Raw genomic sequence first — 144,179 nt, 5'->3', positions numbered from 1 at the left:
CGGGACCTTTTCCTTTCTTTTGAAGATGCCAACACTCCTTCTTGATGTGCCCTTTCTTGCCACAATGGTGGCATTTTATATTCTTCTTACTTATTGAATTTGATCTACCATGATTATGGCTCCTACTGGGACCACGTTCTGTTGACCTCCCTCTTGTCATCGATAATGCCTTCGCTTGTTGCGAATTTGCCAACCTGTCCTCCTTATTTCTACGCCTTTGTTCTTCTTCCAAAACTGCGGTTGCAACGTCCTCAAAGACTAAATAGTCAGTGAGAATATTATTGGTCAGGTTGATGATGAGTTGGTCATACGAGTCTGGCATGCTTTGAAGTAGAAGTTCCGCACGCTCATTTACATCTATTTTGTAACCCAACTTTGAGAGTTTAGAAAATAGTGTATTGATGGCGTTGATATGATCCGTTACTGAAACAAATTCTGACATCTGAAGAGTGTAGAGTCTTCTTTTTAAGAAGATTTTGTTGTGTAATAACTTAGCCTCATACAACTTTGTGAGAGTATCCCAGATCTCCTTTGCAGTCTTCTTCTCTTCCACATTTGACAAGACTTCATCGGCTAGACTCAAGTGTAGATTTGTGACAGCAGTGTCATTCATTTTCTTCCACTTGCTATCGTCAGTGATTTCCACCGGTCTTTCTCCGATCGCCTCTATGCAATCTTCTTTTGTTAAGATCGCCTTTATCTTCATTTTTCATAACGAGAAATTATTCCCGTTAAACTTCTCTATCTCGAACTTTGTTGCCATTTTTCACACCTTGATTTCAACCGTTTCACTTGAACTGTGAACAGTACCGTATACCTGAACAATGCGTATACGTGAATAGTGCCCAGTACCCTGAAAAGAGTGAATAATAACCTAACTTATTTTCTGATGTGGAGGATCCACTTTTCAGTGGCAACCACAGAGCATACGATAAGTAGATATCAACACCCAAGTCAAGCTCTGATACCACTTGTTGGAAAATGATGGGTCCTAGATGGCTTGCAATTAATAGTTGAAATGAGATAAATTGAAGATAAAATGAACGCAAAGATTTACGTGGAAAATTCCCAAACAAATTAGGGTAAAAACCACGGGCAAAGATAGAAGAATTCACTATGAGAAATAATAGGAGATACAACTTTCCCTCTAAATCACAAGGAGATAACAACAAGATAATATCTCTTATAAAATAGGAGAAAATACTATTTTTCTCTACCTCTCTATTTTTCTCTCTCTCTACAATTGAGAAACTTGGGATGCTTAAGGAGAATATGGGATGAAGGGATTGAGCTAGGGAGGCCAATTTATAGGCCTCCCTCACGCCTAAATGGGTTAGGCAGAATGCATGAGCAGTAGCTAATTTTGGCTGCTACCTAACTCTTTTTCCTTTTCACATTGGTAGGCTACCTACCACTTCATTCAATTGTAATTAATGTGCTCCATTGCTTTGACTATTCAACATTATATAACTGCATCCTAAGTAACAATCTTTTTAAGCCTATTCATTAGCAATAACTACTGGATGTTTAGTGATTTTAGGTTTTGTATAGGTGAGTAAAACATTAGGATGGTATTTCTAGCTTTAGACACCTTTGCAGCTGGAAGGTGTATGAACTGTGCCTAGAATGAGCTTTCTCTTGCTTTAGACACCTTGGAAGTGGATTTGTTTGTGGGGTTGTATAGAAAATGAATAATCTAATGCATATGGGGTTGAGAACATATACATTTACTACGAGAAGTGATGGTGTTGAAGCACCAAACAATGTTGTTATACGTAGCAGATTGGATGGTTGCGTGTGGTAACTGCAGGCTGTCATGTGGCACCTGCTGGATGGTAACATGCGACAACCATCTACTGCTCCTTAAAGGCACTTGATTATCCTTATGCCCGATTATCCTTTCACCCGATTCCTCTCCTTGCCCGTCTGCCTTTCTGTTAGAATAATTGATCGTGTTGCACGATCTGATCTCAGCTGCTCATCGAAGCTTTATGAGATGCAATCCCAACCATCCATCGACACTATTAATCTCTCCTCGGAATATGAACAATTAGACGATGAAAAGAGAGAAAAAGGCAAGAAGAAAGATGGAGAAAGAGGGTTTTCGTCTGGACTTCGAGCTAGGGTTTTCTGGTGGGTTTTCTCTTTCTCATACTCTGTAAATGCTCTGTATAGATTTGTTGTGTTCTTTGGTTCGATAGGTTATGCCTTTAATCTGTATTTGTGATTATTGGGCAATTTTGATAACGAACCATTGTTGTACAGAGAGTATTTTGTGAAGGTTTGAGGGTGTAATCTCTGATTCATCATTTTAGTGCAGTGAGCTCTTCTCACTAGAGCTCAACGTGGACATAGCCTCTTTTGGAGGTGAACCACGGTAAAAATCTTCGTCTTTTTTCGTTCTTTGTTTCCTTTTTGTTTATGTTTGTGTATGTATGTTTTATGCTTTCTGTCTTGGCTATCGTGAGTCTATGATTGAACATATTCTGTGAATACCCTAAGGTTTGTGTTGTCTGTGCGCAACAGTGGTATCAGAGCCGTGTTAAGATCGGCTTTTAGGGTTTTGTAAGTTCAATCGATTTTTCTTTCAAATCTTGGGTTGTCGTCAGTTAGTAGGTGGTCTAGGGTTTCTAGGAGTCCTTGTCAGCAGGTGTTTGCTATGTTGGTCTTCGTTAGTGTCTAGAGCCCCTTATGTTACCTTTGTACAAGGCGAAGATGGCGTTTACCTGATTTGAAATCGGTATATTTGATGGCAAAGGAGATTTCGAAAGCTGGAAGAAGAATATGAGAGTGTTTCTCTCTCATCATAAAGTGCTGATAGCACTTGAGGCGGATGATTGGAAATGGTTCACTGATCAACTTGCGAGAACCAATGAGATCAGAGAGGAAGCCTTTAATCTTATCTTTTTCCATTTGGGTAACAGTGTAATCTAGAAGGTAGATGGTATGTCTAATCCTCTAGACCTCTGGAATAAATTAGATTCATTGTTTTCTATTATGACTGCACCTAATTTAGTTTACTTGAAAGGCATGCTATTTAAGTTCAAAATGAATGCATCTAAGTCAATGGATGAGAACATAGATGAATTTATTAGGCTTGTATTATTACTAAGAGGTACTGATCAAGTATTAGGTGACACTAGTGAAGCTATGATTCTGTTAAATTCATTACCTAATGAATATGATGTTGTTAAGCATGCATTGAGATATATTGGCATTGTACCTAGTCTGGATCTTGTAATTTAGGGCATTAAGGCTAGGAAACTGGAGTTAATTAAGTACATCTAAGAAATTAAGAAATAACTTGTTTGTAAAGGGTAAGAATGAGAAAAAAACACTTTATAAGTAACACTGATCAATTTGGTGGGTCAAGGCAAAAGGGTAAAAAGAAAGACAAGAAGGGTAAGCAAAAATGGAAATGCTATCATTGTGGGAAATAGGGGCACATTAAAAAGTATTGCTATGATTTTATCAGAAAACCAAAACAAGGGGGAAATACTAATACAAATGCTAACAACTCTAATTGATTGGATGAAGTATTTACTGTTTCTGATTTCTCTATTGATAATGAATGGATTATAGACTCGGGTTACTCTTTTCATATGTGTCCTAACATTGATTGATTTCAAAATTTTAATAACAAAGAAACTGGAACTATGTACACGGGTAGCAACCATTCCTGTAATGTGAAAGGCATAGGTAACATATCTCTTAAATTGCATGACAACAAAACTAGAACCTTAACTGATATAAGATATGTTCCTGGCTCGAAAAGAAACTTGATATTTCTTGGCACTTTAGAGGAGCTAGGGTTTTCTTATAGAGTAGAAAATGGATTTATGCATGTGTTTAAAGGAGATAAATTAATCCTAACTGGTGCTAAGAAAAATGGATTATATGTTTTGAATGGTTGTTATTTTCCCTCTATTAATATATATTCTTCATGCATTGCTAAACTGATAGGATAGAATTATGGTACCTAAGGCTTGGTTATATGAGCCCGAAAGGTCTTCAGGCATTGTCAACTAAGGTTACCTTGGATCAATGTCTGTTGGGTCTCTCGATTTTTGTGAGCCATGTGTTCTGGGTAAGCAACACATGCTGAGTTTCCATAAAGGAACTCACTTGAGAAAGGCATGCCTAGAATATCTTTATGCAGACTTATGAGGCTTTTCACACGTCCCTACTCACGACGGCAACATGTATTTTCTATCTATAATAGATGATTTTACTAGGAAGGTCTAGATTTTTTTTTATTAAAATCTAAAGATCAAACTCTAGAGAAGTTTAAAACTTGGAAGACCATGGTAGAAAATTAAATAGATAGAAAGATCAAAATCTTAAGAACAAATAATGGCTTGGAGTTTTGTAATAAAGAATTTGATGGATTTTGTAATTCCCAGGGAATACTTAGGCATAGAACTGTTAGGTATACACTCCAACAAAATGAGATAGCTGAAAGAATGAATCGAACCTTACTTGAAAAAGTTAGGTGCCTCTTATTTACTTTTAACGTGCCTAAGTCCTTTTGGGGAGAGGCCCTTTCAACTGCTGCCCATTTAGTAAACAGAAGTCCTTCAACTATCCTAAACTTTAAATGCCCTAAGGAAATATGGACCGGTAGGAAATTAAATCTAAACTACCTTAGAGTTTTTGGTTGTGAAGCTTATGCTCACAAGTCAGAAGGTAAATTAGAATCTAGGTCCACAAAGTGTGTGTTTGTTGGTTACCAAGAAGAGACCAAAGGTAGACTATGGGAAAGACAATCAGGTGGTGTAAAAATCATTATCAGTAGAGATGTCATATTTAATGAAGCCATTTTCCCTGATAAAATTCAAAACATAGAAGAAACCAACATTATGAGAAAACCAGATGATTATGTTATCTTAGAAGGGTCTCAAGTCGAGGTGGAGCAAGCTGCAGGAAATAACAACCTGCCAATCGCTCCCACTGTAATAGAACTTGACCTAAAAGGTGTGCCCTTGCCTATGTCTAATGAGAATCACACCTCTGATCATGACGATGATCAAGAGGAACAAGAAGATGACCCTGAGATTGAGGTGGAGCATCATGACTCACCTCAAAACCTCAGTGACTATCAGCTAGCCCGTGATAGGAGCAGGAGGGTTATTAGACCCCCTACAAGGTATGCCTATTCAAACCTGGTCTACTGTGCCCTAGTTGTAGGGATAGAATTAAGGTGTGGTGAGCCTTCCACTTATGAGGAGGCTATCAGCTCCGAGGAATGCACCAAATGGCAGCAACCCATGGATGAGGAAATGACCTCTCTCAAAGCTAATGGGACCTGGGAGTCAGTCCCTCGACCACAAAAACAAAAACTAATCTAGTGCAAATGGTTGTACAAATTAAAATAAGGTATATCTCATACTGACCCAATTAGGTATAAAGCAAGATTAATGGCTAAGGGGTTTACTCAGAGGAAGGGCATTAGACTACACTGAAATTTTCTCCTCTATAGTTAAATTTAAAACTATCCACATGATGCTTGCAATTGTTGTTCAATTTGATCTTAAACTAGAACAATTAGATGTTAAAACAACATTCTTGCATGGAGACTTAGAAGAGAAAATTTATATAGTTCAACCTACTGGATATATTGACTCAGATAGGCCAGAGCATGTTTGTTTGCTAAAAAAATCCTTATATGGCCTAAAGCAATCCCCAAGACAATGGTATAAAAAATTTAACAATTTTATTTTAGGGATTGGGTTTATTAGGAGTCAATATGATAACTAATGCTGCTATAGTGTTATTGACTACTACTACTGAGGGCAAGTCGTCGAGTAGTTGTGACTATACGGCCATTAATTGTGTATTTATTATATTTTAATTTTAATAATAAAATAATTTTATTAACTAACAATAAATATATCATGTTTTTATTATATAAAAAAACAGATATTAATTATAAGGCTCATTACCACATAACCATGGGTATAAGAAGTATTGATCTAGTGTGTAAATAAGTGAAAAGGTAGTATCAAGTTAGCCAAATATAAATTTTTAATTTTTTTTATAACTTTTTTCATGTACTTGGATGACGTAGAAAAAGAATCACCAATATAGTTGAAATGATAATAATTGATTCACAATATTAGACTAATAAATTTATGTAGCTATCAAGTTAGTGGCTTTTGAAAGGTCTTCGACCCCTTCGCACCTCCGGCCTAAGCGACATAGAGTAAAACAACATATAGTTGTATATGATTATGAATATAAATGAAAAGTTTACTAGGATGCATTCTTAAAATCAATTTCTCATACAATATGAAAAGGTCATGAAGTAAGAGTTTTGTAAATTGGAGAATCTCATCATAGAGATTTTTTGTCCGGAATGGTTTTTATATCTTACTTTATTCGATCTATATCTTAATTAACAAACGGTATTTTAAAAAATTACTTTTTTTTTTTATCTATATTCTCCTACTTACCCTTTTAATCAATTCTTTAATTAATTAAATTATTCCCTAATTTCTCACATATATTTGCACATTTATGTATTCAATTTGATTTCACACCCACTTGTTCAAATCTTACAAACAATTCCAATTTTTTTTAAAATCAAATTCAAACTTATTTCCATAAACCTCCAAATATTTTAAAAGTATTTGGTGGTGCTATAAGGGAAGTCCAGGCGCACACAGCTAACTAATGTTTCATGCATACGGATTGAGTGGTCTTTACCCACTTCACTTCCCTGGAGATTCATCTAATTAATGTTCCATGTCAACTTGCTCAAGCCACTTTAGGGGAGACGCCGAGAGGTCCATCTCACAGCAGCCCCTTCGATTGTGACCACATTCTTCATCACGAGGTTGATATAACGAAGTCAAGTGTGCTGACGCATAAAATTCTTCATTGGTCGAAGGGATTCCCAAAGATGGAGACTAGCTAGCTGTCCAAAATAGAAATCAATGCAATGGAGGTTTTGTCATTTTTCTTTAATTATCGAAGAGAAAAAGTTCGATTTACTCGAACTAATTAAATTGAATCGACTGAGATTGTTAATTCGGTTTTGTTTAATCTAATTAATTTTTTTTTAAAGTTTGATTTTCAACTTTGGGTTTGAATAATTGAATTAATTGAATCGATCGAATTTTAAAACGATATTGTTTTGATGTTTATAAAATGACGTCGTTTTCTTTGATTTTGTGTGTTTTTTATTAGTTATTTTGATTTTTTTTAAATTTTTTGTATTTCTTCGATTTATATGATTTGACTTTAATTTTTTTAATTATGAATTAATTTAATTATCAAATCAACCATTTACACACTCCTATCTTGAGAAATGGAGATTCCACCAATCAAGCAATATGTGGTGATGATAAGAAATTTTGGGAGGATCCAATTAATATGGGACACGATAGGTTTGTATCCTTATAGTTAAGGATAGAAAAAACATTATCATCTTTTATACATAAGGTAGAAGACTATAAATAGGTAAAATCTCCTCAATTATAATTCATTATATACATTGTTGGTTTTCTTATTGGGTCATGTGGTGTGCAACTCCAAGCTAACTTAGCCATCACCCATGGCCCGGCCAGCTCAAGAGGTTGGGAGGTCTTAGACCATTATTAATTTAGAATTTTTTTTAAAAATAATAATAATAATAATAATTTCTTTTTATTTTATTTTATTTTTATAATTATTTCTCTTTCTTTTTTCAATTATCAATTAAAAATAAAAAAACTTTAAACAACAATTTTCTTTTTGGTAGTGGGCTAGTTTTGAAAACTTTTTGGTCCCCATTTTTGGAGGTCCCTAGACATAAATTTTAGCTTGGAGGTCCCTAGACATAAACTTTCCGCTCTTAGCTTGGAGGTCCCTAGACATAAACTTTCTCCTTGAGCCGGCCTTAACATAACCGAACGAGTAATTACAAGCTAAGAGCGGAGTTTCATAATTATGACACTAGACTTTGTGGTTGCAAGTCAAAGAATGGATGCTCAAGCTAATTCGTATTATAAATTTTTTTTATTAAATTAAAAAATTAACCCTCCACACAATTTAAATTAATAAATCCACACAATTTAACTTAATAAATATGAGTAAATTGTAAAAAAAAAAGAAAAGAAAAGAAAAGGAGTAAATATAATATTTAAATTTTAAAATATCCAAATATATTGGTCAAGGACTTCGTCTTCTTCGCCAAAATGATACGCTGCATGGAGACAGCCTATCAATTCGCTCAACATAAATATTTATTTTTAATGTACGACCAATATTTAAGGTTTTTTTTCTTTTTATTTTGACAATTTTTGTAAAAAAAATCCCTATTTTATCAAAATTTTAAAATTATTTTTTAAGATATTAAGTTTCTTGCCCTTAAAATTTTGTGACGATAAACAACTACTAATAAAATTTATAATACACAAAAATATCTTAAAAGTGTAGTTTTGACGTTTCTAAAACGTTTAAGTTTATGAAATAACAAAAAAGCTAAAAAAATATATTTTTGAACTATTTTTTGTAATTTTAAAAACGTTTTGGACTTATGAAAAATATGAGTTAAAAGATAAAAAAATAACAATAAAAATTCCAAGAAAATATAAATTAATATATATATATATATGAAGGCTTTATATTGCAGAGAGATGTTGGTCAGGGCCTTCCTCGCGTACCCTGCACTGAAGTTGACAACCCATGGACCCCCCGTCAAGGCTTCATTTTTTGTGTCTCAACATTAATATTTATTGAAAGAATTTTTTTATTATACTATAATAATTAATTTTAAAATATTTTTTTAATGATAACTGCAGGACAGCATTTGTTTTTAGTTTTTTGTTTCCTTTATAGATGTTAAGACTAATAGGTGGTGGAGTAGTGTCTGTTAAGAAGTTATTGATTTCTAATATCTGAGCAAAGATCTTGGAGGTCAGTTAATGCATTCTTGATAGGGTTATAGTTAAGAGGATTCTTGAAAAACTATATCTCTAAGATCCAGGAGAACTTCCTGATACCCGAGAAAGATCCTCAAGAGAATCTTCCAAAGACTATTTTGTCGAGAATGTTTCCAAAACCTCTCTCCTTGAGGTTCTTTCTTTTAAGCTAGTCTTTGGTGAGCATCACCGAACATCTTCTTCGCTTTCTCTTGAGCATTCCTTCTTCTTTTCCCACTTCAACTAAGATTTGGTCTTCACATGAAGGAAATCAGATCTCGTAGTCGCAGTCCTATTAGAGGAAGCATCCGTCATTTCTGCACAATTGCGCCTACCCCTATATTCACTACAAAAAAAATTGATTATTTTGGGCGATTTTAAAAATCGCTGCAAAATATAGTATTTTGCGGCGACTTTTTTAACATTTTGCCGCGATTTTCAAATAACAGTAGTTAAATTTAAAAAATAATTACAAAATTAAATTAAATTTCATGAAATTAAAAATAATTAAATAATTAAAATTAAAATAACATTGGAGGCGGTTTGTCAAAACCTCAGCAAAATTCATTAAAAAAATTAAATTTAGGGGCGATTTTTGAGAAACCGCTGTTAAATTTAAAAAATAATTAAATAATTTAAAATTAAAATTAAATTAACATTTGCGACAGTTCCCAAAAACTGTCACAAAATTCATTGAATTTAGCGGCAATTTTTGAGAAATTGCTACTAAATTCAAAAAAAAATAAATAATTTCAAATTAACATTTGCAGTGGTTTATAAAAATCGTTGCAAAATTCATTAAAAAATTAAATTTTACTTAAGAAAATAATTAAAAATTAAATTAATAAAAAAATATAAAATTTTAAAATTTAATTTAAATTAATCATAAAATTTATAAAAAAAATAATTTTAAAAAAATAAAAATAAATTTAACAAAATTTTAATAATTTTTAAAATATATATAAAATCTTCTTTTTATTTTTTAATCAATTAATTTATTTAATTTAACCCAATTAATTTATTTTTAATTTATTCCATTATTCTTTTAAAAAATAATTAATTAATTAATATTTTTTAATATATATAAAAAATATAAAATATAATTCTAAAAAATAGTGATAAAATTAGTATATAATTTATATGCGTGCATATATAACAAGGAGGTTTTGCAGATCATATGGTTCGCGTGCGTACGCATAGAAGAGGTCCTGGGTTCGAAACTTGGGGAGGGGAAGACTAGAAATTAATTTCTAGCATCGCCATGTGGCGCGCGACCATGCGCGCAAGGGCCAGGCGCCAGCAAGGCTAGGCCTAGGCTATCAGGTGCACTGTCAGGCCGCCCACGCTTGCATGCGTGCCTGGCAATTAAAAATTTAATTTTTTTTAATTTTTGCGACGGTTTTGAAACCGTCGCTAAAATTAAAAAAAAAATAAATAATTTTAGCAGTGGTTCCGAAACCGCCGCTAAATATTTTAAAAATCGTCGCTAAATTACTTATTTTGCTACGGTTTAAAAACCACCGCAAAAAATATAATTAGCGGCGGTTACTCTAGCGGTCGTTGAAAACCACCGCTAAATGCCAATTTTTTTGTAATGATTCAACAACCATATCTGAATCAAGCATATGCCTTGCTCCATCGGAATATGTTATTCCCCAAGCGAGGGAATGTCCATATCTACTTCCAAAAGGGAGCAAAATCGATTTGGAACCACCACCTTCATATCATTCAACGAAACCTAAGGAGCCCTAAACGTATGCTAAGCTATCTCATTCAACAACCTAAGGGAAGGACCCGCCCTAACATAGTCCTCACCTACACCACTCGAGACCATTTCTTGGGAACTATTAGCCTTCTGGGATGTTTACCTAGGTCAACTGGGATATCGAGCAAGAGAATGACCAAAAACCTGACAATGGGAATAGATGGAGGAACCCATTGATATTCCATTGGCATTCTCGACAACTTGGGCTCCCTAGTGCATTCATCGAGACCCTGATACAAATTAATGGATCTTGGAAACATAAAAGATATATCCATCTCAACACATACCCTGGAAAAACCAACTCTAGACCTATCTTGAATAGTAAAGTTCGCGTGGATGGGTCGACCAAGGGTGCCTAACTTTGAAGCTTAATTTGTAAACAAGTTGAATTTGAACTCAATAAAACTCACAAATATGTTCGATTAGATATTTTTGAATACTAATAAGCTCGATTAGAGATTAGTAAATGTGCTCAATTAGAAGCTCATGAATAGAGCATGAACAAACTCGTTTATAAATACATTAATACATTTAATTTATGTTGCCTAGAAAAATACCCAAAAGGGGGTGAATTAAATTTTTTAAAAATTTAATAATTGTATCTCTTGTTGAAAATTCTTAATTTTCGTGATCTTAGTAAAATGTGTTTGAGCAATTATTTGAAAATTTAAAGCAATCAACCATAATGAATAAGAGAATTTTATAGAGGTTCATCTCTTTAAAGAGCCTAGTCCTCTCTCTTAAGACTAATCTTGAAGATACCCTAGGAAAATCAATACTAACTTTTAATTGAAGTTAAAACCAACATACAATCACTTGTCTAAATAAGAACCACTAGCACACAGTTTGCAAATTAATACAATCTACTCACATAAATGAGTAAAAATAACAAACTTACAACCATAGACAAATCAAACAAGTCACCAGTAATTTGAGAATTTCAATCAGCATACTTCCAACACTTGAGCCTTTTCGCTCTTGTTTGAATGCTCTATCAATAGTTTGTTCTCTATCTTTGGTCTTCATACTCACCTCATAGTTATAAAAATATCTTCAGTCAACTAATCGTTACATAAAAGAGTGTGTAGCATTTTTTAAATTCAAAAATCACTTCAACTTTTCCAGGTTGCAACTGAAACATTTCAACATTTGTTGAGATCTTAGCTAACAAACATATCAAAAAAATAATTTTGTGCAAAATAAAATCAACCTGAGAAAGTCAAGGAGACAACATGATTACAAGATCAATCATAAGCTTTTCAAAAACAAAAAGGTAAGAGAGTTAAAGACAACCAAATCAGAACCTACAAAAGCAAAGTCAAAAGCACATTTTTTTCTCAAAAAGAGATTTAACTTTTTGCATTGGTAAATCAGGCCATGATTTTGAGGTACATGATAAAAGAATATAGTAAAAATATATAATTGGCGTACAACAAAAAAAAAAAAGACATGAAAATAAATGTACATACAGAAATGACCATTAAATTTCGGTCGACTGAAGTTCTTATTTTGGTTAACCTAATTCGTCTAGTAGGCTAATACCCAACATCGGTTGAAGGTTCGGTTGACCTAAGTCAAGAACCCAACATTCTGGCCTATTTCGATCGACCAAAGTTGTTCAGTAGCCAGGGTTGACCTAAGACATGAGGCCAAACTCTCTAGCCAACTTCGGTTGACCGAAAGTAAATTTTAGTTGACCTAAATGGCATAAGAGAAGATTCAAATATTCTGCCTTACTTCAGTCAACTTAGACTAGAATCTCAGTTGACCTAAGATACATAGACACGAAAAAAAATAAGATTTTTACTTCACAAGAGGCTAATAAAATATATTGATATCATAAAAATATTTTTGTTATTATCAAAATCATATTTACTTACATTTGCGTTTAATAATTTATAATTTTATAAATATATTATTTAACATAAATTTATCAAACTTTAGATTTGTTGATTCATTAGGTGTTTTGATTTCATGAGAAAGAAAAATAGTAAATTTGGTTCAAATATGATGATTAAAACCATTTGAAATATTCTAAAGATTGATAAGATTTTAATCAAGTATTGTTTACAAAATAATCGAGTATGCAATAAATCAGTAAAGCCTTCAAGCTAAAGTCAATCAAGTAAGCCATATGTTTAATCGAGTAATGCTTAGTGTACTTTCAAATTAATTGATTACATATATAAGAATAATCGAGTAAAGATAAAATATACTCGACTAACTAAATTCATATACTTGAGTGTGATATGCAATTTTTTGCCATCTTAAAATTAATCAAGTAAGGCATTTTTGTAATCGAGTAATAATCGTTTGTACTTGAGTGAATCTTCTTTGTAGTCGAGTAATCTTATGTTAAAGTTTGTGGGCATCTTTTAACTCGAGTAAAGTAGTTTTTGTAATTGAGTAATGTTCTTTTTATATTCAAATAGATATCCTTTACAATTGAGTAAACATAGGCTGAACCATAAAAGAGGTATTTGGTTGTGGTTGAGTCAAGTGTTAAAAGCCAATTTATATTGGTTATAGTTGAGTATGTTTAAAAGCTACACAGTAAAGGTAAAAGATTGTGTTTACCAAAATTCTTAGTGAAAAACTCAGGTAGTGGATTAGCCTTAAAGCTGAACCACTATAATTCTTTTGTGTTGTAATTTTACATTCTTATTTCACTTCAATTCTTGTAAGTTTTTTTTAAGAGTGAAAAAGGATTAATTCACCCCCCTCTTAAACCTAACATATTTCAACAAAATTATTATAATAATATAATTAAATTAAATTAAATATATTTAAAATTATTATACATATTAATTTAATTATTTAACATAATACAATATATGTACATATAGTAAAACAAAATAGCAAATTAGATTTAACCAAACACTATATAAATAGTTGTTTAAATTAAAACCCTAGAAAGTGAAGAAAATTGAAGATTGAAGATTCAAAAGGAAAAAAGCCTAAATAAGAAAGTTATTGTCACCACCATTGTTGTTGTAAACCTCCATCTGAGGCTAAACCACCGACAGCTATTGCCTTCTACCACCATCGCACATCATCTTTCCTTGTTCTATTGTCGTTTCTTATGCATTGTCTTTGCCTATCATAGTTGTACATACCCCTGTTGCACTATCGTCATCAATTGTTACTTCCCACCGCTATCGCTACTTGCTATTGCACACCACTTGTATTTGCTTGCCACCTTCCATCATTGTCTCTTTAAAGCACTGTCCACTATCGTCATCCATAGTTACACAACTTTCTCTTTGCCACCCAACGGCTAGCTTGAGCTCGAGTTCAAGCTTGTGTCGAGCTCGAGCCCAAGCTCGGCTCGTCAACCTTTTGACAAGTCAAGCCCGAGTTGAGGTTTAAGGCTCGAGCTTAGAAATTTGCTCACCAAGATGAGCCTGAGCTAGGTGAAGCTTGACTCAACGCGACTCAATTCGATTGTAACCCTACTAAAAATAAGGGATGATAATAGCTATTATATGAAAGAATGTGCATTTCTTGCTGATTAATAATAAAAAGTATATATTTATTGCAATAAAACAAAACCTAATTTATATGCATTTATGTGCTCTAATAGTGACAAGAATATGGAATTAGTACTCTTTAAATTGCATTGAATACACTGATGATTTTTCAACGCTCAATGAATTTGGATGAATTTATCAAACAATTATGGACTAATTAGGAGAGATTTTGTTTTTATTTTTTTGTTTAATAATTGATTTTAATTAAAAAATAAAAAGTTAAGATAATTTTTGATAAGTGAATATTATTTTTCATTTTTTTATCTTAATTTTTCTTCATTTTTTCTCTATAATCCTCTCTTAAGAAATTTGACAAAATAGTCCGATAACTTTGGAAAAAATGGTGGCTCTTCACAAAGGAAATCATAGTGACTAGGTCGGCTTTATCGAAAACTTAAATCTCTACAAAGTTATAAGATCGTATATAAAAATCGATGCATGTCTAGTGTCAAAAAGTCAAGAAAGGTAGTAATCGAAATTGTGACAAAGGAGTTAGTGACAAGGGAGCCAACGACTAAATCTTGAGTGAATAATGAGTTGTCACTGAAAAATAGGAGAAAAAAATCTACATTATAATTGAAAAAACGCCAAAATTGTGTTTTATCATTTCAAAAGTTTTCAACATTTTCTACTTTATATTTCTAAGTGAATAAAAAAATAAATATCATAAAGTTGTGAATATATTGTAGGTATGATAATACCTTGGTCATTATAAGAAATTTACTAAATTGCACTTCCTTTATTATATGTCCTTTCAGCAGCTCCATCTTGTTTATTATACGTTGGAACAGACCAACTAGCCCAATGCCCACCGCCAACTTGGAACAGTCAAAACTGTTAGGGTAAACAACAATAATTATATACATAAAATCGGTACAAGAAAGCTGCAAGTAATGGCCTATGAAGATGACACGATCACAACGAACAGAAAAATATTACAGATCGAGTCGAGCAAACACATTATCCTGAAGACAGAATCGCCCTACACTGGAAATTGGAAGACTACAACGATAGTCTTAGTAGGATGAAACTATCTCACCGGTAGAACAACAGTCAAGAATGGCCGGAGCTGGCAGAACTCGAAGTGATATTTTGCTTCGAACCAAACCGAACTGAACTAACATGACGGATAGCAGCGGCGTTGTAACGGCCCACCTCCCGGAGCCCCTACCGCGGATAGAGGATCCGTGAGAGGGTCATTACTAAAATGATACAGAACAATAACACAACTACAACTCCCAAACAACCCTTATTTAAATCATAATCTTTTTTTAATATCACGTCTCATAATCATCATTACACAGCTGATCACCGTGTGCCCGTTTGGCTTACATAACATTTATCTAACTCAAAATTATAAAACATTACCCAATGACACCTAGGACCTAGGTTCGGGAGAGCTCTGCACTTGCTATCACGACTCGACGGTCTGGACCCAAATCCCGTTGAACATACCTGCTATCACAGACGAATCCTTAACTTGGAATGATGGAAAACAAACGTGAGTCGCGAGACTCAGCAAGCTCATGAAAGAAAGGTTATAGGTTTAAGATAGGACTCTTCCCATGACACCCCATGCAATTCATGCCAATGCAACCACACCATGTCATGATCCATACGTGCCTTACTTCTATATGCATAACATAAAGTTAACTGCACATAAGGAACCAGGAGCCCACATAAGTCACACTTCGGCACCCAGGTCCCGCATACAAACCTGTTGCAGCCTAACATAGACTACCATATCATTATCCATAAAGACTCGCCTTTTCCTAACATTAGTCGGCTTTTCCTAATACTCGTTACATACTCTTCCTGATACTCATCATACCCTCATATGTTCTTCCTGTCATCCATCACATTGTCATATCCTTTTGCGATCTTGGTCTTCCCTCAGGCCACCCCTGAGCTAATATCTAAGCCGAGCCGAAGCTCACCGAGTCGGTACTCCCAACGCCTGGCATGGTACTCCCACCCAGAATAACAGTAACAATAGAACCATGCAATGCAACACATAAGAAATGCAATGGCTTTTGTAGCATAAACGTGATGACAAGGCCCCCATAAACCAAGCATCGGGCCCTGCTACGCCCACATAGGAATACACACATGCGGCATGTTCTAAATGCATATGCTCACCTAGAATACCCAAGTTGGCTCTTAGACCAACTGGGTCATGCAAATGCTCACGCATCCCATCACACACCAAGCATGTCCCTACATGAATGCAACACAGTTCCTATGCAGTACACACATCATGATATGCACAAGCCAATGCGGGAATCTGGAAGTACCAGCTCTTTTGGCCCGTCTAGCGCTTATCGTATCAGCTGATGACTAGCACCCATACATCCATCCATCAACTGCCACGACCCACGTTCAACAGTCAGTGGCTTTGTACCCCAAACCCTTAGACACACATACTGATAACACAATACTTAGTCACTTTAAGCTTATCATTTCACAAACTTTCTCCATGAAAACATAAACTTCATTATATCGTTCTTGTTCTTATTCTCATCTCTTCTCATACATAGGAAGCTATCTCCACATTCATAATAAATTATTAACATAACCCTATTAAACCATAATCAACACTTCTAAGAACCTAGCCCCAATGGGTTCGGCATCATTCCCAAGGGAAGCAAAGTGATTTGAGGCTCCGTGACAGTCGAAATGAACGACACCATGACATCACTGTTTAACTCAATCCATTAACAATAAACCCATTAATAAAATATACTTCATAAAGTGGTTCCCACGAGGATTAATATTATTAATGCGTGGAACCGAGTCACGGTGAGGGAGGGTTTAAAATATCAAAAATAACAAAGACTCTCGCAGAAAATGAAGAACATGAGGAGAGTGTTAGGAGCTTGCCTGTATTTGGCCAATTCTTGACTTTGTTACGCTCCCGATGCAAAATAAAATGTTCTACAGAAAATAACAAGTTTACGACTCAAACTACTTAAGTTTAATCGCACAATCCACAGAATCTAACCGTGAAAAATCCATAATTTAAATATATAACACTTTCAGTAATTTAACCCACTTACCAGAATATTTTAAACACCAAATAGCCTAAAAAACACCTTAATTCCTTCTCTTTTCTTCCATTTTCTCGCTGTCGAGCGCCTCCCTTCTTCCTTCTCATTTTTCCTCTACTTGCTGGCTCTAGAGCGTCCTTTTTAAGGCCTTTAAAGGCCCCTGCTTGCTGCCCACGCCTCCCTAATTTATACCAAATTTGAGTGGCTTTTAAGCCACAAAAGGTAATGGCCAAAACAAGGCCCCACACACACACATACAATTATATATATATATGTTAATTAATTAATTTAATTTAATTTAATTTGATTAACTCTTTTATTATCATTATTATTATGATTTCTATTATTATTGTTATTATTTTTACTATATTTTATTTTATTATTTTCATAAATACTTCCAATTAATTTAATTAATCACCTTAATTTCCTATTTCTTCAAAATATCATAAATAAGTATTTTTTCAAAAATCTCAAAATATTCTAAAATATCCTCAAACACTCAAATTAATTATTTTTACTTGTCTCCAAATTTTTGGAATGTTACAGGCGCGCGCGTGTAGGTATGGGTTCACCCGCTCACAAATTTTGGGTGCCCTTTAAGGTTCAAACCCAATATCATGATTTGGGCTATTTATACTCACATTATTCCTCTTCACCAAGCAATGTGGGATAACTAACATTCCCACACACTCAACACGTATACATTCACGCACAACAATCCCCCACATGAGTGTAAGTGTGCTGGGACAAAACATAACAAATTGACACAAAATTACAAAGAGCAAACAGATAAGTTATGCATCAGGTAAGGTGTCTTTTGGACTTGAACCTTCCTTAGTGAATATCTATCGAACTTATTGAAGACATAGTGAGACTAGCTCATGAATTATCCTTCTCATGGTAAATCGAGGCAATAGATATCACACACAACTCATCTTATACCATTGAGTTCTATACGATAGTGTCCATTTTGGTCCTGGACAGCATCCTGAATTCATGAGAACTCTAGAGAACCCAAACCATCTGAACAGTTCTCATATAGAAGCGACCCACTTCTGCTCTCATATAAGTAAATACTGATTAAGAGTACTCTGTCACTACTCCTCTCAAGCAAGATATCAATATTGTAATACCCAAGAACTTCGGGTTAATTGAGAAATGGTATTTTATTATAAAATTGAGATTTGAGGGAAAACATATATTATAATAGCCTAGGAAATTGACCGAATCGACTACAGGGAGTGCCCTGGAGTCGAGATGCCTAAAGAAAATGATATGAAAGTGTTGAGTAATTTGAGATATGATTTATGGCATCGAAAGAAATAAGATCGGGAATAGTTTTTGGTACAGCAAAAATACAGCTATGAAATAGGTTATAAAATCGAATAATCGTAGGAGACTCCCGAAATGAAAACAGAAACCTAGGGAAGCTTCGATTCATCGATTAGAGAAACCCTTCAGTGATTTTTGGAAGAAACGAATGGATTTGAGGCCAAAGCGAGAATTCGGCCTAAGTGCAATTTTTCAAAGTTGCCCGAGAGGGTCAAAATGACATTTTTCTGAAAGTTTCAAGGGAAAAATGGAAGGATCAAGACTTTAGGGACTCAATAGAAGTTATCAAAAGTTGAGGGGCTTCATGGAAAAGGTCCAAAGCAGAAAAGATAAAATAATTGGGGCAAAACTGCAAAAATCAGAAAATAGTGGCCATGGAATTCGACCAGGCCATGGGCAATCGCCAACCAGCCATTTGGAGCACTGGGTTTGCATGAGGAGTGGTCGGGGAAGGCTTGGACATTATCATTACTCGACAAAAGCCACGAGGGTGGCCGGATTTTCAAGAAATCCGATCGAAAGTTAGTCGAATAATCGAGCAGCCTGCAAGTTGTGATTTTTGTCAGGTAAGGCTGATTTGAGGTCGATCCAGTGGAGGTTGAGCTTCTAAGGGGCATGGGTAAGGTGGCCAAGGGCATTTCGAGTTTCGGTTGTGGCTATAAATAGAGCTTGAGTGGCTGAGAATTTTTAGCACTTCGAGCTTCCAATCGAAGGCTTTTTTGAATGAATTGAAAGCTGAGGATAGAGGGCTTTCATTTCCTATGAGTGGTAGATTGTTTTTGGAGAGTTTCAAGCATTTTGGTGGCAATTTAAGTGGGATATCGAGGCTTCGCCGGAAACCTAGGCGGTCCGCCTGGCCGAGGCTTTAAGCCTCTAGTTGGACCACTTCTGGGCATCCTTTCGAGCCATTCTTGGTGGCATGCTGATCGATTGAAGGAGGTGAGCAAGATGGAATTGGAGTTCTGCATCGCCGGTGTACCGGCAACGGAGAAGATGACTGGCGCGTGAAGTTCACGGGTCAGTCTCACTCTCTCTCCCACTCGTGGCGCGTGAAGGGTTGGAAAATTTTCCAGAAATCCTAGAAAATTGTGTTCTAGGTGTGTGCAATTAGTTTTGAAGTTGGGCTTTCTGTTGTCTCAGTTTTAGCATCGAAGAGCCTCGTTTTGCAAGAAAACGCAGCATCCAAGTAAATCCAATAATTTTCTCTTGATGTTCATAGGTTATTATGATTTATTGTGAAGAAATATTGGAGAAAATAGATTGGTAGGTATTTATTATGATTTATTTTGGGATGTCAACTTGTGAGGTGGCACTTCAAGTGACAACACTAGGGAAACGTGCCAAGGGAAAATGCCCAGTTGTGACGGGGGCTAAGAGTGGACACCCCTCTTAGGAGTTGACAAGTGGCAAGCCTGAGAGTGTACACCACCCCAGACCAACTTAAATGGTAGGGCTGCGAGTGGACACCACCCCATGAGGCCTTTGAGCGGTAGTATTATTTCCGAAGTGAACGTGGATGGTATTGATCATCATTTGGCCAGGATTGATGTTGACGTGCTTCATAAGCTTCTGAGTGGGAACGTAATGATGATGGGGTGGTTCCCGGGTTCATGCATTGGCGTTGCTCCCTCTTAAGCTATGACTGTGTTGTGCCAATGTGTCGATGTGATTGTGTTGCCTTTAGAGAGATTGCATTTTTCCCGGTTAGGGTTAAGTGCTGGGTGGGTTTCTCTTGGGCCAAGTTTTGTCGTGATATTTGGTTATTTCATGTCTTGCATACATTTATGAAAATGTTTTTGAACTCTCACTTAGATGATTCATCATCTTATGTTGGACTTTTGTCCCTGAAATATTCTAACATTCCAGGTGGAAGCAATGGTTCCAAAGGGAAAGGAATTACCAAGGATTGACAGCAACTGTAGGTGGATCGAAGGATATATATTTTGTATTATATGTATTTCTTTTTGACGATGTCATGTTAGACGATGATACGATTTTGATGTTATAAGATGATTTCAGTTATGTACCATATTAAATTTCGATCTAACTTCCACATTTATTTTATGATGATATTACCTGTCTTAGCTTGATGTTTTTAAGTTTGATATGCTGATAAGGTAATCAAGATTGTTGGGGAGGTTATGGATTTAAGTGTTGTGTAGTGAAAGTGCATGTCTAGAAAAGTTCTGACTAAGGAAAAATTTGGTATTTAAGTGTGTTCCTTGTGACCCACATCTTTTTCCTGAGAACTTACCTAGTATACTATTCACGTACAGACGTTATATTATATATTTATGAAAAAATATATATCCCCAAAATCCGTGATGATGTTTTCCACATTTATAATGCCCTTCGATTGGAGCGGGGTGTTACAAATATTACCTTAAACACCAATATAACACACACTCTAATTACACCTCAGAAATGGGAAGAAACTAGAAGTTTCTCAGTGTGTTAACTATAAATTATTCCATCCAGTTTGCCTATTTAACCTAGATCTTGGGGTCACCAGTCAACTAGGTTAGATTACCACTGGATAATTCATTTCATAGGCTTTAGCCCCATTCCTTTGGTTGTATGTGCGACCTGCTCTCTGTCACTCCTTTTGTCAAAGGATATGCTATATTTTCTTTCGATTTTACATAATCAATGGAAATTATTCCATTAGTGAGCAGTTGCCTTATTGTATTATGCTTACACCTTATATGTCTAAACTTTCCATTGTAGACACTGTTCTTAGCTCTCATCAAAGCAGCTAATTTGTCACAATATATACATATAGCATTTACAAGCTTTGGCTACAATGGAATGTCTTTAAGGAAATGTCGAAGCCATTATCCTTCTTCACCTGCTTTATCAAGAGCTATAAACTCTTATCCCATTGTAGATCGTGCTATACACGTCTTTTTTTAAGACTTCGATGACACAACAGCACCACCTAAGGTGAATACATATGGACTGGTTGATTTAGTCTCTAAGCTATCAGATATCCAATTAGCATCACTAAATCCTTCCAATACTGGTGGATACCTCATATAATTTAATCCATAGTCAAGTGTGTACTTTAAGTATCTAAGTACCTTGACTAGTGTAACCCAATGATCATGTCCAGGATTGCTCATGTATCTTGCCAATCTACCTATTGAGTAGGCAATATCAGGTCTTATACAATTCATTATGTTTATCAAACTTCCAATGACCCTTGAGTATTCTAGAGGAGATACACCTTCACCATTATTCTTCTTCAACTTAGAATTTGGATCAAATGGAGTAACTGTTGGCTTACTCTCATAATCATAATGACCATAATTTCTCAACACTTTTTCTTATAGTGTGATTGAGAAAACACATATCCTTCAAAAATTTTGATTATTCGAATTCCATGAATAACATAACATCGGAAAGACCAAGGTTTTTCATGCCAAAATTAGAATTCAGCATATTCTTTATAGATTCTATGACATTTCTGTTAGTATCCACTATCAGCATATCATCTACATACAAGCACACAATGACACATTCATGATTTATGTTTTTAACATAAACACATTTATCACACTCATTTATCTTAAACCCATTTGATAACATAGTGTGATCAAATTTCTCATGCCATTGTTTGAGTGCTTGTTTTAGCCCATAAAGAGACTTTAGCAGTTTATAAACTCTTTTCATATCCCTTTACAACAAACCCTTCAGGTTGTTCTACATAGACTTCTGCTTCTAAATCTCCATTTAAGAATGCAATCTTTACATCCATTTGGTGAATTTTCAAATTGTGTAAAGCTACTATAGCAATCAGCATTCTTATAAATGTGATCCTCGTCACTGGGGAGTAGGTATCAAAGAAATCTAGCCCTTCTTTTTGACGATATCTTTGACTACTAAGCGAGCCTTATATTTATCAATAGTGCCATCAGCCTTCAATTTTCTTTTGAAGATCCATTTGCATCCAATTGGTTTACTTATGAGAGATAAGTTCACCAATACCCATGTTATTTTGCATAATGGATTCTATTTCACTATTGATAGTTTTTTCCCAATATGGAGAGTCAGATAAAGACATAGCTTTATCAAAGGTTTGAGGCTCAGCTTCCAACATATAGGTTACAAAATCTAGTCCAAACGACCAAGCTTTCTTGACTCTTTTGCTTCTTTTAGGTTCAAATTTAGTTTCTTGATCATCTTGACCTTTCAAAGAACTTGTCTCATAATTCTTTTTGGTACCACCATCATTGTGTCTTTCTTTCTTAAAAGGAAATATATTCTTAAAGAATTCAACTTCAATAGATTCCATAATTGTATTGTTATTAATACCAGGAATTTCTGATTTTATAACTAGGAATCTATATGTCGCACTATGCAAAGCATAGCCAATAAAAACACAATCAATAGTTTTAAGTCCAAGTTTAGTCTTTTTTGGTAGAGGCACTTGTACATTTGCAAAACACCCCCACACTTTCAATATTTTATAGGAGGGTTGCTTCCCATTCCACACTTCATAAGGAGACTTATCAGTCTTCTTATGTGGAATTCTATTCAATATTAAATTTGAAGTAAGCAAAGCTTCCCCCTCACAAATTATGGGGTAACCCTGAACTATTTAACATACAATTAACCATGTCTTTTAATGTTCGATTTTTTCTTTCAGTTATATCATTTTGTTGTGGTGTATAAGGTGTTGTCGTTTGATGGATTATACCAAGAACTTCATAAAACTCAGAAAAAGACGATGATTCATACTCACCGCCTCTATTTGATCATAGCACTTTTAATTTCTTTCCAAGTTGATTTTTAACTCCTGCCTTATATGTTATGAAAACATCTAAGATCTCATCTCTACTATGCAGTAAATATACATAACAATATTTACTACAGTCGTCCATAAATGTGACAAGGTATTTTGTACCACCTCTGATATGAGTATTTTTTATGTCACAAACATCACTGTGAATTAAATCAAGTAATTCATTGTTTCTTTCCAATGGTGGAAACGACTTTCTTGCAAACTTTGATTCAACACAAGCTTCACATTTTATGTCTTTTATCAATGTTAAAGTTAGGCAACAGTCCTAAAGTTACATAATGATAATTGACATGCCCCAACCTTGAATGCCAAACATCACACAACTCAACAATATAAACAGAAGAGTTGTTCTTATTATTATTCTTAGGAACTTGGGCTAATACATTAAGTTTAAACATTCCATCATGTAGATAGCCCCTTCCCATATACATGTTATATCATATTTTTTGGTATATGAGAAAATGTGTTTGATGAAAAATCATATGAAAATCTCATATTTCGAAACATGTATGATTAGTGTTTTGGCGCTTAAGGTCAAATGTTTTAAAAATCCATTTTTATCTCATCATATTTTGAAACTATGTTTCTATGTTTCGAAACATAGTTCTATAATGTTGATTCGAAATGCTCTTCAATATGATGTATTTCGAAACATCAGTCTGCTATGTTTCTAAACTTGTTTCAAGATGTATATTAAAAAGGGTTCAAGTTGTGCTTAATCTATATGATGTATTTTGAAATCTATTTGAAATCCAAGCCTATGTTTCGAAACATATTTAGTATATTTCGAAACATTTGTCAGTAGTGTATCCTTGTTCAACATGTTTCTGAAGTATGTTTCGAAACCTACTTTTCATATTTCGAAACATCTGTCTCTGTCAGAAGAATTTCAAAAAAATTTCATGTCTTTGCACTTTATTTGAAAAGCTATTTTAATAATCTATTTTTAAAATTATACCCATACCCTGATGTTCAAAATACATGTATGTTTTAAGTGGAGAATAAAACTTGATCATTTTGTTTTTTAAAGAGAAGTCTTCCACTCATTTTGTCTCTTGGTGCATATCCAGCTGTAAAGGCTGTATGTTTCGAAACATGTTATCTGTATTTTGAAACCTTTGTGTAAAAATGAGTTGTTTCAAAACCTGATAAGTATATTTCGAAATCTACTTTCTTATCTTATCTCTAACGGTTATAATTAGCCAAAAGTTTATCCATTTAATATATATATAACAACTCTTTGAACACAAGAAGATCTCTCTCCCAAGCATACACAATTTTTACACATCTACAAGAGATTCTTGCCACAAGCACAAGTGAAAAAAGCTCTTCTAACAAACTCTCAAAGAAGTTCCTTTCAATCATTCCTCGGTGTGCATTGTGGTACTAACAGGAGAAGCAACTCAAATCCAAAGCTCTCATTTCTTCAAGCTCTCCTCATTCCATACCAATAGGTTTGCTATAACTATTTGGTAAGGTGTTTTTAATTACATTTAAATTGTTGAGTTGTATAAGATAAATCTTATTTATCTTGTTGTAAGGTTTGAATTGAGCTCGGAAAAACTCAATATGTAAGGTTTTAGGGTGAACCGTGGTAAAACCCTTGGTGTCTTTGATCGCTAGTAAAAGTGATTGTGGTTTGCAAATTCTTCAAGTGGGTAAGCTTGAAGGTAGTGGAGTAAGCAAGTGCCGAACCACTATAAATCTTACGTGTACTTGATTTCTCGTTCCTACTTGTTATTATTCTTATTCAAGTTGTTTAAAAGAATCATTTTTGAAAACCTAAAGGAGTTTTATTATTTGCAAATCAGTGAGCACTATTTCGAAACACACCTTAGTAGGTTTCGAAACATACCTGCCAGTAAGCTTGATTTCGAAACATACTCATCTATATTTCGAAACATACTTGACAGAAAAGTTTGTTTCGAAACATACTTCCTCAAGTTTCGAAACATAGTATCCTTTAAGCCAAAGTTTTCAAATTATTGAAAAATTTACCCAAATCCCAATTCACCCTCCCTCTTGGGATATATTTGCCATTATATAGAACTAACAATACAAACCCTCCTTAGTCAGAGTAAATTTGTTTGACTCAAATACAAGTCTAAACACATATTTGTTCAACATAGTTCCAAAACCTAAACTCTTCTGAATTTTAGGCACATGCCAGACATCAGTGAGGGTAAGTATTTTTCTAGAGGTTCATATCAGCAATATCTTGCCTTTTCCTTCCACAGTAGAAGATTACCCATATACAGCTTCTCAATGCAGTCTAATTTTTCATAAGTGGTGAACAGAGACTTGTCCCCACAAATGTGCCTCGTGGCCACTATATCAATCCACCAGCCCTTGTTATCAGTAACCATGAAAACATCAAAAGTGACTGCAATAAAATTGTCATCTTATATCACATTGGCCTGATTAGGCTTGGTTTTGCGCTGGTTGTTACTAAAGCTCTGTCCCTTCTTGTGACAGCAGTCAATAGCTCTATGACCCATTTTCCCACACACCCAACAACTGCTTTGGATGCGTTTGTTAATAGTATTTTTAGGACCTAGGTGCCACTCTTCTTCTTCGCTTCTTTCTTTTTGGGTTGGGACCTTGGAGCCGGAGCCTCAGTAATATTGGCCCTTATTTCAAACTTGTGAGATATTTTATCTCCCTTTCTATTGTCCTTTTCAATATGGAGTCTAAGGGCTAGATCCTCTATAGACAACTCATTTCACTTGTGCTTGAGATAATTCTTGAAATCTTTTCACGAATGTGGCAATTTCTCAATCACAATAGCGACTTGGAATGGTTCATTAATGACCATTCGCTCACTGTGCAAATCACTAATAATGATTTTCAATTCTTCTATCTGGTTAACTACCAGTTTGGTATCAACTACTTTGAAGTCTAAAAACTTCCTCACGAGAAATTTCTTAGTGCTAGCATCTTTCAGGTTATAGTTCTTATCTAAAGCTTCCCACATTTGCCCTACACGTCTGATAGGCTTTGCAATAAACATTATAGAGTGAATCTGTCAATTCATGACTCAAAATATAATTCTGACATAGAAAGTCAGAATACAGCTAGCCTTCTTTGGAAGCTTCAGTTTCGGGAGTGTTGTTTTCTTCGGTTGTAATCGGGCAATCCTCCTTAAGGATATGAGTCAAGTTCACCATGATGAGGTAAAACACCATTTTATGTTGCCATCTTTTAAATTCTTTGCCATTAAATTGTTGTGGTTTTTCAACATGAGGAGTCGCCTTGGCGACAGCAAGCCCAACAACAATGGAAGAGGCGGCACTAGGCACGGTAGGCGGAGTTATGTTTGGAGCGACGACCGGGGCAGCGAAGGAACAGAAAAATATTACAAATCAAGTTGCGCAAACGTGCTGTCCTGAAGACAGAATCACCCTACACTTGTAGTTGGCAGACTACGGCGATAGTCTTAGTAGGATGAAACGATCTCACCAGTAGAACAACAGCCAAGAACGACTGGAGCTGGCAGAACTCGAAGTCATATTTTGCTCTCTATTTTAGATAAAAGAAAGATTGAAAAATGGAATTAAACTCTCTGGTGAACAATGAAGAAAGAGAAAATTTTTTAGAATTTTCGTATCAAGCAGAAGTATGGAGTTTAGCTATATAGCTGAACCTATCCCAACAAGACAACAGACAATCCATGAAAAACAGTCGCGAATGCTGGAAAGGTGTAACAACAAGGTAGAAAACTGGGAAGCTAGAAATCTGGAAGTTGTTGGGACCGTGACAGCACTGCAAGAAATCTGGGCGGCGCTGGACAGCTGGACACGTCGTGCAATTTTCGGAATGGTGTCCGGATAAAAAGAAAATTAAAATTAAAATTAAAATAATATATTAAATAATTTTTTACTAAAAAATATATTATTTTATTCCTTCCAATCTGACTGACAAGATGGACGACTGTGGTGGCAGGGCTTGCATGGGTATGGGTTCATTCGCTCACAAAATTTGGAAACCCCTTAAGGACCAAATCTAATATCATAATTTGGGTTATTTATATTCACATTATCCCTCTTCACCAATCAATGTGGGACAACTAACATTCCCACACATTCAACACATATACATTCATGCACAACAAAAATAATAATACAAATAATAAATACTAGGGAAGAAATAGATGATCATTTTCGCCCAAGCAATTAATTTTTATGGCCAACATACACTAATGGTTGGTTTTTTTTAGTAATTAAAAATTGTAACGTTTAATGTTTGATATGTAAAATGTTAAAATTTAATATTTTAATTATTAAAAATTATTATTTTCAATCTTTATAGTGTCTAAACATTAGTACATATATGAACGTGTTCGTTTTCGTAATTGACACGCCACATAGATAACTGGTTGATAGTAATTGAATAGATTGACTAGTTTATTGTGCTTCTTCAATAATTAAAAAATATAGCTTCTAGTCTTTAATGTGCAAAACATTAAAATTATATATCTTAACTATTAAAAATTATTACTTTAAATCTTTATCCCGAGACAAAAAAAAAAAAAGAATATAAATAGGAAAGTGAGAGAGTGATAGAACCGAGTTCAATAAAGAGAAATAATGGAGATTAGTTCAGTTATATTTTTGTGATTGAGAACGGAAAAATGTAGCATTTTTTTGGTTAGTGACTTAGATGTTTGGAATTTACATTTTTTTAAGTTATGAGTAATTTTATGTTTTCCCATCAAAGTAAATTTTAATCTGATGTGATTTTTTTTATAACACGGTCTTTTCTTTTCTCTACGTGTATGTTCTATGTGGCATAGATGACAACTTTATTTACTCTTCTTAGTTAAGGAAATGATTAAAAATAATAATTTATAATAGTATAGATACAAAATCTTGATATTTTTATACATTCAGGGGTGGACATGGTGGGTTTTAGCCCCTCAATTTTTTTTTAAAATGGATTTTGAACACTAAAAATAATATTTTTTTTATTCTAAGCCCCCAAAATCCAGCCTAATCCCAAGCCCCCCCGCCTCCTTCACCAACCTAGCTCCCCACCTTCTTCTTTTCTTTTCCAGATTATGTTAAAATCATAGTTCTGTCCCTGATTTTGTTATTGAAAAAAAAAAAATTATTGGTGAAGTTCATGATTGGAAAAAAATTTTGAAACCCCCCAGGTAAAAATTCCTAGGTCCGTCCCTATATACATTATGAATCAAATCCTATATTTTTAATTGTTAAAGGAGCACAACAAACAAATCAACTTATTTAAATAAAGCCAACAACCATTCACGTGACATGTTACTCGAGATAACATGTGCGTTATACACATGATAATATTTTGTCACTTTAAGGACTTAAAAGCAATAGTTGAGATATCGAATTGTGATGTTTTATATATTAAAAATTAAATATTATATTTTTTAATTATTAAGAATGTACTGTATGTATTAAGCCTAAACTAATCCTTGTCTCGTGAACCAAACATGTTGTGAAAGTATAACAGAGTCAAAAGTGTAAATAACCAAAAGTGGAAGAATATAACAAAATTTCTCAAAGATTGTCGTCTTGAAATTTGTCCTTTGTAGATTTGTCGTAGTCTTTGTAGCACCACCACCACTAGCACTACTACTACTACTACTGACAAACCTTCGAGTCTATAAAAATGGCAGTCCGGAACTCATCTCCGCCATCGCCGCCATGTACCGCCTCTTCTTCCTCCTCCTCCTCCTCGTCCTCTCTGCCGCCGCCCATGGCGGCCACGACGACTCTGACTTGGACGCCGATGCCTCCGTCGACACTAGCAAGCCCAATCTCCGGGAGAGTTCCTTGATCTTGGTGAAGATATGGTGCTTGATAATCGTCTTCTCCGGCACGTTCTCCGGCGGCATGTCACTCTATTTCATGAACTTGAACGAGGGTTTTTTGGTTCTGGGCACGCAGTTTGCTGGCGGCGTGTTTCTGGGCATGGCTCTCATGCATTTTCTCAGCGATTCGAATGAGACTTTTGGGGACTTGACGACCAAAGAATACCCGTTCGCCTTTATGCTGGCGAGTGCTGGGTATTTGCTCACCATGTTGTCTGATTGCTTGATTTCTCATGTTTACGGGAAGCAGGGAAATGGGTCCCGCAATGGCGACGTCGAGCTTCAAGGTTCGTGTGTTTTAGATGTTCTTCCTGTAATTTGTTTGGGCCAAATTGATTTTCTTGGTGCATTTTCTGGGTGGCCAAACAGAAGACTTTTCTTTGTTTGATAATATTATTGGCAGAATATATGACCAGTTTTTGAGATTGGGCCTTATGAACAGACGAATTTGCATTAATTAAAATCTCATGTTTTTTCTCAACGATAAGGCAACGGATTCAAATTTCTCGGTAACTTTGTTGGATCCAATTGAGTGTTCTTCCCGGTTACTCAAACGGATTGTGTTTTATAAGTCATTGAACAGCTTGTGTGAAATCACTCAGATGAATGTTTCATCTGTTTTTTCATAGAACAGCTTGATCCAAACTGTTCGATTAGGCTGCCTCCATTCTCGATATTATTTGGCTAAATTCACATAACCACCGGTGAGGTTTAATAAAAATATTCTAACTACCTTCATATTTTCAAAAATGATATGTACTTCCATTGCTATTAACAAAGTATGAGATTTGACCAATATGTCCTTAAATCTAAGTTATTTCTTCTCAACTTCTCTCACCTCTCCTTTCCATGCACTTCCTTCAATCTCTCATTCTACTGTCATTGGTCTGACGATCGTTTAGATGACTCTCTCTCTCTCTCTCTCTCTCTCTCTCTCTCTCCTACCTTCTTTCAGACTGGAACCCAAATGATTGGTTTTCTATAAAACCAACTATCTGGGTTTTCTAATTAACCGATCAAGAACCCATATAGTTGGGTTTGAGGAAAACTCAACCATCTGGGTTTTCGATCGAATCATCACCTATTCTTTCCCCCCCCCCCCCCCCCCCCCCCCCCCACAAAACTGGCAGTGGCGGAGCCACATGTTTGCCAGCTGGGGCAAGGCCCCAGCTGGTTTTTTTATTTTTTATATATATTAATATGAATAATTATAATTTTTATAATTTGGCCAGAGCTAAAATTAGTCCTGACCCGAACTAAAATTCTTCTTTGGCTCCACAACTGAAAACTGGGATCTATGTTTTGGTTTGCATTCAAATTCCGAATCAAAAGCCAGAACAGGGTTCCGATTAAGAAGGGTTTCCAAATTTGGTTTTGATTTTTCAGATTAAGAAATTAGAACCAGATTTGGAAAGATTGTGATTCAGAGACTAACTCTCAAACCCAGAATTTTGTGTTTTGCGATTTATCTCCTTTGAACCACCAAACACAAAGAAAGGGATGATGTTTTTCCTCATCATTGAACGTCTAACTGAAAGTCGACGATGAGAATAAACGCCATTGCTGTCTTTCTTTCTTTCTCTCTCTCTCTCTCTCTCTCTCTCTCTCTCTCTCTCTATATATATATATATATATGTATGTATATATGGTAGAACCAATGGCATTGGGTTCTTCTAACATGGCAGTGGTGAGTTGGTGATGGTCGCATACCATTCCTAGTATTTTTATTTTTAATTTTCGTATAATTATAGTGTGTGCAGAGAAGAAGGGCATTTTGGAGATTTTAAAAAATTAACAGTCATTACTTAATAGTTAAGGGATTGGAAAATTCTATTTGTCGTTATATTTTTTGCTTTTCGTAATCTTAATTACTGAAAAGTAAAATATTAGATTTTACTATTTACAATCACATTTATTATTTTTTACAACCATTTTTATTCTAAAGATACCCTCCAAATATCATCTCTCAAAAAAGACATCCTACTTGCATCAAACCTCATCCCCCTTCTCCTCCTCCTCCTTTTTCTTTTTCTTCTTCTTCAGTTTACTATTTGTTGTTAGATTTTATTTAAATTAATTTTATTTAATTTATAATAAAATGTCATAAATTTAATATAAATTTTAAATAAATAAAAATAAATATAATTTTATTACGATTTATATTTAACTCAAAAAAATTAAAATTAAAGCAACATTAATTCAATAAAAAATAAATATAATATTAATCCAAATATTTGGGGCACTATGATTCGGAATAATTTATATATATTTAAAATAATTTATATAAAATCATTATATATAGTTATAATATATATATAATATATTATATATAATATAATAGTAGAATATACATATAATATATAATAAAATATAATATATTATATACATTTGCATTCTCCCGAACCTCAGGGTTCGAGAGAATGGATAGTCCGCATATTATATATTATTATATAACATTATATTAATTATATAATATGTTATATAATTGAATTCGGGAGAATTGCATTCTCCCAACCTCAAGGTTCGGGAGAATGCAATTCTCCCGAATTCATAATTTTGGGAAAAATGATCTTTTTCGAATTCATAGATTCGGGAGAACTGATTTTTTCCGAATCTATGAATTCAGGGTGCTTACTGAACCTTGAAATTCGGGGTTCCCCGAACCCCATGGTTCGGGGCATCCCCTAGCCTCTGAATCCCGAGGTTCGGGGGCATCCCCAACCCCGAACCCCGAGGTTCGGGGCATTCCCTAGCCCCAGAACCCCGAAGTTCGGGGCATTCTCTAGCCCCCGAACCCCGGGGTTCGGAGGCATCCCCTAAACCCCGAGGTTCGGGGACATCCCCCAACCCCGAAGTTCGGGGCATTCTCTAGCCCCCTAACCCTGGGGTTCGAAGGCATCCCCTAGCTCCCGAACCCCAGGGTTCGAGGTGGGTTTCAAGACGTATTTTTTATTTTTTAATTAATCTTATTTTTTTAATTCATCCATCGTCTATCTATATGTAAATTATGTTATTGAACTAGTGATAGATGTTGTAAATTATGTTGTTTCTTGCCGAAATAGAAATACTCGTTATCTTCTTCGTCAAACTCTACGTAAATAATAGTGGATAATAATCTTCCATCGCTGGATAATAATCTTCTATCGTTAGTAGTAACTGCTGATAGTACTGGTAATTGGTTATGGCGAGAAGAACTGACCTGAGCAATGTTTGGTGTTGAATAATAGTGGTTGCGTAATGCTAAGTGTTGAATAATAGTGGTTGTGCGATGTTCAGTGGGTGAGTAAAGTGGCTATGGTGATCATGGTTGAGAAAGTGAGTGAACACGTTTGAAGAGTAATGATGGGTCGTTGAGCGTCAAAGATTTAAATGAAGGGCAAATATGAGTTTTTATTTCAAGATATTTTAGAAATATTAAAAATGGGTTGTGAAAAACAAAATGTATGGTTGCAAATAGAATTTTCATATGGGATTTAGTGTTATGCCGTATATAAAGTTAAGTATGGTCGATGACATATTTGAAAGCACACACGTAATCACTGCAATTTAGACAAATTTGAGGAGTGTTATGCCATATTTACCTATATTATTTATATATTTAGAGTTCAACTCTTCATTAAGTTGGTTAGGCAGAAATATTCACTGACATAGAAATTCATTCATCCATAGCAAAAAAATATATATTTATTGTTTTGGGTTTTGGTTTTTCTTTTAACACTGACTACTACTTTCTTTGGTACAGGCAAAACAAAAGATAGTAGCAAAGATAAGATTTCAGAGTCTAACTATCTGGTAAGTTGCACCTTTTTAAACCTACGAAGTTCAAAGCAATAACTAAGGGCTCGTTCGATAGGCTTTTTATATTTTTCAATGTTCGTTTTCACTATTTTGACAGGTCCATGATGATGGCGTTGACAATAGCTTTGTCAAAGGCACCTCTCTTGTCACCGCCAAATCGTTTGGTGATACCATCTTACCGATAGTTGCCCTGTGTTTCAATTCGGTCTTTAAAGGCATCGCAATTGGGGTTGCAGAAACAGAGGGTGATGCTTGGAAAGCTCTATGGAATATTTGCTTGCACAAGATATTTGCAGTCATTGCAATGGGAATAGCCCTGACTAGGATGTTCCCGAACCGCCCCTTCTTATTGTGTGTGTCCCATGCCCTTGGTTTCGCGATCTCAAGCCCCATTGGTGTGGCCATTGGGATCATCATAGACGCCACAACTCAGGGGGTTGTGGCCGATTGGATTTTTGCCATCTCAATGGGCTTCGCGTGTGGCGTCTTTGTGTATGTGTCCATTAATCTTCTATTGGCCAAAGGGCACTCTCCACAAAAGCCAATATTCTTTGACACGGCCTTTTATAGGTTCTTGGCAACCCTTTTAGGTGTTGGGGTGATTGCAATAATGATGATTTGGGACACTTGAGCTCTTATTAAGTTTGGCTTCAATATATATGTGTTAGTGATGTATGCTCCAATGTTGGATTTAGATTACATCTAATATGTAATAGGAATATATGAACAATATTTTTGTAATTAATAAAATGGTTATTTCTTAATTCATTGTTCTCCAAATGTATATGAATGAGTTCTTAGATTTCTTAATGATCATATTCTTAAATTATTTATAATATGTGACAATGATGTATAACACATGATTTTTTAAAAGTATTCTTAGTTTTGAGATTTTTCAGATGGGGACTACAATTAATTAATTATGGACTAACACATGAGCTACTATCTTTGATTAGTATAAGATACTGATGAAGAATGGTTAGTCACATGGCATATTGCATGAAATGCAGCTAGTGTTGGTCCATGAAGTATGGACACTCAAGAGAGGGGTGAATTGAGTAATAATTTTTTTTAATTTTAATAAATATTCTTAATTAATAATTTTATTGAAAAATATATTTGATAAATATAATAAATTATATTTAAGATTAATAATAAATGAAAACCACAAGATATAAGAAAAATAAATAAAATGAGGCATAAGACAATTTATAATGGCTCGGTGTCTCCACACACACCTAGTCTACTCTCCTAAGATTTAACCACCCTTGGAGTTCCACTAAACCAATTTCACCAAGGTTTCCACACTAGTTCACCTTGAAAACTAGATACACACCTAGATTATATAATGGGTTCTAGGCAACCACTACACCAAGATTTCCACTCTATCTTACCTTAGAAATTAGATTCACCTAAATTTTAACGGTTCTAGAAAACCCCTATACAATCCTCTATAATAATTTTAAATGTTTACAACTAATTTGTCCACACTTGGACACAAATAAACAATTAAGAAAAAATTATACAAGGTAAATGAAATATAAATAAAGTAAATAAATTTGTAATCACAAATGGTGAAGTTCGGATTCATCATAGAAGACTTTGAAGAACGTTTTTCCTTTTGTCTTGTGGCTCTTCGGTGGATATGTAATAATGTTTCGACAGCCTCGGATTGATTGGAAATTAGCTTGAGAGTTTTTGGGAGCTTTTGAGTGCTTTAGATAGGCAATATGAGCAATGGATACTCTCCAAAATGAATTTGGAACTATTTATAAGCATTCTAAAATATTGTAGCGACACTGTAGCAACGGTAATGTGTACTGTAGCAACGATCAAAATTATGGCCGTTAAGGGCACTATAACGTCATTGTAGCGATACTGTAGCAATAGTGAAAAATTGATTTTTTTTTTCAAATTTCGCAAATTTATTTTTTATATATTTTAGAAATACTTTGAAAAATAATTTTAATGGAAAATAACATTTTTGAAAATACATACACTATAAAAAAATATTTTATAAATTAATCTAAAATATATTAAAAAAATTGATAATACATATGCTATAAAAATATTTTATAAATTAATCAAAATAATTTGATACTATATTTAATAAAAATACTCTTTTTGTTAATCACTAAAATACTATAATTTGTATATTGAAAATTCTCTTTTTGTTAATCATCAAAACTAAACTAATATGATCAAGTTGGCTCAACAGCTAGTACACATATGGGTGGATATTAGTTGAATTGAACATCTACTGAATGTAATGCTTAATGATTTGTTGTTGGTTTTTTATTATGTATCTAGTCCTCTGACCAAAGGTGATAGAGTTGTCTTGTGTACTAGTGTTGGAGATTTATCGTTGAGTGGAACCATCCAATATGAGAGGTGATAATGCTCTCAGTGCAGTGGTGTATGGAGGCAGATGCTCATCGATGGGATTTATTGACCTCCAGCATGAGGTGAACATTCTATGCGATTGCAGTTAGTTGTGGTTCCCGAGCAGGTTGCATATGATCCAAAAGAGTTTTCGATATCGGAATGAGTTTTGATGTGTCATCTCGATCCTACTGTATTGGATCTTAGCATAGTTATTGAATCCTGTGAGTTTAATCAGTCCATGTCTTTTATTTAGTTAGAATGTTAGTAAGTGGAAGGATTATAGTGCACGATAATCGAAAGCCCTAATAAGTTTACTTGAAGTATTGACTTCATTGCCATTAAGATCATCTTGATATTATGTTAGAAGTCACTTAGGACCTTTCAGGTTGTTGTGAGAAAATAAAGAGTCTCTCATAGTAGATCGAAGTGTTCGGTCGATGTCAAAGAGTTTGACGTGTCTTGATTGTTACATGGTAGTGAATCTAGAAAAATGCATTAGATTTATGATTCCTTATTATCGTGTTTTCTCAATCATCATTAAAAGTTAATGATGATGATGGATGTATTGTTAAAAGTTAACAGATGGATCAACAGACTGTTAAAAGCAAATAGAGGGAGATCATTAAGAGTTAATGGGGCATGTTGTTAAGAGTTAATGAAAGGTTTTGTAGCCATTAAGAGTTCATGATAGGCCTTGAAGGAATTTGGTGAGACTTTAAAATAAAGGCGTGAAACAATTGACATATTCCTAAATGGTTGACAATTTTATTGTAAAACGGTCGACAGTTTCACTAAGCGAGATTTGATCTCGCGAACTTTTCTTCATTCATTTCAATCGACAGAGCATTAAACGTTCTTCTGTGTAGATTGACATGCATCTTAGATGCATTAAATGAGAGAGAAAGAAGAGGAAACTGAAAAGAGAAGAAAAAGAGAGAAAAAAGAAGTAGTGTGTATGACACGCTTGAGCATTCTTCTCCTTTGTAAAAATTTCTCAAAAAATAAGAAGCAGAAGCTCACCCACCTCCTGCTACTGTTCATCTTCTTCTTGCTCCATCGCTTTCTCTTCTTTCCTTGCTTTTTGTTTTTCTGTTAATCCTCAGGTTGTGAAACGACCAGCTTATCCAAGGAAAACCAAGCACCGTTTGGAGTCACCTTTGTTCTTACCTGTCTAGCACATGGGTAAGATGGAGGGTTCCCGTTGCCTCTTAGGTGTGCACAAACTTGGTCCTTTACGACTATAGGGGTTGGCTTGGTCAGCCAAAGAAGCAAGAACTGAAGCAGACAATCTTGGCAAAAGCTATTGGAAAAAGGCTGCATGTATGTGTTTTTTAAAAAGTTTTGAAAATCAATGTGAGACCCTTGCATGATACACTAAGTATTAGTGCATTCTAACAATATATGCCTTGCGATAATATAGTATAGATTAAAGGATTTGTCTATTAATTTGGTGGATCTTTTAATTCTAGGTATTAGATGATTAATTACCTAAGTTATTCTTTTGTTATCTGTTCAATTTTCCTTTTCCATTTTCTCATCGAAATCAAGTAAAAATCATTTAAGTGATAGAAAGTCAAAAGTTAGTCACCTATATATGTTGCAGATTCAATGCTACAGTTGGTAGGGCTAGAATGGTGTTAAAGTTCACCAAAAAGTTGATCCTTTAGTTTGACCTTCAAGACACAAGGTAGGACTGCTTGGTGTTGTCCCTTAAAAGGTCTTCCGATGCTAAAGGAAGTACGCAAGTGAGGGCAAGGGTTAGAAACTCAAATACATGTATTTAATTGATAGGATATGTTCCTGTATTTAGCATAATGTCCTACCCCACAGACAGGGAAAAAGTTTTGTGATGGACAATGTTTGATGGTTGTACTTATAGGTGAGGTTATGGGTAGGCCTACTGCATCACCTGTATACCACTACTATAGTTAACAAGGGTATATCGTTGGGCTAATTTGATTAATGTCATGAAACCTGCATCAATTGGGAACAAACTAGTTGATGCTTACTTATATTAATCTCAATCCAAGGCTAAGGGAAGTTAGTGTTAAATTTTCATCAACTGGTTTCTTGCCACACAAGTGATCCAAATTGGTAGCTCCATATGGTGAGATTCATGGGAGAGACTAGTTAACCTTTCTATTCTTAACCATGATATACTAACTCGATCTCAAGGGTCTTTATCCCCAACTTCAAGTGAGGGTTTCACTTCACTACTCTTAATAAATTCTAGACTCACATTGCCAAATGACACCAACCATCCCACATTATTCATAGAAATGTTCAACAGTTCATCAATCCACTTGTTTCAAGCTTTATGCACTTAGTGTATAATTCTCTCAATTATCTAGGTGTTTTTACACGTTACTTTGTATTTTTTGACCATGTGTCTTAACCAATCATGTGTCTTATCTAACCATCTCACAGCAATCCACGCCCTATATCAAGGCATCCTTGTTAAAAGCTCCCTAGCATTTTCTAATCTCACATAACCTCTCACAACATGTCCCATCTAGTGATATCCATGGCACACTATAGCCACTTACCACTCATCAATTCCTTATCATAGACCATCAATAGCTAACTAGCTCCACGAAAAGTGACTTAATCTCCTCACTAATATGGCACAATAGCACTCACCATAATGCCCCCCTTGCATAGCTAATTAAGCTCATTAGTTGTTATTGCCATGGAAATGTATGTCCCCCTAGTATAAAACACGTGGTTTCATAATGATTAGGGCTTAAATCTCTTAAAATCATCCTTGTGTCATTTCTTAACCACTAAAAATAACTCGAGTTTATATATCACCTTTTAATATCAGTATTGAATTAGGTAGTCCTACAACTATACACCCTTACCAGTAGATTTCGACGAGCCTATTCTAGCTTATCGTCTAATAGTAGCTTTCTACTAATTGTCTACCTTTACTTGTACATATATATCATCATTGTCATCCCTCTAATACCCAATCCATAGTTTGTCCTCTCAAGCCTACCCATAGGTATCATGAACTAATTGTGCATCCAATGTGCCATTACATTCAATCCAAGGCCTTGGTCACGACCAGTTATGCATAATCTCACCTCTAGTGTCATCCCATACAATAATTACAAATGATCATGTCTAAACACATGTCCCAATCTCATAATCAAGGTAAGGTCATCAAGATCCCTATTTTACTATGGTACCATAGGATAGTGATGTCCCTAGCTTCCCACTAGGTGGACTAATCCCATATCCATACAAATGATAAGCACTATAGTCCAAAGCTTTGTTAAAGATTAATTCTATTACTTGAATATTCTTTTGCACCTAGACTTTTTTATGAGTCAACAATTTTACATTACTCTAATCCATTAACCCTAAGTCAGTCTTGGTTGTGCTACCTAGCCCTTGGTCCTTCCTCAAACACTCATTGTAAGTTAACTCCCAAGAATGTTGTTTTGGTCCCTGAGTTCCATGCCCTAGATTGTGAGCCAATGCTAAACATTCTTACCCCGCCATCTTCATCTTAGGTCCTTTTTTTAAGTTAAGAATTATTTTTTAGGCCCATATCCTAATTGTAATACCTTAAGTTTTATGAATAAATATAATTTAATTAAGTTATGTTTAAATAAAGTATGTAATATGATTTTAGTTTAATATGCCAGAAATTAAATTATTAAGTATGTGTATAGGTAATTAATTTATATAAGTATGCATAAGTAGGTAAATATGTAAATATAAGTATATAAGTATATATGAAAATAAATACGTATATAGCTAGATATGTATGTATCTATGTATGTATATATAAAAAAAAATCCGAAAAATCCAAATTTTTGCAGAAGCAGCGCGCGGCCAGAGCATGGCCACGCCTGCAAGCGGCAGTCAGGGAGAGAGGGGGCCTTTAATGGCCGAAGTGACGCCAGAGTGGCCTCTAGGACGCGTAGTAAACCATGATAGGTCGAGTTGCGTCGGATTTGGGCTATAAATAGCCGCTCCTGGACTGCCCATTTCATTCAAAAATTTTCTTCTCTAAGCAGTAGATTTGTGGTAGTGTGGAGAGGTTTTAAGAGCAGGATTTTGATCTTCAAGTTGTGGGTAACATTTCTGCCAAATTTGATGATCAACGGAGCAGAGGAAGAGGCGAATTGAGGCTTTGCCGGAAAACACATGACTCGTCGAAGCCAAGGGGTGTTCGGCCGATTGAGGTAAGTTTAATCTCATTTTTGTGTTAATTTTTGCTCCATCATGTTCGGAATAGCAAAATCTATAGGATAGGAGGAGAAAAGTGAAGCTTCAAGGTCGGATTGCCGGCCGGCAGTGAAGAGAGCTGCCGAAGAAGATGACCCGAGGGGGGGTCGGGCGCGTGGGCGCACGCGCCCACGGTTGAGGCGAAGGCACGTGGCCCACACGCGCCCGCAAAAAAATAAAAAAAAGAAAAGAAAAGAAAAGAAATAAAAGAAAATAAAAATAAAAGAGATAAAATTTTGCAAAAAATTTTATTAAATCTGAAATGTTGTTTATGATTTATTTTGTGAAGAAATTTCTAGAAATGCTAAATTTATTAATTATTTAAGTAGATTTTTCTATTATGGAAATAAAGAAAAAATAAGATTTCAATTTAGAAAATTCCAAGGAAATTTCATAATGTTAGAAGTATTATTTAAGAAATATTAGTGAAGAGAAATTGAATAAAATGAAAGATTAGATAATTATTATGTAATAATTATATATTTAGCTATTAGGAAATAAGGAAAAAATAGAAATTTAAGTTTAAAAATTCCATGAAAATTCCAGAATGATAGAAATATTATATAAGGGATATTAGTAAAGATAAATTAGATTTTATGAAATACTAGATAATTTTTATGTAATTCTTGAAGAAATAAGATTTAGAAATAAAGAGAAATTATGAAAATTATGAAAAAATAGTAAAATGATATTCTAAAATTAAGTTTAATGTCTAGGAGTCTTTGAGGGCGAGAAGTAGCAGCTCGACATGAATTTCGAGATTGACACATCTTTCGAGGCGATTTAACAGTAAGTATATCGCTTGAACTTAGTACAGTTATAAATGTTAATTTCGAGAATATTTTTATCATATTGGCATGTTATGATGTGAAATCAACACGTAGACTACATCAATGACATGATCATGAAATGCATAAATACACATTGATGTTTATTCAAAATAAAGAGGCGATAATACACCCAACAAACAAATCAACAATATGTCATGCCAATGAATGCTCCATGCATTACGAAACGAGGGTAGAGAACTTATTAAGGTAAGTTTAGGAACTAGTTAATCTGAAATCAATAGGTTTCTCACCTTTAAAACAACATTAAAAGACTTAGACTATCCTCTTTATCTAAACATTATAGTACATAATAAAGTTAATATTATTACATTGGCAAAAGATCAAACTCCAAATAACTTTAAAAAATGCACTCTTAAGCTTATACTCTCCAAACTTACTCTACTTTGGCTTGCACTTACAATATTTTTAAATGCAATTCATTAGCATTTAAAAATATTGAGTATTAAATAAATTAATTTGATACATCATAACCCTTACAGTCAATATACCAAAAATAAATGAAACTCCACACCTAATGCCAAACATAAATTAATTTATGAATTTTGTGCAAGCAATTGAATTATAGTGGGATCAACATGGAATATTCCATGTTTGATTCCAGTGCTTGTCGCGCCAGTGGCTAGAGCATTGAATTAAATGATCACATCACAAATTAAATCATTTTTGAGCTACAAAATAAATCACATCATAAATTATAAATTAAAACATTCAAGAATTCACTCTTTTAATGTTTTGATTTTAATTATAATGTTTAATGTTTTGATTTTTCTTTAATTCTAATTTGTCCGAATAATATTGATTAAACTTTCAATGACTTAAAAACTAAACAAAATCACTTAATATACATATATTATTTAAAATTAAAACTCCTATTCTTATTATTCATTCTATGTGTTAAAAAAATGAAATTAAAATCAGTTTCATCCACAAAAAATTAAAAATAAAAAATATATGTTTTAACTTAGGAACAAAAAAAAAAAAATCCATACGAAAATTTACTAAATTTTTTTTATTTTTTTAAATTTGTTAAAATCATTATAAAATTTATATCTATTTTTAGATTGAATAATTATTTTTGATATTAAAAATAATAAATACAAAAAACTCTTATATTTTTTGATTTATAATTTTTTTCTCTATTTAAAATATCATCTACTTATTTTTATTCATTAATTTCTTATCTTCCTTATAATCTAAAATCTAACGTATAAAAGGCACAACGAGAAGAAACTGTAATTTTTACTCTATTAAAACTCTTACAAATTATTTAATTTCCTATAATAAAACTCTTATTTTTATTCATTTCTCATATTTTTAATCATTTTACTAAATATTTAATATAATATTTTTTCTATTAAACATTTATTTTTAATTTAACCCCCTGACAACCGCCCCTCCCCCAAGTCATAAAGTTTTGAACTATATATTATTTTAAATTTAATTTATTTATTTAAATCACAAAATACATAATAATAATTTATACAAAATATATAATACATAATAATAATATAAAATATATAATAAACCCTCCCCCTCTCCCTAACAGTCGCTCCCCCCCCCCAATGATTAGTGGTTAATTTTGTAAAAAAAATTTTATAATTATACCCTTCTTTCGATCTTAAATATGGTTTAAATTAGATATTAATATATATTTTATGGTTATATGCAAGTTTAAATTGAAAGATAAATGAAATGAAATTCTAAAGTAAATAATAATAATATATAAAATTATATATAATACATATACATCATTATATGCATGCATGTACTATATATATAATATAATCTAATATATATGTGTGCTATGTGTAATACATATATATAATATATAATTTATTAATAATATTAAATTATTTTTTTTATTTTTAGCCATGAAGCATTCAAGCCCATGAAGAATTCAAGTCCATGAAGAAATCAAACCCATGAAGAAATCAAGCCCATGAAAAATTAAAGTCCATGAAGAATTCAAATCCATGAAGAAATCAAACCCATGAAGAAATCAAGTCCATGAAGAATTCAAGCCCATGAAGAATTAAGGCCCAATTTGAGCAACCCATGGAAAATATTATTTGGAGAAGGCCCAAGGATTATTTTTAATCCTAATGAAGATTAAAAACCAATTTATAGAAATCTATTTTTATTTTTTATGTGAGAGCTTTATTAAGTGTGTTTTTTAGCTAAAATCCATTTAACTATTAGGTGGATATTATAGCTAAAATCCATTTAACTTTATGAGTGCTTTATTAGGTATGTATTTTAGCTAAAATCCATTTAATATTAGGTGTATATTATAGCTAAAATCCATTTAACTTTAAGTGTGTGAGTGCCCATTAGATATAATTATGTCTAGTTGAATAATTGAAATTGTGTGGTTTGTATTGCATCTTGTGGCCTATAAATAGATCACTTGATTGCATTTGTAAGTGTGATTATTATTCTTGAATAAAAGTTTAGTTATTTCCTTAGAATTCTCTCTTTGAGAATTGCTTTTGTTCTCTCTCATTTTCTTTAGTATTTTCTCTTGTGATCTTACTTCATTCATTTCTTCTTTTAAATTCTTATGTCATTTATTATTACTTTATTATTCACCGCCTAAATGGACGGTTAGTTTATGCCTTTAAATTCTTGCAATTTTCATTCTTATCATTTAATTGTTCACCGCCTAAATGGACGGTTAGTTTATGCCTTTAAATTCTTGCAATTTTAATTCTTGTATTTTAATTATCTACCGCCTAAATGGCCGGTTAGTTTCTTCTATTTTAATTCCTGTCATTTAAATTCTGTTATTTAAATTATGTCATTTAAATTCCTGTCAATTAATTTAATGGAGATGAGTAGCTAAATCTAATCTTGGGTTAAGGCAAGGACAGTGTCCAACGCCAATGATTCCCAAAGAAAGCTGCGTTTTAAATAAGTAACCTTAATTTAAATTTCAGTATGAGTGTGTATTAATTATTAAAAAATCACTAGGTTTGGATTGGAGCGTAAGCCTAACTTAGAGCTTTCATGCCATGTATGAGAGTTACTAGAACTGGAAACGCTATCATACCCAAACCCGGATGATTAATTTAGTTGTTTTGTATATTAATTGTAATTGGATTTATGGTAGTTACTTAAATTAGAATCCCGCATATCATGTATGGGGATTGCTTAACCTAGAACTATCATCATCTCTAATTGCATTTAATAACAAACCCTCATATCTGAAATTAAATTAATGTTGCTAATCTTTTATGCTAAACTTTGGGAATCAACGGGTTGGTACTGAAATTGTCTTAACTCAAGCACTATTCAAATTCATATTTTTACGTTTAATGTTTATTTCAATTTTTGCCTTACTTTATTTTCTAGTATCTGTTGTCTAAAAACAAAACCATAAAAAATCTTGTTGTCAATTTGTCCAAATGCGTGTGCGTGTGTGTGACATTCTTTTTCTTTTGCCATAAATAAATCTCTCAGTGGACGACCTGGATTCATCCAGAAAATATAAATTTAAATTTGGACTACAACTGCACTCGTACACTGGCGAGTATAAACCTCTCACTAAAATAAAAAAAATATAAAAGTTTTATTATGATTTGTTTTTATTGTGTTTTAATTGCAGGGTGAGAGTGCAGTCACCCAACACAGTCACCAATTTTTTTATTATATACTATTTTAAATTTAATTTATTTAATTAAATCACATAATACATAATAATAATACAAAATATATAATAAACCCTCCCCCTAACAGTCGCCCCTCCCCCCCCCCCCACCCCACACAGTCACTCAATTTTAAATTATATATTATTTTAAATTTAATTTATTTAATTAAATCACATAATACATAATAATAATAATTTATAAATAATAACAAAAATAATACTAACAAATATTTAAAATTATAACAAAAAATATACTAACAGATCATTTATAACAGATTATTTATACATCTGTTATAAATAATACTAACAGATTTGTTATTATTATTAAATAAATAACAGATTTAATATTATTATTTAATGTATTAAATAACATAATACATTAATAAATAACAGTTAATTAATATTATAATAAATATTAACATTAACAGTTAACAGAAATATTAACGTTAACAGAAATACTAACATTAACAACTATTTACAACTTAACAATTAATCAAATAGTACATATTATGTAAACAGTTAACAAAAATATTAATATTAATAACATTAACAGAAATATTAATATTAACAACATTTACAACTAATCAAATAGTATCTATTATGTAACAAATATTCAAGATTGTAATTAGATAATTAAGAACTAAAAATAAAAAATACCTTGATCAGCTTTGAATATTAGTGAGAGTAAGAAGTGAAGATTGGAGAAGAGATGAAGAAAAAAGCAAATTAGGAGAAAGGGATAGAAGAGATCTAAGCTCGGAGAGGAATGAGGGGAGCTTTAAATTAAGGGAGAGGGAAGGAGGGGGAGGGGGAGGGGGAGGGGCGACGTGGCGGGTGGAGGGGGGGCACTGCCCGCCGTAGTCAACGACGGGTAGTGCCCGTTGCCAATTAGCGATGGGCACTGCCCGTCGCTAACCGGGGGCGCAATACACTACGCCCCCTCTTTTGTATTTATTATATTAAATATATTATTTAATATATATTATATATTATTTTAAATTAATAAATATATTTAAAAATAAATATATATTTTTAAAATACTTTAAAATATAATTAATTAATTTTACAACATTAAACTAATCAAGAAAAAAATATTTTACAATGAAAAAAATTAATAAAAATAAATCAATTACAATTATTTAAAGAATAATGACCAAAAAATAAATACAATATTTTTTAAGAATTTTTAAATTTATTATTAATTGTAGAAGAAGAGATAAAAATGTATTTTTTATTTTTTAAATGATTAATAATATTTATGTTATAAATAAATATAATTTTACTAATTAATTTAAATTAAAATTTATATATATTTTGTAAACTAAAAATGATAAGTATTTTGAAAGGAAACTAAAATCAACAATTATCTGTGACAGATAGTCACCCATCACAGATGAAAATTAGTGCCGAGTGATTGTTAGTCGGTAGAAAATAAATTTTTAAAAATTATTTTATTTTTTTAACTAATAAAATTAATATAGTTATTTTATAGATATTTGATTTTACGACTTCACATTAATTAAAAAAATAAGTATAAAAGATAAAGAATTAAGGAAAAAAATTAATACTATAATTTAATACTAAAGAGTAATTATTAATTCCAAGTGCATTTAATGCAGTTCAACTGTCAACTATAAATACTTAGATGCTGCAACATTAATTAATTATGGGGTTAATTAGAGAGTCTTCATTACAAGTGTTCTTATAACTTATGACTTCATATATTTTATCTCTAATGCTTTAAATTGAGATAATTTTTCAATTACTATTATTGCATTCATTATTATATGTTTATTTTGTAAGCCTTAAATTAATTGAGAAATATTGTACTGAGAAGTTTAATTCTCATATTAATTATCTCAATTGAGAAATATTGTATTTTTAAAACAAATTTTATATTTAATTTAAAAATTTTATAAATTTCACATTAAATTTTTATTAATATTTTGTTAAACATTAATTTCAGCAGCATTAATAAATTACAGAATTATATAGCATTACATCATATAGTTAATAATGAAATTTAAAACAAGTGAAACGTACGTATCATCTAAATATCGTGGTTATTATTTTTATTTTATCTGCATATTATTCATTTAAAAAAATAGATTTTCGCTAAAGGATAACATATTACTCAGTAATGAAGATATATGTGTATACAGGGCACATTTAGATTTTAATTTATATACTATTACATTTTTTTTGTACACATAAATTTATGTACTATTGCGTCAACAATATAAATTTAATTACTAAAATGTGAAATTAAAGTTTGAATTTCATATTTTATAAAAAAAATTCAAATTTTTACACATTTTGTAAAGTGTAAAAATTATGTTTTGAAATTACAAGTTATTTTATTTTTTTCTTGCTACATATTTATTCCATTGCTAAAGTTTGTTATTTTTTTAGCAACGAATTCATTCGCTAAATTCAGTTGATGCCCCAAAATTGAACGCGTGTTAGGTCCTACCCTCCCCTCATGAGCGTCTCGCATACGTACATGGCAGCGCTAGGATATTAATCTCAGCAATAATTAAAAGTATTGCACCTTCAAATCGAACTACCAAAATTGTACTTTTGATTCTTTTTTAACAGATTTGCTCGCCACATGGCAACGCTGGAATATTACTCTGTTGCTATTATCTCAGACTCTTTACTGGATTCGAACCCCCATTAACCCTCTCATGATCAAGTTTCGCACACAACCTATTAATCTGGAAATCTTCTTGTTTATTGATGTATATAAAATATATTTATAGTATTCTCTTTTATATATTTTCAGAATTATATTTATACAACAAAATTTCTCAAACTTATTTAATGATATTATTTTTAATATTAATGTTAGTAAAGGGAAACTTTATTAATTATTATATTAGAATTAAAGAATTATGTTATGTTTAAATATAAAGTTTTAATTAAATTTTTATCTTTTTTTATTTTTTAGCAATGGGGTTAACCAGTCGCTTAATTTTCATTTTCATTTGAATTTTTTTTTATTTTTTTGCAACGGGTTTGACCCGTCGCTAAAATTTAATTTGAATTTATTTTCTTTTATTTTTACCAATGGGTTCAGCCTCGTCGCTAAATTTGTATTTTTTAATTTTTTTAATTATTTTTTAGCGAAGAGTTCATTACTGTTGCTAAATTTAATTTTTAATTTTTTTTATTTTTTAGCAACAAGAATACCTCGTCGCTAAATTTGATTTTTTTAATTTTTGAGTGAGCTAAATTTGTTTTTTTGATTTTTTTAATTTTTTTTATTTTCTCTTCTCTTTAGCGACGGGTTTAACCCGTCACTAAATTTGATTTTAATTTTTTTGATAACTTTTTAGCGATGGGTCCCGCTCGTCGCTAAACATTTTTTTTAATTTTTTAAATTATTTTTAGAGATTGGAATACCTGTCGCTAAATTTATTTTTATTTTTTATTTTATTTTTAGCCCGCTAAATTTGTTGTTGTTTTTTTTTTTAATTTCTCTTCATTTTAGCGACGGGCTCAGCCCGTCGCTAAATTTGATTTTTATTTTTTAGCACGCTAAATTTGTTTTTTGATTTTTTTTAATTTTTTTATTTTCTCTTCTCTTTAGTGACGAGTTAAGCCAATCGCTAAATTTGATTTTAATTTTTTTTAATAACTTTTTAGCGATGGGTCCATTCCCGTCGCTAAACTTTTTTTTTTAAATTATTTTTAGCGACGGGAATGCCCGTCGCCAAATCTTTTTTATTTTTTATTTTCTTTTATTTTTCAGCGAGCTAAATTTGTTTTTTTTTTTTTTAATTTTCTCTTCTCTTTAGCGACGGGTTAAGCCCATCGCTAAATTTAATTTTAATTTTTTTAATAACTTTTTAGCGACGGGTTCATTCCCGTCACTAAACTTTTTTTTATTTTTTAAATTATTTTTAGCGACGGGTATTCTCGTCGCTAAATTTTTTTTATTTTTTATTTTCTTTTATTTTTTAGCACGTTAAATTTGTTGTTTTTTTTATTTTCTCTTCGTTTTAGTGACGGCTCAGCCCGTCGCTAAATTTGATTTTTATTTTTTAAATTACTTTTTAGCAACGGACACAACCTGTCGCTAAACTTTTTCTATTTTTTAATTATTTTTATCAACGGGAATACCCGTTGCTAAATTTATTTTATTTTTTATTTTCTTTTACTTTTTAGGGCGCTAAATTTTTGTTTTTTTTATTTTTTTTATTATCTTCTCCTTTTTAGTGATGGGAATACCCGTCGCTAAATTTGTTTTTTATATTTTTTTAATTATTTTTTAGCGACGGGTATGCCCATCGCTAAAGTTTATTTTTTTATTTTCTTTTATTTTTTAGCGCTCTAATTTTGTTTTTTTATTTTTCTTTTCTTTTTATTTTTTAATTCTTTTTTAGCGACGGGTATACCCGTCGTGGATTCCGTCGCTAAATTTAGTGACGGACGTTCCGTCGCTAATTCCATCGCTAAATTAAAAAAAAAATTAAAAAAATTAGCAACATAAATTCCGTCACTATCTATCGCTATTTAGCGACGAAAGAGTTCTATCACTAAATTTCATTGCTAAATAGTAATATTCTTGTAGTGGACAGTGACCTCTAAGTTTGGGCATTCTAACTGCACATTGCCCCAACATGTATTTATGATGTTTATACAAAATAAAGGGGTAATAATACATCCAACAAACAAATCAACAATATGTCATTCCAATGAATGCTCCATGCATTACGGAACGAGGGTAGAGGACTTACTAAGGTAAGTTTAGGAGCTAGTTAACCTAAAATCAATAGGTTTCTCAACTTTAAAACAACATTATAGTACATAAGGGAGTTAATATTATTACATTGGCAAAAGATCCAACTCCAAAGAACTTTAAAAAATGCACTCTTAAGCTTATCCTCTCCAAACTCACTCTACTTTGGCTTGCACTTACATTTAAACTTTAAAAAAAAAAAAAAAATGAGAAGATGGAAGGGTCAACTTTTATTTATATTGTGCCCTTAATTTTGGTTTTTTTTTTTCTTAAAAATTCAAAAAGAAAATGAAATGGTACACTTGGGAGGGAGGGGACCAAAGTGGTCCCCTTGAACATTTGGCCAGCATGAGTTGGTTTACCTTCCCAATTGCTTACTGGACCATTTGGCCAGCCTTTTATCTTATAATGTAACATTTAAATTTAATATTTATTTAAATCAATCAAACAAAATCCTTTCCACAAGGATAAACAAATCAAAAAGACCATTCGACCACACAGTTGGACTTAAAATTTGACATCAATTATTATTGTGGGTTTAGCTCTTCATGCAGATGCACCTTCACAATACTATTAATTTGTCTTTCTCGTGTCTTTCTTCTCAAACCAATACAAAGCATCAAGTTCAAGCTTCGCTTTTAAAATACCTTTGCCGACTATTCTATATGTTTTATTAAGGGTCAACTTGTTGTAATATAAAATATTTTATATTAATAAATAATTTTTGTATAAAAAGTTCTACTTGGAAAATGTATCTCATCATATTCTTTGATATTTTCCTTCCATTTGAAAAATCTAAAACAACAAATTTTAACTCTCTAAAGAATACAACTACTAGATGATCATGTTTGGGAAATAATCCCCACCTAATTCATCCAGTAGTTGTGACCATAATTGGCTTCTCTCGGTCTAGAGAGGCATCTATCTATCCTCGATCCCAAGTTTGTCTAGAACATGCTTGGCATGACTAAAAGAAGACAAGACTTAGTCTTCCAATGCATCTTTTGACAATCAAGTCAATTATTAGACCCAAAATTGAATGACACAAGAATGATACAATCAAGGTACCTAAGTCTTGAAAAGTTGCACACTTATATAGGGGCACTGTGGGGGCAATGAAAGATCATGATCATGCCACGTGGTTGGTCAGATGTTAGCCTGGTATATAATAAGGATTGCGCTAAGTGGATGGTTGGATCTAGGACCTATGATTAATCTAGCCAGCAAGCAATATGGTCTAGGCTTGGGTTTGGGTTCGAGCCTAATTTTTTTGGTCAAATTTATCCTCGTGCCTTGAGGTGCCTTCTAGCTAGATTTGGGCCTTGAACATAGATCCGATCCCATTGGGGGACATTTCTATCTTTTCTCTAGGAATTGAGACTTTCCCTCATCACTAGTTTTGGATTGATATGTAAAACATATAGGGTAAATGACTACAAAACAAACTTCAACATATTTTTTAAATTTATTCTAAAATTTTACTTAACAAAAAAATTATTCTAAATTTTTTAATTTATCAATTGATTAGCAAACTTTAAAAAGCTAACCTAGAAAGAAATGTTGAGAGTCAAGTGCAAGAGATTGGATTATTTGGCACTTATTTTGGTTGAATTGTAGGCTTAATTTACAAAAATTAAAGGGAAAATCAAGAGAAAAAAATTGTGTTTGTTAAATAAAAAGACAAAACAAAGGAAAAAACAAACCTGGTTTCCGAGAAATTGAGGGAAAGTGAGTCGAAAGAGTGGTCAAAAGAAAGAAAAAATCTAAGTGTTGTTGCAGAGTTGTGTAGTTGAAGTTTTGATTTGAAAATTGTTCACATAGAATCTAAGTGTGGAAAGAAAAACCAGAAGGAAAAAAATTATTCTTCATCATAATTTAATTTTTAGTATTTTTCATTCCAAATAATATATATATATATTATAAATTGGCACCCCATGGAATCTACATAGATATTTGGATTGGAATTGGCTATGTGGTATGGTGGTCCCACCCCATGGAATCTACATAGATATTTGAATTGGAATCTACATAAATATTATCAAACACGATAGTTTTCGTCATGCGTGTAGATTATTTCCTACACACGAACATAGAGAACAAGGCTCCAACAACTCCCCTTGTTCACCAACTATCTCAACAAAGTTTTAGCATGTTTGATACTACCATGAGGGATCTAATGGATCGTATCTAGCAACAACTACTGGACAAAGTTGTACTTCTGTGTAAAGGTTGGATCTTCTTAGCAAAAATGAAATCTTCTTTTCTTTGCTTTCTTGTATCTCGTTTGAAGGTTTTCATTATCTTGCAATCTTTTCTAATATCGACTAGCTCAAGCATCAAAGCATCATCTTGAAACAACGTAGTACGAAGGTTCATTGACTCGTCGTGGTTTATGTCAAATAAAGAACACCAAGCCATTTCATCCAAGATACAACTCAATAACATACACGCTAACAAAGCCAACACTCTAATGCTTATTATAAATTTACTTTTTGCTGCCAGGGGTAGATCCAGGCAGCTGGGCTGGGCAAAATTGAGGGTGGGCTGGACAAAATTTAGGTTGGACTACTATTAAAAAATCAAAAGCTTTACATAACAAATATAAATTTTGTTGTGGGCTGTCATGGGCTTTAGCCAGACAACTCACTACTAAATCTGCCCTTATTTGTTGCTAAATTGAAAATTAGCCCTTGAGAATAAATTTGTTGAGCCCTATATCCAATATTCAACATTGAGCTAGAAGAGTAAAAATAATCCCACACAATTTAAATTCGATAAATTGCAATTAGACTTTCAATGGTTTGAATCATTTGCATGGAGATTTCTTGTGTTCTAAAAATCTCAATAAGGTTCCTTTAATTTAATTTTTTTTTTTGTTGTGACATCCCCTTTGTTATTAACTCCATTACTTTAATCTTAATGAAACCAACTTAAGATAATTAAGTAAATTTATAACTCATTTAACTAAACAAAATAAAAAATGAAAAACACAAAATTAATCAAAAAAAAAAAAAAAAACAACACCGAAGAATAGGTTTTGTTCTTCAACCAAAGACAATGGTGAAACCCTAACAAACAACTGAAGAACATGTTTCCTCTACCAACCATCTTTGCCTCTTTATTCTTCTTCGTCTTCATCTTCGATCTCCAATCTCTCTCCATTTGACCATCACTACACTTCTCATTCTTAGCAAAACCCTAGCCTTCATTACCTTTCATCCTTAATGCTATGGTTGACGGTGGTGGGTTATCAAAATCTAAAACTCCCACCCCATCTCTCTTTCTATAACTCTATCGTTTATCTAAAACCAACCATGGATTATTGCAATAGAATTCATTGTTGACTTCGATAACGAGTTGTTGAGATCTAGAGCCAATGAAGATATCTTGCAAGCCATCAACTCATCACCATTAACCAAATCATCTCCACTGTCATGGCAAAACAAACATCTTTACCCATATGATCTACTCTATCAATCATCCTTGCCCATTTCCTTTTCTTCTCTCTTTCTTCTAGTGGCCAATAGATTGAAACCCATTAGGGATGGCTTTCTTAATTTTTTTATTTTTTTGCTTTTTGGCCTTTTGTTTTCTTGTTAAATTTAGGTTAATACGATATATAATTACAATTTAATTAACGTAATTATTGAAGAAATGGTCTACAAGCAAAATATACAAATATACAAAGACTAAAGATTTATTTCTAAACTATATGGGATCTCTTTGAAATTAACCCAGATTACGCTAGTATGAGGACAATTTACCCATTTAAATTATTAATAACATCCTCTCCACTTCTTGGCCCAAATGGCACGCTGCAAGCATGGACTCATCTTCGTTGGACCCAGCCAGTTAACACCTGTCTGCAAGAAAGGGATGTACGTATAATGCAACTTCAGAGTCATTTTTTATGGCTTCCGGCTGATCAAAATTATACTATTTGCTTGTTTTGGATCGTTCACTAATTGGAGGTTGACATAATAAATGTCAACTTTCACCTAAAATAGTAATTCTGATTATGAGTATGTTTATGTACTTTAAATAATTAACATTATAAATATTAATATTTGTATAAAAAACCAAAATAATGCTTAGGAAAGGGTATGAATTGACGGTTTCCAAAAATGTTCGTTGTCTATTCCTCTATTTTGAGCTACTTAGGGTGCGTTCTCTTTGCTTTTCAATTTTCAGTTTTGAGTTTTGAATTTATTTTCAGTTTTTAGTTTTGGTAGTCTGTTTTTAGAAAATTGAAAACGCGTTCTTTTTGTTATTTTGAAAAACTATTTTTCAAAACAGAAAATCAGAAAATGCGTTCTCTTTGAAATTTTGAAAATATTTTTTTAATAATATTTTATTCAATAAATTTGATTATTAAGTAAATTATAAATATTTAATGTTAATATATTATTAAAAATATATATACATTTTAAACTTAATAAATTTTATAATATTTTTTCCCATTATAATAATAAAATATGAATAAATAAATAAATATGTTTTGAATTTTGAGTTTGTTTTGGATGAAAACACTCAAAACAACTTTTTGTTGTTTTGAGTTTTCTTCACAAATTTTTTTTTATTTTCAAAAATGCATTTTTAAAAACAACAAAGAGAACGCGTTTTCATTATTTTAAAAAATTGAAAACTAAAAATGACTTGAAAACAGTAAAGAGAACGCAACCTTAATAACTAAAGATTGACATTATAGATGTTAACTTTCACGAAAAATGACTATTTGAATTATAAGTATGCTTTTGCATTCTAATTAATTTGTTAAAAGTATAATAGAGAATTGCATGATTTCTGACACTGTGAGTTGGTCTCTAACGATGCAGGCGAATGCAAGAACAAAAGCAGCACAATCGTTTCTGGAGGTGCTGACTGGAGGTAAAAGAATAGATAAATACAGGCAAAATAACTGTAAGCCAATTATGAGTAGGTATTTTCAAGTGGAATGAGAATAGTCTCTCCATGTGTCACCAGCAATTGTTCTTCCGGTTGGCCCCAATGAATTTTGGATTAAGAGGCATTTAAAAATGCCTTAATAGATAGTTTATTGGGGCATTTTAACTATTAGGGAACTAATAATAATGTCACATGTAATTGTGCCCAAAAAACGTATTGAGGCACTTACAAATACCTCAAAAATAACTATAAATTTAAGTTTGTTGCGACACTTAAAAATGCCTCAAAAATCACTATAAATTTATTTTTCTTATCCTCCACAAGGTCTTCTCTTAACTTTAACTTACTTCTTCCTCAGCTTGAACCCTAAACCTTTCATTCTTTTTGCACACGCATGACCACCTAATCTACACATCATCTTATTAATATATATATATATATGTGTGTGTGCCTATGTTTATTTTATAGTATATCTAAGTTTCATTAGAATTATTCTATTGGGGCACTTAAGATTTGTCTATTAGGGCATTTCATCAGAGTGTCTTGTTAGAATTATTTTAATTGGGCATTTCAAAAATTCTGCCCTATTAAATTTATCTACTAAGACACTTAGATTTATCTATTAGGGCATTTCATTGTCGTGCCTCATTAGAATTGTTTTATTGGGGCACTTCTTTAAATTGTGCCTTAAAATGGTATGTTATAGGGCACTTAATTTGTTGTGCCTCATTAAAGTTATGGTATTGGGGCACTTTTTTAGATTGTGCCTTCAAATTGTATTTTAGAACACTTTCTAAAAAATATCCTAAAAAAAATGCCTCAACAAATCATTTTTGTTGTAGTGTTAGTGATGAAAACTTTATGTTGTGTTCTCTTTGTTGTTTTTTATGGGAGATAAAGAATAACCAAAAATTCATCTACTCTCCCTATTTGATTGAACCTGTGAGGAGTGAACACAATGGCACAACAGACACCACAATATATGAAGCACAAGAGTAAGTTAAGCAAGACCAAATATCCAACGCACAAGACAAGCAATTTTTTACGTGGAAAACCCCTTCCAATGCGAAAGGGTAAAAACCACGGGACCGAATGGTCCACTCCAAAAACTCCACTATGATGAACTTCTACAAGTGAATGTTCAACCGCAACAGCAGGTACACAACCTCAAATCAGCTAGCTATTATGAACTACTTCAAAGCATAACACAAAATAGAGAATAGAGAGATATTACCGAATATAAGGTTCTATTATAGGGTACAAAACTGGAGTTTTGGGGCTCAAATAAACGATCCAATCGACCAGAATGAAGTTACAGATGTCCTCTATCTTCTAACCAAAAATCATCCCAATCGAACCACAGATGTCCCCCTAATCTGCAGATGATCGAAGAGTGCACGCTGCTCTTCAACCCAGAAAAATCCAAACAGTAAACCCTTTGTTCGGAGACAAATAACCGGAGCTGAAAACCTCAAAACTCTAATCCAACCGTATAAGAACCATATGTCTTTTACAAGATGCCCAAAAATCAGCAAGATCGGACCATGGATGATCCTTCAATCGAATGCTTGATCAAACCTGCACACTCCACACCTCTTCTCCAACTCTCCTCTCCTCTCTTCTCTTTTTCAAGACACATGGCTGCCCACACACACACACACCTTCTCATTTTATACTAAAAGATTAGAAAACCTTAAGGGCTTTGGGCTTCTTGCTCATGGGCCAAACAAGTTTTGGGCTTCTCCACATAAGAAGAGACCCAAAAGACAACAATTCTCTCCCTCTCGACTATGTGGAGGATTTTGCTATTCCCGCAATGGAACAGCATAACTCAAACTTCCCTCTTGGTAACACTTTTGTCATCATATCAGAAGCATTATCATCAGTGTGAACCTTCTTAAGTTCTAACAACTTAGCATCTAGAACATCTTGTATCCAATGATACCTTACATCAATATGTTTTGATCTAGCATGAAAAGTTGGATTCTTACCAAGATGAATAACACTTTGACTATCGCAAAACATGACATACCGCTCTTGTTGAAAACCAAGTTCCTGCATAAATCTCTCGTCCAAAGTAACTCTTTTGTTGTTTCAGTTATCGCAATGAATTCTAACTCAGTAGTAGAAAGTGCAACACGCTTTTGCAATTTAGATTGCCAAGCCACTACTCCACCTACGAAAGTGATCAAATATCCTGAAATAGACTTTATTGTGTCAATGTCTCCAGCCATATCAGAATCCGTATAGCCAACTAGAATGGGCTTCTCATTCCCAAAACAAAGTTTGAAATGATTGGTTCCTCGAAGATATCTCATGATCCACTTCACCACATTCCAATGTTCCCTTCCTGGATTTGAAAGGAACTTACTCACAGTGCCAGCAGCATATGCTATATCTGGTCTTATACATACCATTGCGTACATGAGGCTTCCAACAGCAGATGCATAAGGAACTTGTTGCATATCCTCTTTCTCTTTTTCTATTAATGGGCTTTGCTCCTTACTTAGCCTAAAGTGAGTAGCAAGATGAGTACTTACCACTTTAGCTTTATCCATGTTGAACCTTTAAAGTAACTTCTCAATATATTTTTCTTGTGATAGCCATAACTTCTTCTCTTTTCTATCACGTGTAATTATCATGCCTAGAATTTGCTTTGCTGGCCCCAAGTCTTTCATTGCAAAAGGCTTACTCAATGCTTGTTTCAACTTGTCAATACTGGAAGCATTACAACCAACAAAAAGCATGTCATCAACATAGAGCAATAAAATAAAAAAATCATGGTCAGAAAATTTTTGCACAAAGACACAATGATCAGAGTTCGTCCTTTTGTAGCCTTGCCTCTCCATAACAAATTCAAACTTCTTATACCATTGTCTTAATGCTTGCTTTAAACCATACTAGCTCCTTTTCAACTTGCATACATAGTTTTCTTTCTTTCACATTAAAATCCTCTAGTTGCTCCATGTAGATGCTTTCTTCCAAATCACCATGTAAAAATGATGTCTTAACATCCATCTGCTCAACCTCTAAGTTTAGAGTTGCAGGTAAACCTAACACAGCTCTAATGGAAGACATTTTTACAATTGGAGAGAAAATCTCTTCAAAGTCAACTCTTTTTTTTTCTGATAGTACCCTTTAACAACCAATCTAGCTTTATATTGTGGAAATGAAGTATTTTTCTTTTCCTTCATCCAATAAACCTATTAATTTTTCAAAGCCCTTTTGCCTTTAGGTAGTTTAACTAGCTCATAAGTGGAGTTGTCATGTAAAGACTTCATTTCTTCATTCATCGCTTCAATCCATTGTTGCTTATGTTCTCTTTCAACTGCCTCTGTATAAGACTCAGGTTCTCCCCCTTCAGTCAAGGTCACATACTCATCAGAAGGATACCATGTAGAAGGTCTTCTTTCTCTAGTAGACCTGTGAAGTGGAGCAACTGGAGGAGCCACAATCTCTTGAGGTTGATCACCATCATCATCTTCATCTGCACCAATATCAAAATTTCCTTCATCTTGTTGGTCATTTGGGCCCCAATAACTATCATGTATATTATTCTGAACTTCAACCTGAGCATTATCCTCAATAGGACTAGGCACATCTATTAAAAGATCCAAATCAATGGAACTATCATTGTCTTGAGAGGTTTCCTTCTTTGCCTTCTCAATATCTTCAATTTCCTGATCCTCAAAGAATACCACATCTCTTCTTCTAAGGAGCTTTTTCTCCACAGGATCATATAATCTATACCCAAGCTCATCTTGGCCATAGCCAAGAAAAATACATTGGGGAGTTTTAGCATCTAATTTCGATCTCTCATCCTTGGGAATATGTACAAAAACCTTACAACCAAAAACACGCAAGTGACCATAAGAGACATCCTTACCAAACCAAAATCTATCTGGAACATCACCCTGTAGAGGAACACTAGGCAATATGTTAATTACGTGTGCCACTGTGGATAAAGCTTCACCCCAAAAGGATTTTGGCCACTTTGCTTCTGCAAGTAGGCATCTGACCCTCTCAACTAATGTCCTATTCATTCTTTCAGCCAAGTCATTCAACTGAGGTGTCTTCGATGGAGTTTTCTTGTGTCTGATACCTTGTTGTCGACAGTATTCTTCAAATTGCCCTCTATATTCACCGTCATTATCAATTAGAATACACTTTAATTTCTTCCTTATTTATCTTTCAACCAAGGCATGAAACTGCTTAAACACATCAAATACTTGGTCTTTTGTTTTCAAAGTATAAACCCACACCTTTCTTGAAAAATCATCAATGAATGTTACAAAATAAAGTGCACCACCAAGTGACCTTAAGGACCACAAACATCAAAAAGCACTAACTCAAGAACATCGGCTTTTCTCAAGGGAAGATGCTTATGAAATGAAACTCTGTTTTGCTTTCCTGCCAGACAATGAACACATCTCTTCAACGTTCCACATGTAGTTCCAGGAAGTAACTTCTTTCTTGCCAAACAGTTAAGTCCTTTTTCACTCATATGACTAAGCCTTATGTGCCATAATTTAATTAAACTTTCATTTTCTGCCACATTCACTACTCCATTAGATATAGATGCATGCATCATATAAAAATTGGAGTATTTGTTTCCTCGAGCTACAACAAGGGAGCCTTTAGTGAGCTTCTATTTTCCCAGTTTACCGGCTGAAATCAAGTTCAAACGCATATCTAGAACATGACTAACATCCCTAAGCATCAATCTTGTTCCATTATTTGTTTCCAAGAAAACATCGCCAATGCCAACTATTTGAGCCAACCCTTCATTGCCCATTTTCAATGTCCCAAAGTCACCAAAAGTATAAGATGTGAAGAATTCCTTCCGTGATGTCACATGAAGTGAAGCCCTACTATCTATCACCCAATCAATCTCATAACTAGTAAGAGTGATCACATCATCATCATGAACAATAAGAAGATCATCAATGGTTGTAGTATTAATACGATTATTGTTGTCATGATCTTTCTAATCTTGTTTCTCACTAGCCGTATTCTCTCTTTTCCATTGGTAATAATACTTCTTAATATGGCCCTTCTTACCACAATGATGACACTCAACATTCTTGTATCTAGATCTGGACTTGCTTCAGCTTTTATCTCTACCATTCGTACCTTTGTGTTTGTCTATCCCTCTCTTTTCAGTGAACAAAACTTCATATTGTGTTGACGAGCCTTGAGATCTTCTTCCCATCTCCTCGTTAAGAACACCACCCTTGACTAATTCCATGGACACAACACTGTTGGGGGCAAAATTAGTAAGTGAAACCCTAAAGGTCTCCCAAGAGTCTGGTAGTGTAGCAAGCAACCAAAGTCCCAACACTTCATCATCAAACTTGACACTCATAGCAGACAATTGATCTATAATCCCTTGAAATTCAGTCAAATGATCAGCCACTGAATTTCCTTCTTTGTATTTCAACTGCATCATATTTTTCAACAAAAAAAAGCTTGTTGTTACCACTATTTGAAGCATATAAAGTTTCTAGCTTAGTCCACAATGTTCTTGCATGATTTTCATTATAAATGTGATTACAAACATTGTCATTGACAAATTGCCGAATGAAACCACATACTTGCTAATGCTCAAACTCCCAATCTTCGTCTGATTTAGACTCTGGTTTTTCAGTAGCAAAAATTGGCAACTGTAACTTTTTCACAAACAAAAGATCTTTCATCTTACTCTTCCATATATGATAATTTGAACCATTAAGATAAATCATCTTGTATTCATCTCCATAATTCAATCAAATCAAACACACAACCTATCTCTGATACCACTTTGATGGGAGATAGAGAGTAACCAAAGATTCACCTACTCTCCCTATTTGATTAAACCTATGAGGAGTGAACACAATGACACAACAAACACCACAATATATGAAGCACAAGAGTAAGTTAAGCAAGATCAAATATCCAATGCACAAGATAAGCAATTTTTAACGTGGAAAACCCCTTTCAATGCGAAAGGGTAAAAACCACGGGACCGAATGGTCCACTCCAAAAACTCCACAATGAACAATGAGATTCTACAAGTGAATGTTCAACAGCAACAGCAGATACACAACCTAAAATCAGCTACCTATTATGAACAACTTCAAAGCATAACACAAAAGAGAGAATAGAGAGATATCATCGAAAATAAGTTGTTGTTACAGGGTACAAAACTAGCGTTTTGGGGCTCAAATAAACTATCCAACTGTCCAGATTGAATTTCCTGATGTCCTCTATCTTCTGACCAAAAATCAGCCCAATTGGACCATGGATGACCCCCCCAATCTGCAGATGATCAAAGACTGCCCACTGTTCTTCAACCCAGAAAAATCTAGACAGCAAACCCTCTATTCGGAGACCAATAACCAGAGCTACAAACCTCAAAATGCTAATCCGACCATACAGAACGAAGAACCAGATGTTTCTACAATCTAACAAAAAATCAGAAAGTTCGGACCACGGATGATGCTTCAATCGAATGCTTGATCAAACCAGCACACTCCACGCCCCTTCTCCAACTCTCATCTCTTCTCTCTTTCAAGACACACGGCTGCCCACACACACACACCTTCACATTTTATACTAAAAGATTAGAAACCCTTAAGGGCTTTGGGCTTCTTGCTCATGGGCCAAAAAGTTTTAGGCTTCTCCACATAAGAAGTGACCCAAAAAACCCAACAGTTTACAGGACATTTTTAGTTTTCAGTTTTCTAAAATAATTATGAAAATATGTTTACTTTGTCATTTTCAAAAATGTATTTTTGAAAACAAAAAAAAAATTGTAAAGAAAACTCAAAACAATAAAATGTTGTTTTGGTTATTTTCAACCAAAACAATGTCTAAGTTCAAAACATGAAAAACACAATCTATTTTTCATGTTTTGACTCTAAAAAATAAAAGGAAAAAAAAAAGAAAAAAAATTATTCTTAAATTTTAAAAATAAAATTATATATTTATTTAAAATTTAAAAAAATAGTATATCTATATTATAATTAAAAATATAGAATAACATATAGTATATTATTACTATTGTTGTAGCTCGAAAACTACAACAATGGAATTTGTAGTGTAGAGCTAGAGTCGAGGCAAAGCGAGATAGACAGCTAGCAGGGATCTACTGGTGAGACGGATGTTGGGTAGCTCTGGTCCCTGATGTCTTGGTCGGGGTCGTAGGTAGACCTCTGAGGGCACTTTCAGTAATGGGCTACTCCATCAAACAATAGCCTCCCAAGCACTCAAGGCATATCTGCGCTCACAAAAACAAGTTAGAAGGCACACGTGAATTCCTCACTCACGTATGCCCTTCGATGCTTAAATCAATACCGATAGGAGAGAGGAGCAATATGCAAATAAAACATGCTTTCATTAAATATAAAACAATTATACCTTTCCGATGAGAAAGGGTTAATCTCGATACTATTGCAAGGATTCAGGGATGCACCTGCACGTTAGTAGCATGCAAACAGGCTTAACAGGAATCCCCCCCCCCCTCCCCAGAAGGGCCAATCAACCTAAAGGGCCCTTTGGGAGAAAGTGAGCCTCACGACAGGCTGCCGAAGTAGGGTCGGCCCCTAGAGGACTTGCCCGGGCGCAGCATCGAGCTTAGTGAGAGATGTCTCGAGGTGATACTTACTTATCCACTACTCTCTTAAGGGATATATCACATTCCAAGAGTGTAAACATATTGAATTACATCCTATAGACATATCACGTATGGAGCCATGCAAGCATTATATGAACATCATATACATTATATATATATATATATATTATGTTGCAGACAATGTGATATGAGAACACGAGGGTGCATCATAATAGTATGGCCTGCCTTTACACCATATAATAACCCCAAGGTCCATCCATCTCTCTGCTATTCACGTAAGATATATATGTTGTGTGTATATATATACATATATGTTATATGCTAATGATAGGGGAGAAGACCAAAGAACAAGCAAGAAAAAGAAGATAGAAGAAAGGAAGCTCACGGGCAGCATCTCTTATGGATGGGCCTCTCTCTGAGAGGCCTTCCCGAGAGAAAGCTCTCGGTAAGAGGTCTCTCGGATAGACCTCGCCGACAGGAGAAACGGAGAGCTCTCGGCGAGAAGTCTCTCCGAGACAGGGGTGGATACATGCCTGAGCTGCCCTGGGCTGAAGCCCAGGGCAGCTCACAATTAAAAATATTTTTTTAATATTAAAATTATTTTTAATATTAAAATTATTTTTAATATTAAAAAAATATTTTTTAATATAAAAATTAATTTTTAATGTAAAAAATAATAAATTTTACTAATAATTCAGTAAAAAAAAATTCCAACCCACCCCAAAATTTGTGATGTGTAATTTCATACCTCAAAAAACAATTTTTAGCCCCCCTTACATAAATTTCTGGATCCGCCCCTGCTCCAAGAGACCTTGCCGAGAGCAACTTACCTTAGGGGAACGTCGCGATGCCCTGCGAAGGCGATTTCCGGGGAGATCAGGAACCTTTCCGAGAAGGAGCGGCCAAGAGAAGGAGTTTCCGCGATAAGGGGCTTCCTGAGAGAGAGCCTCGCCATGGCTGCCGAAAGCCAGGCTACTCTTTTCGAGAACCTGCCATGGCCTACCGAGAGGATGAAGGTCATCTCCGAGAGACCTTGAAGCCTCACTAAGAGGCGGCTATGGCCGCTCTGCCGAGAGGAAGAATCCTTTCCGAGAGAGGAAAGTCTCTCTCAGAGAGAACTTGCAGAGAGCGCAGCTAATGGTCTCCACCTTCCTTTGCTTTTTCTTTTTTTTATATCCCTTTTTCCTTGGTCCCTTTTAGCTTCAAGCCTTGCCTATTCACCATTTTTTCCATTGCTCATGCTCCATAAGTTATTTATTTGTTATTTCTTCTTAAAAACGTGTTCGGACTTGGGACCACTTTTGGGGTTCATCTTCTTGGGGTTTAATAACCGAAATACCCTTAGGCGTCTAATGACCAAAATACCCCTAGGTAGGTGCTCGAGAATTCTATGACATAACAATTATATTATATATAATAGTATTTAATATAAATTATCACTCAAATGTTAATAATTTATTAATTAAATTTATTATTTTATTTTAATGGTAATATTTTATTAAAAATAGTTAATTTTATCATTTAATAATAAAATTTATTAAATAAAATATTATTTTATAATTTTTCTCAAAATTATAAAGTAAACATATTTTCTAATTTTCTGTTTTAAGAAATAATTTTTTAAAATGACAAAAAAAACACATTTTCAATTTTCTAAAAATAAACTATCAAAAGAGAAAACTAAAAATGAATTTAAAACTCAAAACTGAAAATTAAAAACGCAAAAAGAACGCAACCTTAACATTTTTGCTAGAAAATATGATAGCTTGCATTCTTTCTCTTCATTTTGGTCCCACAACATGATACATAACTTACTTGCCTTCTTTTCCCCATCATTCTTGTGAATCATCATCTTCTTATTCTGTCTAAATTAAATTTATTGCTATAGTGTTATTGACTATTACTACCGAGGGTAATTTGTCAAGTAGTTGTGACTATACGTGTGGGACCCCTACCAGGATCTTCTAGCCAAGTCGAAGAACCCTAGCAGGTGGCCCCAAGGGGAAAAAGAAGAAAACAAAAGGAAGGCAGACTTGCCATGCATGCACACCTAGATTCACATATACCTAGGAATAAATCTGATAATGGAAGCATAACCAAATCAAGACATGCATCTCAAAACACAAATGGCCCACAGGGCTACAATGTTTACATTTATACAAGCTAACTCACACACAACTCAAAAAACACAACAACCCTGTCATACAACACTGCCACATGGTAAGGTCAACATAGACTGCCTTGTACACCGTCTACTCAGGTAGGTCCGGCACCACTAGACTCACCCTCAACTTTGGCCTTGCCTTTACCTAGAATGAAGAGAAGCAAGAGTGAGTCACAAGACTCAGCAAGCATATAAGAAGGAAAGACTGATAAGAATAAAGAGCTAGGAGTACCAGCACCCAAGTGCAAAAACTCATGCAAAGCATTTCAACCAATTATATATGAAATAACAGGAACCAACCGCATAACAAAGGTATGCACATACCGGATCTTGGGGCCCAAATAAAATGCACTATCACACAAGTCCATATTACAAACCTATTGTTGCCCTGAAGGCAAACTGTACCTGTAACTCGAGCCGAAGCTCGCCCGAGTAGGAGCGACCAACACCCGTAACTTGAGCCGAAGCTCGCTCGGCACGCAAGAGTGTCTGTGAACATAAACTCGATTCGGATTAACTAACACCGTATAACTGTAATACGAGAACCAACACTAGGAGCCATGCAAATGCATAACAAATAAGGAGGTGGCGTAACAGGCTATAACGTGATACAAAATCCCCATAAGTCATGCATCAAGCCAAGTCTCACCCATATAAAAATACACATACAAATGTAGTGCGCGTGCCTAGCTAGTATACCAGCTTAACAATACATGCGCGTGTAACACATTCAAGCCATGTGAACCCCGTCACTAAAATAAAATTAAATAAAATTAAATAAAAAATTAAAATTTAACCACGAGGTCAACCCCGTTACTAAAAAATAAAAATAAATAAATAATTCAAATTTAGAAACTAAAAAATTAAATAAATAATTCAAATTTAAAGACGAGGTCAACCCTGTCGCTAATTCCATCGCTAATTAGCGACGGGTATAACCCCCGTCGCTGATTCTGTAGCAAAAAAAATCCCGTTGCTAAATTTTAGTGACCCCTTTTTAGCAACGGAAAGGTACCCGTCACTAAATCCGTCATTAAAAAATTTAGCAACGAAATTTTTCGTCGCTAAAATGTTAATTTTTTATAGTGAATTACCGCCACGTTCTTAGCCCTTCTCAGTTAGTTTTGTCACTATCCTTTTACCCACATGTTTCCTTTAACTTGCCTCAATGTTTCCTTTAACTTGCCTCAACACAACCTATGCTCTAACACCACAATTGTAACATTTTCCATTTATTTTCCAATTTATATCTGAAAAAAAAAATGAGATAATTTTCTTGAAAAAGTTTCAAAGTAATAATTATTTTTCATATTCAAATGTAAGACCAGGTTGCATGGCGAAGCCATAAATGGAAAATCCCATGATTTCTCTAGTTAGTTGTTCAATCATACAACTCACGTGAGACAAGTCTACCCAACATCCTATCGAATTTTAAAATTTAAATTACTCAAGTCATCATGTAAAATGTTAAAAAGTTATAGAAACTAAAAGATCTATAAATCAACATGGTGTAAAAACACCAACTCCATTGGGCATCACTTGAACCCTTAAGAAATTTCATGAAGCTAATCATTCACAACTACATTGTTGTTACAACACTCTTCTATATTTTAATTATTTCACTGACAAAATGTTTGTTGTTTTGTACCATCCATATGCCATTGGAAAGTTGCTCAAAGAATTACGATATATCCAAATTTCATTTTATTTCATGAAGGTTTGGCCATCCTAAGTTAGGCTCTCAAAGTCACCTGGCCTTCCAAAGTGACTACATCGCCTAGTTGTTACTAAAATAGGCATATTTCTTTCTATAAAATTCAAATGACAATGAGACCCTATTTTCTAGAAACTACACTTCTTTTTACATCATGTGAAATTTTCTTAGTATTTTTCATGCCTTCTAAAATTTCTAGCAACTCACGAAAATAGATTATTTTGCAATAGTATATTCTATTTTGGATTGCTTTGACAAGTTTCACAAGAAAATTTATAACTAAATACAAAAAAAAAAAAAAAATCCTTTTACAATTACCCTCGTGCCAAAGTTCGGCAACTCATTCTAATTTCTAAAAAAAATATAATATAATGCATAACTAATTTTTAATCACTCCATTTAAATCTCGAACAATAACATCACGTCATAGTCCAATTCGAAATACCTTAAACTGTAATAATAGTCTTCTAATGAACTCTGGTACTTGAAATACCCTCGCAAGCATCTCAATTTGATGGAGATGTAACCATGAGCTTTGCAAGCTCAATAACTTCAAGCACAAAAACCACAAAATGCATTCATGAGCTATAACCTTCACCTTTTTCAAGGTCTCTATAGCCAAGGATGTCCAGACATCCAAAGACGCACCCCCTAACCCTTGGTATTCTCGTCTTGAAGTAGTACGCATCTATCTATTACTAACAAAGGCCCCTACCTTAGCCATTCTCATCTTAAGTTATCATATCGATCTTTATTGACAACGACCTCAAAACTTGGGCATTCTTGTCTCAAAATCTCACGCACATTGCCCCAATATGTCCACATGATGTTTATACAAAATAAAGGGGTGATAATACACCCAACAAACAAATCAACAATATGTCATGCTAATGAATGGTCCATGCAATATGAATAAAGGTAGAGGACTTACTAAGTTTAGGAGCTAGTTAACCTAAAATCAATAGGTTTCTCACCTTTAAAACAACATTAGGAACCCAATGAAAGACTTGGACTATCCTTTTTTATCTAAACATTATAGTACATAACGGAGTTAATATTATTACATTGGCAAAAGATCCAACTCCAAAAAACTTTCAAGAATACACTCTTAAGCTTATCCTCTCCAAACTCACTCTACTTTGGCTTGCACTTACATTTTAACTTAAAAAAAAAATGAGAAGATGGAAGGGTCAACTTTTATTTATATTGCGCCCTTAATTTTGGTTTTTTTTTTTCCTTAGAAATTCAAAAAGAAAATGAAATGGTACACTTGGGAGGGAGGGGACCCAAGTGTTCCCCTTGACCATTTGGCCAGCAAGAGTTGGTTGACCTTCCCAATTGCTTACTTTACCATTTGGCTAGCCTTTTATCTTATAATATGACATTTAAATTTAATATTTATTTAAATCAATCAAACAAAATCCTTTCCAAAAGGATAAACCAATCAAAAAGACCATTCGACCACACAATTGGACTTAAAGTTTAACATCAATTATTATTGTGGGTTTAGCTCTTCATGCAGATGCACCTTCACAATACTATTTGTCTTTCTCATGTCCTTCTTCTTCTTTTTTTTAAGTAAAAGAGATATATATAGATAGAACTAAAACGTCTGTACAGAACACAATTTAGGGCATATCCTAAAGAACACAATCACATAAGCAGAAACAGATACTCAAGATCCACACACAACATGATCAAAATAGCATAAAAAGAACACAAATTAAAGCAGGTACATGGAATAGAAAAAGGAACAATACAAAGCATCAAGTTCAAGCTTCGCGTTTAAAATACCTTTGCCGACTATTCTATATGTTTTATTAAGGCTCAACTTGTTATAATATAAAATATTTTATATTAATAAATAATTTTTGTATAAAAAGCTCTATTCGGACAATGTATCTCATCATATTTTTTGATATTTTCTTTCCATTTGAAAAATCTAAAACAACAAATTTTAACTCTCTAAAGAATACAACTACTAGATGATGTTTGGGAAATAATCACTACCTGATTCATCCAACAGATGCCCATGATTGGCTTCTCTCGGTCTAGAGAGGCACCTATCTATCCTCGATCCCGAGTTTGTTTGGAACAAGCTTGGTGTGGCCAGAAGAAGGCAGGGCTTAGTCCCCCAAATGTATCTTCTGACAATCAAGTCAATCATTAGACCCAAAATTGAATGACGCAAGAATGATACAATCAAGGTACTTAAGTCTTGAAAAGTTTCACACTTATATAGGCACTATGGGGCAGTGAAAGACCATGATCGCGCCACATGGTTGGTCAGATATTAGCCTGGTATATAGTAAGGATTGCACTAAGTGGATGGTTGGATCTAGGACTTATGATTAACCTAGCCAACAAGCAATATGGTCTATGCTTGGGCTTGGGTCCGAGCCTAATTTTTTGGGTCAAGTTTATCTCCATGCCTTGAGGAGCCTGCTAGTTAGATTTGGGCTTTGGATTTAGATCCGACCCCATTGGGGGACATTTCTATCTTTTCTCTAGGAATTGAGACTTCACTAGTTTTGGATTGATATGTAAAACATATAGGGTAAACGGCAACAAAACAAACTTCAACATATTTTTAAATTTATTCTAAAATTTTACTTAACAAAAAAATTATTCTGAATTTTTTAGTTTATCAATTGATTAGCAAACTTTAAAAAGTTAACCTAGAAAGAAATGTTGAGAGTCAAGTGCAAGAGATTGGATTATTTGGCACTTATTTTGGTTGAATTGTAGGCTTAATTTACAAAAATTAGAGAGAAAATCAAGAGAAAAAATTGTGTTTGTTAAATAAAAAGACAAAACAAAGGAAAAAGCAAACCTGGTTTCCGAGAAAGTGAGGGAAAGTGAGTGGAAAGAGTGGTCCAAAGAAAGACATGTCTTGTTGTTGCAGAGTTGTGAGGTTGAAGTTTTGATTTGAAAATTGTTGTCTCATAGAATCCAAGTGTGGAAAGAAAAACCAGAAGGAAAAAAATTATTCTTCATCATAACTTAATTTTTAGTATTTTTCATTCCAAATAATATATATATATATTATAAATTGGTACACAATGGAATCTACATAAATATTTGGATTGGAATTGGCTATGTGGTATGGTGCTCTCCTTAACCCAACACTATCAAACACGATAGTTTTCTTCATAAGTATTCTGTATGAAGGTTGGATCTTCTTAGCAAAAAAAGAATCTTAGGCTGCGTTCTTTTTGTGTTTTTAATTTTTAGTTTTGAGATTTAAATTTATTTTTAATTTTCTATTTTAATAGTCTATTTTCAGAAAATTGAAAACGTATTTTTTTGTCATTTTAAAAAATTGTTTCTTAAACAAAAAATTAGAAAACGCGTTTACTTTAGAGTTTTGAAAAAAATTATTTTATGATATTTTATTCAATAAATTTGATTATTAAATAATAAAATTTTACTATTAAAATAAAATAATAAATTACTAACATCTCAGTGATAATTTATATTAAATATTATTATACATAATTTATGTAATATACTTAATAATATACTATATGTTATCCTATATTTTTAATTATAATATAGACATACTGTATTTTTTAAATTTTAAATAAATATATAATTTTATTTTTAAAATTTAAGAATAATTTTTTTTCTTTTTTTCCTTCTTTTCTTTTTTTCTCTTTTCCTTTTTAGAGCCAAAACATGAAAAATGGATTGTGTTTTCCATGTCTTAGACTTAGAGATCTTTTTGATTAAAAACAACCAAAATAACATTTTATTATTTTAGGTTTCCTTTACAAAAATTTTTCTTATTTTCAAAAATATATTTTTAAAAATGACAAAGTAAACGTAATTTCATTATTTTAAAAAGTTAAAAACTAAAAATGATCTGAAAACAACAAAGAGAATGCAACCTTATTTTCTTTGCTCTCTTAGAACTCGTTTTGGAGCTTTTCGTTATCTTGCAATCTTTTTTAATATTGACAAACTCAAGTATCAAATAGTTATCTTAAAACAACATACTACAAAGGTCTCCCTTGTGGCGATAAGTTGCTATTTTCTTGAAAATACACGCCAACAAGGCTAACACTCTAATGTGTAATATAGATTTACTTTTTGTTGCTAAATTGGAAATTATCCTTTGAGAATAAATTTGTTGAGCCCTATATCCAATATTCAACAATATTGAGCTAGAAGAGTTAAAATAATCCCACACAATTTAAATTGGATAAATTGCAATCAGACTCTCAATAGTTTGAATCATTTGCATAGAGATTTCTTATGTTCTAAAAATGGTAATAAGGTTCCTCTAATTTAAATTTTTTGTTGTGACATCCCCTTTGTTATTCACTCCATTACTTAAATCTTAATGAAACGAGCTTAAGATAATTAAATGATAATTAAGTAAATTTAAAACTCATTTAACTAAACAAAATAAAAATTGAAAAACAATAAATTAACAAAAAAAACAACACCGAATAATAGGTTTTGTTCTTTAACCAAAGACAATGATGAAACCCTAACAAACAACTGAAGAACATGTTTTCTCTATCAACCATCTTTGCCTCTCTGTTATTCTTTTTCTCCATCTTCAATCTCTGATCTCTCTCCATTTGACCATCACTAACACATCTCATTCTTAGCAAAACCCTAGCCTTTACTACCTTTCATCCTTAATGCCATGGTTGACAATGGTGGGTTGCCAGAATCTAAAACTCTCACCACTTATTTCTTTCTATAACTCTATCATCTCTTTGAAATCAACGAGTTATTGTAATAAAATTCATTGTTGACTTCGATAACAAGTTGTTAAGATCTAGAGTCAATAAAAATATCTCGCAAACCATCAAAACTATCACCATTAGCTGACTCATCTCCACTACCATGGCAAAACAAACATCTTTACCCATATCTACTCTATCAATCATCCTTGCCCATTTCTTTTTCTTCTCTCTTTCTTCTAGTCGTCAATAGATTGGAACCCATTAGGGATGGCTCTCTCTTTTTTTTTTTTTTTTTCTTTTTTTTTTTTTTTTTGCTTTTTTGCCTTTTGTTTTCTTGTTAAATTTAGGTTAATACGATATATAATTACAATTTAATTAACGTTATTATTTAAGAGAAGGGTCTAGAAGCAAAATATACAAACCACATAGACTAAAGAGAGTTATTTCTAAACTATATGGGAGCTCTTTGAAATTAACCCAGATTACGGTAGCATGAGGACAATTTACCCATTTAAATTATTAATAACATCCTCTCCAGTCTCCACTTCTTGGCCCAAATGGCACGCTGCCCTTATGTTGACAAGCATGGACTTGTCTTCGTTGGACCCAACCAGTTAACATCTGTCTGCAAGAAAGGGACGTACGTATAATGCAACTTCAGTGTCACTTTTTATGGCTTCCGGCTGATCAAAATTATACTACCTGCTTGTTTTGGATTGTTCACTAATTGGAGGTTGACATAATAAAATAGTGATTCTAATTATGAGTATGCTTATGTACTCTAAATAATTATTCTGGTGAATGATCCATAATTAACATTGTAAATATTAATATTTGTATAAAATACTAAAATAATACTTAGGGAAGTGTATGAATTGATGGTATGCAAAAATGTTCGTTGTTTACGACTCTATTTTGAATTACTTAATAACTAGAGATTGACAGTATAAATATCAACTTTCACGAAAAACGATGATTCGAATTATAAGTATATTTTTGCACTTTAATTAATTTTTTGGTGAGTAATAGAGGGTTGTCATCACAAATGATAATATTTGAGTCTAAAGCCAAATTAATACTTAGGGACGTGAATGATTAGATGGTTTTAAAAAAAAAAAAAAGTGAAGCTGATTGAAGTTTTTTCTGAATATATATTCTCTGTGACATGAGAAATGTAAATATAAAATAGTAGTATAAATCTATCTTTTCATATTTTTTTAATTTTAATTTTGATACTCAGCCCTAACATTAACCTATAGATGATTTGAGATTTTTTTAATTAAATTCTTATTTATAGAAAAAAATTAAAATAATATATTAAATTTTTACGTTTGTTATAATGTTATACCTAATTTTTAATTTTTATAATTTATTATAATTATAAAAAATGGTCAAAATCACTTGTTTTAATGTCATATATATAATGATGTGAAGGATATGGTGAAAAGAAAAAAATTTATATTATCATTAATGTCGTGTTTTTTTTTTTTTATTCACTAATTATTGATTGTCACCAATTTTCATCTATTGACTTTAATGTCATAATTACAAGACTCATTAAGAATTGATCACGACTTATGTATTAAATTCAAAAGTCTCGACTTGAGACTCTCACAACCAGAGCTAGTTTTGGACCAGGGCTATAGCTTAGGGCCCATAACTGAAGGAGTTCAAAAAAAAAATTTAAGTCTATGTATATATGTATATAAAAAATTAAAAAAAATAACAAAAGAATATTTGAAGCATGTGAATTCAAATATGTAGTTTTCATTTTTTAATGCAATACTTACAATGCGGAGTACTCTTTTTCCTTCGTTTGCGGTTTTGTCCCATTGAGTTTTCTCCAAATAAAGTTTTAATAAGGCCCTAAAGTATTTTTCCTTCTCTTTTGTAAATTCTTATAATTTTAATAAAATTAATTAGTTGATAATTTTTATTTTTTTATTTAATTTGTATAAAGGGGCGTACTTGAAAAATTTTGCCCTAGGTCTTAGAAAACCTAGGACCAACTTTGCTCACAACAAAACTCTTAGGTTGTGTTTGATTATATTACCTAGAATTTAATTCTAGGTAATATTAGTTAGAAAACAAAAACCATCTCATCCCCTTGGAAAATGAATTCCATAGAAAAAAGCTTTAAATGCTTGTACCTTACATATTTTTTCATAGAAAAATTAGGAGTGTTTGATTGTTTTCTATAGAAAATATGTAATGATTACATATTTTCCATAGAAAATATATGCAATCAAACACACTCTTAGATTAGAGGAATCACTAATGACAAGGCCATATGAGTTTTGTGAAAGTCAACAAGACAAAAAATTGATGAACTTTAACCTAAATGTACATATCTTTGATAATTGTATTTTATTTTTAGAACTTTTTTAGGTTATTTTTTTTCTTTTATATTTGTTCTTTGTTTTCTTCTTACTAGACACCAATCTTTTTTTTCTTTTTTGACAATGAAGGGATTTTAGGTTTTGCTCCACTAGTTCTTTAAGGATTCATAAAAACTAACTCCCATAAATTAAGTAAGATTATGTCTAAAATATAACAATTATAATTTTAAAAAAAATAAAAATTGAATTTTATTTTCTCAAAAGTTTTTAAAAATTTTCACTTTTTATTTCTAACATAGGGAAAAGAGAAAAACGTGGAATAAAAGTGATGCAAATATTAAAATGGTATTTTTATTTAAAAAAAAATACATAGGGTGGTCAAAAGGCTACAAGTTTAGGGGGGAACAAGTGTCAACACTTTGAAAGTATACCCGAGGCAAAGTGTAAATAACCCAAACTAGGACAATAAAACGTAATTACTCAAAGATTATCTTCTTTGATTTGTCATCTTTGTAGTACTCTCTCCCGTGATCTGTCGTTGTCTTTGTACTACAATCCTACCTTCGATTCCTCCAACGACCACTCGCCACCAAATCTATAAAAATGGCCGTCCGGAACCCGTCTCCGCCATCTCTACCATGTCCCGCCTCTTCTTTCTCCTCCTTCTCGTCCTCTCTGCCGCCGCCCACGGCGGCCACGACGACTCCGATGTGGACGCCGAGGCCGGCAAGCCCAATCTCCGGGAGGGGTCCTTGATATTGGTGAAGATATGGTGTTTGATAATCGTGTTCGCCGGCACGTTCGCCGGCGGCGTGTCACCCTATTTCATGAAATGGAACGAGGGTTTTTTGGTTCTGGGCACGCAGTTTGCCGGCGGCGTGTTTCTGGGCACGGCTCTCATGCATTTTCTCAGCGATTCGAATGCGACTTTTGGGGACTTGACGAGCAAAGAATACCCGTTCGCGTTCATGCTGGCTAGCGCTGGGTATTTGCTCACTATGTTGGCTGATTGCTTGATTTCTTATGTTTACGGGAAGCAGGGAAATGGGTCCAACAATGGAGACGTCGAGCTTCAAGGTTTGTGTGTTTTGGATTTTAATTTGTTTGGGTCGAATTTGTTTTCTTGGTGCCTTTTCTGAGCGGCCAAACAGAATATGCACTTCTTTGTTTGATAATATTATTGGCAGAATACGTAAGACAGTTTTTTAGATTGGGGTTTATGACGATGTGGGATTGCTTTGGGGTAATTTGATTTTTGGTTTCTGTTTGATTGGGATTTTGGTTTATGACAATGTGAGATTGGGGTAATTTGATTTTGGTTTCTGTTTGATTGCTGGGAAAACAGGCGACTTAGCATAGAGAAAAGCATTTAGAATCTCATGATTTTCCTGAAAGATGATGAAGCAACAGATTCAAATTTCATGGTAACTTTGTTGGATCCAATTGAGTGTTCTTCCCGGTTAAGAAGTCATTGAACAGAGAAGAACTTAGCAATCACTCAGATGAATGTTTCAGCTGTTGATTAAGTTGGTTACACTTAATTTTATCTTATATATAAACATTCCAAAGATCAACCATAGAAATTCATTCAAAGCTAAGCAATATATATTGACTGTTTTCGGTGCCTTGTTTCTTCTAAAGACATATTTTCTGTTTGTAAAAGGTCATGGCAATGGCAGGTCTTCACAGTCTGAAAATCAGGTGAGGCGGCATACTGAAGATTAAGCCATAGAATTAGGGCTTTTTCCCCTATAAAGTCCAAAGCGATGACTAAAGGGCCCGTTTGATGGGTTTTGACAGGTCCACAATAGCGCAGACAATCACTTAGCCAAAACCCCGCTTACAGCCGCCAGATCGGTTGGCGATACCGTCTTGCTAATAGCTGCCCTGTGCTTCCACTCGGTCTTCGAGGGCATCGCAATTGGGGTTGCAGAAACAAAGGCCGATGCTTGGAAGGCTCTATGGACAGTCTGCCTGCACAAGATATTTGCAGCCATTGCAATGGGAATAGCCCTGCTCAGGATAATCCCGGACCGCCCCCTGGTGTCGTGTGTGGCCTACGCCTTCGCGTTCGCGATCTCAAGCCCTATCGGCGTGGCCATTGGGATCATCATAGACGCCACGACGGAGGGCGCCGTGGCCGACTGGATTTATGCCATTTCGATGGGCATTGCTTGTGGTGTCTTCGTGTATGTGGCCATTAATCATCTGTTGTCCAAAGGGTACTCTCCACAAAAGCCAGTGCTAGTTGACACTGCCCGTTACAGGTTCTTGGCAGCCCTTTTGGGCGTTGGGGTGATTGCAGTTGTGATGATTTGGGACACTTGAGACTTCTTGTCAAGTTTGGCTTCAATGTATGTGCTTAGTGGTAACACAATATAGAAGAAATTTCAAAGGATTTTTGTGTGAATTTGGTAGATCTTTTAAACCTGGGCATTGAATGATCAATTACATGGGTTCTTTTGTTCTATGTTCAATTTTTCCTCCTCTTTTTTTTTTTTTTTGTCATTTTTTCGTCAAAATCAATTAAAATTTTATAATCATTTAAGTGTTCCGATGCCAAAGTTGACCACCAATATATTTATGGGAGATAAAAGTTGTTAGGAGTGCTACTCATGTTTGACTTGCAAGACATGGAGTAGCCCCTTGCCATTCTTGAAAGGGTCCTTTGACACCAAACTTAGTAGGCAAGTGAGTGAATAAAAAATTGAAAATGAGAATGAAAGGGTAATAGAGATAGCATAGATGGTTGCATTTATAAACTCAATTTCAAATTTATGTGATTAGTGGAGTTGGATAATGGGTAAATCATAGTTCTATGAATTCTTTGCTTGATAAGATAATCTTTCGTGATAACTTAGTGACAACTTACTATAACATCTCATTCTTGATGAAATAATGTTTCACGACACCTAACCATGATATCTCATATACCACTAAAATTGCGAGTACTAAATACATGTCTTAAGACAAATATCGTAATTGCATAAAAAAAATTAATAACAAAATAAATTTTTTATTAATAATAAATAGGTCATGGATTCAAATGGTGTAAAAAAGAAATTTTCATTTTATCCTTATAAAAGGAAATTTTGAAATCACCGTTCTTACGCGATCCTAATCCCCATGCCCTTAATTACGTTAGGAGAGGTAAATTACAAATTAAACCTTTAACCCTTACGCAGAATGCAAATTAAATTCGTAACTCACCAAATTGACACTAACATATTACTCATCCGACCACTCAACTCATACCTTAAGAGCTTTATAAAAAAAAAACTTCCTTGCACTAGAAATACTCCTTTTAGTTGGAAATGATTTTAATGGAGATGGGACAACTTTTGCACGCTAGCTTGCCTTTGATAACGCGAAATGGAGGTGAACTTTATATTTTGATATGTATATAAGTCTTGGATATGAGATAATAAATAAAATTAAAAAAATCAAAAAATAAAATTTATCACCATTCATTACCATATATTGTTTCAAAAAAAAATAAAATAAAAAATAAGATAAGAATTGAGACAATTATTATATGAGATCTATCCAATGCTAGATGCAGATATGCATAATAAATCAATATGAACTATCTCGTAAAAAAAATTAATTGTTACTGATACTTTATTTTCAATTCTTTTTGAAAAATACTATTGGTGCACCTTTGTATACACATAAAGGTATACCAATGACAAAAAAATCCCTCATTAGGCGCATGAGACGCATGTGAGGCGAAGGATATTTTAGTTATAATACCCTCTTATATAACCCAAGATGTACAAAAAAGTTATACATCTAGCATGGTTCATTCTTTTTTTCATAACCTAACTTCTAAGATATAAGAGATAAAAAGACCTATAAAAAATGTGGTAAAAAATTCATAATAGAATCCGACCACAATGACTGAATTGATTTTCATGCATAAAAGGATACTAAGTTACCTAGTAGAAAAGATTTAAAAATCATCAAACCCCCAGCCCCACCCTAACTAAAGATGTATAATTAGTGAAATTAAAACGTGTAATTACTACTTGTAACCTGTTTGGCTATGCTGTGAGGAGACGTAAAAACATATACTTTTGAATAGATACAAACATAAAAATTTTACAGAAATACCAGACACAAAATCAGTATATTAAACTGACCCACCTGCAATAAATCAGTAAATAACCAGTGTACTAACATAACATAAGCTTGCAAACAAAAGCTTGAGAATGCAACAATTTTGTAAAGCCTCCATCCATTTCAGTTTTCTCCATATCTGCCCATTAATTGTACATTTTCATAAAGCCCCAAAAGATCCAAAACTGAAGAGAGTATGATGACAAAGAGGAGAGCAGTTGTCAATACCTTTATCCTATGCAAAGTAAATTAATGGTATTTAAGGCAGAATCTCCAGGAATTGTAGGTTTTTGCTTCTTCAACAACCTGATTTAGTAAGTTCTGGTTCTGGTAAATGCAGCAAATTTTGAGAGAGAAATTAAGTCAGCCTTATTGAAAGGAGGTGTCAAGGATAATGCTTCAAAGTTCTGTGTGAAGAACTTTGTCGAAACAATATGATACAATGACAGGCCCCGCCAAATCTCCAAGAGCGCAGCCTGCAAAATGCATGCATAGCATTAGAACCTGACAAATTGCAGAGCATGGTTAGATTTCGATGGTTTTGCAGGCAATGAGATCCTCCATCTGGTGAGGTTTGGCGATGTGCTTACCAATCCACTGACCAGATGACGGCCGAAAGAGGGTTGCACCTATTCCTGCTCCAATCGAAGCAAAAACCAGCGAAGCACTGCACCTTACAGTAGTACCATACACCTTCTTCCCAAGAACTATGACTCTTTCTGTCCTATCAGCTTTATCGTTCTCTTCCTTTAACATGTCGGAGAAAAAATGGTAAATTTCAATTCCAAATTGGACAAGCCACGAAGCTGCAACTCCAAGAAGATGCCCTGCTCAGACACAACAATGGTTTATTGAACTGTGAGATCAAAAGGCTAACTGAAAGGAGGGAACTGAATAGGATGTTTGGACCTCGGAAAGTTGTCCTGCTAACGCTGAAAAAGTAAGCTAAAGATGGCATCCCCCTTTCAGCCTTACGTGCAGCTGATTTGGGAACATCTGTGAAATATTGTAATGATTAGTTGCTTGAAATGTCGAATTCATTTGTAATAAAATTAAGAAAGTGGACAAATAATGGACAAATCATCCACACTAGCCCTTCAACGAGGTTAAGAAATGCAAAAACCTTTAAGAAGCTTCCATGCCATCCTCTGCGAGACATAATGGAGAGCAAGTCGTTCCAGAACCCGTCTTGTAGTTACAACAGTGGTCTAATACACAATACCAAAAATAATTCAGCAATTCCTGAACTCATAGAAAACAATCTTCAATGACAGCAGAACAAAGGTTCGAGGAATTTGCAAGTATGATTTTCCACAAGGGAACAAAATATCAAAATCCTACCATGAGAAATGGTGAAAAGTCCTGGTATAGGGTTTTGGATTTATTTGCAATGAGTATCAAAGTACCATTGTGAGAAATGGTGCATCACAAAATCCAACACAATAGTATGCTAGAGTGCACTACATAACACGTATCACAAAAATGGACTCAACAACCTAGGATAGAACCAAGACATCAAATTTCAATTTTGATTTGTTTACACAAATTGGCTACTGCTAGTCAAAATATGGCAAGAACAGTTCTAGGAGAATTGAAGGGAAAAGTTCCAAATCAAAAAGGGTCATGGTGGTGGAATGAAGAGGTACAGGGAAAAATCAGAACTAAGAGTCTACAAGACTTTACATACATGCCGTAATGAAAAAAACCTAAAAATATATATTTTGGCCTAAGAAAGCAATGAACACAGCTAATGACACAAAGTCAAAAGTTTATGAACATTTATACCAACTTGACACAAGAGATGGGGAAAATATATATATGTATAAACTAACTAAAGCAAGAGAAGAAAAACAAGGGATTTAGCCCACTGAAATGAATAAAAGATGAAAACCAAAAGGTACTAGTAAATTAAGGGGCAATTAAGGAGAAATGGAAGGTATAATCCTCCAAGTTATTGAATGTGGAAAAACAAGTGTTATATTGGGATATCTTAATAACTTTAAAGAAGATCGGAATTAATGTTCTATAGATGTATTTGCCCAAACAAAATAAAGAAAACGTTGAAAAATATGAAGAACAATAAAGTAGTTGAATCACGGATAATCTCTCTATAGAAGCATGGAATGCACAGGAGAAGAGAGCATTTTTGGTTAACAAAGTTATTTGCTATGATCCTTAAATCAAAAGGGACGGATGAATGGGGAAATAGAACTTTAGTATCTAGTTATAAAAAGAAAGGAGATGTTCAAAGTTGTGGAAATTATATAGGAATCAAACTAATGAGCCACACCATGAAACTTTGAGAAAGACTAATTAACAAAGGATAAGATGAGAAGCCAGTGTATCTAAAATGTCTTGTCTGGTAGATCAACAGCAAAAACTATGTACCTCTTGTGGCACCAAATGGAAAAATATAGGGATAAACAAAAGGATTTACATGTGGTGTTCGTATCATTATCATCAATTATGTGTGGTGTTGTATCATTATCGTCAATTACAGGTTATTAGAAACATGTATAATGAACCACAAACACGTGTTAGAATATGTGGAGGAGACATTGAAGCTTTTTTAAATTACAATTGAATTACATCAAAGATATGCATTAAACCCTTATCTCTTTCCCCAAGTAATGAATAAACTCACTGTACATATCCAATCATAACTGTTTTTCTATATCCAAAGGAAAGCAGGAACACTAAGTTTGGAACATGGAAAAACACTTCAGAATCTAGGGATTTTAAGTAAAGCAAATTGAAAACTAAACATATGGAATGCAATTTAGTAAAAATATTAGTATGGATGAAGTTATTGTGAGACTTAAAGATCAAGTCATTCCAAGAAAATATCGATTTGCATATCTTGGATCAATCATCCAAAAAGATGGACAGATTAATAAGGATGTTACTTGTAAAATTAAGGCAGGATAGTGAAAATGAAGATGTGCATTCAATATTTTATTGGACGGTAAGATTTTGTTAAAGTTAAAAGAAAATTTTAAAGACATTATAAAATCCATTTTGTTGTATGGCACAAAATGTTTAGTAAAACACCAACATGTGCAAAAATATGAGCATAGCATAGATAAGGGTCTTGCAATGGATGTATGGCTATAAATTAGAAATGATTTTACTCATAATAAGGTCGGAGTGGCTCCTACTAAATACAAGATGCATGAAACAATATTAAAATGGCTTGATCATGAGAGAGAGAGAGAGAAAAAAAAAAAAAACAGAAGCTCTTGTGAGGAGAATGAATGGAATGAAAGAAGTCTCCAACCAAAGAGGTTGGAAAAAACCAAGGAAAACTTCGTGGAAAACTCTTAGGTACAATATCAATTACAAAGGTCTTATAAAAGATATGAATATAGATAGAAATTATTGGAAAACTAGAATTCAGGTCACAGGCCACATTTAAAGGAATTAAGACTTGATATCTTGTTGTGCAATGTTGTGTTATCTTGGTGGATGAGACAAAAGAAAGCAAGAATACTACAGTCAAGATAAGGAGGGACACTTTAGAATCTAAATGTATCGAGTTGAGAAAATTGAACGCCCAATATATAGAATATAAGTAATGAGAAACATAAGCAAATATTTTGGAAAACATTATCCAATGTTCGAAAATTCGGCCTAAACAGCCGCCTAGGCGTTGGGCGACCACTGGCCGCGGCAATTTAGGGCTGGTCAGCACCCCTAGGCGCCGGCCTGACTCTCAGGCCATGGCGGCCGCCTAGGTCGCGCGCAGCCTGGGCCACCTAGGTCGTGCGCGTTCTGGGTCGACCTTATTTCCCCCTTCCCTTTCTCTATTTCCCCCTTCCTTTTCTCTATTTCCCCTTTCCCTTTCCCTTTCTCTCTGGTCATTTATCGCGGGTCCTCCCTCTCTCTCTCTCTCTCTCTCTCTCTCTCACCTTCGATCTTCTCTTGGTCGTTCGCCGCCGCCATCGATCTCTTCTCTTGGTCCTACTCTCTCGTCGCCGCCGACCTCACATGTTGGTCTTTCTCTCTCGTCACCACCAATCTCATCTGTTAGCTATCATCTCTCGTCGCCGATCTCGTCTTCCTCTGGTTTGCATCCATTTTCCTCCACCTCTAGTTATTTAGTAAAAAACATTGAAGAAGCTGCATCAGCAAGCTTGCGTTGCTGCTTGCTGCAGCAAGTAGCACCAACTTGCTGCTTGCTGCTTGCTGCAGCAGGGAGAATATTAAGAAAAAAATAAAAAATATATTAAATTTTTTAGGCGCCGCCTAGACCCTGCCTAGGCAGCCTAGGCGCTAGGCGCCAGTTTGCCGCCCGACTAGCGCCTAGCGCCTTTTAGAACACTAACATTATCATAGGCATAGAAATAGAATTTAGTATTATTTCTTTTTTTTATTTTCTACTATAGTTTGTTTTCTAAATTTAGCTCATTTCCATTAGTTAGTAGATTCCTTTAGAATCCTAATTAGATTGGGAATATTTGAATCCTAGTTAGAGTAGGATTTGTTTATTAGTTACCTATATATAGCAGTTTATAATGTAATTGAAAGTAGCCTTGATTATTGAATCTATTGATATTGATTTGAGTTTATTAATTGAATTTTTGTTTATTCTTGTGTCCTTGTACGTGGTTTTGCATCAATTAGTATCAAAGCTATCTTTCTCTTGATTGTAATGTTTCAATTAGTTTTTTCCAAACATGTTTTAGGAGTAGAGAGAACTTGCAAAATGGTCATTGTCTCATTGATGGGAGTGGTAACATGAATGTGGTCTCTAAGTCTACTATTACTCAGTTGAACCTTAAAGTAGAGCCACATCCTAAGCCATTTAGGGTCACATGGGTAAACAAAACAATTATGCCAACCACCCAAAAAGACGGATAGATTAATGAGAATGTTACTCATAAAAATAAAGCAAGATTGCTCAAATGAAATAGTGTCTTCCAACATTTTGTGACAGTAAGATTCTGATAAAACTAAAAGAAAAATTTTATAAAACAGCTATAAAACTAACTTGTTATATGGCACAGAGCATTGGGTAGCATAGACCAACATGTGCAAAATATGAGTATAATAGAGATGAGAAAATTACAATGGCTCTGCAGCCATACAAGAAAATATACAATTAAAAATGAAGTTATTTGTAATAAAGTTGGATTGGTCTCTACTGAAGATAAGATGCGTGAGACACATTTAAGAAGATTTGGTAATATGGGGAGAAGACCAATAGAGGCTCTTGAAGGAAGTGTGGATGTGCAAATTTTTGGCAAAAGAGGTAAAGAAAGATCAAGAAAAATCTTATGATATAAGTTATAAAGCCTTGCAGAAGATAAGGTCACAGGTAAAAACTATTGGCAAGCTAAAATTCATCTAGTAGACCCCACCTAGAGGGATTAAGGCTTGATATGATGTTGTTTGTATGAAGTAAATCTTGATGTTTGCAGACTGAAAGTACACTAAACAAGTAATCACTTCAACGTAATCAATGATAACAATGACTGGTCACTGTTTTGTCAGATAGGCAACCAAAGAGGAAGATTATTATGGATCTTTAGTTCAGCCTATAAATGAAATTTTCAAAATGATAATTTGATTTGAGATGAAGATAAATAACTGAGGTCATCAATTTTTATTCCTTTAATTGATGAAAACCTGACTAAAGCATGAACAAGATTTCTTTTTCCCTTTTTCTGCCTCTGAATGTTCATAAAAAAATATGGACAAGCTAATATTCATTTCAATATCAGATATTAGTATTACTCATAAAAGTAAGAACTTTGGAAGGAAATTAAAAACTGATCAGTCAATTGTCACTGAGTAGGACCTTGGTTTATAGTATTTTTACAAATTTTACTGCTGTAATTTTTGTTATAGTTAGTTTAGAGCCATGTGCAAGATAGTGGCAGGTTGTTACAACCGTGGAAGGGTGTAGAATCCACCTCAGCAAAGGAATCTACTCCTCCAACGCCTTGTATAAATTCCCAATCTCCCTCGTGCTATCTTGTGACATCTGCAATAGGTGTAAGTCTGAAACAGTGGCTTACCCAGGGCTATTACAACCTCTACTTATCCCCAACCAAGCATGGACTAGCGTGTCCATGGACTTCATTGAAGGTTGCTAAAATCGGAAGGTAAGGACAATATATTGGTAGTGGTTGACCAGCTAACAAAATTTGCCTACTTTATAGGGTTGACGCATCCCTATACAGCTCAAGAGGTGGCTAGGGTCTTCTTGGATCAAGTGGTGAAATTATATGGGACTCCTAAGTCTATTATTTCAGATTGTGATAGGATCTTTACTAGTCTATGTGGCAGGAGCTTATGAAGGCTTTGGGAACCAAATTGAATATGTCCACAGCCTATCATCCCTAATCTGATGGGCAAACTGAAAGGGTGAACCAAAGCCTAGAAACCTACTTAAGATGTATTTGTTTCCTACAACCGAAGAGGTGGCATAGATGGTTATCTTTGGCTCAATGGTGGTATAACTCTAACCACCATACCTCACTCAAAATGTCTCCATTCGAGGCCTTATTTGGATACAAACCGCCCATTTTGCCTGTTGAAGGGGAAGGAACTACTGTGGCAACCATTGAAGACTATTTACAATAGAGGAAGAAGGTATTACAACAACTGAAGGAGTTAGCATCAGCTAAGAATAGGATGAAACAATTCGCTGATAGGAGGAGAAGTGAGAGGGAGTTTGCAGTTGGGGAGGAGGTGTATTTAAGGTTGAGGTATCCTCATCTAAAGCCCATTACTAAAGGACAGGTGTCCAAACTCAACGCCAAGTATTATGAGCCATTCCCCATAGGGGCTAAGGTTGGAAGGGTAGCCTATTGCTTACAGCTTCCAAAAGGATCACAAATCCACCCTGTGTTCCACGTTTCCCTCTTAAAGAAATCGGTGGGCACGCAGCCGGTGAGTTCTGCATTGCCTACCCTTCTTAAAGAGATCAACAAGACGATGGAGCCTACGGGGCTATAATAGAAAGGAGGGTGGGTGATATACAAGCAAGGAGCCCCACTTGTATAAGTTTTGGTTAAGTGCCAAAACAGCCCGTCAGATAGTAGTACTTGGGAGTACTTGCCTGATTTGCTCAAGCAATTTCCAAGGTCTGCTAGGCTCCTCAGCATTTCTTGAGGACTAGAAATTGGTTAAGGAGGGGGAAATTGTCACGAGTAGGACCTTGGTTTATAGAATTTTTTAAAAAATTTACTGTCATAATTTCTGTTATAGTTAGTTTAGAGCCATGTGCAAGAGGTTAGAGATAGTGGCAGGTTGTTAAAACCGTGGAAGGGTGTAGAATCCACCTCAGCAGAGGAATCTACTCCTCCAATGCCTTGTATAAATTCCCAATCTCCCTCGTGCATTGGGATATCGAGAAAATTGAAAGAATTATATCCTCTCTCGACTCTCTTGTCTTCTCTCTCTCTCTCATTCTAAATTCTGCTCTCTGTTCTTATTCTCTCTGTTCTACGCCTTCCTAATTCCTATCGGATTTGGAAGAAGACCATTGTCAGGCTTAGGTTGTGACATCAATGATTCATTCTTGAACAAAAATAAGAACCTGGAGGAATCTATGGCATGGCACATTTGTAGCTTAAGCCATTTAACACAATATTAGAAGATGCAACAATGGAACAGAGTACTTGAGTATAAATCATCAGAGAGAATAACTTCAGCCTTATAACTATCTCTGTGGCTGACATGGTACTTGGAAGGGAAGTAGGTGATGTTCTCACAATGCCTCTCTCACCAACCCAGGACTAGTTTCTCACATGACCAAAGAACAGAAATTTAATGGATCAAATAGAGTACTGACATAGAAACCATCCAGAAGCACAATTATCTTTTATGGCTGAGATGGTAGAGGAAAAAGTAGTTAATGTTCTCACATCACCTCTCTTGTTAATCTGTACCAGTCTCTCAAAGTAACAAATTGACGCTAACATTAGAATATAATATATCTCTGATAATGGGCCACAGAAATACATTTAGCATGAAAGACACTTAACATAGAGACATATCTGTACATTTATCCATCAAAACATCCACACATCCAAGAAAAATCTAAAATTTTCATTGTCGCAGGTCTCTCGGTAGGAACAGGTCTCCAGAATACCACTGATCGCTAGAGTGATGCTTCAAGGTGTAAAGGGGGAGAGAAACTGAAGCAATCTGGATGATCAAGAGAGAGAAATTGGGCAAAGTGATAGTGTACAATAGGTTATGCATCACTATGCACGGAGGATGATATAGAGAGCAAATGGGTACAGTGATAGCTTATGATACGTTTGTACATCAGCACTATGCATGGGATTTCATTAGATTTACCAAGCAATCATCCTACCTAAGGTGGGTGCAAATTCCCAAATGTCAATTAGCACTCCAGGTCTAGGATTGGTCCACCCATGTGAAGGTAATCATTGACTGACCCAAACCTCTCTCTTGGACTGATCATAAGCTATAGTCCTTTGAGTACAAGGCTGATCATGATGAATGTTCACCTCTAACCACCACACCGAAAGACACTAGGTAGCCTCAATTAGAAGTTTCTTCAGACCATAATTGTCTGTGTTGTACCAGACAATGTACCGGATTTGTTATTAGTACAGTGTGGTACTGATACCAAAAGATCGGGGATACCACTTCAGATATATAATAATTTATTAACAAATAATACAAACTATTAAAAACTTGTCAACATGCTTTTAAACAAACAATTTGACACAATAATGTTACAATGCTTTTATAATAATTACAGCAAATTATAAAGGAATAATCTATTTAATTATATTATGATCAGACTGAATCATTACTTTCAATTTGAGTGTATTTTTTAAAATAAAATGAATAATTATTTGAACCGTTACTTTCAATTACATATTGACAAAAAGCATAAGGAAAATAAAATAAATAAATAAATAATTTTTAATTGTATAATTAAAATAAAAATATTATGTGATGCAAAGCTTTTCTTGCTTTGCGTCACAGACCCTGGTTTTTCCTAGGCTAGCCTGGGAAAAGCTAGTAGCTAGCTATTAGGCAAGTCCTATCAGAGAGCCTAAATTTTCAATCTCTTTCAGAATTTAACAGGTACCTGTGTATACTAGTATGATTGATTCAGGCTAGTACCACCAGTATGGTAGGTGTTGAGGAACTAATCTCGGTAAGAAGAAGATAAAACCGAAATAAGAGGAAGAAGATCAGATAAAGCTACAGCCAGCCGTTCCTAAGAATTAAGTAAAGATAAAGCTATAGCTATTCCTAAGAAATAGGAGAAAACTTTGGAGAAAATTTCTCTCCTTATCTGTTGTTGTTTTTGTATTTTAAACTCGTAAAATACATAGTAGATAAGTAAAATTGTTGTATTTAAAGCATCCTTGTAACCGAGAATTGTATAGCAATTGATATTTTCTCAACCCTATTACTTAGAGGGTATTAATTCCTAAGTTCTCTAAGTGTGTTCATGGTATCATAGCCTGGTTTTCGGTAATCTGTATACCCGGTTTTTTTCACACCAATCTGCTCCAAGATGGCTAGTTCTTCACCAACTAGTGAATCCTCAACTATTTTCCCTACTACCTCTCAATATATACCACCAGTTTCTGCCCCTATTTCGTTAGATCACCACACCCTTCAAATCACTCAACATAAACTCAATGGGACCGACCAATTTTCGGGAATGGTCTCAATCGGTCATGCTGGTTATGAAAGGCAAAGGAAAAATGGGATACCTGCCAGGGGGAGTTTCAAAACCAGATCCTGAAGCGGCCAATTTTGAAGCATGGGATGCTGAAAACTCCATAGTGATGGCTTGGCTCATCAATTCCATGGAGCCAAAGATTGGGAGAACCTATCTGTTCTATAAAACAACAAAAGAAGTATGGGATACAGTCCAAAGTCTTTATTCAAACATAGAGAATACAACACAAAGTTTTGAAGTTCGATCAGCCCTAAGAACCACTCGTCAAGGTAACAATTCGGTGACTGATTACTATAATATACTATCTGAATTATGACAGGAGAAGGATCTGTTTTATGATATCAGTTGGGAGTGTACAAAGGATGGGGTGAAGTATTCTAAAATGATAGAGAAAGAGAGGGTATTTGACTTCCTACATGGGCTGAATTCTGACTTAGATGAAGTCAGAGAAAGGCTGTTAAGAACAAAACCTTTTCCATCTATCAAGGAGGCTTTTGCTGAAGTTAGGAGGGAAGAAAGCCGTAAGAAGGTCATGCTCCATGCATCACCTGAGATTAATAACCAGAGTGGCTCAGCTGTTTCTAAACCAAAAACAGCACCAACTCGTGGAGAATTTCAGAAAGAAAAGCAATGGTGTGATCATTGCCACAAGCCCTACCATACTAGAGAAACATGCTAAACAATACATGGGAAACCAGCCAATTAGAAAGGGAAAGGTCAAAAGAAGCAGCAAACAGCCTATGCAATAGATGCTGAAGAAGGTAAAGTTGCAAATTTTTCATTTACTTCAAATCAATTGGAGTTTTTGCAACAGGTTTTGAACCAAACAAAGGTTACAAAATCATCAGATTTTGTAGAAGTACCTAATCCAACAGCATCCCATGTGAAACAAGGTAATTTTTGTAATTGCTACCTCTCTAAAATGCTGAATAGCTTCCCATGTGGATATCGGGGCTTCTGACCATACGAACGGATCCTTATATGGAATGGCTGATTACAAACATTGTAAGAAAAATATAAAGGTAACTATGGCAGATGGTACAATATCCTATGCTGAAGGTGAAGGTGTTAGATACTTAGGTCAATGTATTCGGCAATAGGCCTAAATCTATTGGGCTGAGCCCATGTAAGCCCATGTAAATAATTGCTTCGGTTAAATCACAGCTGGAGGAATGTTCCAGCATGTGCCGAGCAAGTTGTAAGGCAAGTGGGAGAAGGCTTAACCGTTTTTGGCGCCAACTGAGCCAAAGATCAGTATAAAGAAGTTGATCTATGCCTTTTCCCACATGTTGAATAAAACCAGGAAATTAGTTTCCTTCTCAATCCTTCTCCCTCCTAAATTTCGCTCTTCTTTCCCTCTAAAAATTCTCTCCAATTCCCTCTCTCCCTTCCTTTGCCATTCTCGATTTCACTTGTCAAGCTAGGAACCTGACAAATTGGTATCAGAGAACTTTCCTGACCGGCACTTCTGAGCTTCAAATGCAATGGCTGACGGAACTCGCATGAAGCAAATGGAAATGCAGATACAACAAGTCACTGCGACGGTGACTGAGGTGCAACAACGGGTTGGTAATATGGAAGACGTGATCGGAGCCGTGAATAAGAAGTTGGAAGTAGTGGCGGATCATTTGAGGGGAGACATGCGCGTTCAGATCCAAGAAGAAATGCGAGAGCAGAGCAATATGGTACGAGATCAGATGCAGCAATTCATGCTAATGTTCTCGAGCCAGGCGCAAGTAAGGATATCTCCAGATTTTCAACCACGTGAACAATTGGATGCCATACTTCCAGGTATTGGCTTCCAGGTATTGGCCCTAGCCATCGAGCGATGGGATCGCCAGAACTGGAAGGTGAATCGGGATAAATGGAAGAAAGAGGCATGAATCGATGGCAAGGAGCGATGGTTCATGCGGGGCACTCTAATTTTCCAATCCCTAAATTAGAGTTACCGGTGTTTGACGAGACCAAACCAAGGTGGTGGACTCGACGTTGTGAAAAATTGTTCAATATCCACCAGGTGACCGAGGAGCAGAGAGTTAATCTGGCCGCCGCATACTTAAATGATGTGGGAGATATATGGTTCGAAGGATGGTCAAGAGTCAGGGAAAGATACCCGTGGGCAAAATTTGTTAGAGGATTGTGCGAATGATTTGGTGAATGAAGAACGGTAGACATTGTAGAAGAATTCAACAAATTAAAACAACTAGGAACGGTCTAGGATTATCAGCTCAAGTTCGAAGAGCTGAAGTCGCTCATGCTCCACAGAAATCCTTACTTAACTGAGGATTATTTTGTATCAAGTTTCATCAGTAGATTGAGCGATGACCTCAGATCTATGGTGAAGATGATGAGACCAAGAACAGTACAGGAAGCAGCCAAAGATGCACTACTACAAGAACTTACTGTGGAGGCCCTAATGAAGAAGCAAAGGGCGCAAAGCAGGGGAACGAATTTGAGAATGTTACCACCAGGAGGACGAATACAGAACAAGGACAATTTCAGAGGCGGAACATGAGTAAGGTATCTAAATAATTCCTCCCCTTATGATTCGAATTTGCCTTCCAGAGATAAGATCTTTGAACAAAGAAGGATGGCGGGATTGTGCTACAAGTGTGGGGATAGGTACTCTCCTGGACACCAATGCAAAAAACAGTTGCTCTTACTAGAAGGGGCAGAGGGAACGGATGAGGAAGAGATCGTTGGCAAAGAAGAAGACGAAGATGAAGGAGGAGGGGCCATCTCTTTACACGCTATAAAAGGAATGGCCAGTAGCAAGATTATAAAGGTAGAGGGGAAGGTTCAGGAGAATACTCTCATGGTTTTAATAGATAGTGGGAGTACCCACAGCTTCATAGATGAGGGAACAGCTAAACAAATGAAGTGGCCGCTAGCCAACACCCAACCAATCTCGGTTACTGTGGCCAACGGAAACTGAGTAATCAGCAAATCCGCTTGTGTGGGATTTTGCTGGGAAATGCAAGGAGAACATTACCAGGCCAACTTGAGGCTGCTCAAGCTAGGAGGATGTCATATTGTCCTTGGGGTGGATTGGATGAAGGAGGTGAGTTCAATCAACTTTGATTTTAACAAAATGGAGGTTACACTAGAGAAAGAAGGAAGAAGGGTGGTGTTACAAGGAAATGTGGAGGTGGGCACTTGCAAAATGATTAAAGGAAAAACACTTCAGCGGCTATTCAAAAAAAAGATCTCACAAGTAGCCCAACTCTTCTCAATTAAGGCCAATGAACAGCAGGAATGGGGAAGTGAAACAGTTTCAGCGACCACATCCACTTGGCAGGTACATGATTTGACTCTTCTTGATGCACTTTTAATTGAATATCAAGATTTGTTTGTAGAACCTAAAACCCTTCCTCCTCAAAGGTCCCTAGATCATACCATACCCCTCCTACCTAATGCTGCACCAGTAAACATTAGATCCTACCGGTATTCCCCAAAACTCAAATCCGAAATTAAGAAACTAGTTAAAGAGATGCTAACTCAATCGGTGATTCGACCCAACCACAGCCCATTCGCCTCTCCCATCCTAGTAGTCAAAAAAAAAGATGGAACATGGCAGTTCTGTATTGACTATAGACAACTTAACGCCATTACCATCAAAGACAAATTTCTCATCCCTATTATTGAAGATCTTTTAGATGAACTTAAGTACGCCACTGTTTTCTCCAAATTGGACCTAAGGTCGGGGTACCACCAAATCAGAATGGATCCCAGTGACATCCCCAAAACAGCCTTCAAAACACATCATGGCCATTTTGAATTCACCGTTATGCCGTTCGGCCTAACTAACGCACCAGCCACATTCCAAGCTCTCATGAATCAAATTTTTGAACCCCATCTCAGAAAATTTGTGTTAGTTTTCTTTGATGATATCCTGGTTTACAGCCCCTCTTTTAACCAACATTTAGACCATCTTAGGGCTACATTCAACATCTTGAGATACAATCAATTGTACATCAAAAGGTCAAAGTGTGCTTTTGCACAACAGCAAGTGGAGTATCTTGGACATATCATTTCAGGGGGAGGAGTGGGAACAGACCCCAAGAAAATTCCAGCTGTTGTATCTTGGCCGAAACCTACAAGCATCAAAGCTTTGAGGGGGTTCCTTGGGCTCACAAGCTACTACAGAAAATTTGTAAGAAATTATGGAACGATAAGTAAGCCCTTAACATAAATGCTTAAGAAAGACAGCTTCAAATGGAGTCCTCCGGCCGAAGCAGCTTTTGAGCAGCTTAAAAAAGCATTAAGTGAAGTTCCAGTTCTTGGCTTACCAGACTTCTGCAAACCCTTTGTGTTGGAAACCGATGCTAACAACCATGGGATAGGGGTCGTTCTATCTCAAGAGGGCAGACCGTTGGCTTTCCTCAGCCACTCTCTGGCTCCCCGCCATCAAGGACTTAGCATATACGAGAAGGAGTTGAGGGCAGTTCTCATGGCAGTAGAAAAATGGCGGCACTACTTGGAAGGAAACAAATTTGTGATAAAAACGGACCATGAAAGTCTTAAATTTTTGCTCCAACAACGACTACACACTCAATTACAAAAGAAGGGCATGGCCAAGCTTATGGGATTAGATTATGTAATCCAATTTAGAAAGGGAATGGAGAATGTTACAGCAGACACCTTGTCTCGCTGCCAAGAAGAAGGGACATGTGACGCTATCTCCGCAGTTGTTCCCGATTGGTTACAAGAAGTGACTGCCAGTTACCCTCAGGATGACTGGACCAAAGGCTTACTGGAGCAATTAAGTGTGGCTGCGCACAGCAGACCCGGCTACTCACTAAACAATGGGATACTGAGCTACAAAGGACGCCCGGTGATCGGAAACAATGAAGTATTGAAGAAGAACATCCTACAAGCACTCCATGAGTCCCCTCTTGGTGGCCATTCGGGTATCCAGAATACATACTGAAGAGTCCACCAGGTATTCTTTTGGCCTCAGCTAAAAAAATATGTCTGGAACTATGTGATGCAGTGTGATGTGTGCCGAAGGTGTAAGCATGAGACTATAGCGCATCCCGGCCTTCTCCAACCTCTGCCATTACCGGACCAAGCCTGGACTAATATCACGATGGACTTTATAGAAGGACTCCCTCGTTCCGAAGGAAGAGACTGCATCATGGTAGTGGTGGATAGGTTCTCCAAATTCAACCACTTTCTTGGGTTATCCCATCCCTACACGGCTCAAGACGTTGCTAGAACATTCATGGATAATATAGTGAAGCTGCATGGTATACCGCAGTCTATTGTGTCCGACAGAGACCGCATCTTCACTAGTCTATTCTGGAAAGAGCTCATGAAGTTGCTAGGCACAAAACTCTTAATGTCAACCACCTATCACCCAGAAACAGATGGCCAGACCGAACGAGTAAACCAGTCGCTGGAGCTATATTTGAGATGTTTCAATTTCCTACAACCTAAAGGGTGGCATAAGTGGTTGGCCGTTGCCCAATAGTGGTACAACTCAACATTCCACAGTTTCATCCGCATGACTCCATTTGAGGCTCTCTATGGCTATAAACCAAGACTACTACCGGCCTTAGCCAACCACACTACCGTGGCCGCCGTTGATAATTACTTACAACAGCGACAGGAAATCATACAGATGGTAAAGACGGAATTAGCTAAAGCCCAAAATCGAATAAAGCAGATGGCTGATCGACATCGTACCGAACGAGAATTTGCAGTGGGAGAAGAGGTTTACCTCAAGCTCGAGCCACAACATCTTAGGGCCTTGTCTCAGCAGCCAATTTCCAAGCTTAGTCCCAAATACTATGACCCTTTTCCTATTATCGAAAAGATTGGAACTGTAGCCTACAATTTACTACTTCCAGAGCACGCACACATCCACCCGGTGTTTCACGTCTCTCTTCTCAAAAAAGCCATTGGTCAACAACCGCATAGCAGCTCACTGCCCACCATGCCTGCCACTGACAGGCCAGCTCCGATGCCTGCCGCCATCTTAGAACGACGGGTGATCCACCGACATGGAGCCCCACTTATTCAAGTCCTCGTCAAGTGGTCATCTCTACATGAGGACAACAACACATGGGAATATCTTCCAGAACTGCTCCAACAATTTCCCCACATGGCCAGTCTCCTCCATATTTCTTGCGGACAAGAAAAGCTTTAAGGGGCGGGGATTGTTAGATACTTAGGTCAATGTATTCGGCAATAGGCCTCAATCTATTAAGCTAAGCCCATGTAAATAATTGCTTCGGTTAAATCATAGCTGGAGGAATGTTCCAACATGTGCCGAGCAAGTTGTAAGGCAAGTGAGAGAAAGCTTAACCGTTTTTGGCGCCAACTGAGCCAAAGATCAGTATAAAGAAGCTGATCTATGCCTTTTCCCACATGTTGAATAAAACCAGGAAATTAGTTTCCTTCTCAATCCTTCTCCCTCCTAAATTTCGCTCTTCTTTCCCTCTAAAAATTCTCTCCAATTCCCTCTCTCCCTTCCTTTTCCATTCTCGATTTCACTTGTCAGGCTAGGAACCTGACAGAAGGCTCAGTATATTTAGAAGATTTGTGGTTAAAATCTATCTTATATGTGCCTACATTGAGATGTAATCTTTTGTCCCTCAGCAAAATTACTAAAGACATGAATTAGGATGATTGGCAATACTGAGGAGAAAGAGGGCCTATACTATGTGAAAGGAACTGTTGGTGATTCTAGGCTCCCTAAGTTACATAATTCTTTTTTATCTTCTGCTATTTCAAATTCTAACATCTATTTATGGCACAAACGATTAGGCCATCCAAACTTTAGATATCTAAAGATCTTGTATCCTCGTTTATTTGGCAATAAAATGAGTGAGTCTTTTAGTTGTGAACAATGCATTCTTGCTAAGCAAACAAAATCTGTTCACCCTATTCATTCTTATCAACCAACCATACCATTCTACCTAATACATAGTGATGTACGGCGGATTAACAAAAATTTCAAATCTATCACACACTCGTTGGTTTGTCACATTTATAGATGATTGTCATGATCCTAGGGCTTAACCTAGGATTAGTTTGGGAATCGAAAGAATCTGATTCAGCTAAGCCAAGAGTAGAAGGGAATTAGAGAGGAAATGGGAAGAATGAGGGAGAGATTAGAAGAGGTGTTAGGGAGATTAGAGAACAGAAAAAGAGGGAGATGAAGATCAAGAAAGGAGAGAGAATTTGGAAGAGGAGAAAATCATATTCAATTCATTAATTTCTTGGATAACAAAACAAACCATTACAGCAATCTTTTATAGGCATATTTGCCTTCTAACAGCCTAGCACATGCTCCCATGTGCTTCTAACCACTTGCTAAAATATCCCTAACAAACTATTTTATCCTATTACAATAATACCCTTTCATTGTTCATAGGGTCATGACAATGATCATACCAAGGTGTGTTGGGTATTCTTGCTAAAAGAAAAGTTTGAAGTTTACAAAGTATTTAGAAAATTTCATCAAATGGTCCGTAACATTTTTCAAACCTCAATCCATATCCTTCGATCGAATAACGGAAGAGAATATTTTTCAACCGAATTTGAGACCTATTTGAGTGAAAATGGCATTGTTCATCAAAGTACATGCCCTTATAATTCTCAACAAAATGGAGTGGGAGTGGCTGAAAGGAATAATAGGCATTTGCCCGAAATAGTTAAAACCCTAATGTTTACCAGCTCAATTCCTACTTCCAATTGGGGAGAAGCCATCCTTATGACTACCTATCTCATCAAAAGACTCCCCACGAGGATTCTCAACTTCAAAAATCCCTTGAATACTCTCATTACTTATGTTATCCCTAGGATTCACTAGATTAGATTTCTTTTGAAGGAAATTAAGCCTCTCACCACTTACTCACTCACGGATTAAAAACTCAAGAACATAATTAAAACAAACTACAAAAACAAATGAACACAACAGTAAAAGAAATGCAAACCACACAATAGAGACAGATCTTTATCCTGGTTTAGATCATTCAATATGAATGATCTTACATCCAGCCTTAAAACACCCAAGAGCAGTCTTTGATTATTCTAAAATTTATCAGTACAGCAGTCCTTTCTTCTCCGAGTACACACACACTTTTGTATTCTCCCCCAAGATTACAAAGTGCTATCGATTATCTAGCCTTTTCTCTCAGATAATACAAATGCACTCGACAAACAAATTTTCTTCTTCTTCAAACGACTCACCCCTACCCTTTATTTATAACAGGGTCAGACACCCCAATACAACCAATTGGATTTAGATAATTCCAATTTAACCCCCCCCCCCCCAACTTAAACTAATTTACAGTTGGGCCACTGCCTATCTAATTTGCCACTTGAGACACTTGATTGCTTCCACTTGGATATGAGACTTAACTCTAGGCAAACCAATTCACAACTTCCTATCCTCTTCTTACGCATATACTAAATTCCTTGTCCCAAAAAGTCTTTGGATGTACAGCCTTTGTTCACCACTACCACTTTAAATTAAATCCCAAGTCTTTGAAATGTGTGTTTGTCTGCTATTCTCCCACACAGCAAAGCTACAAGTGTTATTGCCCTAACACTAAGAAATTTTTTGTCTCTTATGATGTCTCATTTATTGAGAATCAATACTACAGCTCTACCAAACCTCTGCAGGGGGAGATTTCTAGTGCAGAGCAAGGTAGGGATTGCTGGGATGTTAGTGTTTTTCCTGAAACAATGACTTTTTCTACTCTTATTCCTAATTATGTAACTAATCAAAGGGGAGAACATAAAATGCAACAGCAAATTCAAGGGGGAGAACAGAAAATGCAGCAGCAAATTCAACACATGAAAGAAGAAATTCCTAATTCACAGCCACTAATCCAAGTGTATTCTAGAAGGACTCTTGAACCAAAGCAAAACCAATCATTAACCCCGGAAGTAGGTCCGGTACCTAAAGAGGACGAAAGGACCGAAGCAATCATGCCTATTGAGGAGGATAACATAACTGAAAATGCAGAGCCTGAATTATATGATTTGGATATTCCAATTGCTTGGAGAAAGGGGATGAGATCATGTGCTAAATATCCTATTTCTAACCATTTGGTATATTCTCGATTGTCTCCAAATTTCAGGGCATTCACTACAAGGGTTGATGAAGTGCAAATACCTAAGAATATCAATGAGGCCTTACAAATACCAAATTGGAGAAGGCTTGCAATGGAAGAAATGGATGCACTGAAAAAGAATGGTACATGGGAAGTGGTGAATCTGCCTCAAAACAAGAAAGTGGTAGGAAGCAAATGGGTATTCACATTAAAACACAAAGCTGATGGCAGTATTGAGAGGTATAAGGCCAGGTTAGTGGCACAAGGCTTTACTCAAACACAAGGTATAGATTATGAAAAGACTTTTGCACCTACTGCAAAACTCAATTCCATACGTGTGTTATTATCCCTTGTAGCCAACTTAGATTGGGAATTACATCAATTTGATATAAAGAATGCATTTCTTAATGGGGATCTAGAAGAGGAGATATATATGAGAATCCCTCCTAGATTTAAAGACAAAGGAAAGTTTGTAGACTAAAGAAATCTTTGTATAGAGCCTATGGGTTGAAACAATCCCCTAGGGCTTGGTTCAAAAGGTTTAGCACCACCTTACATGGTATCAACAAGGGCAGTCTAATCACACTTTGTTCACCAAACATATTGCTAATGGTCTGAAAACTATCTTAATTGTCTATGTAGACGATATTATTGTTACATGTGACAATTAGTAAGAAATTAAGGCACTAAAGGGACAGTTGTAGCAAGCATTTGAAGTAAAAGACCTTGGACAACTAAGGTATTTTTGGGGGATGGAAGTAGCAAGAAGCAAAGACGGAATTTTTCTCTCTCAAAGAAAGTATACATTGGATCTACTAAAGGAGATAGGTAAGCTTGGTTGTAAACTAGCTAACACACTATTGGAACCCAACTGGAAAGCTAATGAAGATGGGATAGAAAAGGCAATTGATAAAGGTAGATACCAAAGGTTAGTGGGAAGGCTAATTTATTTGTCTCTTACTAGGCCTAATATTACTTATGCAATGAGTAAAGTGAGTCAATATATGCATTCACCCACTAGCAAACATCTTAATGCCTACTTATCATATCCCAAGATATCTTAAAGGAACTCCTGATAATGGTATTTTATTCAAGAAAGATGAAGACAGAGGAATTCAAGGGTAGAAGAAGTCATTGTTTCTTGCTCCTCCATGTCACAATGCTGATTGGGCAGGTTTCCTAGAAGACAGCAAATCAACCTCTAGTTATTGCACAAAATTATAGGGTAACCTTGTGACATGGAGGAGCAAGAAACAAAGTGTAGTAGCTAGAAGTAATGCTGAGGCAGAATACCGAGCTATAGCTCAAGGTATTTGTGAAGTAATCTAGTTAGGGAAGTTCATGGAAGACTTGAAGGTGCCTAATACTAATCCTACAAGACTATATTGTGACAGTAAGTCTGCAATTAATATAGTGAACAATCCAGTCCAACATGAATGAATGAAACATGTGAGAATTGATAGAGAATTCACTGAACAAGAGATTGAAGATAGTGGAATCAATCTTGTATATATCCCCACAGGTTTACAAGAAGTTGTTATTCTCACCAAGGCAATGAACAAGCAAGGTTTTGAGTTGATTAGAGGCAAGCTGAAAACGAAAAACATTTATTCACCAACTTGAGGGGGAGTGTTGAGGAAGTAATCTAGATAAGAAGAAGATACAATCGAAATAAGAGGAAGAAGATCAGATAAAGCTATAGCCAACCATTCCTAAGAATTAGGTGAAGATAAAGCTATTCCTTAGAATTATGAGAAAACTTAGGAGAAAAATTCTCTCCTTATTTGTTGTTGTTTTTGTATTTTAAACTCCTAAAATTTAGATAGTAGATAAGTAGAATTGTTGTATTTAAAGTATCCTTGTAATCGAGAATTGTGTAGCAGTTGGTATTTTCTCAACCCTATTACTTAAGAGGGTATTAATTCCTAAGTTCTAAGTTTGTTCAGTAGGCAAAACAATATTTTGATATTTTGTATCAATTTTGTTTGCATACCGGCTAGTATAATACAAGGATGATAATTATGCTTCAGAAACCCTTCTAGAGGACTCCTAAGTGCGAGAAGGAAGATGCTTCAACTTGGCATCAACTTGACCAATAAAGACTCCCATGAGCAATAAGGTGTTGTGGCAAGAGCGTTGAGATATTTGAGTGCCTCAAAGAGGATGTAAAGCATTCAAAGTACATGGAGAAAATCTTCTCAATTAATTTATTAGACAAACTCCTCTCAACAAATTGGACTAATTTCAAATAATTCCCTTGACTTTTATGCATTAGCATTACCAAATCTTTATGCCATTCATCTGAAAAATTCTCAAAATCACAAACTACATTTTCAATGTAGTTCATGAGTAATAACTAGATTAAAGTAAAACCAAACATAACAATCATTTCCTAATACAGGCATATTACTAGTTTTTTATGAGTGTTCCCTTTCAAAAGTTTATTCTTTGTCAATAAAATTTTAACTCTCCTAATGCATCCCAGAACTAGCATTGCCAATATAGATCTTTGAAAGAGAGGATAGATCATGTCGATTGGTGGCTTTTGTGTACAAGAAGCAAGAAGTGTCTTGACCACCTCGCCATCGCAATTTTGGCTTGGCCACCTATGATATCAAAAGTCTTGGCTTCTCTTAATTTGGTATTCATTCAGTGTGTCACGAGAAGAACCAGAGTTATAGCCATTTTAATTTTTTCACTGCTGTAATTACTGTTATAGTAGTTAGTTTTGTAGCCACGAGTTGCCACGTGCAAGAGCTTAGGGAGTAGGCAGGTTGTTACAATCGTGAAGGATGTAGAGCCCACCTTGGTAGGAGAATCCACTCCTCCAAGCGCCTATATAAATTCTCCAAATCCTTCGTGGATGGATCATCATCGAGAATATTACAGAATTTTGATTTCCTTCCTCTCTTCTTCTCTCTCATTCTTACTCTCTTTCTCCCTTATTCCTTCTCTGTTTTCTGCTCTCTATTCTTGCGAGAGCCCTTCTAATTCTCATTGGATTAGAAAGAAGGAATGGTCAGGCTTAGGCTGTGACAAATTTGGTATCAAAGCAACGATTCTTAGTCGGGGCTCTGTGGAATTGGCTAGATGGCAGAAGGAACCCACATGAAGAATTTCGAGTCGCAACTGCAACAAGTCAGCTCGACTATGATGGAATTCCAAAACCGAATCGATCAGTTGGAGTTAGGGAGTGCCCTCAACCATGAAGCGATCATGGTTATGGATCGCAAGTTGGAGAGTTCGATGAAGAGGCTAGAATAGAGGTTGGAGGGATCAATCATGAGGTTGCAGGAAGAAATGGGAGCCTAGTTACAGCAATTCATGGTGATGTTTACTCGCCAGAATGTGGTAAGGGTCTCTCATGATTTTCCTCCTAGAGAGAGGACTGAACCAATTTTACAGGGGAATAGAATGAACAGGGGAAACGGGACCTCGGAGATTGAGATGGACCCGGAGGAGGAATAAGAAAGAATGATGGGCAGGGATAAGAACGACCAACCTAATCCCTCTTATCTGGGGTTTCCCATGCCTTGGATGGAGATTCCAATATTTGAGGGAACTAACCCCCGATGGTGGTTAAGGAAGTGTGAGAGATTGTTCAATTGGTATAACATACTGAGGATGCAGAGGGTAACATTAGCCACTGGATACTTTAATGAAGTAGTAAACGCATAGTTTCAAGGGTGTCTTAAGGGTGATGTCAAGTCTCGAGTCTGAGACTTAGGCAATTCTGGAAGAACCAAGAGTTTTAAGAGAAAGAGAGGGAGGGAGACTTTGAATTAGAAGGAAAGAAAAAAGAGGGAAAGATCTGAATGTATTCATTAATAGATCCCATCCTCGTATACACTGCCTTTTTTAGGCTAACCCCCTTGGTTGTTATTATAACCGATTGCCTACAAGTGGCCTAGGCGGAACCGCCAATCACATGCTACTATCTGTTATTACAGCTATAGCTATGCATCTATAGGTTTATTACACTTATGCCATTAGGCTTGTGACAGTCCCACTCCCCTTAAAATCTTCCTTGTCCCCAAGGAAGGAGAAAAATTGAGCAACTTGTGAGAATTGGTTCAACAGCTGGGGTAGGTATTCCCAACTGGTATTCTCTGGGTGCTGGTGTGACCACTGGACCAACACTTGGATGAGGGGCAAGGGGCCCTGATGGATTATCCTTCTGTTGATGATAGTTAGAGGTTCCACTGCTCCTTCGACCTCTTCCGCGGTAGGTGGCGGTTCTGGGCTAACAGTAGCATTAGGCTTGATGTACTTCTTCAAGAGGGAGATATGAAAGACGGGATGGCATTCCACGTTGAGAGGTAACTGTAGCTTGTAGGCGACTTGACCCACCCATTCCAAAATGCGAAATGGTCCGAAGTACTTTGGATTGAGCTTGGTGGGGGTGGTAGCAAAGAAGGAGTGTTGTAGGAAGCGTCTGACCTTTAGAAAGACCCAATCCCCTACCTCGAAATTTCTATCACTTTGTTTGCGGTCCGCAACCTATTTCATCCTGTTGTTAGCGATAACCAACTCTTGTTTGAGTATTGAGACCATCTCCTGTCTGTCTTGCAAATATTCTACTGCGTTAGTTCGAGCCTCGTTAACACCAGTCATAGCGAGCATTGTAGGTGTCTTGTATCCAAATAAAGCCTCGAAAAGGGTCTTCTTGATTGAGTTGTGGTAACTTGAATTGTACCACTACTAAGCTAAGGATAGCCACTTGCCCCAACTCTTAGGCCTTGCAAAACACATACATCGCAAGTAGGATTCCAAGCACTGGTTGACTCGTTCGGTCTTCCCATCTGACTCAGGACGGTACGCGGATGACATATGTAAACTCACCCCTAGGTCTTTGAACAGTTCTTGCCAAAAGTGACTAGTGAATATTTTGTCTCGATCCGAGACAATGGATTTAGGTAATCCATGCAGTTTGGCCATTGTATCAATGAACACTCAGTCAATTTCCTGGGCTGTGAACGGATGTGTGAGGCTGATGAAGTGAGCAAACTTGGTCAGCCTGTCAACTACCACTAGTATCGTGTTTCGGCCTTCTGACTTGGGAAGGCCCTCAATAAAATCCATAGATATCTCCTCCCATGCCTGATCCGGTATAGCCAGTGGCAGTAACAATCTCGGATAAGCCACTTGTTCATGCTTGCAGCGTTGGCATGTCATGCAGGCTGCCACAAACTCTGTAACTTCTTTTTTTGAGTCCTGGCCGAAAGAACATCTGTCCAACCCGGTAGTAAGTAGCTCTGGCCCCTTAATGCCTGCCTAAAGGAGAGCTATGTAATGCCTGTAGGATTTTAGATTTTAATTCTCTATCATTCCCCACGACTAAGGAGAGATGGAATGAGTATTTCACAAAATTATTCAATGATGGTGGTGACACAAGAGTTTTAGTAAATGAGGGAGCGATTAAGGAGAGATGGAAAGAGTATTTCACAAAATTATTCAATGATGGTGGTGACACAAGAGTTAGGTTGGGACATCTTAGTAACTCCGAAGGGAATGTGAGCTACACATTCTATCGACGCATAAGTTCAAATGAAATAAGGCAAGCATTAAAAAAGATGAAAAATCATAAGGCAGTGGGACCAGATAATATACCAATAGAAGCATGGAAATGCATGGGAGAAGAGGGCATCTCCTGGCTAACGCAACTATTTAATGCCATCCTAAATCAAAAAAGATGTCAGATGAGTGGAGGAAGAGTACTTTGGTTCCTATATACAAGAACAAAGGAGATGTTCAAAACTATGAAAATTATAGAAGAATTAAGTTAATGAGTCATACCATGAAACTCTGGGAGAGAGTAATAGAGCAGAGGCTCAGAAAGGAAACAAAGGTGTCAGAAAATCAGTTTGGTTTCATGCCTGGTAGGTCAACAATGGAAGCTATATATTTACTGAGGCGTCTAATGGAAAGGTATCGAGATCATCAGAAGGACCTACATATGGTGTTTATAGATCTAGAAAAGGCCTATGATAGGATCCCTAGAGAAGTATTATGGAGGGTTTTAGAGAAGAAAGGAGTCAAAATAGCCTATATACAAGCCCTTAAGGACATGTATCATGGTGTAGAGACAAGGGTCAGAACATGCGGAGGGAATACTAAACCATTTACAACTACAATAGGACTGCATCAAGGTTCTGCACTAAGTCCATACTTATTTGCCCTAGTAATGGATGAACTCACTAAAGATATTCAGACAGATGTACCATGGTGTATGCTATTTGCAGACGACATAGTGTTGGTGGATGAAACAAAAGAAGGAGTGAACACTAAGCTTGAGTTGTGAAGAAACAATTTAGAATCTAAGGGATTTAAATTAAGTAGAAAGAAAACAGAATATATGGAATGCAAATTTAGTAAAAATGCAAGAGTGGATGATGTTATAATAAAATTAGAAGACCAAATCTTACAAAGAAAAGACCATTTTCGATATTTGGGATCAGTGATTCAAAAAGATGGAGAAATCCACGAGGATGTCGCACATAGAATTAAGGCAGGTTGACTAAAATGGAGAAATGCATCGGGAGTGTTATGTAATGGTAAAATCCCATTAAAATTGAAAGGAAAATTTTATAAGACAGCTATAAGACCAGTCTTGCTATATGGCTCAGAATGTTGGGCAGTCAAATACCAGCATGAGCAAAAGACGAGTGTAGCGGAGATGAGGATGTTAAGATGGATGTGCGGACATTCAAGAAAGGATAAAATTAGAAATAAAGTTATTCGTAATAAGGTAGGAGTAGTGCCAATCGAGGAGAAGATGAGAGAGACTAGACTAAGATGGTTTGGTCATGTGAGAAAGAGACTAAGAGACGCTCCTGTGAGGAGAGTTGATGAAATGGAACAATTAGTCATAAAAAGAGGTAGAGGTAGACCCAAGAAGACTTTGAGAGAGACATTAAAATTTGATATGAAATATATGAATCTAAATGAGGATATGACAAAAGACAGAAATACATGGAAGTCTAAAATTCATGTAGCCGAACCCACATAGTGGGATAAAGGCTGGATATGTTGTTGTTGTTATTGTTGTTTATCATTCCCCACGACTAATCTACCCTTAAACCTGATTAGACCATTAGACAGAGTACCCTTGTTCATTGACATGCCTGACTGCCAACTAAGTTTGTAGGGATTTAATCCATTCGGACTTCTCATAACTCTCAGTAACTTCCTTGACCCAATCGGGCACCACTGCTGTGATGGCCTTACACGCCCCTTTTTCTGATCTTCGTGACAGAGCATCTGCCACAATGTTCTCTTTCCCTTTTCTATACTGTATCACATAGTCCAAGCCCAGCAATTTTGATACCCCCTTCCTTTGTAGATGTGTATGCAACCTCTGTTGCAGAAGGTATCTCAAACTGTCATGGTACGTCCATATTATGAAAGGGGCTCTCTCTAAGTAGTGCCTCCATTTGTCGATGGCTATGATCATGGCGAGCAATTCTTTTTCATACACATTCAGCCCCCGATGCCGAGCAACCAGTGCTTAGCTGATGTAAGCTAAGGATCTTCCTTCTTGTGTTAGCACTGCTCCTACCCCAATGTCGCATGCATCTGTCTCAATCACAAAGGGCTTAGAAAAATCTAGTAAGGCCAAAACCGGGGCTTACACCATTGCCTTTTAAGTGTTCTGAAAGCATCTTCAGCCTAGGGGTTCCATCCGAAATTGTCTTTCTTGAGTAACTCAGTCAATGGCTTACTGATCACCCCATAATTCTGTATAAACCTTCTATAATACCCTGTTAACCCAAGAAATCCCCTCAACTCCCTTATAGACGAAGGCTTAAGCCACTCCAACATTGCTGCAATTTTACTAAGGTCTGTACTGACTCCTTGACTAGAGATGATATACCCTAAATAGTCCACCTCATTCTTTGCAAAGGAACACTTGAAAGGCTTAACAAACAGTTGGTTAAATTTCAGGACTTCAAATGTGGTTTTAAGGTGGGATAGGTGTTGTTTAAGATTAGGGCTGTAAACTAAAATGTCATCAAAGAATACCATGATAAATTTCCACAAGTAGGGGGCAAATAGGTGGTTCATAAGGACTTGAAAAGTGGTTGGGGTATTGGTGAGCCCAAATGGCATCACCTGAAATTCATAGAGGCCTTGGTGTGTCCTGAAGGTTGTTTTTTGTATGTCGGCAAGGTTCATCCTGATTTGATGATACCCTGCCTTCAAGTCTAATTTAGTGAAGATGACAGCCCCACTTAGTTCATCAAGTAGGTCTTCAATCAAGGGAATGGGAAATTTATTTTTCACAGTAAGGTCATTTAACTGTCTATAATCTACGCAAAAGCGCCAAGTGTCGTCCTTCTTTTTTACAAGAAATACGGGAGATGCAAAAGGGCTTTAACTAGGTTGGATAATGGAGCATGCTTTTGGCCTGTTTTTCAATTTCAGCCTTCTGGTGAGGGGGGTAACGGTAGGCTCGGACATTTACTTGCTCGGAATTGGGTTTCAAAGGTATGGAATGGTTGAACAGGCGGTTTGGGGGCAGTGTGTGTGGTTCCACAAATAATTCCTTGAATTCCATAAGCAATGGTTGTAATTCAGTAGGAAAAGTTACCTTTGCAAAGAGGTCGGTGACTGGAGGGCCCTCCTGCTCTCCTTCATCCTTCTCCATGGCTTGAATGGAAAACATCTAAGATACCTACCCTTTCCCTTTAAATAACAACCTCTGTAACCTTTTTCCTGCGATCACCTTACATTTCCTTGCCTCAAGGCTCCCTTTTAGTGTCAGCTTCCTTCCTTTCAAATCAAGTGTGACTTCTAGTTTATTGTAGTCGAAAGTCAGAGGGCTGACTGTCCTCATCCAATCCACCCCAAGGACTATGTCACAGCCTCCTAACTCCAAAATTCTCAAATCCATAGAGAACTCCTCCCCTTGCATCAGCCATTTAAACCCACACTCTTGTAATTGTTGTACATCTTACTGTCGTTAGCTACAGTTACAGATAAGGGGGTAGTATCCACGAGTGTGCAACCTAATTTAGTGGCAATTGCTTCATTGAGGAAGCTATGGGTGTTGCCACTGTCAATCAGCACCATTATCCTTCTCTTGCCTACTCTTCCTTCAACCTTAATGATTTGCCCTGCGTGTCCCCCCCTTAAGTGCATGAAACGAAATTTCCCCCCCTTCATCGGCAGGGTCATTTTGGGGGGTCTCCTCCTCTGTTTGCTCAAGATCTTCTTGCTCTTTCCCAGTTATTTTCTCCTCACCTCCTTCCATGTTCAATAGTTGCCTTCTACATTGGTGGCCAAGGCTGTAAGGGTCACCACATTTGTAACATAACCTCATCTGCCTCCTCTGCTCCATAGTGGGGTTTCTGATAGCCAGGGTTTGCTAACTCCCTCTCGGTAGACCTGTACTCCCTGTTGTTCCCACCTCCTTAGCGTGTCCACTAGGAGGTAAACTGATTAATGGACCCGTACGAGGGGAGACCCTATTCCTTTTGTAGATTGTTTCTAACATCAAATCTTGTAACCTAGCCTTCTCTGCCGCCTGCCTAACTGTGGTTGGCATCAGCATCTTTACCATTGATCTCAACTCATCCTTAAGCCCACTAATAAAGCTAAACACAAAATATTGCTCAAAAAGTGTTGGTTGAGCATTCCACATTAAGGCTCCAACTCCTCAAATTTTTCCGAATACTCTATTACAGCCCCCTCTTGTCTAAGTTTATTGAATTCTTCGATCATGTCTGCCATATTTTTTCTCCAAATCTCCTACACAATTCTTCGACAAAATCGATCCATCTCACCCCAAGTTCTCTGTACCTGAACCATTCTTGAAATCAAGAATCAGTCGTATCATTAAGATAGGTTGTGGCCAATGTAATTCGCTGTGGCTCAGCCACATTGTAGTATTGGAAGAAACGTTCACACCAACGGATCCACCACCTTGGCCTTGTTCCATCAAACAATGGTATCTCTAGTCTTGGCATTGGCGTGTGAGTACCAGATTGTAAATGAAAATCTCTTACCTGAGGATCCGTCTCAATACCTTACACTCCTTTCGACTCCGTTTCTCCTAGAGGCCTCGGAAGTATACCAGATCCATTTGAGTTCGGTCCAGCTCCAGATCACAGGGGAAATTTCGATGGCAAACGGAATTGTGGTAAGGACGACAGCATATTAAACATGTTGTTGATCCTTTGACCAAACTGGTCCATCGTCTCTCTATGCCTCTCTAGCTCGCATTGCATATATTCACGAGAAGTCGCCAATTCCTCTTGCATTGCAGCCACGTCTTCCCTACTTTGGGTGATAGCTTTGTGTGTATGCGACATTCCAAACTCCAGCGCTTCCATTCTCATCTCCATTTGCTTGAGTCTTGTTCCTTTCGCCATCGTTTGCTTTGCAATTCCTCCCACAAACACTGTCAAGGCCGCTAGCTCTGATACCAATTGTCAAGTCTCGAGTCTAAGACTTGGGCAATTCTGGAAGAGCCGAGAGTTTTAAGAGAAAGAGAGGGAGGGAGAATTTGAATTAGAGGGAAGAGAAGAGAGGGAAAGAATTCAAAGAGGGAAAGATCCAAATGTATTCATTGATAGATCCCATCCTCGTATACACTGCCTTTTATAGGCTAACCCCCTTGGTTGTTATTGTAACCGATTGCCTACAAGTGGCCTAGGCGAAACTGCCAATCACATGCTACTATCTGTTATTACAGCTATAGCTATGCATCTATAGATTTATTACACTTATGTCATTAGGCTTGTGATAGGTGAGAAAGGATTATACTTGGGAATAATTCTCTAAAAACCTGTGTAAGCGTTTTAGGGAGAAGAGTAAGGTGGATATTATAGAGGAATTCAACAAATTCAGACAAACTAGGAGTGTGGGAGCCTAATTATGAAGGTTTGACGAGTTGAGATCCTTTATGTGTTAGAATTATACCCCACAAGCCAATTATATTTACATGTAATTGATCATACTTTACATTTTGATTCTTTATCTTCAATCAATTGTTATTGCAAGGCATTATTTTTTTTATTTGTCATTAATGGTTATCATCATTATTTATTGTAATCCATACTTGACAAAGTCCATAGATCAAATAGGCTCATGGAATATAGTCGTGCATAGAGATGACGATCATGAAATATATTCCCTTTCAAGCCTTGATCTTAAATGTTCCTAGTCATGGAGTTATTAGGATTGGACACTAATAACTCGGATAGACTAGCACATATGATGCATGCTCAATTAGGAGAATGTCTCATTTCATGGACATCGGTGTGAGAACACTAGTGCATATATGTGGGTGCTTATTATAAGAATAAGTACACTGAACTGACCCGCTACAGAATTCCTAATGGTTATTATTTAATGTCGAATTGGAATTCCTGTGTTGCAATAGTGCAGATTGATCCTTAGACTTGAGACATCATGACAGTCTTATATTTGACTGGTTACACTTTGGTTCTTTTTTGGGTTCTAATGGAGTCATTAACAAATTATCACTGGGCATAACCTTATCACATATGAAGGCTTGTGAATGTCGAAATAGGATTCATCACTTATCGATAAGATGAGAAGATGTCCTATGTATTCCGATGATTTCATGACTGAGGAAATCCTTGGCTAAAATGAGGTGGAAATCAAAAGGTGTTTTGATTTCACCTATCAAGTCATAAATCTGGAATGGATACATAATTATTGAATGATTAGGATTTCGTCATAAAACCATACCCTAAATTCAATCGGGACATAAATTGATGAAAGGATTTTACTGCACAGTAATTGCAATTGAAAAGATCCGTGTTTTTCACCGTTGGCTAGGTATTCATGGCATGTTGCTAGACGTTAACCATGATATGTAGGGTTTTAGAATTAATTTGATTAATTCTAAAACTATTAATTAAAAAGTTTAATTAAGAAGCCCATGAAATGTGTTAATTAAGAGGCCCATAAGTTTAATTAATTTAATAAGTTGGGCCTTCATATAGCCCAATGGAATTGGTCCTACATCTAGCCCAATGGTGGACCTAAGGAGTCACACACTTAGATCGAGCCCATTCCACAATTTAAAAGAGAGATTCGGCCCAATGTGATTAAGGGCCGGGCCTAAATTGTTTAGGGGTTTTCCAAGGCACTATTAAGGTTTTTAACTTTATAAATATGCCACTTAAGAAGCTGGAAAAGAGTGAGAAATTTCGGATCTCTCAAGAGGCGCCTAGGGTTGCTAGCATTACTCGAGGCGTTCGTAGAAAGCGTCGATCGTGTGGACCGACTTGGAGAAGTTCGTGTTTGCAACTCTACGGATCATAACCGGGCAGAATCAAAGCTACGCGATCGGCTGGTTTCCTAACAGTTTATGATCAACCACAACCCTCACCTCTTAGAAGCTTATTTCGTGTCAAGCTTCATGAGTGGCCTTAGTGAGAAGCTTAGGCCAATGGTTAAAATGATGAGGCCCCAAACTGTAGAGCAGGAAGCTAAGAGTGCCCGGTTACAAGAGATGGTAGTGGAGGCCTTACTAAAGAAGCAAAGGCAGCAATCAAAAGGGATGGTTTTGGGAACATCCAACGTAGGAGGAAGAAGCTATAACCGAGATATGGTGAAAGGGAATAATGGGGTGAAAAATGTGGTGGGATCAAGTTCAGTTCCTTATGGAGAGCAACTAAGGGAGCAAAGGAGATTGGCTGGCCTTTACTTTCGATGTGGGGATAAATACCATCCCAGACATCAATGCAAGAGGCAAATTCTTTTGCTGGAAGGGAATGATGAGGATGAACAAGAAGAGGCAGAGGAAGAGGACCGTGAGGAGATTGGGGAGGAGGACAATGGAGAGATATCAATTCATGCTTTGAAGGGAGTAGCCAACAATAAAATCATTAAGGTGGAGGGACAAATTAAGGGCTGCAACCTTATGATCCTAATTGATAGTGGGAGCACCCACAGCTTTCTTGATGAAAGCACGGCCAAATGGCTGAAGTGTCAACTCACAGGGACACCACCCTTGAGTGTGACAGTAGCCAATGGCAATCAGTGATGCGCAAATCAGCCTGCAATGGCTTCTGATGGGAAATACAGGGTGAGAGATTTGAGACAAATCTAAGACAACTATAGTTAGGGGGTTGTGATGTAGTTCTTGGAGTCGATTAGATGAAGGGGGCAAGCCCCATTAGCTTTGATTTTAACCAAATGGAGGTGTCCTTTGAGAAAGAAGGAAGGAAGATGACATTATCAGGGGGAAAAGAAGCTAGAACTTGAAAAATGATCTCTGGGAAAAGGCTACAGAGGGTATTCAGAGGGAAGTGGAATCAGTTGGCACATCTCTTTTCAATTGTGGCCATAAAGGAGGGACATGGTGACAAGAGGATGAAAGGAGAGATCTACCTGATAGTCAGCACACCCCAGGGGATGCCTGATCAGGTATACCATTTAGATCTCATTAATAAATTGTTGGAAGAGTATAAGGACCTTTTCATTGAACCCAAATCCCTTCCCCCTAACAAAATGTTTGACCATTCTATCAACCTAAAACCAAATACCAAGCCTGTCAACATTAGATCTTATCATTATCCCCCAATCCAAAAGAATGAGATTGAAAGAATGGTTAGGGAAATGCTACAATAATCCATCATTAGACCTAGCCAAAACCCCTTTGCTTCCCCAATCCCATTAGTCAAAAAAAAAGATGGATCATGGCGATTTTGTGTGGATTATCACCAACTTAATACCATGACCATCAAGGATAAGTTCCCTATACCCTTGGTGGAAGATCTTTTGGATGAGCTTCACCATGTCCAATTCTTTTCTAAGCTTGGCCTATGCTCGGGTTACCACCAAATTAGAATGAAACCCAAGGATATCCACAAAACAGCCTTTAGGACTCACCATGGGCACTTTGAACTCTTGGTGATGCCATTTGGGCTCACCAATGCCCCAGCCACTTTTCAGTCCCTCATGAACAGAATTTTTGAGCCCCATCTTCGAAAATTTATACTTGTATTATTTGATGATATACTAATCTATAGCCCTACTTTTAACCAACATTTAACTCACCTCAAAACCATTTTGGAGATCCTCAAATCTAACTAACTTTTTATTAAGAAATCTAAGTGTGCATTTGGTCAAGGACAGGTGGAATATTTGGGGCATATCATATCAAAGAATGGGGTTAGTACAGACCCAAGAAAGGTAGAGGCCGTGGTGTTTTGGCCAAGGCCTACTTCAGTGAGGGCCTTAAAGGGGTTTTTAGGATTGACCAGATACTACCGCCGATTTGTGAAGGACTATGGAGTAATTAGCAAACCCTTCACCGATCTTTTGAAGAAAGGGGGTTTCAGCTAGGAGCTAGAAGCAGAAAGGGCTTTCAAGAAGTTAAAGGGGGCTATGAGCAGGGTTCCAGTATTAGGGTTGCCCAATTTTAGCAAGCCCTTTGTTCTGGAAACAGATGCATGTGGGACAGGTATTGGGATAGTATTGGTGCAAGAAGGAAGACCACTAGCATTCCTAAACCAAGTCTTGAGCCCTACACACTTGGGGCTTAGCATATATGAGAAGGAATTTATAGTTGTGTTGTTGGTTGTTGATAAGTGGAGGCATTACTTGGTAGGGGGCAGATTTATAATTAAAACGGATCATGAAAGTTTGGAGTTTTTGTTGCAACAGAAACTACAAACACAACTACAACGGAAGGGCATGCCCAAGCTGATGAGCTTGGATTATATGATACAATATAGAAAAGGGAAAGAAAATATAGCAGTTAATGCTCTTTCCAGGTGCCACGAAGAAGAGAGTTTGACCGCTATAACCTTGGTGGTTCTTGAGTGGTACCGAGAGGTGGTAGACAGCTATGAAGGGGATGAGAAGGTAAAGAAGTTGTTGGAAAGACTGACTATGGGGGCCAAAGAGGCTAATGGACATACCTTGGCGGAAGGTATGTTGAGGTACCAGGGTAAAATAATGATTGGGGACAAGGCAGAACTTAAGAGGAAGATAATGCAAGCTCTAAATGAATCTCCCTTTTGGGGGGGGAGGCATTCAGGAGCTCAGAACACCTACTTGCGAGTTAGGCAGCTATTTTATTGGCCAAGGATGAAGATAGAAGTTAAGGGGTTTGTGCTGGCTTGTAACACCTACAAGAGGTGTAAGTCAAAAACGGTAGCTTATTCGAGGCTACCACAGCCCTTACCCATTCCAGACCAAGCATGGTCTAGTGTGTCCATGGATTTTGTGGAAGGGATGCCCAAGTCAGAGGGTAAAGATAGTATATTGGTGTTGATAGACCGGTTAACCAAGTTTACCCATTTTATAGGGTTAACTCATCCCTACACAGCTCAGGAGGTGGCTAGGGCCTTCTTGGATCGAGTGGTGAAGCTACATGGGACTCCTAAGTCCATCATTTCAGACCAAGATAGGATCTTCACCAATTTGATGTGGTAGGAGCTTATGAAGGCTTTAGGAACAAAATTGAGTATGTCTACAGCCTATCACCCCCAATCCAATGGCCAGATCGAAAGGGTGAACCAAAGCCTCGAAACCTACCTAAGGTGTATTTGCTTCTTACAACTGAAAGAGTGGCATAGGTGGTTGTCTTTAGCCCAATGGTGATATAACACTAACCACCATTCATCACTCAAAATGTCCCCATTTGAAGCCTTATTTGGGTATAAACCACATGTCTTGCCTACAGTGGGGGGAGGATCTAATGCGGCAACTATGGAAGATTATCTACAATAGAGAAGGAAGGTGTCACAACAACTGAAACAAGAGTTGGCATCAGCTCAAAATCGAATGAAACAGTTTGCTGACAGGAGAAGGAGTGAGAGAGAGTTTGCAGTAGAGGAAGAGGTGTATTTGAGACTGAGGTACCCTTATTTAAGATTCATTACTCAAAGGAAGGTGACCAAACTTAGTCCCAAGTATTATGGGCCATTTCCCATAGAGGCTAAGGTGGGGAAGGTAGCATATCATTTACAGCTTTCAGCAGGTTCGCAAATTCACCCTGTATTTCATGTCTCCCTCCTAAAAAGGTCAGTGGGCACACAATCAGTGAGTCCTGCGTTGCCTATTCTTCTTAAAGAGGTTAACAAGATGGTGGAACCAGAGGCTATACTGGAGAGGAGGGTGGTGTACAAGCATAGGACTCCCCTTATTCAGGTCTTGGTTAAATGGCAGGGCAACTCAACTGATAGCAATATTTGGGAGTATCTCCCTAATTTGCTCAAGCAATTTCCAAGGACTGCTAGCCTCATCACTCCTCAACATTTCTTGAGGACAAGAACTTGGTAAAGAAGGGGGAAAATGTCACAAGAAGAACCAGAGTTATAGCCATTTTAATTTTTTTATTGTTGTAATTACTGTTAATAGTAGTTAGTTTTGTAGCCACAGGTTGCCATGTGCAAGAGGTTAGGGAGTAGGCAGGTTGTTACAACCGTGAAGGGTGTAAGGCCTACTTGGCAAGAGAATCCACTCCTCCAAGCACTTCTCCAAATCCTTCTGTCATGTCCCTAGGAGTAATGGAAGGTCAATATTGTAATAGAGATATAATAAAAGGGTAATCTTGTAATAGGTTTATAATAATTGTTAGAATATATTTTAGCAAGTGGTTAGAAGCGCATGGGAGCATGTGCTAGGCTGTTAAAAGGCAAATATGCCTATATAAGGTTGATGTAATGGGTTTGTTTCTTTATCCAGAAATTAATGAGTTGAAATCTAATTTCTCCTCCTCCAAATTCTCTCCCCTTTCTTGATCTTCATCTCCTTCTTTTCTATTCTTCTAATCCCCTTAACACTTCTTCTAATTTCCCCCTCATTCTTTCAAATCTCCGTCTAATTTCCTTCTATTCTTGGCCTTAGCTGAATCAGATTCTTCCGATTCCCAAACTGATCCTAGGTTCATGACACCTTCATGGATGGATCATCATCAAGAATATTACAAAATTCTGATTTCCTTCCTCTCTTCTTCTCTCTTTTCTCCCTCATTCTTACTCTCTTTCTCCCTTATTCCTTCTCTATTTTCTGCTCTCTATTCTTGCGAGAGCCCTTCTAATTCCCATCAGATTAGAAAGAAGGAATTGTCAAGCTTAGGCCGTGACACAGTGGCACTGGCCTCTATTCTGGATCTTTTGCAATATTGGGGGAAGGGCATATCTAGATCATAGTTTGTGCAGAGTTTGAAGTCTTGTTCCTTTTTGTATGTTGTTCCTGTGGAGGAAGCATAATACAAGCCCTTTTCAGGGTGTCCAGTAGTACCTCATTCTTTCAGAACAGAACCATTTTCAATTCTATTGAGCCTTTTATAGATTTACTTCTTTTTTTCTTTTCAGGCTAGTGAACCTTTTATAGATTTCATTTGATGACTTATATGTGCCCATATAGACAGACCTTTTTTTTTTTTTTTAATTTGGGGAGGGAAGGGGGTTGTCATGTATCAGTCCATTAAGGTGTACATCTTTTTATAGATGCTTGCATATCAATTAAACAAACAATCAATCAATTTAAACTCCAAATATAATCTTTAGCTATTTATTGTATTTTCCAATGAACATTGATCAATATTGTTCATGTAATCTAAATAATTTGAAACAAATGAAATTATAAGTATTTTTAAAGCTTGATTATTTTTTTACCACCATGCTCTACACATGCTAGCAAGGTACTCACATCACTTGCTTAATTTTTATCATTTTGTGACAAGGATAACTTTCATTTTTGTTAATAATCACCAAATAGGATTTTAAATGGGAAATGGGAGAGTAGGCCATGGGAGAAGATGAGAAACAAAAAGGGTTTGCTTGCAGGACCAACAAATCAAAATGGGGGAGCAATAAAGTAGGAGAGATTTATAAGGAACCATGTTCTACAATTAGTTCATAAAATTTATGAAGTTACTAAGGGCACAATGGCAGTTTCGTGGCATTTACATGTGTAACACTTATTTTTATTACAAATAATATGATAGAATGTAATACAAAAAAAAAAAAAAAGAGTAATTTGGCTCTTGCAGTCATAGATAGAATGTCATAGAGTTATTTGGACTCTGTCCCTCATAAATATGTTCAAGAAGGGCCCCCTCTACACATAATACCAACTGTTGAGTAGTTGCAGATTACAATGATATAATTGTAATTTCATAAGACACAGGCCAGAGGAAAAAAAAATCCCCCAGTGAGTTAATTTTTTAAAATGGTAGTATTTAATGCGAAAAGATTTCAATAGAAACTTCAAATTTAAGAATATTTTACTGCTTTCTGGACAAAAAAATATTTAGGAAAGAACCAAAAAAGCCACATTGTTATCTTTCCATCAGACCTAAATCTTCTTTCATATAGCTAACAAGGCTAAAAGTCTCTTGCCACCATGGTTGCCCTAAATCAAGAATTATTCAACTTTGCCCCTCATTCCACCAGGATAGTGAAGATTGACTAAAAATCATAAATTTGGAGGGTAAAATAGAGATGGAGAAACTTAATAAACTCACCTCACGGGCAATTTGCTTCACTGACTTCTTGAAAGGGACAACCAAATCTACATGAGATTCTTCTGGTGTATCCTGTAGGAAGTCATCATCGTCCTCTTCTATGTTTGAACGAGGCTCCAAAAGAGGCAAATAAAATAACAAGAAAGACCTCAATGAAGTCAGTGCGAAAGATTGCATTCCAAAAGCTGAGAATAAGGGTTTTAGCTCAATATAGTACTCTTTGGTACTGTACTGCAGAGAATCATGCTGAAAAATATTTCCAGATGCAGATTTTAAGCTGGAAATATAATCCTCATCAGTTAATGCTATGCCAGCATCACAATATGCAACTGACCTTCCACCATTGCTGTATCCAAAAAACTTAAGTTACTATATATATATATATAGGGGACAGATGTATATCTAACATATGGATAATACTATAGGAAACAAGTGCATTGCATGTGTTTCTTGTCTCATGGTGATCAATTATTTCAAGTTTTATCTCTTGGATCTGCAATATTTATTTGACTTAACCAAAAGAGAGTATAGGTCCATGGCAACAATCTAAACAGACACAAACAACTACAACAACAATCACAGCCTTAATCTCACAAAATATGTGCGTGTATATATATATATATATATATATATATATAGAGAGAGAGAGAGAGAATGAAACTAGGAAAAATAGCAGCAGAACCCCATATGCACCTGTACAATAAATTATATCTGCATGATACTAGCTGACATACTATCTGCAGTTTCAGACAATCACTTTAAACTAAAATACAATTTATAGCCAAATAAAATACATTTCTAGGGTCTTAGCAAAAAATAGAATACATTTATAGGGAGCCCAAAATTTTAATTAGAATAGAAAGAGAATTAGAGTTTAATTAGCAGCAAATTTTATCAAGGGAAAGAATTGCTATTTAGTGCAAGTTTTGCTGATTGTGTATTACTTTCAGAAGAGAACCTACAAAACACAAATCTCATTCCGTTTCAATTTAATTTAGAAAACAGAAGTAGACGTCCAAGAAGATGAAAAAGGCTCAGAAGGCCGCACCAGAGTGCTTGATGTCAAGAGTAGGATCATAGCTCAATTCTTCTGAAGCTCGTCCAAGCCTTGCTCATTTTATGACGGCAACTCAACAAACTCAAAAGAGCACGATAGAATCAAGCTACTGGAACTCGGTCCAAAATAGACCCAACAAAAACTCATTTGAGATTGGCTCAAAGTAAAATAAATTGTTTTGAGAAACTGTTGAAATCCCCATTAGTTACCAAACTAAACTCAAAAGTCCACTACGTAGCTCAACTTATTCACAACCCTGGTGGTGATATCTACAAAGATTAACTTATACGCCATTGAGGACGTAGATAGTAATTCTACGATAAAAATATCTCACCACTACATTGGCTGATGGGGAAGCTTTTGGGATGGAATTTTGCTTTAATTGATTCCATAGCAGAGATTAAAATGTTTGAGACTTGAGATAAAGTAGTTTCATTGGTTATGCATATCTATGTTTATCAGTGCATGCAAAATACACGGCGAGAGAAAGAGGGTACCCAAACAAAGCCCTAGCAGCAAAGGGAGCGGCGGCGGCCACGGAGGCGGCGGCCGCCGAAGCTGAGACGGCGGCGGAGAAAGAACCGTGCGAGTGCAGGGTTTGGCCGCCCCGGCTCTGGGATTTCCGCACTAGATCCAGGACTATAGCTACTCCCGCCATTCTCCGAAAACTCTATCCAACGACTCGAATCAAATCAAAAGCTCCATCTTCTTCGAAACAACAATCTGCAATCGATACTGATGACAAAAAAAACTGTCGGAGAGTTCCAGCATGCAAAGTCTGGGGCGGAGGGTCCGTAAATGGCGTTTAGGATTGGATCGAAGTGGACAATGAGATGGTTCTTCGGGGAGAGGCCCTGTGATGAGGGTACGAAGCGATCAGCTCATTCAATTTCTTAGAAAGAGGCGGCGGGTTGGGAAGTATGGGCCGCCCCGAAACTTTGAGCCTGATGGATCTGGGTTACAGATCATTTGGGGAAGAATCTCCATGAATGGTGAAATTATTTGGTGCATTCACCACATCAGTTGCAAATTAATTTACATATTTATGATAAGAACAAAATATATAAATATTTTTATTAATGATTAAGTAATAAAAAATAATTTTTTTTTTAAATAAAATATTTTTATTTTATTTTATTTTTAATATTCAAATAACTTTATTAATTAATAATTAATGTATCCTGTTTTAAATGATTTCGTTAACTAATAAAAGTGTTTGATTAGTAAAAATAAAGTATAATAAATATATCTTATTTGAAAAACACATTTATTAGTGTTTAATCATTAGGGGTGACCAAAATATTGTTTAAATTAAACCGACCAAAATTAGTGATTCGATTTGTAACCAATTTAGTTTGATTTTTACATTTGAGTTTTTCAGTTAATTTGGTTTAGTTCACTCTTTTTACTAAAGAAAAATAAAATAATTGAACCAACCGAAATATCATTTTTACTCACGTAATATCATTTTTATTTGAGTAACAAATATTTTTAATCAAGTAATATTTCTATACTGAAATCTACTCATAAAGATTAATTGAGTAAAAATTATTTTTAATCAAATAATATTATTTTTACTTAAATATGTTACTCAAGTAATAAGTATTTTTAATTAAGTAATATCATTTTTACTTAAATAATAATTTTTGTAATGATCAACTTGATTGGCAATTATCTTTCTATTTATTAAAGATATTTTTAATAAAAATTATATTATTCTTTATAAATTTATTTTCATCTCTAATATATAATAACACACGATTAATTTATTTTAGGCCCACTTTCTCTTCGATAACACAAGTAGTAAAATTTGTACTTATGATTTTCCTTTTCTAAATATACTTTAATATTTATAAAAATTTAGGTAAATTATACTCAAATTTATAGGTGTAAGCAATATTTCAATTAAATCGAAATAATCGAACTGAAATAAACAATATTTCAATTACACTCAAATTAATGGTTTGGTACGATTCAAGTTATAAGGTCAGCTCGATTCGATTTTCAAATTTAATAATTTCTATTATTTCTATTCAATTTAGTCTTTATATTGAAAAAATTTGAAACAACCAAACCAATCGAAATGTAAAAAATAACGTCGTTTTTTGTATTTTGTTATTTTTGTTTTTCTATTTTTTTGATCGGTTCAATTTTTTTTTTTTTAGTTGTTCAGTTTAAGAATCTATTCGATTGGTTTAATTCAATTCTATTTAATTTCTTACATAGGTTCAGTTTATTCAGTTTGTGCAATTTAGCTGATTCAATAATTGAACCGACTGAATGCTTATCCTTACAAATTTGAGTCATTTGCAATAAATCATTTTTCGTTTAAAATTGAATTTGAAAGTCTATGCGGTTGCATTTTTTCTTTTATTTTTTTAGTATAAAGATTGCTTTTTTTAGAGGTGAATTAAATAGAAATTAGAAAAAGAGAGAAAAAAAAAAAGATGAGATTACAAATGTGTAAATATTAGTTGAAAGAAATGAAAAGTTTTTGCATTTTTCTAACAAAAGTTTCGAGTGAATTTTCAAATAAAATATTAATTTTGATTACTAAAAATAAGATGGCTAGATTGTCCTTTAGGAATTCCATGTAACATTTGAAAAATTAAGAGATTTTTGAATATTAAAATTATCATTAAAAATTAGACTCGAAATATGAATTTAGTAATAATTTGGCAAATTATCGAGACTTGGGAGAAATCTACGAGAATTTAATGAAAATTTATGAAAACATAGTGTCTAAATATAATTCATTAAAAATTACAAAATACAATAATTTGGCTAAGCTATGAAGCTAATATTAAGTATGAAATTAAACAAAACCAAATCAAATTGGGTTGAACCCAGTATTGGACTCTATAGACAACATAAAGACGAACTCATGAGATCCAATTTTGTAAAGAAATCATCAAATAGATTAAAGAATATTTGAGCTCAAAGTTTGTTGAAATGTGATCAAATTAGTCAAGTAGCTTATTTTTGAATCTTCATAAAACCCAATCAACTTCAAGTTGAGACAAACTGAAAATTAGGTGTCCAAATAGACATAACCAAGAACGTAACAATGCTTTTGAATCCTAATATCGACCATAGAATAAAAAATAATCAATCTTAAAATATTACAAAAATAATTGCTTGAGACATAGCGAGGGATTTGAGAAATTGATTTTGGACTCAAATTCCAGACAAAAGGTTTGGATCTGTTGCGTAATAATCTCTTCAAAACAGATAAGGGTTAGTGCAATAAATGAATCAAAATATAGATTAAAAAATAAGAAATTAAAGTAAGCAAATACAAACTCTCAGTTTTAATCGTTCAATGCTCAGATCTGAAAAACCAGTTACCACTCTTGGTAACACCAACGAATAGAATCTACAAGCCACAAACGAAGCTCTCAAACCGTAAGCCCAGAAAAGTCCCAACACCTCTCGGCCAAACCAGCAAAGTAAAACCTCTCTCGCTCAAACGATCACAGCCACACACACAGTAGGTAGATCGATCACAAAGACAGCAAGATCAAGGCTCAAAACGAGGATTTTCCCTTACCCGAAAGGTAGAACCCAGATCTGAATAAATAGGGTGCTATCAGCGACATCAAAGGGATTGCTTTCCTCACAAAAGGAAAAGCGGCTGAATCCAACGAAGGAAACAGCATCCACAGAAGGCAAGAGTGCCTTCATCGCTATCGGATGATCAAGAAGTGAAGCGATAAAGCAATCGGCCAAGATAGGAAACACGAGAGAGAGAGAGAGAGAGAGAGAGAGAGGGGGAGAAACTAGGGCTCGACCGAAAAAGGGATAGAGACGCCAACAGAAGAGATAAAAGTCTCTTTTATATGTGGGCCAAAGAAGATATGGGCTTAAACTTGAGTGGACTTCACCCCCATTTGAGCAAATGGGCTGAGGCCCATTTCTCCTCTAAAATAGGGAGTGGGCTTGTGGCCCGACTTCTAAAATGGGCTGCCTAAAAAGTATGGAAACAGTCTTGGGTCCTTCAATCCCGGGCCGAAGCCTATGAAGACCTACCCGAAAAAATCGTCATTGCCTTGGGTCTTATTTGGGAACAAAAAAACAACAAATCTCTACCTTGTTTCCTAATAAGACCAGCAAACACAAACAGCAAAATAACATGCAGCAGAAAGCATAATCAGTAGGTAAAAGAGAACCTTACCAATTCTCACGTAACTTTACCAATGCTTAGGAGTTCTAGGCACCTTTTGAATTTTTCAACAGTAAGCACCTTTGTTCCCATATCAAAGGGGTTAAAATCTGAATGCACTTTTTCAAGTTTAATAATATTTTGAGATATAATATCACGAATAAAATGCAATCTTACATCAATGTGTTTAGTGCGTTCGTGAAAAATAAGGTTTTTACACAAGTGTATAGTTGATTGGCTATCAGAAAAGACAATAACATTTTCTGTTAGAACACACAGTTCACTAAGCAAACCTTTAAGCCATAACGCTTCTTTAATTGCTTCTGTAGTAGCTATATATTCAGATTCAGTAGTGGACAAAGCAACAATGTGTTGGAGTTGAGACTTCCAACTAATACATGAATTACATAAAGTAAACACATAGGATGATGTTGATTTTCTATTGTCTCTATCACCTGCATAATTTGAATCTGTAAACCCCATTAAACTCATTTTATCTGAATGATGTTTATACACTAATCCTACATTGAAAGTACCCCTCAAATACCTAAGCAACCATTTCAACGCTTCCCAATGGACAGGACCTGGGTTTGTCATAAATCTACTTAATGTGCTAACTGCATGGGCTAGGTCTGGCCTAGTACACACCATGAGGTACATAATCGATCCTACTGCATTTGAATAAGGGACTTTATTCTTGTACTCCTCTTCTTCTTTGTTAGCTGGAGATTTTTCTTTTGACAGTATGAAATGGGTCCTAAAGGTAATGAAACTGATTTGCTTTCATGCATACTAAATCTTTTTAGAATTTTTAACACATATGAAGTTTGATGCAAGAATAACATGGAATTTGACCTATTTCTTATAATTTCCATACCTAGGATTCTTTTAGCCATACCTAGGTCTTTCATGTCAAATTCTCCACCTAAAGCAGATTTTATGTTATTAATCTTTTTAACATCAGGGCCAATAAGAAGCATGTCATCAACATAAAGTAAAAGAAATACACAGTCATCTTTATTTTTATGCTGAAAATATAGGCAATGATCAAAATCGCTCCTTTTAAAACCAATTGATTTAACAAATGAATTAAAACGTTTATACCATTGCCTAGGAGATTGCTTTAAACCATATAAAGATTTTTTTCAAGAAACATACAAAATTTGGTTTTTTCTTATCTTCAAAACCTTTGGGTTGAAACATATAGATTTTTTCATCTAAATCACCATGCAAAAAAGCAGTTTTAACATCAAGTTGTTCAAGTTCCCAGTCAAAATATGCAACAAAAGCAAGCATGACACGAATGGTGGTATATTTAACAACTGGTGAAAAAATCTCATTATAATCCACCCCTTCCTTTTGTGTGAAACCTTTGGCTATTAACCTAGCCTTAAATCTTATGGGGTCTTTTTCACTTGTACCTTCTTTAACCTCAAAGATCCACTTACAGCCCACAATTGACTTATTTTTAGGTCTAGATACTAAATCCCATGTATGGTTTTTATTTAAAGAACTCATTTCCTCTCCCATTGCTTCTTTCCAGTTTTTAGAATACTCACTTCTAATGGCTTCTTCATATGTTTTTGGCTCTTTATCGGCTAAATCTTGATAACTAGCAAAAGCTAAATCAAAATCAGATTCTAGTCTTTGAGGAATCCTATGAGATCTCCTCTCCCTATCTCAGGTTAATTGATAGTTTGATAGCGGTGGATGTTCTATAAGAGACTGTTATTCTACTATCTCATTTTCCTCATTTTCTTCAGTTTGGTTTTGTATCTCCACCTCACTTGAGGTGGTGGGAATGTTGGTGCTGATATTCCTAGACTCTTCTAGGGAATCCTCACCCTCACTGTCTTGCTGTTTGTTATTGTTTGATTGTAAACAAGGCATCTTAGCTTCATTAAATGTGACATTTCTACTTACAATTATTTTTACTCCATTTTAACTTCTATCCCAAAGCCTATAGCCCTTTACTCCTTCAGGATACCCTAAGAAAACACATTTTCTTGATCTAGGTTCCAATTTGCCTTCATTCTGATGAGAATAGGCAGCACAGCCGAAGGTTCTAAGGGTGGAATAATCTGCACATTTTCCATGCCATTTCTCATAAGGAGTGTCACCATTTAATGTGGCTGATGGGGTTAAGTTAACCAACTAACAAGCAGTCATCACTGCTTCTCCCCAAAAGGATTTAGGTATATTAGAACTAATCATCATACACCTAACCTTATCTAGGAGGGTTCTATTCATTCTTTCAGCCACCCCATTTTGCTGTGGGGTGTGAGGGACAGTTATATGCCTTGTTACACCATATTCCTTACACAGGTCATCAAAATCCTTGTTGCAAAACTCTAGACCATTATCAGTCCTTAAATACTTTATTGTCTTGCCTGTTTGATTTTCTATTTGAGTTTTCCAAGTTTTGAAACTTTTAAAGGTTTCTGTTTTGTCTTTTAAGAGAAAAACCCACACTCTCCTAGAAAAATCATCTATAATAGACAAAAAATATCTATTCCCACCAAATGTAGGATTTGATGCTGGTCCCCATAGATCTGAATGGATATACTCTAAAACCCTTGAGGCTCTATGCACATTTGAAGAAAAGGATAATCTATGATGTTTGCCTAACACACAATGGTCACAAAAGGGGATATCGGACACACAGTCCTTGCCAAAGACTCCCTTATCATTTAGGAACTTAAGACCTTTAATACTAACATGAGCTAACCTGTTGTGCCATTTTTGAGTGACATCAGAATTGATTGAATCAATGTGAGAGCCTGAGCTACTCATTACCTCAGCAGTTAAGGCATATATCCCATTTCTTCTAACTCCCTTGCACAGCATCATTACCCCTTTAAACATTTTAATCATTTTATTTTCTATTTTTCCTGTAAATCTATTCTTTTCTAATTCTCCTACTGAAATTAAGTTTATAGCCATTTCAGGAATGAATCTAACATCTCTCAATTTTAGGACATATCCTGATTCTAACTTAAGAGTGATGTCTCCAATCCCTACAACCTTATAGGCTATATTGCTGCAAACTATGGCATGACCACCTACGGATTCGTGCATATTTTCAAACCAATGTCTTTAGGATGTGACATGGAATGATGCACCTGAGTCAAGAATCCATTCTTGCCCATGTGCCCTAAGTGTAGCATTAATTTCAGCAATGTTGGAATCTATAAGCATGTAAACTTCACTAGGGTCGAAAAAGATTATTGCATTTGCTTCTTCTTGATCCTATAGTTTTTTTTTTTTTTTGCTTATTTTTCTTAGCATAACAGTCTTTAATATAATGTCCTGTTTTCCCACAACCAAAACACTTACCCTTTCCCTTTCCTTTAGTCTTAGACTTAGACCTACTTCTACCTTTCTTTTTACCACCTCCCTCATGTCCTCTAGATTGAGACCTACCTCTCATCAAATGAATCTCTCCATGTCTTTTCTCACTTTTTAACTCCATATCTTTGCTCCTAAGGGAATCTATGACTATTTCAGGTGTCAAGGTGTCTCTATCATACTTAATGACATTTTTAACTTCCTTGTATGCATTTGGAATTGCATTTAAAAGAATTATGGCTTTGTATTCTTCAGTTACCTTTTCACCACAATTAGTTATATCTTGCACCAACTTATTGAAGATATCTAGATTGTCATCAAGATCCCTAGAGGAGTCTATCTTAAAACTAAAGAAGCTTTCAAGCAAGAAAAGTTTGTTGGGTGTGGATTTTTTCACATAGAGTTTTTCCAATTTTTCTCATAACTCTTTTGTAGAATCAAGTTTTCCTACCTTTCTTAGAACAGAATCAGAAAGATGTAAAATGATAGAAGTATAAGCTAATTCATCAACCTCAGTTTTTTGTTCAACAGTATATGATTCAGGGTATTTGCCATCTAAGGCTTTAGAAACTTTCTGTTGTACCAAAATTCCCCTCATTTTTTGTTGCCAAATTGAGAAATCCCCCTTTCCATTGAAAACCCCCAATTCAAAATGATGTGCAGACATATTCACACAACAGAATATGCTTAACACACACAGACAGAATAATTTTAGGGTTTTAATTTCAACCTAACAGATAGAAATAATTAGGGCAAATTTCACACAAAGCACAATAACACTGATTTTCTAAGCAAGACTTAACCGTTCCAAAACAATTTATGCTAGCGTAAGAAAATCATAGATAACTCTAAGTCTAGTAGCAAGCAATGGTTATCACCACAAGATAACCCCCAAACCTAATGGTCACCCCCACACGATGACCTGCTAATTGCTAGAAAGGGAAAACAGAGAAGTTACCAGTACAGATCTCAAGGCTGAGACCTATAAAAGATGCAGGCATAGATCTGGAACAGACGAGGGGCACCCCGGCCTCCACGCGCTACCCCACGTGCTGCCGCCTACACGCTCACGCGCCACTGGTCGGCAAGCAAGTGAGCAGCCACGTGCTGCTCGGAGAGAATCCCCGCGTCTTGCTATATCCGGATCTGGGGTCCTCGCAACCCAACTCACAACCTGCAAGGGTCAATCGAACCGAGATCAGATCTGATATGAAACGGACTTACCGTGAGACCGGATCTGAAAACGTTAGGGCTTCTCAGATCTGATTCGAACAAGGCACTACCCAGGAGCCACACAAGGCTCTGATACCATTTGTTGCGTAATAATCTCTTCAAAACAGATAAGGGTTAGTGCAATAAACGAATCAAAATATAGATTAAAAAATAAGAAATTAAAGTAAGCAAATACAAACTCCCAGTTTTAATCGTTCAATGCTCAGATCTGAAAGACCAGTTACCACTCTTGGTAACACCAACGAATAGGAACCACAAGCCACAAACGAAGCTCTCAAACCGTAAGCCCAGAAAAGCCCCAACACCTCTCGGCCAAACCAGCAAAGTAAAACCTCTCTCGCTCAAACGATCACAACCACACACGCAGTAGGTAGATCGGTCACAAAGACAGCAAGATCAAGGCTCAAAACGAGGATTTTCCCTTACCCGAAAGGTAGAACCCAGATCTGAATAAATAGGGTGCTCTCAGCGACATTAAAGGGACCGCCTTCCTCACAAAAGGAAAGGCGGCTGAATCCACCAAAGGAAACAGCATCCACAGAAGGCAAGAGTGCCTTCATCGCTATCGGATGATCAAGAAGTGAAGCGATAAAGCAATCGGCCAAGATAGGAAACACGAGAGAGAGAGAGAGGGAGAAACTAGGGCTCGAACGAAAAAGGGATAGAGACGCCAACAGAAGAGATAAAAGTCTTTTTTATATATGGGCCAAAGAGGATATGGGCTTAAGCTTGAGTGGGCTTCACCCTCATTTGAGCAAATGGGCTGAGGCCCATTTCTCCTCTAAAATGGGGAATGGGCTTGTGGCCCGACTTCTAAAATGGGCTGCTTAAAGAGTATGGAAACGGTCTTGGGTCCTTCAATCTCGGGCCGAAGCCTATGAAGACCCACCCGAAAAAATCGTCATTGCCTTGGGTCTTATTAGGGAACAAAAAAAACAACAGGATCAACCCAAAATGATATAATCGAATTGCTATGGCAACAATACCCAATAGATTGATAAATTGGGTTATTAAAAAAATTGATATAAAACTTGAAAATTTTATTGCTTAAGAAAAATAAAAATTTTGATGTAAGATAAATATGATTGAAAGAATGCAAATCACAATCTATGAAATGAAAAGTAAGTGCAATAGAGTGACACAAGCGATGTATAGTGGTTCGGCTTTAAACAAGCCTACTTCACTACCTTAACTATTCATCAAGGATTTTCAAACAAATCGTTATAACCCTCCTATCACACCGGATAGGCCTTCTAACTCCAAGCTAAAAAATTACAAACCTCTTCCTTAAACAGCAAGTCTTCTAGCAAAGTTAGGTAAAATACAACCTCCTATTTAGATACAAGTAGGTCCTCTACCTATATGAGCTAAGAACACAAATAGTGATACAAGAAATGAATCTCTAAGAGTATGCCCTCTCAGTTACAATGTAATCAAGAACAAATACAAGGCTAGAATTATGCTTCTACACAATTAAAACACAAGCTTTGAAAATGAAGAGATTTAGGGCACAAATGAAGAACAATAAATGATGAGTACTTGGGAGCTTGTGAGTGTTTGAATTCTCCCATTGACTTGTATTTATTGAGATTTGAGAGCCCATACACGAATCATCCCGTTGCAAGTAGAGAGACCACCATAAAAGAGTGGAGAATCTAACTGTTAAAAATTGTATGCAATGGAAACTATTGACAGGTAGTTTATTTAAGGCTGTCGACAGGTTAGTTATAATTTTGAACAACTGTCGACAGTTTGAGCAATGTTGTTGATAGGTTTCAAAAGTTGTCGACATTATTGATACAATGACTGTCGACATTTAGAAATCGAGAGCATGCATTTTACCTGTTGATAGTTTGATATAGGTTGGGCTATAAAACATAAAAACAATTAATAGTTTAGGATATATTGTTGACATCTTTTGTAATACCTCAAAAGCCTAGAAAATGGTAGTATATATCAAGGATAAGTAAGGAAAGAAATAGTACCAGCTGAATGCCTTTTGGGCTAAATGTAGGCAAAGAACTCCCGAGTTAAGCATGCTTGAGCTAGAGAAGCTCAATGATGGGTGACCCCTTGAGAAGTTCGCATAGGCCCATCAGGGTAAGTTGTTTCGGTCCTTTCTATCGATCGATGCAGGATGTTACAGGTGGTATCAGTGTAATACCCCAAGAGTTTAGAGAAATGTAATATATATCGAGGATAAGTAAGAAATGAAATAACACCACCTTTATACCTTTCAGGCTTAATGTAGGAAAATAACTCCCAGATTAAGCGTACTTGAGCTAGGAAAGCTTAAGGATGAGTGACCCTTTGGGAAGTTCGCGTAGGCCCATCAGGTTAAGTTGTTCCGATTTTTCCTATCGCTTGATATGGGATGTTACAGGTGGTATCAATGTAATACCCTAAGAACCTAGAGAATGGTAGTATATATCGAGAATAAGTAAGGAAGGAAATAACATCAATTTGATACCTTTTGGGCTGAATATAGGCAAATAACTCTCATGTTAATCGTGCATGAGCTAGGAAAGCTCAAGGATGGGTGATCCTTGGGAAGTTCGCATAGGCCCATCAAAGTAAGTTGTTCCAGTTCTTCCTATCGCTCGATGCGAGATGTTACAGGTTGTATTAGAGCCAACCTAAGCTGTGTGTTGGGACTGTGTACTAGCCAAAGGCTAGGGATAATGGATTGGGGACCGTGTACTAGCTCAAGACTGGGGGTACTAGACCGAGGACACTAGACGGGGGAGACTTGGGACCAATTGTAAGGTTACATGACGAGGGCGTCATGTGCTCAAGGGGGGGAGAATGTAATACATTAAGAGCCCAGAGAAGGGTAGTATATATCGAGGATAAGTAAGGAATGAAATAACACTAGTTGAATACCTTTTGGGCTGAAGGTAGGCAAAGAACTCCCGAGTTAAACGTGTTTGACCTAAGGAAGCTCAAGAATGGGTGACCCCTTGGGAAGTTCGCGTAGGCCTATTAGAGTAAGTCGTTCCGATCCTTCCTATTGCTCAATTCAGGATGTTACATCTTCTCCCAAACAAAAGATACTGTCGACATGTTCTTTAAAACTGTCGACATTTTGTTTTTATGATTAAAAGAACATTTAACTTAAAGACTTCCTTTTTCTCCATTCTTTGAAATCGTAAGTTTGAAACTTTTTTGAAGAATGTATATCATATCTAATCTTTTAACGAGCTTCAAATAATCCACATGAAGGATTTTGATTTAAATAAAGTTTTGATTTTTGTAAAGATGGAAAAATGATTTTTAGATTGAAACCAAAAACTTATTTGAATTATGCCATGTGAACCATTTTGTTGATCATCATCAAAACCAAAAGCAAGGAAGCAAATTATCACAAAGCACTTTATGATTCTTATAGACGACATGGAGAAAGGTGAAACAATATTTCTAATACCCATGTCTAATCATTAACTAAAAAGGTATGATGAGAGCAAGTTGCATTGTTTTTACATATAATCATTTTCTCCTCATGGTGGGCTAAGGGAGTTATAGAGTTAGCCTTTCCACAATTACATGATATGATATTGGCTTCTTAACCATAACTAGTTCTATCATCTTAGTTTTCTAACACAATGGCTAGGGGAGAGCAAAAGTTCAATTTATCCAAACTAATTGAATCAAACCAACTAACCTTATTGATTCGATTTTTGTTTTTTTTCTTCCATCAATTCAGTTCAATTATTTTTTCTCAAAAGTTCAATTTTCGATTTTCGATTCAATTTTTTGGTTGGAAGAATTGAACTAATTGAACCGATCTAACTTTAAAACGATGTTGTTTTGATATTTATAAAATGACGTCATTTTTTTTTGGTTTTGTGTGCTTTCTATCAATTATTTCAATTTTCTTTGATTTTTTTTTGCTTTTATTCACTTTAATTGGTTCGATTTGGTTTATAAGGTTTGGGTTTGATTTTTTCAATTATCAGTTAGTTTAATTTTTTGGGTTAATCAGTCAATTTGGTTCGATTTTACTTCTTGGTTCAATTTAATCGGTTAGCATATTTTTGTCGATTCGGTTTGCACACCCTTAACAATGGCATACTCATAACAAGAAGAAGTAATGCATGCCTTTAAGGTATATAGTTTGCCCATTGAAGTTGATAAGTGCTCTAGTTTGTTTTATTAAGTCCCAACTTATGTTTATGTATTCAAACACAAGCAAAAATAAAACATCTATGGAACTACCGAAATCAATTTGTATTCGGTATACCTCAAAGTTTGCCAGCATTGCAGTTATGACTATGGCATCTTGGTGAGGCATGTGAATTCCCTTTTAGTCATCCAAGAATGTAGAGGTCTTTCGAATTCGATAGGAACTTTTTTTTTTAGCCTAATGTTCCTTCTTCTCAGAGGTATGCTTTCTAGCCACAATTGGAGCTATTTTTGGTAGCTCATGTAATTATCTATTATGTGGCCCTATTTATCTGATAAACACCCATTAAACAATTAAAAGTTAATCTCCTAATTATGTTCATCCACTAGTTAAGCTGCTTTCAAAATTAAATTTAAAATTAACTTGATAGGGTTAGTTTTTGGAGGATATTGGCATGTAGTCAGTCTATAATTAGAAGGGTTTCTTTCTTGAAAAAATTGACATACAAAAGAAACTAATTTGAGTTCCCAATCAAGAGCAAATCTGAGGGCATACACTATTACTGTGCAATTGGCTCATTGTGCAATTGGCTCATTGATCGTAAGCATCCATCTAACTTGTAATGGTTATTTTTGCATTCAAATAATGGCTAGAGGTCAGTATGTGTATATTTTGTAAATTTCTTATAGTTGGTATCAAGTCGTATAGTATCTCTGCATTATTTGTTGCTACAATTTTTAACATTGTTTGTCTAATTATAGATTGTTTATGAGTCTTTTGATTCTAAACATGTATTAAAGAGATGAACATGTTATTCTGATAATTTTTCCTTATGCAAACTAGGTTGACATAAAAAAAAAAATCTTGTATTCGTGTAATTTTTCCTTACGCGTAATTTTTCCTTATGCGTATATATTTGTGTAATTTTTCCTTATGCGTATGTATTTGTGTGTAACAACTTTCGATTGGGGAAAATATTATTTTTCTTTTTGTGAAAAATTGATGCGAGAGTCGATGGGCAATTTGATTGTAAGCATTTTGATGTCGATTTTCTCGGAAATGGAGGTTCAGAGGCGGATAAATCATCAGGTCAAATTGGTTGTAGATTCGGGTCAAGTTTAACTCGGTTGGAGTTAAGGGATGACTGGAACGACGTCGCTCCAATCTAAAGTAAAAAAAAAAAAAAGAATGATAGAATGTGAGTGGGCGAGTGACGCGTCATGGAAGGCACGTGTGATCCACGCGCCGCCCTAGACGGCCACCCAGGCTGGACATCCGGTCCCACCTAAGGCTTTTGAGGTCATTGGTCCCATTGGTGAGGTTTGTTTCACCTAAAGATGCCTCGAACTCCATGTTTGGATAAATCTGACATAAAAGCGAGATTGAGATTTTTTTTTTCAACTTGTAAAATTTAAATTTTATCAATTATCTGTATTATTTATTCTAATTTACATGTTTAATTATTAATGCACGCTTAAGTGATTTATTCGTTGTTTTTGTTCTGTTAATTCACATGCTAACGTTTATGCATAATTAATGATGTTATGTATGTATAAATTTTTATTGCTTATTTATTATATATGCATAATCTATTGAAAATTATTTTGCATAAAATCAGCTAAATTTCATATGATCAATATAATTTTGATTAATTAGAGACTAGCCATAGCATCTTTAATTAATTTGTGTGACTAATTAGGATGCAATAACAAATTATTTTTCTTAATTTACTCACAAGAATTAAGGAAATAAATATAATTTGTTGGTCACATCATGAAGTTTGTATTATGAATCTATTTAAATATAAAGAAATTAGTCAACAGACAGTTGTTATATGTTAATAATTCATAATTTATTACATACATTACATTGATAAAATATGACATCGAGTTATAGTAGTCTCATGTTTAGTTACATGAACATGATTGTTTGTTTTATTCAATGCAACTATTTTACTTGTGAATTTTTCTAATATGAAATGTGATATTCCTAATTTAAATGGTGATAACTATAAGATGTGGAAAGAGAGAGTTCTTCTACAATTAGGGTGGATGGATATCGACTATGCTATTTAGAAGAATGAACCATCTATAGTTACTCCTATTAGAACTCAGGCTCATATTGCTGAGTATGAAGGGTGAGAGCGATTTAATCGACTCAGTATGATATTTATATCGACACATTTTTTCGCTAGTATCTATGGTTCAACTCCTAAATCTAAGATAGTTAAAGAATTATTGAATGCTATTAATGAGCAATTTGAGTCTTCAAATAAGGTATTTGCTAACACCCTAATGGCAAAGTTATTATCAATAAAGTTCACCGGTGTTAAAGGTGTTTGTCAGCACATCATGAAGATGAGGGACATTGCAGCCCAACTAAAGTCTCTTGAGGTTGAGATGTCGGAGTCTTTCCTAATATATATCATTTTGAATTCTCTTCCACAACAGTATGGTTCCTTCAAACTATCTTATAACACATAAAGATAAATGGTTTATTAATGAACTTTTGACCATGCGTGTTCAAGAAGAGAGAAGGCTAATTATGGAAATGGGAGAGAGTGCACATATGGCCACTTAGGGACAGAATAAAGCTGCAAGCCAAACGTAAGGAAAAACATAAAATACCTATTGAGTCTGAGATCAAAAAAGAATCTAAGTGTTTCTTCTATAGAAAGAAGGGAAACTTGAAGATTGATTGTCGCCTTAAATTTAAGACTTGGCTTTAATTAGAAGAAAGGTAATCTAACCTCATATGTATGTTATGAATCTAATATGGTTGATGTTTGTCATAACACATGGTGGATTGATTCTAGTTCTACCATCCATATTTCAAATATCTTGCAAGGTTTTCTAAATTAGAGGAAACTAGTGGGAAGTGAACAAATCATCTATTCATAAACAAGATGTGTTCACATGTGGAGACAGTTGGGACATGTAGATTTATTTTAAATTCTAGTTTTGTTTTAGGTTTGGAAAAGACCTTTTATATTCTAAGTTTTTCTAAGAATTTAATTTCAGTTTCAAGACTTGTATCCTTAGGATATTCCTTTAACTTTTCTATAAACTTTTTTAATTTTTTTTATAAATCTGAACTTATTGGGAATGGTACATTGTTTAATGATCTTTTCAGAATCAATTTGCAAAATAATGGCTCTTATAATGTAATGCACACCTAAAGCAATACAGATATTAAAAGATGTGTTATGAATGAGGATTTCTCTATGTTGTGGCATAAAAAATCAGGACATATCTCCATAGAGAGGATTAAAAGATTAGTAAATGATAGAATACTTAATACTCTGGATTTTATTGATTTTTATACTTGTATAGACTGCATAAAGGGAAAGCAGACCAACAAGTCAAAGAAATGTGCCAAGAGAAGTACAAACATATTAGAAATTATACATATAGATATATGTAGTCCGGATATGGACTTGTATGGTCAGAGATACTTCATCTCATTTATTGATAACTATTCACAATATATGTATCTCTATTTACTTCATAACAAGAACAAAGCTTTAGATGTCTTTAAGGTTTTTAAGGCAAAAGTAGAGAAACAAAGCGGGAAGCAAATTAAGATCGTGAGGTTAGACAAAGGTGGAGAGTATTATGGAAGATATACTGAGGATCGGGAGCGGAGCTAGGATTTTTTATTTGGGGAGGCTTTAAAAAAAATTTTCCCAACCATATAGTTCACCAATAAGAGAAAAATAAAAAAAATTAAAATAGGAGTGCAATGAGCATATTGAATATAATTCATTAACTTAAAAAGAGAAAGGAAAAAATAACAAAAATACAAAAAAAATATGCAATACAAATATCTAAGCCGCAAAATTCAAGATCAAACGGTTGGATTTCAATTTACATAAGTGCTTTTGGAAGATAATGAACTAGAGAGAGGGGCCATAATGAGAAAGAAAAGAAGAGGAAGGAGCATGGAAGGTTACTAGAAGCCCTAGGCATGCTATTATCACATGGGCTTGGGCTTCTTAAAAGTAAGGCCAAGTTGTTTAAAACAAAATGGTGGGCAATAGATTTAGCCCATTTGGGGTTGGGCTAGTGGGGCATAGAAAAAAATTTAATATTTTTTAAACTAAAAAGTTTATTTTTTTAAAAAAAATTGGGGAGGCTCTTGCCCATGGCTTGGATCCACCCTTGTTGAGGATGGACATACACTTAGTCCGTTTGCTTGGTTTCTTAAGGAAAATGGGATTGTGGCCCAATATGACATGCTAATGTCTCTAGACCAAAATGATATAGCTGAAAGGAGAAACCAAATATTATTGGACATGGTGAGGAGTATGCTTAGCTACTCCAAACTTCCTAAAATCTTATAGACTGAAGCTCTTGAAATGGCTACTTATATATTAAATCAAGTTCCAACTAAGGATGTTCCTAAGACACCATTTGAGTTATTTAAAGGTTGGAAACTGAGGTTGCGGCATATACACATCTAGGAATGCCCATTTGAAGTAAGAGTTTATAATTCACAAGAAAGAAAACTAGACCCAAAGACTATAAGTGGGTATTTCATTGGATATGCTAAAAAATCTAAGGGATATAGATTTTACTATCCATCTTACAGCATTAAGATCGTAGAATCAAGAAATGCAAAAATTTCTTGAGAATGACTTGATTAGTGGGAGTGATTAATCTCAGAATTTAGCTTCTTCTAAGAAAAATTATTCAGATATCCAAACTCCCATTTCAAGTGAGAGATTGATTGAAATTCATAGTGCCTCTCAAGTTCAAACAGGTGTTAGACAACCAGTCTTTGAGATTCCACAAGCTGCTGATAATAATCTAGAAGATCCAGTTATGAAAGATACTCTTCAGGAGAATATTATTGAACAACTAGTTGTGCAAGATACTTCTCAGGAGGTTACTATTAAATAACCAATTGTGCAAGATACTTCTTAGGAGGATATTAACACAACATTAAGAAGATCGATTAGAATGAAGAAATCATCTATTCCTATTGATTATGTTGTATATCTTCAAGAATTTGAATATAACATTAGAGATGTAAATGACCTTGAAACATTTTCACAAGCCATGAGTTTCATAGAATCCAAATTGTGGTATGATTCTATGAAAGATGAGATGAATTCCATGGCAACTAAGGGAGTCTAAGACCTAGTTGAGTTGCCTAATGAGGCTAGGGCCATTGGTTGTAATGTTGGGATTACATCAGATCTAATCATTTGTGCAACAGATTAAAAATTTAATTTGCAGGTATCATGTTTTTCAGAAATTATGGTTTACAAAATTTAAGATAAAAACGAAATATTACCTATTTGATGAAATCTGATTTCATCGTTAGGTTTCCTGTCGTATAATCCTCCAAGTGTAGGATGCCGTGTCGGACCATCCGAAATCACTTAGATCTAAAAATCTCAAGAGAAAATGAAGTAGAATAAATATTTCTAAAAAATTTCTGACTCACTTTTGGATTCACACACACACATACTACTTCAAAAACTCTCTCAATTCTCAAGTTTTTCAAGAAGAAAAAATGGAGGGTTAATGGAGATTATTTATAGAGTTTCAACATAACCCTACTCTTTTAATGAGTTGGCCTTCTTAAACTCATTTCATTTAATGTTATTGGGCTAAACCCAATTCAATGGAGTTTAGTGTGTTAAATCCAATCCAATAGTGTCATTGGGCCAACCCTAATGTGTTAGCAAAAGGTCTAATCTAATTAATTATTAAATAATTATATTCATAATATAATTATTTAATTATTCTTATTTATCCAATAAATAAATGTACTATTATTAGTAATTATAAAATTACTAATTTATACATCTTCTGTCAGCCATTGTAATTGGAGGATGAACCACTTATGTCATTAATCCCCCTCTACACTTCTGTATGTGTTTATGTATTATCAGTTAAGTAGTTGTTTAATTGTTTTGCGTGAAACCTGTTAAATTTTTTGGATTATGATTTTGTTTTTTCTTGGTGTTTATTGGTTTTTCTATTGTCTGTTTTCTCCTTCGAACGTAGTTCAGGAATTAGGGCACCATGAATGCATTTTATTTAGTGAATATGTGGATACATGTGTAATTCGTGCACTGGATATCTCTGTCCTTCGTGGCTTGGTGAATTTGTTCTGGTTCCAGGGACTCATGTACAAAGTAGCAAGCTTTGTTAAATATTTGTGACCTTTGTTTTGCGTGAAACCTTTCAAAAGTTAAGATCATGGTTTTTTTTTTTTTTCTTGGGTTTATTGACTTTTTTTATGGACGTTCCTTCCTATTGCTCTTAAAATCCAAGACTTACAGAGGCATCAAAACATTATATTCAAGGAATCTCTAGATGCATGTGGATTCATAATTTGGGGTATAATACCAGCTTGAATAAATCTGTACACAGGATATATCTCTTCTACATATGGCTTGGGAATCAAATTTTTCAGGTTCCAGGGACCTATGTACAGATTGACAAGCTGTTGGCCGAGAGAGGTGAGTCGAACCTGTTTCTCTTCCTTTGGATTATGTTTTTTCTTTGCTTGCTATTTGTCTTTGATGTTTATTAATTGAGTATCACATAGACAGAAAGTTGATTTCAGTACTGTGATTAAATATCTGTAACCTGAGAATGAGATATATCTCTAAAACATTTTTATAAATGGTTGCTTTAACAGTTCAGCATAGAAGACCAAACTGTTATCAAAATATATTGTTTTGCTCGTTCCTTTAAGTTCAATAATTGACTCGCTTGTCTAGATGTCTTATCCAGCTAGATTAGTTATTCAAATCCTGCAGAATTTTGAAAATAACTCGATTAGGGCTATTCCAAGTTGCTTGGCAATCAAGCTTATTTTCTTAGTTAAGTCAATTTTGCTGTTGATTACTCCGGCCCAGCTTGATTTTGTTGTGAACTTCAATTTTTTATTTTTGTTTCCATAACTTAGGGAAAATGGAAAATGCTATTTTGTAATTTTGTGCTCATTTTTTGCTTGAGGGAGAGCAAGACTTGATCACAAATTTGAGCTCTAAAGACATCTATTTGTAAAGGAAGGGTAAGGTTGCACCTCCATACAGAAACCCAACCCTTATGAAGTGGAAATCTTTGTGTATTTTAGATGCTGTAAAATAGCCGTCGCTTTGTGTTTTCTTCTTCTTCCGTCTTCATTGCAATAGCAATTTGAACACATTGGGATGGTGATTCTCTCAACTTATTTAAATAAGAAATAAACTAAGCAAATCTATAGAAACTATTTGCTAATCTCGCCAATGTGAACCTTGCCCCATCTATGGGCAGTCCAATAATTCTTACACTCGGTGAACTCCAACACGAAATTGGAGAAACCTCCACACCCTACTCTTTACGAAGTGAACCTAATCAACATCCAGAGGCCCCTCCCAGACACCATCTATAGTTATACCTAGCTTGCTTTGTAAACAACTCTACCTAGATACCCATTCTATCAATATAATTATGAGGTCCTTAAATCCCTAGAAAAACCCACATAAATATCTCTTTCGCATACTGAGAAAGCAGAAGTGCTTTGACAAGCTGTCAATCCTGCACTTTCCATTGCTAAAGCTTCTATTTTTTGTACACACACACACATACATATTTTGTTGACCACATTTGCAACTTTGAGAGCCTGAGTTACAATTTTGAAGCACTTTGTATATGTGATTTTTTTTTTTTAACTTATAATGTTGTGGGATATCATCTAACCTGGCATGCTCTTCTTACAGGAAGAGAACCCAAATATGTAGGTCGATACAGAATTATCGACTTTCATTCCCTTCGAGCAACAATGGATGCAGCTGAGAGAATTCCTATTATGTTAGAGGCAAAGTTGTCTCCCCGACCCTCCTTATGGGATATCCGTCAAAACGTTGACAACCGTCGTGGCATGATGTTGGTGTCAGTGTTACTGATGGTAACTTTCTTGTAGCTGAAGTAAGAAATATTACTTTTGTAGGATTGGTTCTGTTTTTCAAGTTATTTCCTTAAATAGTGAAGTGCTTGTTCTGAAATGTAAAATTCTAAACCAATATCTATCTAGATCTATCAGATTTTTTTGTAAATAAATGAACTGGATTGCTAAATTGAAGAGACTTAAATTTTATATTTTTCTTTTTGAAAGATAAGAGGAGCTGTGGAAGAAATTGAATATGGATCAACAGGTGAAATAAAGAAAATAGATGTAGATCGCATTCGTGAGAGGCTGGATAAGGATTATATAGTGAACTTAAGCAATTTTGGCTATTCCAACTTTGGTGAAGTTTTGAATTGCATGTATGCTATATTGGTTTTTATAGGTACCTTTTAATGTAGTTTGGCATTGATCTAAATTAATTACTTAAAACCTTTTCCAGATCTAACATATCTGGTATTGTCAGTACTATGTCTGGGTTACAAGGTAGACAACTTTTCTATTCCTGAGACTCCTTTTAATAAATGTTCTCGTAAGAGAAATCGTCTCAGTTCCTTCTCACACATTGTTTGCTCTTGATGAGCTTTTTTACAGAATAGCCACAGTACATAAAATTGGTTGATGATTTTTCGAACTTATGGATGTTCAAAGTTCTTGAAAGCCACAAACTAATTTATTGTTAAAGGCCCAGAGCTCTAGAGAGGAGGGTTTAGAATTGGCTGGCATCAATTATTTGCAGTTTAGCGCTGAACGAAAACTTCATAAATAGCTCTGAACAGTACTATGATGGCATTTATGAGATATAAGGAGATGAAAGACTTCAATAGACCCATCTTGGAACCTCCACAGCTTACCCCAGCCCTTAGGATGGGGCATCGTAACACATACCATATGAAATTTCAAAAGCTTCCAAGTATCAAAATTGTTATTGTATTCTCATACTTAGAATATGCATTTTGTAAGCTGATTTATCCCTCATAGTTGTACTGGGATTATGGAACAATTCTTGTTTCAATGCATCTCAAATTGCAGATTTTATGGTTGCTATACAAGCAGTCAGACATTACATATTTTTTGTGTAAAGCTTGGTTTAAGGCCTCTAGCACATATTTTGATAGTTGCATCAATTATCATGTGTCTAATCACAAATATTCGAAGTAAAAAAAAATGTTTGCAAACAATGTCCTTTAGTTTGCTACTGATTTTTTAACCATTTGAAACTGTGATGTAGTTGAATCATATATCGTTGGAGTTTGATATTGAGAGATTCTGGTTTTTGGCTGCTACTTGAACCAATGATTTTAATCATTATGCATTTTTTTGGGTAAAGGAGTCCTGAGTCTCAATATAAGTTTATATACTTGAAGACCACTCCATTGTGAGGAAGATGGGTGTAACGCCTCACTTTTTCCAAGCGTGTGTTAACCCGAAATTTTGGCGATATTTTTTTTTTCAACATATACTTAACATACTCTTAGCGTAAATTAAATCCCGACAATCCCGATCTCCTGTCTCGTCATATCAACATAAAGAATAAGCTAAGACAAGTAATATCATCACATCTGTGAAAGCCAAGTTGAAACCTTAAATTTCACATAACTAAATTCACTTTATTCGTAATGTAGAAATCGAACTATCGTTTGACATGATATCTTCAAACCAAAATACATAGAGACTCATCTCTTAACAACAACTACTAAACACCTCAAACATAGATAAAATGTACGCTAAAGATCACCAACGTAAATGACGGCTATATCTTGATAACCCCTTTTCTTTTAGTGCCACTATTTTCATTTAGAATGTTTGAATATTCCAAGAACATAGTCCAAATTAGATGCTAAATCATCCAAGTGAGAGTTCAAATGCATTTTCATGAATATATGCAAGACCATGAAACAAAACCGACATATCCTGATATGTCCTAGTCTAAGAGAATCCCACATAGCACTTAACCCTAATCGGAGAAAATGCAATCTCTCTGAAGGTAACACGACCACATCGACACATCGGCATAACACAATCCTATTTAAGAGGGCAAACAACCATGCATGAACCCAGGTATCACCCCACTCTCATGTCAGGTTTTATGTTCCCACTCACAAGTATCCTGGATCTCAACAACGACACAACCCTGGCCACAAGTGGATCACATCAGCATTATCCTCGGAATCAACGTCACCTTAGCAATAATACTATGTCTCAAAAGAACCTGTGGTGGTGTCCACTCTCAACCCCGCCATTTGAGCTAACATCTGGGGTGGTGTCCACTCTCAACCCTGCCACTTGAGTACTGTAGGGTGAAGTTCGTCTCAATCCCGTCCCAAGTGGGTCACATAGCATTAATCCTTGGCACGCATCCCGAGTTTTATCACTTAAGTGCCGCAACACAGGTTAACAACCCACATCCCACATGGACATCACACAAACATGCCAATGTCACTATCACCGACCATGCATCATATAAAACCAACCTTTGCATGCACATAATTTAAAATACAAAATTCAATGCATATGTAAATAACCACTTTGGATAAACCATCCATATGCAAACGACCTATCACAGGTCATTTGTATAAACAAATCATGTATAGGTTCGAACCACACAAAATAAACCAAGTTTTCGATAGAACTACTCACAATAAAATAAGTTTTTGGTAGGAACACCACCTTGAAGGTTTATCTCTGAAAGTTACGATTTCACAGCAAACGACTTAGGTTTCTGTAAAAAACACGAATTTCAGTAAAATTAACCTGTAATATTTTTACATAGGGTTGAAGGGCATTAAATATGGGTCATAACTGGAAAATTTTAATGAAAATGGGCCCCACATACGCCCTCATGCGCCCTAGGAAGGTGGCTTACGCGCCTTCATGCGCAACCTCTTCCCGACGTGTGTATCTCACGCGCTGCCATGATAGCACTGCGTCACTTTCGTATTTCAGGCATATCTCCCTCATTTTAATTCCGATTCGACCACAATTTGAACTTACGAGTCCCTTTCCTTTATAGGAATATTAAAAAAAAATGGGCTTACCTTGCATTTTTTCTAACTGTTTGAGACGAATTCCGACGAAGACCCAAAATTCCAGCGATGCTCGTTCTTCTTCGCTTCTTCTCTGATTCCTTCCCTTTTTCTTGTATAATTTTCTCCCATCTCTCAAGAACAAACTCCTCACCTTAGAATCACTCAAACCTCAAACTCCCTTTGAATGATTTGAGAACAACCCATTGTCCATATTTATAGATTTCTTGGATCAATCACATGTCGTCACTTGTCTATTAATAAGCCTTAGACTTTAAAGACTCAAAGCTAGAGTTGAATGTTGCTTAAAATTCAAAGCCATATTGGATTGAGTTTTGAAATCCAAAGCTAAAATGGAATGAGTTTTGAAATCTAAAACTAATACCCTAAACTTCTTCCAAATGCCATTTTAGCCCTTATTTTAAGTCCTCAAGCTTTGATATTTTACCACACGAACTCCTAATTTCATCCTTATTTCGTTTAGGTAATTCCCTAATTGCAATTACACCCTCAAACATCAAATTAATTCTTATTGATATACTCAAAATCCAAAATTAATAACTCAAGACTTAATCGATAAGGACGATTTCGTCTCTACTCCCTCTTAGGACTTTTGTTTCATGCCCAAACCACTTCCGGGTTGATCCTTATACAAAATCAGAGCCCCCTCAGAGTTCCGTTGACTTTTCGAAAGCCCCTTATGATCATTCGATTTCTTAGGCCGAATCATAACTATACCGAAAATTGTCTCCGATCCAATTTCTTTTGGCGTCATAAATCTTGCCTTGATATGCTCATTAATGTTGTATCATTTTCTTTAGACATCTAAGTTTCAGGATATTCATTGCAGCTGATTTGGCGACTTATTTTTACTATCATACCAATTTTCAATATTTTAAATTTGCTTAAATTACGTGACAACCTCATGCCAGTATGTGGTATTACATGGGGCATTGGTTGACCTGATTTTCTTCTGAAATACTCTCATCAATATTAGCTAGGCCAATTGTGATAACATTAAAGTTATCTAAGTTTTCTTCTAAAGATTTAGTGGTATTCATTTTAAAATCAAATAGTTTTCCTTTTAAATAAATTTTATTCGTTAAAGATTTAGTCATGTAAAGGGATTCTAATTTAGTCCAAACTTTTAAAGCGGTATCCTCTCTATTTACTTATCTAAGGACATTATTAGATAAATTTAAGATGATAAGGCTATAAGCCTACTCGTCCAACTCCTACTTTTCCAAGGCAGTTGAGGATTCTATTTTATCTTTTTCAGTTTTAGGTGATTCCACCAATGCCTTAAAGCACCGATTTTGAACCAAAATAGCTCTCATTTTCTTTTGTCACAATGAAAAATCACCACTACCACCAAACTTCTATATTTCTAATTTAGTTGGGCCATTTGATTATGATTCCTAAGACAGAATATAATTCACAGATGATAATGTATAACTAATGTTTGACAAAAAATTTCAAAACAAAATAGGAACAATTTATTGGAAGACTCGGATAAGATACAAATCTTATTATAAATTCTTGTACACAAGGCAAAACAAATATTAAAATAAAAAAAATTATTCAAACACTAATTAGGTTTTCAAACGAAACAAGAACTCGATGCAGTATTAGGAGTAACAGTATGAATAATCTAATCAAATTTAATCTAAGATCAAGAACTCATAAAAAATTAGGGCAAGCAGCATATTGAGATAGTTGAGGGCAGACAGTTGTATACGTAACATAAATTAGGGCAAAACAGTACCGAAAAAGAAAAAAAACTTACTCGGTCGAAGATAAAACTCGATCTTCGATTTACCTTTCAAATCGGAGATGGCTTGACCAAGATCTTGGATCCCTCGTGGCTCTGATGCCACTTGTTAGTTTCTTACTCAACCCGAGTCTCGGCCAAACCACAAGAACAAGTGTAAAATCGCGAAAGATAAACCAGAAAAATAAAGAGCACAAGAACTTGAGATTTACATGTTCGGATTCGTAAAGAGGATCCTACTCATGGAAGAGGCTCCGTCTCTAGTCAATCCACTAAAGACTTTATCAATTACAACAGATTTCATCGGTTTATAACAAGAAATCAAGAAATATAGTATTGCAAAGAAAAGTGAAGAATTGAAAGAAAATACAGATTATTCAAACACCAAGAACTACCAATACAAATAGTCTCTTCGCCACAATCCCTCATGCCTCAAGCGTATTTACAATAGAGATTACGCAATACAAGTAGATTTTACCAACCACAAGCCGATCGATCGAAGGAAGAGATTCACGAGAATGTGCCTCTCTTCATGGGTCGAAAGTAGGGATTCAGAAAGAAAAATGAGTTGATCTTTCGATTAGGGCATCAAAGAGCCTTTATATAGTAGCGAGAAACTGATCTGGACCGAAGAGAAACATACATGGGCCACACTTGGGCTTAGCTTAGTAATAGATCTCGGCCCACATTAAGAATGGATTTTGGCCCACAATATTAATCAGCACGATTATTAACGGCAGATTATATATATACACAATGAATTGCATTTAAATGTAAGTAAAATGAAAACTCAATTGCATATAAGAAAAAATGCAAAGAGAATACACATGGAAAAACATAAATGATAAAAATTATTTTAATGCATTTTGAATCACCTTATTTAACAACAATATTTCAATTACATCATTTAACACATTGTTAATTAGCATGGTCCAATAAAAACTAGATTAGAATTACTTATGGGCATTGACTATATGGGTCTGCTATACCTACCCTAAATCTCATACTCACACATTCAAGACTTCTGCCACAAAGTTATTTAACAAATTGTTTTGGTTTCAGAGTTAAAAGTTTTAAGATCATACTATTATTATAAATTTATATTACTTTATAATAAATCCCAATCCATAGGTAGGAAGTTCACCAACTTTTTTATTTCATTTGCATAGAAGTCACATTTTTTTTTTTTTGCTATCGCCCTATCACGAGCGTCCCTAATCACTCCGTCCTACAAAGAGGTATATCAGGATGTGACTCCACTGGCCAGAGTTCAATCCTTCGACCAACTGAGGGCCCTGCGAGTATCACCCCAAAGTGGTCTTTTGTGGGTGAAACTATGTCTTAGGGGGCTAAAAGTCACACTTTTAATTCTATATACGATGCATATAGGAGGAGCTGGGTGTTCTTGAGCACACACAATAACATCTCCATGTCATTATTCAGCGGCTTCATCATTAGCATCCCCCATAAAGCAAAGCACTGCTGCTACTAGAAGCCCTTCCAAAGTCTTGCAGATTAGCTATAAAATGCCAATAATAAGCTCATAATATATACGTATACAATACGCACACCCGCGCGCGCGCGCGCACACATATATATATAATAGATTCCTCATCTTGGCAACGTTCTGCCCAAAGTCTCTTTTGTCTTTCCCTTTCTCCACCGATTCCCTCTCCAACTCCAACGTTTCGCTGCGTCTGCCCACCTCGGCGGCCGGCAAACCACCCTCTCCTTCTTTAATCCCAAGCTTTTTCTCCCTCTTGTTCAATTCTTCACCGCCATTACAGTTGCCAAACTGACAGCTTCGCTTTCCCTGAAAGTCGACCACGGCGACGCAAAACGGGGAACCAGAACGATCGGGAGGCCTCTTTCGGTGATCAGTAGAGGCGAGACCAAGAGGCAGTGTTTGCTAAGGTGCTCCGGCGTCGACGGCGGTAACGGGAAGGCGATGATGAGGGAAGCTTAGCCCTACTTCCGGGTTCACCAAGGCTCCACCTTCGTTGTGATACTGTCGCCGGAAATCGTTGCCAGCTCTTACTTGGACTCCATCCTCGAGGTATCCATCCATCAACAAATTAACCTCTTGCTAGCAACGATTATGACATAATTGACGGCTCCTTTTCTCGATTCAAATTTGGAAACCAGAAAGATTTGCATAAATTAATGATCCAATACCCACAAAAAAGTTCCAGTCTTTTCCAACCATACTCGATGCTATCTCTCACCTTCTTAGCTTCAAAGCATCTTCCTTTTGTCTTTTCGTTAATTAACTTGGAACACAGCACGGCAATGCTATGAGAGAAATTAAAAGATGGGTCACGCACATAATGCAATTAGCTGGGAAAGTTTGATCTTTGCTTGGTTATTGTTCTAAATGAGTGGCATCCGACTGGATTATCACTTCAAGATCCTTCTCTTATCACCATCAGTTTGGAATCATAGTTTGATTTAATTTGGGAAGAGATTAATTAAGATTTAATTACATTTGTTTGGTATAATCCCATTGTTCTTTGCAAAATTAAACAAATATCGCAGAATTTTTATATATCCGGGGACTTACTTATATCATAATAATAATAATACATATGATATGATTTGATCAATATTAAGTACATATGCTTTTCGTAATTTATGTTTGATTTTTTAAATTTTTGTGATGTATTTTCTTTAAATGACCCATCTATTATACAAAACAAAATGTTTTTGTGTTAAAATAAATAAATAATAGCAAATTGAAATAACCTAAACCACACCCTTATGGTTAAATTTGTCTTATAATTTGTGTTATTTAGGATCTTTATAGTTCATGTTACTTATGCAATTTGCCTAATTTTTAATTTTTAATTAATATTTATTTATTAGTATGGGACAAGATCTCATTATATTTGAATAATAAAGAGATTATAAATAGAGATGATAATGGATTTAATATTTATTTAACTATTTAGTCAATATTTAAAATATAATTTATATTTATATTTCTAAATGTACTTCCATTTTAAATGAATAATTCGAATTTATTGTATGAATATTGGGTAAATTTTATTTTTATAATTGAAAATATTTTTTTAATTTAAATAAATAAATAAGATCCCTAAATATAAGTCCCACTTAAGGCAAAACCCGAGGCCGAGTGTCATGTCCCCGACCAATACGACTAGTACAGCGAGTAGCTTCCTCTTCTCCCATCTTCCAGTGACGGCTCTTTCTGCCTCATTCCCCCAATTCCATGAGATTCGAAACCTCTTTCCCCTCTCAATCTACACCTTTGGCTTTAACCCTAACCCTCTCAATGGCCATCTCCCCAGCTCGAAGCCCTTCCTTCCTTCTCTGAAGCTTCCATCATCGTCTTTCTGCACCCCTGAGAACAATCAGTTTGCCTCAGAATGATTTTTATTTAAACATGCAAATTAGTTTGATTTTTGATATGTGACTAAGATTAATCAAGCCCACACCTAGTTGGGTTTGGCCCAACATCATATACGGATACAAGAGTCCAATGAGAGCATCGAATTGACCAATCTGAAATAGCGAAAGGGAATCATTCCCAATCTAAAATAGCGAAATTCTAATAAACCATTTTAGTGAGAGAGAGGGGGACCTGTTGGTTTTCAACAAATCAAAAAATCAAGCGATGATAACCAAAGATAAAATCTTCTTATAATCACCATTATGATTTAAATTAAACATATTTTAGTGAAAAAATCTTCTTATAATCACCATTAAAAATAAATTACTAATTTAGTAGTCCCACATCTCCTCCAAGGCGGAGAAGCTATTATTGGGGCATCAGCTGATCAATTATTAATTCCCAAGAAGCTGATTCTTCATTCTTGTCTTAAAGGTGTCATTATCTTTTTGACACCAAAAATTTAATAAAATAATAAATAATACTT

The 144,179-nt window shown here is 35.3% G+C and overlaps 3 protein-coding genes across 4 annotated transcripts; 2 read left to right on the top strand and 1 right to left on the bottom strand.

Annotated features, from left to right (window-relative positions):
* The first annotated feature begins 1,885 nt into the window (after nucleotides 1–1,885).
* On the top strand, nucleotides 1,886–33,734 carry LOC127792330 (zinc transporter 11-like). The gene is made up of 5 exons (XM_052322792.1): nucleotides 1,886–2,169; nucleotides 2,321–2,377; nucleotides 28,945–29,510; nucleotides 32,966–33,015; nucleotides 33,119–33,734. The coding sequence occupies exons 1-5, from the start codon at nucleotides 1,886–1,888 to the stop codon at nucleotides 33,650–33,652; spliced, it is 1,491 nt and encodes a 496-aa protein (XP_052178752.1). The 3' UTR covers nucleotides 33,653–33,734.
* A 39,166-nt stretch (nucleotides 33,735–72,900) lies between these two features.
* Nucleotides 72,901–74,793, top strand: LOC127791354 (zinc transporter 2-like). The gene is made up of 3 exons (XM_052321169.1): nucleotides 72,901–73,400; nucleotides 73,987–74,024; nucleotides 74,124–74,793. Exons 1-3 carry the CDS (start codon nucleotides 72,962–72,964, stop codon nucleotides 74,649–74,651), a joined length of 1,005 nt encoding a protein of 334 aa, XP_052177129.1. The 5' UTR covers nucleotides 72,901–72,961; the 3' UTR covers nucleotides 74,652–74,793.
* A 1,658-nt stretch (nucleotides 74,794–76,451) lies between these two features.
* Nucleotides 76,452–115,620, bottom strand: LOC127792136 (uncharacterized). 2 transcript variants are annotated; one of them, XR_008021090.1, is made up of 7 exons: nucleotides 115,210–115,620; nucleotides 113,656–114,001; nucleotides 77,566–77,650; nucleotides 77,352–77,438; nucleotides 77,033–77,269; nucleotides 76,671–76,918; nucleotides 76,452–76,581 (listed from the first exon to the last, which is right to left on the bottom strand). XR_008021090.1 is itself a non-coding variant. In XM_052322505.1 (6 exons), the coding sequence occupies exons 1-6, from the start codon at nucleotides 115,368–115,370 to the stop codon at nucleotides 76,842–76,844; spliced, it is 993 nt and encodes a 330-aa protein (XP_052178465.1). In that variant the 5' UTR covers nucleotides 115,371–115,620; the 3' UTR covers nucleotides 76,452–76,841. The 2 variants fall into 2 exon arrangements, 1 of the variants encoding a protein (XP_052178465.1); XM_052322505.1 differs by having other exon boundaries at nucleotides 76,452–76,918.
* Between the last annotated feature and the right edge of the window lie 28,559 nt (nucleotides 115,621–144,179).

This window comes from Diospyros lotus, chromosome 15, assembly GCF_014633365.1.
Source record: "Diospyros lotus cultivar Yz01 chromosome 15, ASM1463336v1, whole genome shotgun sequence".
Lineage (NCBI taxonomy): Eukaryota > Viridiplantae > Streptophyta > Magnoliopsida > Ericales > Ebenaceae > Diospyros > Diospyros lotus.
This window is presented reverse-complemented; position numbering and strand designations above follow the sequence as displayed.

Bases quoted from the DNA above. Each gene is read 5' to 3' on its own strand.
- LOC127792330 (XM_052322792.1), top strand. From the start codon at position 1,886: ATGCCCGATTATCCTTTCACCCGATTCCTCTCCTTGCCCGTCTGCCTT. The intron at 2,170-2,320 runs GTATAGATTTGT...ATTTTAGTGCAG, and splicing joins TCATACTCTGTAAATGCTCT to TGAGCTCTTCTCACTAGAGC. The intron at 29,511-32,965 runs GTTCGTGTGTTT...TCTTTGGTACAG, and splicing joins TGGCGACGTCGAGCTTCAAG to GCAAAACAAAAGATAGTAGC.
- LOC127791354 (XM_052321169.1), top strand. From the start codon at position 72,962: ATGTCCCGCCTCTTCTTTCTCCTCCTTCTCGTCCTCTCTGCCGCCGCC. The intron at 73,401-73,986 runs GTTTGTGTGTTT...TGTTTGTAAAAG, and splicing joins TGGAGACGTCGAGCTTCAAG to GTCATGGCAATGGCAGGTCT. The intron at 74,025-74,123 runs GTGAGGCGGCAT...GGGTTTTGACAG, and splicing joins CTTCACAGTCTGAAAATCAG to GTCCACAATAGCGCAGACAA.
- LOC127792136 (XM_052322505.1), bottom strand. From the start codon at position 115,370: ATGGCGGGAGTAGCTATAGTCCTGGATCTAGTGCGGAAATCCCAGAGC. The intron at 77,651-113,655 runs GTGAGTTTATTA...ATTGTGTATTAG, and splicing joins TGAAGCAAATTGCCCGTGAG to ACCACTGTTGTAACTACAAG. The intron at 76,919-77,032 runs GTAAGCACATCG...TGCATTTTGCAG, and splicing joins GTCATCTGGTCAGTGGATTG to GCTGCGCTCTTGGAGATTTG.